This window comes from Heterodontus francisci, chromosome 38 (assembly GCF_036365525.1).
Source record: "Heterodontus francisci isolate sHetFra1 chromosome 38, sHetFra1.hap1, whole genome shotgun sequence".
In the NCBI taxonomy this organism is placed as follows: domain Eukaryota; kingdom Metazoa; phylum Chordata; class Chondrichthyes; order Heterodontiformes; family Heterodontidae; genus Heterodontus; species Heterodontus francisci.
Window position 1 is genome coordinate 37,195,214 of NC_090408.1, and position 144,179 is coordinate 37,339,392.

Genomic DNA, 144,179 nt, shown 5'->3' on the forward strand with positions numbered 1-144,179 from the left:
CTATCAGAGTAATTCAGACAGCCTGCTCACATCTGACATATTGTCTGAGGATGCATCTGGCAGAAACTCTGCTTTCTTATATCACTGCACACCTCCTAAGCCTGTAATCATTGACATTTTTGCAGTAGGAAAAAATATACAGGACACTTCACCTGCCCCTAAAACATTTTCATAGCTAGAGGAATTCCTTCATTTTACAAGGGAAAATGGAGTTGAGCGTGGGGGTATAGTGGAAATAGTTACAAATCATGAAATGTTGCCACATAGAAACTGGACATTTGGCCCATCAAGTCTATGCTAGTTCACGAGCCAACTAGTCTAATCCCACTTTTCAGCTCACATCCCATACTCTTTAATATTCCTCCTTTTTTAAGCCACTTTCTTGTTCCCTTTTAAACAAATTTATTGACTCGGTTTCAATGACAGTTTGTAACTGACAATTTCCAAAGAAAAGAAGAATAAAAAATAGTTCTTGCATTTATATATCACCTTTTACAACCTCGGGACATCCAAAAGCCCTTGACAGCCAATGAAATACTGTTGTAATGTAGGAAATATGGCAGGCAATCTGCACAGCAAGATTCTGCAAACAACACTATGATAATGGCCAGATCATCTATTTGAGTGATGTTGATTGAGGAGTAAATATTGGCCAGGACACCAGGGAGAACTCCCCTGCTCTTCTTCAAAATAGTGCCATGGAATCTTTCACATCCAACTTAGAGGGCAAGCAGGTCTCTCATCCAAAAGGAGCAGCACTCCCTCATTACTGCAATGGAGTGTCAGTCTAGATACTGTGCTCCAGTCTCTGGAGTGAGATTTTAAACCCACATCTTCTAACTCCTAGGCAGGAGTGCTCTCCACTGAGCCCCAGCTGACACCTAAATGAAGATTCAAGGATCAAACTAACTTCCCAAGAAAAGCCTGCTTATGATCTGGGAGCATTGAGACAGGCAGTACAGGAGCTGCCAGTTCCTGCGGAGCTGTACCCCAGCGTGGGATAACACCTCCAGGATAGGAGGGAAGTGAATGAGAAAGAAATAAGCCGGTATGTAAAGAACTATAAGAATTTAACACTCGGCAGGAGTTCTAGAGCTCAGAAATCAATTTTCATGAATTCCTCCCTCGCAAAATTTTCTTTTGATTACTGTTACCATCTAGCATTTTGTTGGCTGATTTTCATTAACACATTTGAACACGGGACCAAGACGCAGAGCAGTGGGACTGAAAATCTGTTCCCGCTTTCTACCAGTCTTGTTCCCCCTCGTTATTTACAGAGTGAGTTATTATATTGAGTTCTTCCCAAATGACCAATGTTTATCCCTCAATAAACATCACTAAAACAGATTATCTGGCCATGATCACATTACTGTTTTGTGGGAGCTTTCTTTGCACAAATTGGATGCTGCATTTCCTACATTATAACAGTGACTTCACTTCATAAAAGTACTTCATTGGCTGTAAAGCTCTTTGGGACATCTTGGGGCCATGAAAGGTGCTATAGAAATGTAAGTTCTTTATCTTTCATGGAAGAAAATATGTTTGAAATGTTTCTTGAGGAAAAAGAAACACACAGGCTGAAATAAAAACAGAAAATGCTGCGAATACATGGCTGATACTTGGAACTGGAAAGGTAAGGTTCCCCTTTTTGGATGGAGAGCCTTTTCTTCAGCACCCCAGATCCAAACGTATCCTGGTTGTTGAAACCTTCAGAGCAGTGTGAAAGATGAGTAAACAAAGGAAATGCAAGTAAAATTTGGGAGATGCTATTTGGTCCTGCCAGGCAATTTTGAGCTTGTAGAGTGCCCTGTCTGGAATAGGCTAAATGTTTCTGATCATTATCCCGCAGTGAGGACATCCTGGCTTTAGAGAGGGTGCAGAGGAAGGTAGGGCTTGGGGAGTGGAGGGGCGCACAGTGATGACTATATTGATCGAAGGGAATAGGCACCTGAGCTACAAGGAGAGATTCAGAGTAAGAATCATAGAATAGTGCAGCGCGGAAATATTTCTGTAAGATTTTAGTCTACAATGATAGCCCTATTATTTTGCCTTCCACCATCTGTCAAGTGCTGATACTTATCAGTTTACCAGCACTGGAGAGTATGAAGAAAATATGCCCTTGGCTGACAATTAATTATATGAAAATATGATGCCATTTCTTATTAATGTTCCATCAATTTAGATGCCATTTTCTTAATTCAATTAATTAAATAAAAAACAACTAGCAAAATGGCTATTTGGAGGGGAACAACCAATAAAGAACTTAGCAAAAACAGAGGAAACAAACAAATTAAATAATATTATCACCTGTTTCCATGATGTTCGCCAGTCCTTGTTGGGCCCAACGATCGCCAAGGGCATCAAGTGTACCAGAGGACAAGGAGACCTGGCTGCAGGAAAGAGGCTGGCAGCCAAAGTGACCATCTCCATGGACCATGTCCAACCTGGGTCTGTGGATGGCCATCTAGGCCAGGCCAGAAGCAGATCGAGCAGGAGGTCCACTGAATACAATTGAATATTCATTCACGTGATTTGGGGATCACTGGCAAGGCCAACATTTAATGCCCATCCCTAATTGCCCTTGAGAAGATGTTGGTGAGCCACCTTCGAGGAAGCCTTGATGAGTTGCTACAGTGAATCTTGTAGATGGCACTCAAGACAGCCATGTTGCACTGGTGGTGGAGGCAGTGAATGTTTAAGGTGCTGGATGGGGTGCCAATCAAGCGGGCTGCTTTGCCATGGATGATGTTGAGATTCTTGAGATTCTTGAGTGTTGTTGGAGTTGCACCCATTCAGGCAAGTGGAGAGTATTCCATCACACTCCTGCCCTGTAGATGGTGGATTGGCTTTGGAGGTTCAGGAGGTGAGTTACTCGCTGCAAAATACTGGGCCTCTGACCTGGCCTTGTAGCCACAGTATTTACATGGCTGGTGCAGTTAAGTTTCTGGTCAATGGTGAGACCCAGGATGTTGATGGGGACTGGCGGAGGGGGTGTGGGGGAGCAGGCTTCAGCGATGCTATTACTGCTGTAATGTCAAGGGGAGGTGATTAGACACTTGTGTTAGAGATGGTCATTGCCTGGTACATCTGTGGCATGAATGTTACTTGCCACTTAGCAGCCCAGGCCTGAATGTTGTCCAGATCTTGCCGCATGCGGGCATGGGCTGCTTCACTATCTGAGGATTTGCAAATGGAACGGAACACTATGCAATCGTCAGCGGACATCCCCACATCTAACCTTATGATGGAGGGAAGGTCATCAATGAAGCAGCTCAAGATGGTTGGACCTAGACACTATCCTGAGGAACTCCTGCAGCCATGTACTGAGGCTGACGTTATTGGCCTCCAACAACCACAGCCATCTTCCTTTATGTGAGGTATGACTTCAGCCAATGGAGAATTTTCTCCCTAATTCCCATTGATCTTGGGAGTCACCTTTACTTGCTGCCATGCTAGTCACTGTAGCAACAAAACCATGTCATGAACATATGAATATGTTATGAAGGCTGGACTTTGTAACATGATTATGTTTTAAAAACTGTGATTTTTAAAAGTTTAAGATCGAGTCAAAGAAGTCAAGTGACCTCACATCCATTCTGCCTAAAGTCGAGACAGAAATCTTGATTAGCAGGACATCAGAGAACACAGATCAAAGACTTTTTTTGAAAAGCAGAGACTGCAGGGGTAAGACCTGAAAAACAATGAGTTTCACCCTCCCAGACATTCGGATCGTGAACAGGCAGTCTGTGATTCTGAGGAAGCTAATATGCGTGGTAGCTGCTAACTCCTGGAAACAATGAAAATCCAGGGTGACTCTGCTGAAGCCAGACTTGTGAACTTTGCATATTGGAAAAGGACAATGAACTATTGACTTTTGATTCCAGATAAATTTAACAGATATTCTGAAGGCAGAAAGGCTGTAAGAAAGGAAGACAACTAGCGGTAGCAGCCTCAAGAGAGAGAGAGAGGGAACACTTGCTGTCAGAAGATATACAGTGAAAGTCTTCGAGGACTTGAACCTATCGTGAAAGTTGATGTTTGTGGAGAAGGAAAAGACCAACAGGATCACCAGGGATCACCTCATCCAGGTCGAAAGTGCTTGGAGAAGTGAGTGAAGAGGACTTTGAGAAAGGTCTGGGAGATCCGACCCATTGCAACTGGGAGAAGTTTGGGACTTTTAACCACAAAGATTTTGCATCAAAGAGGACTGTGTAACATGTAAGTGTGGTGTGAGGTTTTCAAATATTTTAATAAGTAAAGAAAATGCCTTTCTTTGTAATTTGAGGTATCAGCTACTTACAAAGTACTATTTAGTTAATGGAAATTTCTTTCAGTTTTGTTGTAATAAAAGTCTTAAAATGTGAAATCTTGTTGTGTAATTCTTTAAATTGGTCCAGGGGTTCATATCTCGGATTTTAACCTTATCGGTCTCACTGAGGTTGTAACATATGGCCAGTCACATATTCTGCTCCTGGACTGCTTCCAATCTCTGCAACCTGGATGAGTCTGTGCTTCTTGCTTACCCAGAGTGTGGGAGGTTGCAGCCACTCTCCCTCTACTTAAAGGGGCTACTCCTCAACTTCTGGCTGCACTTCAGTCCCATGTTCCTGATCTTTGGCCACCCGGTGCAGAGGGGAGTGGGCAAGTTGGAGGACCTCCTCGTGGTTCTGCTCCTGGGCCTGGCCAAGGAGGCCATTCACAGGTCCAAGTAGCGTGCAGTCGAGGGGCTCGTTAAGCCCAACTATCTGCCTCTCCTGCGACTTTGTTTGCACCCCTGGAGAGGGAGCGCTTTGTGTCCACCTGAGGTGCTGCCTAACAAGTGGGCAGCACAGGGACTGAAGGGCATTGGCGCTACCAGGGCCAACACACAAAAGCAAGATACTGCTGCTACCGGAAATCTGAAATAAAAAGAGAAAATGCTGGAAATACTCAGCAGGTCTGACAGCATCAGTGGAGAGAGGAACAGATTTAACGTTTCCTGTCGATGACCTTTTATCAGAACTCGAAAAACCAGGAACAACATTTTGCTTTAATTGGATAAGTTTCATTTTGTTTTATTTATAATTTGGAGTTTATGTTCATGCCCCCTTAAAAGGGTGGGTGGGGGCATTTGTTAACTCATGTAGATGGCAATTGTGCCATTCTAATTGGCATTTTATGAAAGAGTTAGTCACATATCCTGCATTAGCAGGGTTACAAGACCCATGTAATCTCCCACAGAGAACCAGAAGTTAGAGATATCAGGGTGCTTGGTCATGAAGCACAGTGGAGATTAAGAGCTGAACGTAGCAGCAACGCTGTCACCAATGAAGCATAATTAAGTTGAATGCAACTGGTAAAGCCGACATCAAATAACAGCCAGTGAGCACGCCTTGCCTTTTCCATCACAAAAGACGATTTGTTTTGTTCATATTCAAATAAATTTTATTTAATTTCCCAGAAACACTGTACATTTGGTGTTAATTCTGAACAATGTAACAAAAATAGAAAATCTTACACAAACAAGTTCTCAATATTTAATGGAATTTGAGCAGCTAAGGGAATCATAACATGGTTGCAATTTTAGTGCAGTAATCTTGATTGCAGCTCTACGCGGGCACAGAAATAGTTCTAAGAACACAGCGGACATACATCTGAAATATGTAGTTTCGGATTTACGTGAATCAAAAATACACAATAGCTATAAGCTAGGTTGAAGTAGCTTTATATAAAGTTCTGGCCAATTAAAAGCTATGGTTGAATACAGAGGCTACATTTCTCTAAAGTTATTTTCAAGCCTAGGACCACGCTTTACTACTGCACAATGCTAAATTTGTAGTGTGAATCCAAGCCTGATTTGACTTTGAAGTAAAATGACACAAGACACCCCAGAAAAAGAAATTTCAATCCGCTTCACCACAATTCTTCATTTACACTACAAATTCATAGTGTTGGTGCAAAGCAAAACTGCTTCATAACAATGGTGCAAGTTGCATCTGACTGGATCCTCTGTGGCTGATGGATGGTATTTTATCACAGTATGCAAGAGTTCACAGTGGTCCTTCTATTTAAACTGATTTATTTATTTCACTCAAGGCAAGATTTAGACTAAAGCTCCTATTCACTCTTTGCCAATCTCAGAAGGACATAGCAACTTTCACCAATGCAACATGTCTCCATTCACAACATCAGCCATCCTGTAGCTCCTCTGAGTGAGATTGCCAACTTCGTGCTGACCTCTGGCGATTTAGAAGTTTCATGATTTGGTCCCATGCCCTCCACTACAACTGAGTTGGAGAGAGTTATCACGTGTCACAATACATTCTCCTTGCTGCACACCTTTTAAGATGCAATTTTGCAAAAAAAAACAAAGGCACAGAGGTATCAGAATTATCTGCAACATCGGGTAAATGCCTTTTGCGTACATTTTCAGAGTATATTGATTTCAAATTCATTACAAGCCCCCAACTGTGAAAACAAATGCTTAATAGAAAGTTTGAACATTAAAATTCAGATTGAAAAAAATTATTCTTATTACGTCTGAATGAAGATATGACTTTAAATTTAGATTGTGCATTTTCCGAGACCAAAGTCACCTTTGGGTCCTTGAGCAGCTTATCAGAAAATTGCTGGTGTACTGCCACAGATTTCCGCAACCTTTATAGCCTATGGTGGGTTTTTTGCCCAAATTGATTACATTGTACTTTGTCTGCAATATGCATTAATAATATATTTAAATAGTCTTACATCTTGATACATTCCAAGTGAATGTGTCAGCTTGGCTCAGTGGGTAGTGCTCGAACCTCTGAGTCAGAAGGTTATGGGTTCTAGCCTTATTTTAGAAACCTGAACACTGATGGTCCACAGTTGGAGGTATTGTCTTTCAAATGAGACATTTAATTGAGGTCTGTTTTTTCAGATGGATGCAAAAGATCCCACGGCACCAGTTTGAAGAAGAACAGGGGCATTGTCCCACTGTTCTGGTCAATATTTATCCCTCAATCAATGTTACGAAAACACGACCTGGTCATTATCACATTGCTGTTTGTGGGAGCTTGCTGTGCACAAATTGGCTGCTGCATTTCCTACATTATAACAGTAAGTACACTTCAAAAGTACTTCATTGGCTGTAAAGAAATTTGGGACGTCCTGGGGTTGTAAAAGGCACTATATAAATGCAAGTCTTTTTTCTTTACCTAGTTTTCCCTTAAATGCATCTATGCTATATGTATCAACTCCTCCTTGAGGTAGCGATTTCCACATTCCCACCACTCTCTGGGTAAAGGAATTCTTCCTGAATTCCCTATTGAATTTATTGGTGACTGTGGGCTGAATTCTATAAGCCTGCCGCCGAATCGCGATTCCATGTGCGGTGCCTCATTTAAGTAGCCAGGGTGGGACACACCACCCCCCCCCCCCCTCCAATCACGTGGAGGGGGTGGGCTGTCCGTTCCCAGCAATGGCGTCAGCTGCCTGTGCGTAGTCACTGGCGCCATTTTTAAAGGGCTGTCAACCCTACCAGGATATTTAAATATTTAAAGTCAAATTGATTTCAAATAAATAAATACATTCCTTTTGCCCCTCTCCCACCCCCCCCCCCCCACCAATCAATTAAATTAATAATTTGCTCTTCCCCCAAAACACCTTCACAATCTGACCTGTCCCCCCCGCAAACTACACAAACTTTAAACTATAACCCTTCCCACCATCCCCTATACCCATGACATGTATTTGACCCCGTTCCCCTACCCCACCCCCCCCACACTGAGAAACGTACCTCCCCCGCCCCCTCCCCACCAGTGCTTCGCCTCATCTCACCAGACGGTGATCCAAACGTGCAACAATGCCGGGCACCGGGGTGAACATCGCAGTGGGACATTAGGAGGCGACGGAAGATTAATCATTTATTTAAATATTTAAATTGTGGCTTCGTCGCCGGGCGGTGGGGGTGCCGCCACGAGGCCTCGCCGCCTGCGGCAATATCGGGCCGGGTCCTGCCAGCGTCGAGGTTCGAGGTCCGTGGCGGACCTCACCCAGGGCCATCTTCATGCCTGTGACATGGATCCCGATGGCGAGACCTCTGTAGAATCCAGCCCTGTATTATATTTATGGACCCTAGTTTTGCAGGCATAAAATAAGTACATTGAGAACCATTATGTAATATCACATTGCATATTTTCCAGCATTTTATGACACAAGAGACTGCAAATGTAACAGAAAATTCATCTGCCGGTTTTAACTTTTTGAACATGCATGCCCCAAATACACTTCAAAGGAGTGAGTCGCTTCACAGTGTTAGTGCCAATAAACTGGATTTTAAAAAAAAATTGAAAACATCAGAACAACAGCAGCAACCTGTTTTACGACAAGCAAAGAAACAATATCTGGATTCAGTCTTTTGTTCTGTATAAGTTTGGAGCATGTACAAAGAACTATACTACAATATTACTGCAACTAGGGGTGCTCCAATTATCAGACTGGGAACTTTTAAGAGTGTGATGTGCAGCCAGCAGACTGTCAAATGCTCCCCAGCATGAACAGAGCACTGTGTCAGTGCGCAAACTTGTTTCAGTCGGTAGGAGGGTTGCCAACTCTCCAGGATTGTCCTGGAGTCTTGAGGAATAAAAGGTTAATCCCATGGACACTGCTATGAGTAAAACACCCCGGAAAAAACATCTTAGGTGGCATTCAAAAATTTGTGTGTCCTTTTTCTTAATTTTCTTTGAATGCTTTTGCTTATTAGAAATAGCAATAAAAAGGCTGTTTGACTGCACGAGGCAGTTTGAGGCGGGATGAAATCTCCAGTAATACGTCCAACTAGAGTTGGCAATCCTAGTTGGTAATGCCTCAGGGTCAGCAAGTTGTGGCTTCCATTTCCACTCAACCAGCTGAGCGTGTTGTCTAGTTTGATACCCCAAAGCAGTACTGAAGGAGTGCTGCATTTTCGAAGGAGTCATCCTAAGGACGAGATTTTAAACTGAGGCCCTGCTCAGCTAGTTCAGATGAACATTAAAGATCTCTTGACTGTATGTAAAGAGGAGGAGGGAATCCTCCAGTGACCTGGCCAACATTCCTCCTGAATCCACACACTAAAACCAGATTAGTCATCCATCTTATTGCTGTTTGTGGGATCTTGCGGTGTGCAGAATGGCTGCTACATTTGCCAACATAACAGCTAAGCGAGATGGGATAAAGCACTATATATGTATAAGAGTTTGCAAGCGTGCATGAGCACAGCTTGGCCTCCCAGGACATGCATGAGTGTCAGCATTCTGCTTTGATTAAAACCATTGGCCATTTTCAAACTTCCCTGGGCCAGCTGGCAAAAATTTCGGGTTTGTACTGAGCTGGAGTTATCCCTTGTTCTATGCAAGGCCCAACAGGTTTTGAGACCAACATATGGGGGCGGTCACATCTGTATTGAAGTGCTCCCAACTCTGCTCGGCAAAGGTAATGTAACAAGACTCTAAAACATTTCCTGCCCTTATCCTCCGCCTTCCCACCCTCCTCCAAAATTGCTCCAGCTACAATTTGATGACTCTACAATCCTTAAAACACTTTCTACAATATTGTTGGGCTAAGCCTTTGGGCTTTAGTTTCTGTTTGTTCAGCAGAGTAAAGGTTAATTAACTAAAAGCGATTGACTCAGAAATTTCTAGGCTCATATAAATCTGGGATATCTGCAGGCACTTTCCCCTATATTACAGAACTGAAGAAGCACTCAAAGGCATTTTCAATTCACTTTCTGTATTTCTAATGGGAAAAAACAGTTACTTCAGAAGCTATCAATACCAGTTGGTAAACCAGTTACAGTTCCCATGATTAATCAATAGTGCTTTAGCCATAATTACATTTAAACACCCCTTGTAATTGTATCCCATCATTTCTACAGAACAGCACCAGGCTCTTTATAAAAGGCAACATTGTGCTACTCTATAAGATATATTAATAACTGCAAAGTATTCTTTCCATTTTGTTTCAAAAACAAATGTGTTTTTGTTGTACTATTTTTGTGCAGATTTTGCATTCATCAAGGTGGTTGATAACCTGGGGGCAAAGATTTAAAGTTATTCGTAGAAGGATTAGAGGGAAGTTGAGTATTTTTCACCCAGAGGCTGGTGGTGGTTTGGAACTCACTGCCTGAAAGAGCCATTGAGTCAGAAACTCTCATCACATTTAAAAACTGCTTGGAAATGCACTTGAAGTGCCATAACCTACAGGACTACAGACCGAGAGCTGGAAAGTGGGATTAGGCTGGGTAGCTCTTTTATGGCCGGCACAGACACGATGGGCTGATTGGCCTCCTTCTGCACTGTAGATTTCTATGAGGTCTGTGCTGGGGAATGGAACACTTTCTATTTAAGGTACCTGGGGTAGAAATTTGTCTTGGGCTCTAGTGCAAACCGTGTGCTATCATACATGCTCTGCTCGATATTCAGTTTCACTGCAGTCAACAGAATTGGCTATTGAATGGGGCATACAATGGACAGCCAATCCGCTACTGCTCCAAACAGATTTCTACCTCATAGTGTCAACGTCAGAGTGTGATGTAACAGAGTTCCGGCTGCGCTGCCTCAACAGGCCTCAGTGTCAAACTCAGTAAAGCACAAGTGTGACATTCTTCTCACACTTGCCACCTGATGGTTGGCGGGGAGAAACCAGAGGCTTCTTACAGTCAGATTGCCAATTTAGTACTAAATTAGGAGCGACGTGTTCCATAGTGTCAGGATTCTGACTGCACAAACTCAGTTCATGTAGGATTCTTACAGTCGGAAGCCAAGAAGACTTCCATTGCAACAATCTGAATTGGTCTTGAATTCAGCTACAAGGGCTAAAAGTCTAGCATCTAAGCACCTCTTTAATACATATATTAATAACCTCGTTTTTTTGTTTAGGAGAAATTAGATATGATATTACTATCATTATTCACACACATAAAAAAGTTCTTCCTCATATTCCCCCTGCATCTTTTGCCCAGAACTTTCAATCTGTGTCCCCTAGTCCTTGTACCACTAGTTAATGGGAACACTTTTTCCTTGTCTAAATTATCTAAGTCTGTCATAATCTTGTACCCTTCTATTACATCTCCCCTTAATCTCCTTTGCTCCAAGGAGATTAACCCCAGCTTTTCCAGTCTACCCTTGCACCTAAAATCCCCCATCCCCAGACCCATTCTGGTAAATCTCCTCTGCACCCTTGCACTTTGGAAGAAAATCTAATTTTCAGTAAAATTGATCATTGCACCAAAATATATTGCCCTGTAAATAATTGGCTGCTCCAGATTTAATATGTAATCAAATCCTTTATTCTGTAAAGGTAAGGCACTATCTCAAGCTTATCCCTGGTTGTTTAGAAGTTCTTATCCCATCTGTAACTAAAATCTGCTTTAATATTTCCATTAGAGTAGTTGGGTTAGAGTAGATAAGTTAGTTAGATGCTGGACTATGCTGGAGATGGTGAGGGGTGAGGGGCGTAGACAAACTTTCTGTCCTATAAGGTGAATATTTGGTTCACCGTTCTTAGCCTAGGCACTGGAATATCCTCTGTATGTTTACAGATTCTGCTTAACACAAACAATAAGTTACTGGAACAAATGCTAAAGCTGTGTTTTCACGAATAACATTTTAAATGCTTCTCAGAAAGATTTTCAGCAGGAACTTGTGTATTTTTTTAATCAGGAATTGCAATCAGTTGTGATTCCCACTTCCTCTATGTATGAACACCATTATATCGGCTGTGGGAGTCACACCCACTCAATATCTGCATACCCAGTTAAAGGCCAATATGGTGACTGTGCACATTCTCCTGGCACAGTGAGAGTCCCAACCACTGGGGGTGCACATCAGGAAATTGGGTGGGGGTGCTGCTCTGCAAAACTCTGGGCCCATTCAAATTATCTGACAGTTTAAAAATGAATCTCCACTATGTACATCCAAATACAGCATTTGCAACCCAGGTTTGAAATAGCACTTAGTCGGCAAATGTTGGGTTTGATGTCTCTCTATCAATGTTCCCAAGTGGCGCTCAGATGCAATTTGAAAACTGAATTGAAATTTGCTGTCACGGCTCCCTTATCACCATCCCATAACATCACAATAATATGAGCAGATGTGACTACCAGCTGTAATTATTCACATAACATTCTCATGAATCGATTCACTACGCGCTCTCTCACAAATGAGTGTTTTATGACTGAGAGGTAAATTTGTGCAGAAGTAAAGTCTGTCCACAGCCTATCTCATGCCCAGTTTTAGCTTTTGCTCTTTCTACTTTCTGGTCATTGAATGCTACACATTGCTGAAAAGATCTGAGAAGAATGTATTGAAGATTGCCAAAAGAATGTACTTATGATGCTTTTCAAATAACCTTAACTGCTTATCCTCATCATCAACAAAGTGTTCAAATCAACACTTCAATGTTTTCCTAATTCAACATCATTCTCTTCCAGGATCTCAAAGCTGTGGAACTCTTCTGTTCCCTCCAAGAATTTGCAAGCTTCTGAAATCCTAATTTTGCTTAATCAATACGTCTTGATCTACCTCATCTTCTTTCCTACTCTTGGTGGTAACTTGTGCTGTGATTTTGAACCGTAACCTGGGCCTCACAATAAAAACTATCCTTTTGCTCTTATGTGTCACTGTTCAAATTTATCTTCTCATTTTCTCCCCATCCTCTTTTCCAAGCTTTTGCTCCCAGATGCCAGGAAGTGCATGTGTGGGAGAGTGGCCTGGGCATGCTTCAATGACATTCTACATTTGGTGGTCTGCCTTCAATACATTTGTTAAATCAGCACTTCCTCTGAACGATGAGTCAATGCTTCACATTGCACAACATGAAATAACAGTCCCCGAAGAATGTTTGCATGAATAAATGATTAACAGGATCAGAAGAAATGCTCTCTGTGAAGTCTCAGTTGACCATCTCTTCAGTCACAACACCCAACGCCCTACATCCCACCATGCTGAGCTCAAGATTCATTGCATTCCTATGATGATTCATCTCCTACTCCAGTTCATTCTTTCCCAGGACCTTAAAACCATGAAACTCCTTAACGTTCTCAGTCTCCTCGTCCTTTCACAATCTACACAAACCAAAATTTATTGTCAACAGTCTTTTGGATTACCTTATCTTCTCTTTACAACCATGGTGATGTCCTACACTGTCGGCCTTCACCCAGGTTTCTCAACTTAAAACAATCCAGGGATATGTGTTACAGCAATCAGAATATTGTATTGAGTGACAGAACATGTTAAGCACTGCCAATAACCTATAGTGTTTGCTTACTTGTGATCATATGTTGGTGAATGTGCCCAGTTTGAAGGATAAAGAATCTCAATGAGTATTTTTCCACTTACAGGTGTAGGAAAGTACAGTAGATATACACAGTTGTGCACAGACCTACTTCACTGTTGTCTTGGCTATGGCTGAAAGGGATTTAGAACATCTCCCATTTGCCATTTTGCTTATGTAAATCCAGAGACTAGGAAGGCCCAGTGATTTCTACAGGGTTGGTATCTACAGTCAAGTCCCAGGGATACAGGGAAGGGGAAACTTAGGATTGAGGACAGGGAGAAGCAGTGAATCAACTGCTAGTCACAAAAACACTCTGCACATCAGCTACCTCCCCACTTTCATATTATTGGGGCAATTTTGAGGCATCACGTGGGATCCCAACCCCAAAGAGCCAGAATCATGACAGAAACTATGGTGTTGACTTCAGAAGCATGACATTCAGATCAAGATTTACAGCATACAAACAGCCCAAACAGCACATGTTGGGTCTTCATCCTCCACACAAGTAGTGGTCCTAATCCCATGTGCCTACTTGGTTCCCATTTATTCTCTTCAACCTCTTATTGAATGTACCCTTAAGTGTTGACAAAGTCTCTGCTTCAATCAGTGGTGCATCCACAAATCTTTGTATATAAAAAATGTTTCTCCTGCTTGCTTATCCTAAATCTCTTACACTAAATCTTATATCTCTGTCCCCTCGTTCTGGATCCCTCAATCATTCCAAACAGACTCTGCCCCATCCCATCAAATGATTGTCTGCAAAATCGTGATGTGACTTTAAGTAACATATCATGACTTTATGCCAACGGTATCCAACAATCCCTTTCAAAATTGTACCAGAATTGACATTCCCTGCAACTATATAAACTAGAAAGTCAGTCATTGTTGAATGATTGGAGCTTTGACCTTTAGAGACTGGACTTAACATAAAGGAATTGAAAATGCAAACTGCAGGGCTTTTTTAAAAAAAAAAGAGATATGTAGCTTGACTGGCATAGACGCTGAGCCAATTTAACTTATACTAACATTCTCCAAATCAATGGGCTGTGAAAAAAGATTGGAATCCTTCACAAACCCTTCTTCTCACTTTGAAATAACAAAGAAATTTGGCATGAACATGTTAAAACTTCAGATGCTAATGTCACACAGCACAGCAACACTACAAGGAGTAGTTCAGGCAAATAGCATTGATGCATTTAAGGGAAAGCTAGGTAAACACATGAGGGAGAAAGGAATAGAGGGATATGTTGATGGGGTTAGATGAAGAATGGTGGGAGGCAGCATCAAAATAAAAGCAAAATACTGCGGATGCTGCAAATCTGAAATAAAAACAGAAATTGCTGGAAATACTCAGCAGGTCCTGCATCGTCTGTGGAGAGAGAAGCAGAGATAACATTTCAGGTCAGTGACCTTTCATCAGACTGGCAAAGGTTAGAAATCTAATAGGTTTTAAGCAAGTGAAGCAGGGTTGAGGGGAAAAGACAACAAAAGGGAAGGTGTGTGATAGGACAGCGGGCTGGAGAGATTAACTGACAAGGAGGTCATGGGGCAAAGGCAAAGAGAGTGCGCTAATGGTGTGGTGAAAGACAAAGCATTAGTGCAGAGCAAGGTAACATTATGTGATGATCATGAAAGAGAGGGAGGTAAAATAGAAACATAGAAAATAGGAGCAGGAGTAGGCCATTCAGCCCTTCGAGTCTGCTGCACCATTCATTATGATCATGGCTGATCATCCAACTCAGTAACCTGTTCCCTCTTTCTCCCCATATCCTTTGATCCCTTTCGCTGCAAGAGCTATATCTAACTCCTTTTTGAAAATATACAATGTTTTGGCCTCAACGGCTTTCTGTGGTAACGAATTCCACAGGCTCACCACTCTCTGGGTGAAGAGATTTCTCCTCATCTCAGTCCTGAAAGGTTCACCCCATATCCTTAGACGATGACCCCTGGTTCTGGACTCCCCCACCATCGGGAACATCCTTCCTGCATCCACCCTGTCAAGTCCTGTTAGAATTTTATAGGTTTCTATGAGATACCCCCTCACTCTTCTGAACTCCAGTGAATATGATCCTAACCAACTCAATCTCTCCTCATACGTCAGTCCCGCCATCCCAGGAATCAGCCTGGTAAACCTTCGCTGCACTCCCTCTATAGCAAGAACATCCTTCCTCAGATAAGGAGACCAAAACGGCACACACTATTCCATGTATGGCCTCACCAAGGCCCTGTATAATTGCAACATCATGTGGAGTGTAAACACCAGCATAGACCAGTTGATCCAACTGGCCTATTTCTGTGCTGCAAATGTGCTGTGTTGATTAAAGTTACTAAATTACTGTTCCCTGCATTACAACAGTAACCACACTTCAAAAGAACTTCATTGGTTGTAAAGCGCTTTGGGACATCCTGAGGTCATGACAGGCACTATATAAATGTAAGTCTTTCTTTCTTACCTGACCAATTCCTTCCCAAAGAAACATTTTGGAAGATTTTGGCTATTTCTGTTGAGTTTTACTCCCTTTTCTTATGTGGTTTGATACTGATTCTGCAGTTGTCAAACAGATTTACACCATCAAAATCACTGGACTGTAAAAAGACATCATTTGTTGAGTTTTTGTATTCCGGTTCCCCTTAACCTTCTCAGCTCTAAGGAGAACGATCATAGTTTCTCTAGTTTTTCCGTATATCTGATGTCCCTCATCTCTGATAGCATTCTAGTAAATCTCCTCTGCACCCCTCCCCGGCCTTCCTAAACTGTGATGTACATTTGGTGATGAACAGCAAATTTGAAGCTCGACCTTTGACCTGAATGTTCAGGGAAGTGATGCTAATTTGCTGATGTCAATGTATTTCTATCTAAAGTCACAATATACAAATATCAAAGTCTTCGTGGAAAAGTGCATATTTTGACAGGTGGGAGGGGAGCATGTCTCTTTGGAAAAGCTTAATCCTCTCTTTCTAGAAGCTCTTTTTATTCATTTGCCTTCATGTGATAAGCATAGGAAATGTTTACATTGTAGCCAACACATAGCAATCAGAGGAAATCTCCTACCACAAATTTCAAGGAAGTTCGGAACCAAACAAGATGCTTTTCTGTAACTTCAAAATTAAAAGATCTGTTTCTAGGGATTCCAAGAAGGGGACCAAGTACCTGAACCAATTTTCGAGAGGCCACATGTAGACATTAATTTTCATGGTTAGACGCAGAGTGAAATTTTAAAATTCTATTCAAAAATTATCATCCTTCATCTCTCCTCATGTATCCTCATACCTGCCCCCCCACCTCACGTACCTCTCTATGCCTATTACCTCCTCCAGCCCTATCACCCTCCAAGATCCCTGCGCTCCTTCGATTCTTGCCTCTAGCAATGAAAGGCGGGGATACGCTCCACCATTGGCAGCCGTGCCTTCAGCTTTCTAGGCCTTAAACTCTGAAAGTCCCTCCCTAAACGTCTCCGCCTCTCACCCTTTCTATCCTCCCATATGTCACTCTTGTACACGTGATAGCCAGGTCTAATATCTCCTTATGTGGTTCTGTATCAAATTCTGTCTGATTATGCTCTTGTGATGCGCCTTTTGATGCTTTTACTATGTTAGAGACGCTATATAAATGCAAACTGTTGTTGTAAAGCTCCCACCACTTTGCCTCAACAATGCATTTACTGTGGGTTACAGACTCAGGTCTGGTTTACATTAACATAGATAACAACGTACCTTCACAATTAGATCTAATTTTAAAATTTGGTGAGTGAGTAAAAACAGAAGAATAGAGATATAGGCTGGAAATTTATGCCACCCCAACGAGCGGGAGGCTCCAGGAGGCCTTCCCGACCTGCGGTGGCCTCCACCCTCACTTTACGTAGGGTTGGGGGGGGGGGGGGGGCGCGAAAAACAGGCCGCCCACCCCAGGCCAATCAAGACCATTAAGTTACCAATTAATGGCCACTTAAGGGCCTTTGCCCACCTCCACACAGATTTTATGTGTGGAAAGCGGGTGTCCTGGAGCTGGGACAGGCCGCCTGGGAAAAGCTGTCAGCCTTTCCGCGCCCCGGGGGTGGGCCCTGACAATTGGACACAGGGTGCCTAATTGAGGGCTGCCCCTGCTTCCCCAACCACCCCCAGGACCCAAGACGCCCCCCCCCTTCCCCCCAAACGACCACCCTTGCCTCGCCAGGGTCCGACCAATGACCCCCGGCGAGGAACCCAAACTTACCTGGACTCCTGGCTCCATGTCCTCGGCTGGGCTGCAGTCCCAGCAGTGGTCACTGCTCCCAGTGGCGCCGCTGGGACAAAGAGCTGCCGGCCCGCTGATTGGCCGGCAGCTCAATGAGGCGAGTGGAAGTCCCACCTCGGAACAGTTAAAGCCTGGCGACCCGTAAAATGCGGGACGGATCCCCAGGCTAGGCGGAAGCATGTTCGCCACTGCCTTTTATGTCAGTGGCCGGCTGCCATCTGCCTAACATAAAATCCAGCCCATACAAGGGTTTGATTTTACAATAAATTTCTGACTGTCAACAACCTTCCTACAGATCCTCCTGTTCCCAAAACACAGTCGCCTGAAATTTCCAAGGGGTTCTTTCAATTTTCTCCTGGAAGTTCAGGGAAAGATCAGTGGAGATCCCAGAGAAGTGGCATCGCTGGGTTCCTGCTGTTCTTCCTGCTGAAATTACGATGGAATATTGGGAACCCGACAGAAATTTTATCTTAGTAATTGGTTGCAGTGCCTGAACTATAGCCACAGGTGGAGGCAAGATTGAGATCACTTCAGCTTCTTGAAGGATGGACCTCAGGATTACACTCTAGGTTGGGTACAACATAGTTCAACAATGATGATTGGGTCTCTTTACATTTAAGTTAATAATTAACCCTTAACCAGTCCAATGACAAGAATACCCACTGATCCAGCTATCTCAAAACATGTCTATTCCTTTTCCGCAAACACTCAAAGCCAGGTTTCTCAGAACGCAGCACAATCAAATCTGCTCTAGAGAAAAGGCACAATGCTATTTTCCACTTGTGAATGAGAGAGCTTCTACCTCCTTTAATTGGAGGGAGTGTTTAGCTGAATACCAGAGATTAAACTGCAGCTGAACTGACCTTCAACTTGCCCCAAGGGCAGTTTTATAACCATGTTAAATAAAAACCTGCACGGTGTAATAAAAATATCCATAGCACTGGGGGCAAGCATATTAAAGATTCCGGTGCGCACATTAAAGGCGCGGCCTATCATTTGGGAGATGTATCCATTTCAAACAGGAATGTACTTCATTTCTTCACATGTCACAGTATTTATATGAAGTGGTATTCCAGTGCTTATACTCCTTTAAAAATCATGGCCTCTTCTTTAGCCGGTTTAAGGTGAGGTGCGTCATCCTAATCCGTCTTGAACTTCTCGTTCAAGTATTCATATTTCAGTTCAGGTAACTTTGGTGTCCAGCACAGGGCGAGGGAGAATAGTGCTATGATGAGGAGGTTCAACATAAAGGCGAAGCCAAGTGCACCAATGGTGCCCACGAATGAGGGTAATGGTACATGAAGTGTGAGCCAAGCATGGCGCAATGACATGTCCATAATTATGGCTTCCATCTGGAAATGTGTGCCAATGATTGCACAGATGTGAAACAGCTGGTGGCTATGACCTGAAAGGAATACATTCAGAAAGAAGGCGGTCAGAAAGCTTGCAAACATTTAAACAATGGACTCAAAAGCATGTTAAAACAATCTTGCCAATGAAAGGAAATTGTAAGTAGTGGTTTTGTGTTCTTAATTTCTCACACACTCTTATCTACCAACTATAAAAGGAAGGAAAATTCCCTCCTAGAGACCAGTTACAGACACTTGCAGGCATTGTTCTGGTGGCACACTCTTCCCATAATTCATATAGGTGCTAGATAGCTGCTTGATGGCTGTCACAGACACGATGGGCCAAAGGGCCTTTTTCTGTGCTATATAACTATGACTCTAATATAGAAAGTGCTCTACTGAAGCTGTGTGACTTCTGGGCACTAGAAGAGAGTCCTGTGAAAGTGGATGCTGATGGGACAGTTCAGAGTATAAAGGAGGGATAGCACACAGTTCTCCACATGGAGAGATTCCAAACTCAACTGTGCCATTGTGGACTGAGTGGAGGTTTTTTATTCTTCGTTTTTTTGGTGGGATGTGGGCATCGCTAGCTAGGCCAGCATTTATTGCCCATCCCTAATTGCCCTTGAACAGAGTGGCTTGCTAGGCCATTTCAGAGGGCATTTAAGAGTTAACCACATTAAGGTTAAGCATTTCTCTGCAGAAAGTGACCACAAGTGTAGGCCACGCACTCGAATACTTCCCTGGGGCATTAGCATACAGCATACAGGGGCAGAGAGCAGCACTGGCAGAGGCTGTTGAGCAGTTTGCCTGTACCATGTCTTATTCCAAACTGAGTCAGGGCGCTGACTACGGGCCTCTCTGCTGGTTACCCACCTCTGAACGTAACTCTCACTCAAAGGAGCCATCAGGCCTGGGCAAAATAACAACAAATACCTTTTAGAAAACAACAGGGAGCCTATCCTTCAACCAACGTTACTAAAACAGATTATCTGGTTGTTAGCGTATTGATGTTTGTGGGAACTTGCTGTGCGTGAATTGGCTGCTGCATTTCCTACATTACAACAGTGACTCTGTTTCCAAAGTACTTCATTTGTAATAACGCACTTTGGGATGTCGGGGTTCAGATGTGAAGAATGGCATTTCGGATAATGTGTCAGAGAGCAAGAGGAGTGAATGCCTGAAGTAAAGGAGGAGTGAGAAATTGGGAAAATAAAGAAAGGAAAATAAAAAAACTTAAAAAAATTTAGATCCAATTTTGAAAAAATAAATGTCACCATGTGGCTTTGCAGAAAAATTAATAAAAATAAATTTTTTTTTTGTATACCAGGATGTTTTTTTCAAAATTGGATCTAAAGGTTTCTGTTTGGGTTTTCCTGCAAATTTCCCATTAAACCAGTGGTGCTCATAATACCACACAGCACCAACTTGCAACTCATTTGCTCCTTCCTGTGCCCTCAGCATGCTAGCTCCCCCCTGGGTCCCTGACTTCCACTTGCAGCTACTGGGCAACAGGACAAAATGTTGTTTCTATTTCTCTTAATCTTTGGAAAGAGAAAATGAGGGGTCGCTATTGGGAGAGTCCCTTGTCACAGTAGTCCACTCAGCAATTCTACGCGAGTACACATCTATCATTCATAGTGCAGCACATCTCTGCATCCCTGAGAGTGTGCCTCAAGCGAGACATTGGATGAGCAGTTGGCACATAACACTGCCCTAATCTCAGGTGCAGCAAGAGGCTCATCAGAAAATGCCAGATACATTGCTCTCAGTTTAGCTGCCATTGTCAATGGATGGAAAATCACAGGCAAAGCACCTGCAATTTTCCAGCAAGTCACCCAATTCATCTGAGGCCCCGGTCAATCTGTTGTGGTGGCACAGGGCGCTGCTGCTCCACTGTACCATGCCACATTGTGACAGAATACAGCTGTTAATGGACATAACAACTGGACTGCAAATGTGGTCAAAGCACCGGGAGAGAGGGAGGGGGGAAATCTAATGGATGGCATTCCCACAGCCATAGTAGATTCCATCAGCCTTCCTTGGCATAGGATTGGCAAATACCTAGTTTTGAATCAGCTGATGTTTTCTTTTTGAATGAGTTGTCCAGAATTTTATAACTTGTATACTGGACTCCAAGGGTCAAGTTTCTAGAATAACGCAGGCCCTGTGCTGTGCCTTGTGAGGTGAAGTTATTAAGGTTTTCAATGTGAACCTGCAAACATCAGACTCAAGCCTCATTCCAACCCTGTTCCCCATTCCCATCCTGTCCCCTGTTTTGGAAAGACCAAGGGATGGTTCTTGGGTTGTTGGCACAGGGACGAGTGAGTAACTTAAAGGGTCACAAAGCTAAGAATGACTTTGAGCTTATAGAACAACGATTCCAACTCCTCTCAACTCCTTACCGATGTAGTCAAACCTCCCGGGAGCAAGACGCTCAGGTAAGTGTGTCGCAAACAGGAAACAGGTTAGGAAGGCCAGTGCCACATGCCTGTAGTGGATTGGAATCGTTTCATTGTGTGCACAACCTTCCCCTGAGCAAAGGAACAACTACACAGAAAAGAAAAATAAAACAGAAACTGATTCAGTTACACAATTCATTTTCCGAAAACAATCTAAAATTTCAAAAGATTGACTCCGCAGTTTCCCTTGCATTGTCCATTTTAACTTCCTACATTGTTATTTGACAATCTCCTATCTATGTTTATAATCTACCCTGTATTCTAAAACCTTCCAACATTGTGATTAAAGATCGCACTGGTAGGAACTTTCAAATGGCAGTCTCAGTAAATGAATGAGATTTGGGATACTGTTTGGACACATCTGAACTGAGATGCTGGCCTTTGCACTATCAAATCTCATTGTGATAAATTACATGCCTTGCAATGACAGAGGTGAGTGGGCTGAGATTTGCGTTTGCTGAAAAACTAACTTTTCTCATGGTTTTCAGATTTTCAGATTTATGGGAAAGTGTTTTCTCACTTTGGAGAGATTCCACGGCTTTGTGTCTATACAAGGCTGCTATTAATAAAGTGTGTGCCATTTCCTTTTTATAATAGAACTGAGAATGCTAACTTGGCAATTTCCACACAAACAGAACTCATTTTAAAAGCTGCTACAGTGAAAGTAGCCCCGGCTCCTAATGTTGAGAATGTGGAACTCGCTACCACACAGAATAGTTGAGGCGAACCGCATAGATGCATTTAAAGGGAAGCTGGATAAGTAGTTGAAGGAATAGAAGGATATACTGATAAGGTTTGATGAATTAATTTGGGAGGAGGCTTGTGTGGAGCATAAATACTGGCATGGATCTGCTGGGCTGAATGGCCTCTTTCTGTGCTGTAAATTCCGCATCTAAACCTTCTGGCTATAATTTTACACATGTCTATTTTTAAAATATCGAAATATCTAACACTTTCTCGCTATCTTTATCTCTTTGTCTGTTGGGGATGGTTTGTTGTGAGTTCCAGGCCAGGTTTTTCTGCTCCTATGTTTTATTGTGATTTCCACCCATTCATCTTTGTAGACAGAAAACCACAGTCTGGCCCCAATATTTAAATATTTGTCTTTTCTCCAGTTTTCTACCCCCTTTCCCAATGGTTTTGACTCCAGCTGGTGTTTCTGCCTCCCTGTGCCTCATCTAAGCACTTCATGTGTGAACCCAGGATACAAAGGGGGAGAAATTGGTGAGGGCGAGTCCAGATTTTTGGCAAAATATTAACATGGTGGGGGTGGGGGGGGGACCCAATTTTGGGGCATAAACTCTTGCTCCCAATCTCCCCCAGAAGTATGTCAGCTGCCAGATTGGAAGATGGCAACTTTCAAGTGTGCAAGGTGCCCATCTTTCATCAGAAATGACCTGACCTGAAACGTTAACTCTGTTTCTCTCTCCACAGATGCTGCCTGACCTGCTGAGTATTTCCAGCACTTTCTGTTTTTATCTCAGATTTTCAGCATCTGCAGTATTTTGCTTTTATGTCAGAGACAGGAACACTGGCTGACTTTTCCGTAACTCAATGATAATGAGACTATTTTTAATGCCCCTAATACCAGTTGACCTGAGATCAGCCAATTCAACACAGATCAGGCATTAAACTTGGGCCAGTCCTGGTCTTATTGTTGAGTTGCTTAGTGCCTTAATTGACTAAGCTACCAGGAGTTAGTATTACCTCTTAAACATTTAAGACACCTTAAACACCTGAGACCTTTATACACTTCCTCCTCAAAACCCAATCTTTAGTTTCAGGAGGACTAATGGTCATAAGAGATGAGAGGCACAGAAACCCCCAGGCCAGCTCACTACAGAACATCCCTTTTATATTATAGATACCACTTGCTCACAAACATACCCTGTAAAACAGTGGGATGTTATCAAAGAGGTACGGGTAAGCAAAGGCCACAATCCGCAACATTTTACTCAGGTTGGGGTAATTCAGTTCCGGAGATCTGAAACAAGAGCAATCATTAAGTAAACTTGCACAAATACAAATTGTTCCGTCTTTAGCCTGAATAATGATGTGAGAACTACAGTCAAACGTGAAATGACTGCATTTAAATCTTGTACCAACATCTCAGTGCAACATTGACCCAGGTTCGATTCCAATCCGTGCTGAATTTGCTTGTTGCAGCCAGTGCAGTGGTCCTGGCTGGGCTGTCCCTCAGCCACCTCAACCAAATGGCCACTCTTCACATGTAAGCTTGGGTGGTGAATACCAATAGGCTAATCCACCATGGGAGGCAGCATGGCCAAGCCCAATCCTGTTCTTGCCCCGGCATCTAGCAGGATCGCAAGATATCGATTGGGAATGGGAACCTGGGTTCTTGTCTGCTCCCCTCTGTTAACCACTACTTCCCTTACTTCCTCCCTCAACTGCATAGCCCTATTTCCACCTCTGGCCAAGATCATCTAACAGAGCACAGATTGGGTTCGAAACTGGGACTTTTTTGTCTGTGCGTTTCAGTACCGTACCACATTACCCACTAAAGCAACAAAATATTTCAATTAAAAAAAGACTACGGTAGGGGGTTTAAATGGCAGTCAATGTAAATCAACACAGCAACTGAAGAGTATCATCCCTTCATCTTCAAGCAATATGAAATTGGCCTGGTTCCTTTTAGATTAAGCAGCCAAATCCATGCAAAACAAACATGATAAAGCAATCTTATTAAAGTCCTGAATTCGTGCAGTTTGACACACACAAGGTGCCCATAAAAACATGGAAAGGACAGATCAGTTCCCCTTCTCAAAGTAGGTATGACTATCTTAACATGGGTCTTTCGAGCCGCCCACAAGATAGTAGACGGAGTGAAGCAGATGGGTACTAGTGTGTAACCTTTACTCCCCCCACCAGACGACTCCCCTTCCTCTTCACTCTGAAAGGTGTTGATACCTTATTGGTCTACAAGCCGATAGGTCCATTTACCCTTCAGTACTTCAACCCTTGGGCCATTCTATATACATGGGTCAAGTCAATGGGGACATCAGAAGGTGACTCAACAATGGAGGAGGTGGCTGATCCAGTCTTCAAAGTGTCTACAGGCTGGATGGCAGAAATCAGGGCTGATTTTGCTTCCCTTACACAGAGTCAGTGGGGTCAAATAACCCTATCATTGCTCTGGCTGAGATCAGCAGATCAAGAATCAAATATGGGAACTTCCTGGTCTGTACGGTTTCAACAACTGAATTGGGAATGGGGTACGTGTGTTCACATGGCAATTGTATCTTGTTGAGAGGGTCAAGAGTGGGGTAGAGTGGAAATCAAATTAACACCCACCCAAGATATTTCACTACAAGCCCATCATTATTATTGTGATGAGATCCTATTGAACAGAAAGGGAAGAAAAATCACCTCAGAATGCAAAGAGTGAATGTAAAGACTAAGTAAAAGTGAAGATGCTGTAAGTGGAATAGGATAAAAAATAATAATTACTGCCATTCTCACAAAGAAACATAACATACTCATTCTAATATCCTCCCTGTGCTGTTTCAATGCCGGCATTAACCTGTTTAACACGGCGTTAAAATAACACAAGGAGAATTTGGAACAGGCACGTTAAACATCCACACAAGAATAGTGCCGGTCATTATTCCAGCCATATTGCCCTTTAGCTGTTATTTTATTTACCTTTCAACGATGTTTCTGTTATAATGGATGAAAGGCATGCCAAGCCTATGCAGGTGTTACCAGAGCAGGGCAGTGAAGGGAAGGAAATGGCAGGTTTTGTATTAGTAACCGTGAAATTGGAAATAGAAGCATTTTATACACATGTCACATAGTATCACAGTGGGAAGAAAAAACCTCAAGAGCCAGCACCATCATTCAAACCATAGACCCATAGAGTTATCCAGCACAAAAACAGGCCCTTTGGTCCATCATGTCCGTGCCGGCCATCAAGCACCTATCTATTCTAATCCCATTTTCCAGCACTTGGCCCCTAACCTTATATGCTATGGCATTTCAAGTGCTCATCTAAATACCTATTAAATGTTGTGAGGGTTCCTGCCCCTACAATCCCTTCAGGCAGTGTGTTCCAGATTCCAATCACCCTCTGGGTGAAAAGCTTTTTCCTCAAATCCCCTCTAAACCTCCTGCCCCATACCTTAAATCTATGCCCCCTGGTTATTGACACCTCCGCTAAGGGAAAAAGTTTCTTCCTATCTACCCTATATATGCCCCTCATACTTTTGTATTCCTCATTCAGGACCCCCTCAGCCTTCTCTGCTCTAAGGAAAACAACCCTAGCCTTTTCAGTCTCTCTTCTTAACTGAAATACTCCAGCCCAGGCAACATCCTGGTGAATCTCCTCTGCGCCCTCTCCAGTGCAATCACATCCTTCCTATAGTGTGGTGCCCAGAACTGTACACAGTACTCCAGCTGTGGCCTAACTAGCGTTTTATACAGCTCCATCATAACTTCCCTGCTCTTATATTCTATGCCTCGGCTAATAAAGGCAAGTTTCCCGTAAGCCTTCCTAACCACCTTATCTACCTGTGCTGCTGCCTTCAGTGATCTATGGACAAGTACACCAAGGTCCCTCTGACCCTCTGTACTTCCTAGGGTCCTACCATCCATTGTATATTCCCTTGCTTTGTTAGTCCTCTCAAACCTCACAATTCTCAGGATTAAATTCCATTTGCCACTGCTCTGCCCATCTATATCGTCCTGTAATCTAAGGCTTTCCTCCTCACTATTTACGACACCACCAATTTTCGTGTCATCTGCGAACTTACTGATCATACCTCCTATATTCACGTCTAAATCATTAATGTACACTACAAACAGCAAGGATCCCAGCACCGATCCCTGTGGTACACCACTGGTCACAGGCTTCCAATTGCAAAAAACAACCCTCGACCATTACCCTCTGCCTCCTGCCACTAAGCCAATTTTGGATCCAATTTGCCAAATTGCCCTGGATCCCATGGGCTTTTACCTTCTTGAAAAATCTCCCATGTGGTATCTTATCAGAAGCCTTACTGAAGTCCATGTAGGCTACATCAACTGCTTTACCCTCATCTACACACCTAGTCACCTCCTCGAAAAATTCAATCAAATTTGTTAGACGTGATCTCCTCCAACAAAGCCATACTGACTATCCCTGATTAATCCCTGCCTCTCCAAGTGGAGATTAATCCTATCCCTCAGAATTTTTTCCAATAGTTTCCCTACCACTGATGTTAGACTCACTGGCCCGTAATTACCTGGTTTATCGCTGCTACCCTTCTTAAATAATGGTACCACATTCGCTGTCCTCCAATCCTCTGGCACTTCACCTGTGGCCAGAGAGGATTTGAAAATTTGTGTCTGAGCCCTTGCAATCTCCTCCCTTGACTCACTCAGCAGCCTGGGATACATCTCATCTGGCCTGGGGATTTATCCACTTTTAAGCCCACTAAAACCGCTAATACGTCCTCCCTTTCAATGCTAACTCGTTCAAGTATATCACAATCCCCCTCCCTGATCACTACACTTACATCGTCCTTCTCCATAGTGAACACAGATGAAAAATAATCAATTTAAAACCTCACCTACGTCCTCTGGCTCTATGCACACATTGCCACTTTGGTCCTTAATGGGCCCTACTCTTTCCCTGGTTATCCACTTGCCCTTCATATACTTATAAAATGACTTGGGATTTTCCTTTATCTTGCCCACCAGTGTTTTTTCATGCCCCCTTTTTGCTCTCCTAATTACTTTTTTTAGTACCCCCCTACGCTTTCTGTACTCCTCTAGGGCCTCTGCTGTTTTCAGCCCCCTGAATCTGCCTCCTTTTTTTTCCTCATCCAATCCTCTATATCCTTTGACATCCAGGGTTACCTGGACTTATTGGTCCTACTCTTCACCTTTACGGGAACAAGTCGGCCCTGAACTCTCACTATTTCCTCTTTGAATGACTCCCACTGGTCTGATGTAGACTTTCCTACAAGTAGCTGCTTCCGGTCCACTTTGGCCAGATCCTGTTTTATCATATTGAAATAGGCCTTCCCCCAATGCAGTACCTTTATTTCCGGTCCATCTTTGTCCTTTTCCATAAATACCTTAAATCTTACAGAGTAATGGTCACTATCCCTGAAATGCTCCCACACTGACACTTCTACCACTTGTCTGGCTTCATTCCCTAAGATTAGGTCCAGCACTGCCCCTTATCTTGTAGGACTTTCTACGTGCTGGTTCAAAAAGTTCTCCTGAATGCACTTGAAGAATTCCACCCCCTTTAATCCTTTTGCATTGAAACTATCCCAGTTAATATTGGGGAAGTTGAAATCCCCTATTATTATTACCCTATTATTTTTACACTTTTCTGAGATTTGCCTACATATCTGCTCCTCTATCTCTCCCTGACTGTTTGCAGACCTGTAGTACGCTCCCAGTAAATTGATTGCCCCCTTTTTGTTTTTAAGTTCTACCCATATGGCCTAATTTGAGGAACCTTCGAAGATATCATCCCTTCTTATTGCAGTAATGGACTCCTTGATTAACATTGCAATGTCACCTCCTCTTTTACACCACCCCTCCCCCCACCCTCCACACCTGAAGATTCTATACCCTGGAATACTGAGCTGCCAGTCCTGCCCTTCCCTCAACCATATCTCAGTGATAGCAATAATATCATATTCCCATGTGTTAATCAACGCCCTCAGTTCATCTGCCTTACTAGTAAGACTCCTTGTTAAAATAGATGCAATCCAGCCTTGCATTGTTCGCTTGTGCCTTAACAGGTCTATATTTGCTCCGCCTTCCAGACTGACTTAGTTTCTCTTCTATATTTAGCTGTGCATCACCCCCTACTGTAGCTCCACTCTGTATCCCATCCCCCTGACAAATTAGTTTAAACCCCTCCCCGCCAACCCCCCCAACAGCACTAGCAAACCTCCCTGCAAAGATGTTGGTCCCGTTCCAGTTCAGGTGCAACCCGTCCGACATGTACATCCTACCTTCGCCAGAAACAGACCCAGTGATCCAGGTCTACATGAAGAGACCTTTCTTCATTTGTTCATCACACATAATGTCAATGATATGGCTCAGTAGGTAGCACACGCTGGCCTCTGAGTCAAAAGGTTGCTGGCTCAAGCCACACTTAACCATGTAATCCACGCTTACACTTCAGTGCAGTACTGAGGAAATGCTGCACTGTTGGAGGTGTTGCCTTTTGGAGCACCTTTGCCATCTCAGGTGGATGTAAAAGATCCCTTGAAACTATTCGAAGAAGAGTAGGGGAGTTACCCCCGGGGTCCTGGCCAGTATTCATCTTTCAACCAACATCTAACACAGACTTTCTGGTCATGGTTTCATTGCTATTTGTGGGAGCTTGCTGTGTGCAAATTGGCTGCTGTGTTTCCTATATTATGACACTGGCTACATTTCTGGAGGAAATCCTGAGGTTATGAAGGAATCTGTATAAATGCAAGATCTTTCTTTATGATGCAACATTGTAAATTGTCTCTTAATGTAAGATTGTCTTCCTTGCACATGATGTTGAGACAGCAGAAATGTGTTTGTGAAACTCTCCTCTGGTATTTCTTCACAAAATCACAAGCAGGTTTCAACTTCAGTCAAAAAAAGATGAAAACATCTTCACAAACCGAATGCAGCTTCCGATGAAAATTCCAGTCTGACAAAAAGTGATTCTTTTTCTCCTTTGTTGCATATTTTTAATGAAACCACGTTATGACATTAGTGCAGCTTAGAGACTTTGCAATGCAAATGTCTCTGATGTGAGGTAGCTTTGAATCTGACAAAGGGTATTTTGAAATATAGCTTGGTGTGATGTACCTCTCAAGTATTTTAAATTAATGACTCGATTTTAAAGATTAATTTTTAAAAATGCAAATGGTGAAATGGAAATAAAAGATGGGGAATAAATGCAGCAGTCCTGTCAGCGTCTTTAATCGTAATGAAAGGCGGGGCTGAAATGTTAAGCTATTCTTTGTCTGATCAGATGCAGATGGGGCTGCAGTGGATTTCCAGTATCTTCTGCTTTTAGTTTGATTTTAAACGCAGTGCAGAACTATTTCTGATGCACTGCCTCAGTCCTGATGGAGCAGCAGTAACAGAATCAGACAGCAGATGTCGCAATTTCCTGCTATCCCTTGAGTACGAATGGTTAGAATGTGGAACTCGCTGCCACCAATAGCATAGCTGCATTTACAGGGAATTTAGATAAACACTTGAGGAGAACAGAAAGACATGCTAATAGGGTGAGATGGAAGTAAGGTGGGAGGAGGCTTGTGTACAGCATTAACAATGGTGTGGACTAGTTGGGCTGAATGGTCTGTTTCTGTGCTGTAAATTCTATTTAATACCATAGTGTGGCATTTAAAGTGAGATAGTTTAGCACTGAATGAACATAAAGATGCTAATGATCGTCAGAAAGATGTTAGTCACAGAAAAAACACAATTACTATTTCCTCAATAATAATAGTTGGAGTTGAAGCTCTGATTGCTCTCTGTAGGGCTTAAGTTACTTTGTGGCATTAAATATCTGTTTAATTTTTCACAGTTTCCTCTGCTTCCCTCTGGGATTGTATTCCTCCAGGCACTAGCAGTTGGTGCTTCACTCAGATGTCCAGGGTGGGTGCTTCTACAATGATATTTAATGGACTATTCAACCACACAGGCCATCGCGCCCTACATCAATCTGACATCCCCACACTTTCCATCCTAGATTACTGGATAACCGGCAGAGTGGAAAACCTCTCTTCCTTCTCCAGAAAAACATTTTTCAACTAATTATAAAAACAAATGACTGTAATAATCCTGAGACTCCTGTTAGCTGTAGTGACGCAGGAGGGTAGGGACACAAAGTTGTGAATATGATCGTGGTGACGGTGCTGAATCACTTCAGGCAACACATCAACAATAAAAGCCAAGCACGTGGCTATTGGATTGCAGGAATCAGGATCAGAAACCTGTCAGCAAATTTTAAATGACTCAAGTTTTCTCCAATTTGAACACAGTTAAAAATTAAATTGGTAAATAAGAGTTTTTATGACTAATAGTTGTAGAGAAAAGACCTCAAAGAGTGTGCATCTTGAGTTCGATGCTCAAATAAGCACAGTCACACTGATGCTGGACAGAAGTAGCTGATTCATAACGTGCAGTTTAAGTTTGGGTAAGGTTTATCTTCGATAGAGTTTATCTTCGGGTAGGTTTGCTCTTTGGTCAAGTCCATGTTTGGCTCGGGTTGATGTTTGAGTGTGCTTCATGGTTGGGTGTTTGTCGGTAGCGATCATGTTTTGTTGCTGTTTATGGCTGGGTGATGTCTTTGTTTCGGTGTGATTCATATTTGGGTGCAGTTCATGGTTGGGTAGGATTCATGTTTGTGTGTGGTTTGCCTTTACGTAGGGTTCATATCTGTGTGCTCTTCATTTTTGGGTTGGGTTCATTTTTGAGTGCAGTTCATGTTTTTGTTGGGTAGGTTTCAGTTTGGGGTACGGTTCATGTTTGAATTCTCTTCTTTGACCTACACCACATCATGAACATTTCAGAGGGACAGCTCGGGAGCAAAGAATCATGAGTATTATTTAAGCTGCATTACCATCGTAGCACTGCACTAAGATGACCTCGACTTTCAATGTATTTTTGCAAAGTAAATGAGGCAGCAACAATGACAACTTGCATTTATATAGCACCTTTGACATAGAAAACTGTCCCAAGGCACTTCACAGGGGTGTTATCAAACACAATTTGACACCAAGTCACGTAAGTACCTATTAGAACAGATGACCAAAAGCTTAGTCAAAGAGAGAGGAGGAGAGAGGTAGAGAGGTCAAGAGATTTAGGGAGGGAATTCCAGAGCTTAGGAACTAGGCAGTTGAAGGCATGGCCACCAATGGTGGAGCGATTAAAATCAAGGATGCACAAAAGGTCAGAATTGGAGAAGTGCAGAGATCTCGGAGGGCTGGAGGAGTTTACAGAGATAGGGGTTCACTGGAGTGGAGAAGTTAAGAGGTGGCTTTGCCCAGAAGAAGCACAGCTAGCGAAATGATGTAAATGGCCCCCAAGTACAGCTCCTCACTATAAAAGGCCCACCGCCAAATTCTCGGGGCAATCAGGATTGAGCAACAAATGTGCCCTTGCCAGTTTTGCCCATCTAATGATAATTTAAAAAACAATTCATGATGTTTCCACTTGTGGAGGAGGCCAAAATTAGAGGACACAAAGATAGTCACTAATAAATCCAATAAGGAATCAGGGAGAAACTTCTTTACCCTGAGAGTGGTGAGAATGTGGAACTCGCTACCACATGGAGTAGTTGAGGTTAATAGCATAGATGCTTTTAAGGGGAAGCTAGATAAGCACAGGAAGGAGAAAGGAATAAATGAATATGAAGATAGAGTTTCGATAAAGTAGATAAAGCGTATGCACAAGGCCAAGACTGCGAAGTTATTTTCCTGCTGCCGCCCGTGCCGTGGAATCTTGCTGTGGCTCCCAAAAGGGGCAGGATGCACCTAAAATAACTTTACTTCACAAGAAGACTCACAAGAGAGAGAGGCACTGGCAGTATAATGGGTGGGTGTGAGCAAGTAATGAGGAATTTGGTCCCAGCCTTCTAATTACAACATCAACTACAGAATCAAGCAGTTTGTGGAAATCAGCTGAAGCCAGGGATTGAATTGCTGCTGCGTAATCAGCCGCAGCCCAGCCATCTGGTTTATTTTTTTTCCCCTTTCACAATACATTCCAAACGGAATTTTGAAATACAGAAAATTAACAGTAATAGCTGTGCTGCAGAGGTTGAGCTGAATCTGTTCAGCCTGTAGGAAGGTTAGAATAATGCAATTACTAGACAGTAATCATCTCATCTGCTGCATTTAAGGGAAAGCTGGATCAGTCCATGAGGGAGAAAGGAATAGAATTGTATGCTGATAGGGTGAGATGAAGTCGGAGGAGGTTCATGTGGAGCATAAACACCAGCATGGACCACTTAGGACGAATGGCCTCTTTCTGTGCTGAATATTCTATGCAATGTTGAAGTGAGCCACTGGACAGTATAATCAGGAAGTGTCATGAAGTTACAGTTCAAAAATAAAATCGGGGAATTTAAGTTATATCTTGGTACTCTTCGCCCATTTCACTGACCCGAAACGTTAACTCTGCTTCTCATTCCACAGATGCTGCCAGACCTGCTGAGTGGTTCCAGCATTTCTTGTTTTTATTTCAGATTTCCAGCATCCGCAGTATTTTGCTTTTATGAAATATGGAGAAGCTGGGTGAAGGCTCACAGAGCAGAACACCATCAACTTTGGAAAAAAGAAGACAAGATAAAGTAAGAAGCCCTGACTAGGTGACACCAAGTTTGGGTTTTAAAAGCCGGTAGACTGCAAGAGGAAGGGGAGTCTCAGCAAGGCATGAAGCTCCACAGTAAGGTTGCCAACTCTGGCTGGATGTATTCCTGGAGGTTTCATCATATGACCTCGTCTCTTCAACTACTCTGCCCCCACACTGTTGCCATTGGTCGCCTCACACACCCATTCTCAAGACACGCGTCTTCCAATTGGAAGGCAAATAGAATCTTCATTACCTGATTGGATGATTCTTGACTGTCAGTCAAACAGGCTTTTGTCCCCCATGTCAGACATAAAAGTATTCAAAGAAAGTGAAATAAATACCCACTTTTTTTAATGCCCCAACAATTTTTCTGTGGGTTTTTCTCCTAATAGTGGCCTCGAAATTAGTTTTTCATTCTTGGAGACTCCAGGGCAATCCTGGAGAGTTGGTAACACAAGTTAATACACTTGGCTCACAAGAGAAGGACGGATGAGATAACAAGAGGGTTGTCAGGGCCTGTGGAACTCTACCCCAACCAGAGGCAGCGTCATCAGCAAAGAAATGGAAGCGCAGAAAAAAGAGGAAGAAGGCACTGAGACTAGAGTGTCAACTACAATTTTAATCACTAATACGCCTGGTAACAACTGTCAGCTAATGCCGAGTGGTGCCCTGGATGTGAACTTTCTACCATCAGTTATATTTTTAATTCATTTAAGGAATGTGGGCATCACTGGCAAGGCCAGCATTTATTGCCTATCCCTAATTCCCTTCTTGAATGCAACTGAGTGGCTAGCTAGGCCATTTCATTGGGCAGTTAAGAGTCAACAACATTGTTGTGGGTCTGGAGTCATAGACCAGGTAAGGAAGGCAGATTTCCTTCCCTAAAGGACATTCATGAACCCAAATGAGTTTTTATGACAATCAAGTACTTAACTGGTCATCATTACTGATACTAGCTCTTTATTCCAAATTTTTAGGTAATTAATTGAATTTTAAATTTCCTACTCGTCATGATGGGACTTGAACTCATACCTCTAGATTATTGATTCAGTAACATAACCACTATGCTACCATACCCTATATTGTACACTAGGAGCAGGAAAGGAGCAGTAAGTCATTCCATAGAACATGAATTATACCATCTCAAGAATATACATGCTGGCTACTGTCATTTCCATGACAAGTCAGAAAAAAAGGACACAACTTCAATGTTAATGTGTGGCAACTACATTTTGGCATTTTATCGTAAAATTAGAATTAAGACTAAATTGAAAGCAAATTCAGGAGAAATCACTTCACACAATGAGGTGTGATAATGCAAAACACGCTGGCCCCAGATGAAGAGCCATCAACTCAAAAATCAACTATAATGTTTACAAGGGAAATGGGCATTTACTTAGGAATTGAGGATATTAGTGATTAGAAGAAATGATGGGGAATTAGGATTAGAAAGATAAAAATTCTAAAAGAAAGAGCAGTAGTCTCCATGGCCTGAGAGGTTGACTGTTAGTTCTATAGGTCCAGGAGGTAGAATTACCAGGGAGGGTCTCCCGATTTCTTCTTGTAACTTCAGTGGAAGACTGGTGTAAAGCTCAGAGAAATGGCCGACCTTCCGTTGAATTTAAGGGAAGAAATTGGGATAATCCCCATGGAATCCCTACCATGGGTAGACTAGGCTGCTGAGTCACACAGTTAGAACAAATCAGTGAAATGAATCAGCCAAAGATCCAACTACAGGGTTATTAGGGTCACTGTCACCTTGAACTTCTGCAGGCATTCTCACAATCTCCCACTGTGGACACCACTTATCCAGGAATCTGCTTCAGTTATGGCAGGAGATTGGGAGAACCCCAGCAGAAGTCCACCCTAGTGTAATTAGGGCCACAAAGTAATTAGGGTCAAAGTGTAACAAGGGTCAAAAGTGTAACTTAGGGGGCCACCATGCAATTAGGGTCACAGTGTAAATTGGGTCACAGTGTAAATGGGGCCAGTGTGTAATTAGGGTCAAAGTTAGGAGGTCAGAGTCATTAGGATCACAGTACAAATAGGGTCAGGGTCACAGTATAATTAGGGTCACAATGAGACATTTTACCAGCAGCTATCATAAAATTCTGATATGTTCTGACAATTTTGATTCAGGCAATCAATGTGAAGTTCTTAACATCTATTTCTGTTACCATTATATCAGTGAGCAGAGTGGTTAGTCTAGTGAACCAAACATTGAAATGGTTTCCTCAACTCGCACCATAACAACTGCAAACAAAGTGTGATGCTCTGATAACCAGTCTTACCTGGAATAGCATGATAGACCAGTGCAAACAACAGTGTTGAAGACGGCGATAGGTACAAACCACTTGTGGAAGGTGGTATTGATCCATTTGTCAGGCATGATGTAGGCTGCGTAGACAGTGGCGGAGCCTGAGGGGAAAAACAATGCAAAATGTAAAACTGTCATACGTCTTTCATCTGCACAATTACTTGGGGGCAAATTTCCTTGGAGCATTTCCCGCTGCTGTTACTTTGTCAGTGGTAACCTTGTTATGTACGTTTAAGCAGGTTTTCTGCCAAAATTCTGCCAAAGTTATGATAAGGCAGCAGGAGAATAGAATCGTAGAATGGCTACAGCACAGAAAGAGGCCATTCAGCCTGTTGTATCTGTGCTGGCTCTCTGCAACAGCAACTCACCTGGTCCCATTCCTCCACCTTTTCCCCATAGTACTAAAAATCTTTTCTCTTCAGATAATTATCCAATTCTCTTTTGAATGCCTCGATTGAATCTGCCTCCACTGCACTCTCAGTCAGTGCATCCCAGATCCTAACCACTCGCTGCGTAAAAAAAGTTTTTCCTCACGTCACCATTGCTTCTTTTGCCAATCACCTTATATATTTTTTTTTATTCATTCACGGGAGGTGGGCGTCGCTGGCTAGGCCAGCATTTATTGCCCATCCCTAATTGCCCTTGAGAAGGTGGTGGTGAGCTGCCTTCTTGAACTGCTGCAGTCCATGTGGGGTAGGTGCACCCACAGTGCTGTTAGGAAGGGAGTTCCAGGATTTTGACCCAGCGACAGTGAAGGAACGGCAATATAGTTCCAAGTCATGATGGTATGTGACTTGGAGGGGAACTTGCAGGTGGTGGTGTTCCAGGTATCTGCTGTTTTTGTCCTTCTAGGTGGTAGAGGTTGAAGGTTTGGAAGGTGCTGTCTAAGGAGCCTTGGTGCATTGCTGCAGTGCATCTTGTAGATGGTACACACTGCTGCCACTGTGCGTCGGTGGTGGAGGGAGTGAATGTCTGTAGATGGGGTGCCAATCAAGCGGGCTGCTTTGTCCTGGATGGTGTCGAGCTTCTTGAGTGTTGTTGGAGCTGCACCCATCCAGGCAAGTGGAGAGTATTCCATCACACTCCTGACTTGTGCCTTGTAGATGCTGGACAGGTTTTGGGGAGTCAAGAGGTGAGTTACTCGCCTCAGGATTCCTAGCCTCTGACCTGCTTTGTAGCCACGGTATTTATATGGCTACTCCAGTTCAGTTTCTGGTCAATGGTAGCCCCTAGGATGTTGATAGTGGGGGATTCAGCGATGGTAATGCCGTTGAATGTCAAGGGGAGATGGTTAGATTCTCTCTTGTTGGAGATGGTCATTGCCTGGCACTTGTGTGACGCGAATGTTACTTGCCACTTATCAGCCCAAGCCTGGATATTGTCCAGGTCTTGCTGCATTTCTACACTGCTTCAGTATCTGAGGAGTCACTTCTGACCTTATGATTGAAGGAAGGTCATTGATGAAGCAGCTGAAGATGGTTGGGCCTAGGACACTACCCTGAGGAACTCCTGCAGTGATGTCCTGGAGCTCAGATGATTGACCTCCAACAACAACAACCATCTTCCTTTGTGCTAGGTATGACTCCAACCAACGGAGGGTTTCCCCCTGATTCCCATTGACCTCAGTTTTGCTAGGGCTCCTTGATGCCATACTCGGTCAAATGCTGCCTTGATGTCAAGGGCAGTCACTCTCACCTCACCTCTTGAGTTCAAATCTCCATGTTTGAAGCAAGGCTGTAATGAGGTCAGGAGCTGAGTGGCCCTGGCAGAACCCAAACTGAGCATCGCTGAGCAGGTTGTTGCTAAGCAAGTGCCGCTTGATGGCACTGTTGATGACACCTTCCATCACTTTACTGATGATTGTGAGTAGGCTGATGGGGCGGTAATTGGCCGGGTTGGACTTGTCCTGCTTTTTGTGTACAGGACATACCTGGGTAATTTTCCACATTGCAGGGTAGATGCCAGTGTTGTAGCTGTACTGGAACAGCTTGGCTAGGGGCGCGGCAAGTTCTGGAGCACAGGTCTTCAGTACTATTGCCGGAATATTGTCAGGGCCCATAGCTTTCGCAGTATCCAGTGCCTACAGTCGTTTCTTGATATCACGCGGAGTGAATCAAATTGGCTGAAGTCTGGCATCTGTGATGTTGGGGACTTCAGGAGGAGGCTGAGATGGATCATCAACTCGGCACTTCTGGCTGAAGATTGTTGCAACTGCTTCAGCCTTATCTTTCGCACTGATGTACTGGGCTCCCCCATCATTGAGGATGGGGATATTTGTGGAGCCACCTCCTCCAGTTAGTTGTTTAATTGTCCACCACCATTCACGGCTGGATGTGGCAGGACTGCAGAGCTTAGATTTGATCCGTTGGTTATGGGATCGCTTAGCTCTGTCTATTGCATGCTGCTTACGCAGTTTGGCATGCAAGTAGTCCTGGGGTGTAGCTTCACCAGGTTGACACCTCATTTTGCGGTATGTCTGGTGCTGCTCCTGGCATGCCCTCCTGCACTCTTCATTGAACCAGGGTTGGTCTCCTGGCTTGATGGTAATGGTAGAGTGGGGGATATGCCAGGCCATGAGTTTACAGATTGTGGTTGAGTACAATTCTGCTGCTGCTGATGGCCCACAGCGCCTCATGGATGCCCAGTTTTGCATTGCTAGATCTGTTTGAAATCTATCCCATTTAGCATGGTGATAGTGCCACACAACACGATGGATGGTATCTTCAATGTGAAGGCGAGACGACGTCTCCACAAGGACTGTGCGGTGGTCACTCCTACCAATACTGTCATGGACAGAAGCATCTGTGGCAGGCACATTGGTGAGGACGAGGTAAAGTATGTTTTTCCCTCGTGTTGGTTCCCTCACCACCTGCCGCAGACCCAGTCTAGCAGATCTGTCCTTTAGGACTCGTCCACCTCGATCAGTAGTGGTGCTACCGAGCCACTCTTGGTGATGGACATTGAAGTCCCCCACCCAGAGTACATTTTGTGCCTTTGCCACCCTCAGTGCTTCCTCCAAGTGGTGTTCAACATGGAGGAGTACTGACTCATCAGCTGAGGGAGGACAGTAGGTGGTAATCAGTAGGAGGTTACCTTGCCCCTGTTTGACCTGATGCCATGAGACTTCATGGGGTCCGGAGTCGATGTTGAGGACTCCCAGGGCAACTCCCTCCCTACTGTATACCACTGTGCCACCACCTCCGGTGGGTCTGTCCTGCTGGTGGGACAGGACATACCCGGGGATGGTGATGGCAGTGTCTGGGACATTGTCTGTAAGGTATGATTCCGTGAGTGTGACTATGTCAGGCTGTTGCTTGACTAGTCTGTGGGACAGCTCTCCCAACTTTGGCACAAGCCCCCAGATGTTAGTAAGGAGGACTTTGCAGGGTCGACAGGGCTGGGTTTGCCGTTGTCGTTTCCGGTGCCTAGGTCGATGCCGGGTGTTCCGTCCGGTTTCATTCCTTTTTATCGACTTTGTAGCGGTTAGGTACTAGCTTTTAATTCCAGATTTATTAATTAAATTAAAATTCCACCTTCTGCTGTGGTGGGATTTGGACCCATGTCCCCAGAGAAATACCCTGGGTCTCTGGGTTACTAGTCCAGTGATAATACCACTACGCCACCGCGTGCCCTATATCATTGTCTTCTGGTTCTGGATCCTTCTGCCAATGGGAACAGTTTCTCGCTATCTACTCTGTCCAGACCCCTCATGATTTTGAACACCTCGATCAAATCTCCTTTTAATTTTCTCTTCTCAAAGAGAACAGCCCCAGCTTCTCCAACCTATCCATGTAACTGAAGTTCCTTATCCCTGGAACCATTCTCGTGAATCTTTTCTGCACCCTTTCGAATGCCTTAACATCCTTCCTAAAGTGTGGTGCCCAGAACTGGACACAATACTCCAGTTGAGGCCAAACCAGTGTTCTATACAGATTTATCATAACTTCCTTGTTCTTGTACTCTATGCCCCTATTTATAAAGCCCAGGATCCCATAAGTTTCATTAAGCACTGTCACAACCTGCCCTGCAACCTTCGATGAGTTGTGCACATATACCCCCCAGGTCCCTCTGCTCCTGCATCTCCTTTAGAATTTAGAAGCTCCAAGGATATTCACCCCTAATATTGACATGTCAGTTATACATTCAGCTGGAATCAATGTCGCCATTTTTACCTAGACTGTACAGGCTGAGAGCACCATAGTCGAAAAAGAAGCAGATGTGTCTGGCTCGGGTGGACATTGAGCTAAATGTATGGGCACAACTTGAGGTAAATGGGTAGATGCAACTCGACAGCATGTAAACAAGGAGAGGCCACGTGTAAGCTTCATTCCAAAAGTCGAGCGTGTAGGAGAGGGCCAGAAGGTTCCAGAGGAAGTACCTGCAGGGCAGAAGAAGATAATGGTTGAATTCAGTCAGAAAGGCAGATATTCCCTCAATTCAGCTTTGAGCTCACTCATACCACTTCCTACATTGAACAGTGACTACACTTCTAAAGTGCTTCATTGGCTATAAAGTGCTTTGGGACATCCTAAAAGTGCTATATAAGTGCAAGTCTTCCTTTTGTCTTTTTATTCGTTCGTGGGATGTGAGCATCGCTGGCTAGGCCAGCACTTATTGCCCATCCCTAATTGCCCTTGAACTGAGTGGCTTGCTGGACCATTTCAGAGGACATTTAAGAGTCAACTACATTGCTGTACATCTGGAATTACGTGTAGGCCAGACCAGGTAAATACAGCAGATTTCCTTCCCTAAAGGGCATTAGTGAACCAGATGGGTTTTTACAACAATCGACAATGGTTTCATGGTCACCATTAGACTAGCTTTTTTTTTTAAATTATAGATTTATTAATTAAATTCAAACTTCACTATCTGCCATGGTAGGATTCAAACCCTTGTCCTCGGAGCACTAGCCATGAAAGAATTTTTGAATTGCCACTTTGCATTTGACTCATGTGGAGCAAGGTTTGGGGAGTCCGTGGTGCATTTGGAGTGCTGAAATTCCTGTTAGGTGCTCTCAGAGGGCAAAGGAGCACTGAATAACGCCTCAGTATAATTACTGGATTATCAGTATTTTCATTCTACTTAAGTGTCGGAGCATTTATTGACAGGTACCCTTTATAGAAATGCTTACGCTTTTTAGAACCCAATGGTAGCATTCCTGCTGATATCCCAGCTTGGTTTAGCCACTCCATAAACTACTGAGTTACTTAAAGAAACCCATCATGTAGATTTCTTAAGAAATAGACAAGTGCAAACAGACTCTTTTCTCTGTTATTTGTGCCATGTGCCATCAATCAATGCACACTGTGGCATGAGGCATGTTTTGCCAGCTCCTTATTGGAATCCTAAGACAATGTTGAGTGAGTGAGCAGTGAGTTCTCTGGTGGGGAAACAGTGGAACGCCCTGGGAAACGCCCTAAACAGCTGAAAGTGGCCATTCCCACTGTTTCTCTGGGGCTTTATGAATCTTCATTGCTATACGCTGTCTCGATTTGTTTGCCATTAGGGGAATGTGGAGCAAATAAATGATAAAGGACAAAAAGCAGCGAGAGGGAGAGAGAGAAGGAGAGGGAGAGAACACAAGAACACAAGAAATAGGAGCCGGAGTAGACCAAATGGCCCATTCAGCCTGCTCCACCATTCAAAACGATCATGGCTGATCTTTGGATTCAACTCTACGTTCCCACCTGCTCGCCATATCCCTGGATTCCCTGAGGGACCAAAAATCTGTCTATCCCAGCCTTAAATGTATTCCACGATGGAGCATCCACAACCCTCTGGGGTAGAGAATTCCAAAGATTCACAACCCTTTGAGTGAAGTAATTTCTCCTCATCTCAGTCCTAAATGAGAGAGGGATCAGGACCTGTGGAAGTTCTGCTCCTCCCCACTCCATGCCCCGTGCTATTTGTGCATTACACTCAGAGTAGAGCATAAATGTCAGCAAGGACTAGTTGGGGCAAATGGCCTATTTCTGTGCTGTAGATTCTATGTAATTCTATGGAAATGGAAATTCTACCAGATGAAATGCAAAGTTCAGTTTTCAGCATAGGTGTTTAAGACACTCCAAAGGGGTCAGAATGGCATTCAGTCAAACCAATGGGTTCTAGTGATCTCTTGTCAAACCTACAACGATGGATGGGTATCGCGGCTTTGTCATCATCAAGCCAACCTTCCAGGTGCACCAATGTCTGACACATAGGGCTGGATTTTATAAGCATGCCGCCGTTTTTGGCAGCAAGCTTCAAAAGCAGGCAGACCACAAATCGCGGTGCTGCCGCGATATTGAACGCAGTGGCTTATTTAAATGGCCTGGGCGGACTGCCCCTCAAAGATGTGAGGGGGGATGGGGGGGGCAGGTGGTCCGTCCCCGGCAATGGCGTCGGGCGTCACTGCGCAGGTGCCGAAGCCATTTTTAAAGGGCTTCAAGCCCTTCCATGTAATTAAAATTTTTAAAGAGCGAGCGATGTGAAATTTATTCAAAAAAATTAAATAAATGTTTCTAGCCCCACTCCCACCCCTAATAACCATATAATTCATTCCTTGTCCTCTCGCCCCGAAATACTTACCTTGTGTACCTGATCTTCCCCTCCCCCCAAAGTTCATAAACTTTTAACTTCACCCCTTCCCACCATTCCCTAAACCAATCAGATTAGTTTGATCCTGCTCCCCCTCTCCTACACTTCCCCCTCCCCACCAGTGTCCCGCATTGGATCTCCGGACAGGTATCCAAAGGCGCGGGAGTGCCGGCCACCGGCAGCAATATTGCTGTGGGACGCACGGCGGGAGTGGCTGCCACAAGTGCCTTTTCACCACCAGCAATATCGGGCCGGGCTTTCCCGGCTTTGAGGTCCTTGGCGAGCCTCTCCTGGAGGCATTTTCTGCACCCCGCCCTCGCCACAACCCCCAACGTCTGGGAGGCTGTAAAATCCAGCCCATAATGTTTCCAAAGACATCAGATTCAACAAAGTAAATGGTTTGTGGCAGTATCAGGAACTAAAAGAGCATTTGCAGTGTTTGACTGTGGTACTCACTGTGTGCATACTGGTGCCAATTTGAGCCAGAGGGAGCAGGAGCATCACTCCATCAGCAGCAACTGAAGTCTCTACAGCTCGGCAGTTTCAACGCAGCAGCATCACAGCAACAATTTTTTTATTCGTTTTTTTATGTGGGATGTGGGCGTCGCTGGCTCAGCCAGCTTTTATTGTCCATCCCCAACTGCCTTTGAACTGAGTGGCTTGCTAGGCCATTTCAGAGGACATTTTAAGAGTCAACCACATTGCTGTGGGTCTGGAGTCACATGTAGGCCAGACCAGGTAAGGATGGCAGATTTCCTTCCCTAAAGGACACCTCGCATTTATATTCTGCCTTTAGCATAGTAAACCATCTTAAGGAGCTTTGCAGGAGCATGATCAGACCAAACATGGGTATCGAACCAAAGAAGAATACATTAGGACACAACTCGGTTAAAGAGGTAGGATTTAAGGAGCATTGCAAAGGAGAGAGAGCTCGAGAGGTGCAGAGGTTGAGGGAGGGAATTCCAGAGCTTAGGACCCAGACAGCTGAAGGCACAGCCACCAATGGTGGGGTGAAGTTAGCTGGGGATGCAAAAGTGGCCAGAATCACAGAACCAAAGGGGCATATTTCCCCAACAGCCCATATGCTGCTAACTAGACTTAGTTTCAAGTAAAGCTGTTACTTCTGCTAACAAGAGCTTTGGCATTTAAATGTGTGTGAGCAGAATCCATTTCAGCTGTGCCAAGACACCTACTGCCTTGGGTTTGTCTTTGAGGAAATTCATGGTATTTAAACATGGGTACACTGGTACATGCCCAGGCAATGAACCTGGCTGGTATGCTATAATATTCATGCAAAGCCACTTTATTCAAGTTAAGACAATTAAAATTTTTAGCACTATACTGCTGCTTTCCTATGTTATTTATCCACCTTAATTCAAATAAAAGAATTTGCATTTATAAAAAAGCACCTTCCATAATCTTAGGGCATCCCAAACTGCTTCAGAGCCAATTAAAAACTTTTGAACTGCAGCCACTGTTGTAATGTTAGGAAACACGGCAGCCAAGTCGCACAGCAAGGTCCCATGAACAGCGAGATAAATGACCAGATCATCTACTTTCACTTGTGGGTTGAGGGAAATATATTGGTCAGGACACCAGGGAAGAACTCCCCTGCTCTTCTTTGAATCACGTTGTGGGATTTGTATTGTCCACCTAAGAGGGCTCATGGTGTTTAACAGCTCATCTAAAAAAGAGGGCAGCACTCCACTGGAGACTCAGCTTAGATTTTGTAATCACCGCTCCACAGCAGGACTTGAACCCACAATCTTCTGGTTTCACGCGTGAGAGTAGAACCACTGAGCCATGGCTGACATCTATAATTGCTGGATAACTCATGTTTATTCTGGTGTAATTCATTCAAAATATGTCTGTTATGTGTTTTAACACAGCAAATTGTTGCAGGCAGAAATATTCACTATATTATGAGGCACTGGAGAACGTGCAAAATAAAAATACAAGGATGTTGCCAGGACTGAGAGATTATAACTATCTGGGAAGATTGAATAGGCTGGGTTGCTTTTTTCTAAAACAAAGAGAAGACTGATAGAGATCTTTAAAATTAATATGGGGGTTGATAGGTAGACTTAGAGGAGATGTTTCCACTTGTGGAAGTATCCAAACTTAGGAATAATAAATATGATGGTCACTCACAAATTTTTATTTATTTATTTAATTTAGAGATACAGCACTGAAACAGGCCCTTCGGCCCACCGAGTCTGTGCCGACCAACAACCACCCATTTATACTAATCCTACATTAATCCCATATTGCCTACTATATCCCCACCATTCTCCTACCACCTACCTACACGAGGGGCAATTTACAATGGCCAATTTACCTATCAATCTGCAAGTCTTTGGCAGTGGGAGGAAACCGGAGCACCCAGCGGAAACCCACGTGGTCACAGGGAGGACTTGCAAACTCCGCACAGGCAGTACCCAGAACTGGGCCCGGGTCGCTGGAGCTGCGAGGCTGCAGTGCTAACCACTGCGCCACTGTGACGCCCAAATTAAATAAGGAATTCAAAAGAAATGTCTTTAACCAGAGAGTGGTTAGAATAGAAGAGAGAAATTGAGGCAAATAGCATAGATGCATTTAAGCAGCTGCTAGATAATTGCTTGAAGGAAAGAATAGAATAATATCCTGACAGGGTTAAGGTTAGAAAAAGTAAAGAAGGTTGTGTGGAGCATAAACAACGGCATAGGTCAGTTGGGACGAATAAATTCTATGTATACAGACCAATCTCAGTTTATAAAACTCATTCTGTAAAGGTGGGCGACTCCTTTAGATGTGTTCACTGTTTCTAACAAATCCTTTGTATATACTGCTTGTATGAATTTTTCCTAAATTATTTACAGTAACGAACATTCCACACTGCCTGTTGCCAGAGAGCTTGCTAACAGGCTTCGACTAGAACTAGCAGTGCACCCTTTAACTGGTTTGAAACAACTCGCAGGAAATCTCGCGGATTGCAGCTTTGCTAGGAACTGACACTCTGAAAAGTACAGACTTTCCTTCATAACGGGGAACTACAGTTGCGAAAAGGGTATTAGAATTAGAATTAGAACATTACAGCGCAGTACAGGCCCTTCGGCCCTCGATGTTGCGCCGACCTGTGAAACCATCTGACCTACACTATTCCATTTTCATCCATATGTCTATCCAATGACCACTTAAATGCCCTTAAAGTTGGCGAATCTACTACTGCTGCAGGCAGGGCGTTCCACGCCCCTACTACTCTCTGAGTAAAGAAACTCCCTCTCACATCTGTCCTATATCTATCACCCCTCAACTTGAAGCTATGTCCCCTCGTGTTTGCCATCACCATCCGAGGAAAAAGACGCTCACTATCCACCCTATCTAACCCTCTGATTATCTTATATGTCTCTATTAAGTCACCTCTCCTCCTCCTTCTCTCCAACGAAAACAACCTCAAGTCCCTCAGCCTTTCCTCGTAAGACCTTCCCTCCATACCAGGCAACATCCTAGTAAATCTCCTCTGCACCCTTTCCAAAGCTTCCACATCCTTCCTATAATGCGGTGACCAGAACTGCACGCAATACTCCAGGTGCGGTCTCACCTGATTCTGCAAAGGGGGATCTCGCTTCCTGAAAACATTTTTTGGGGAAAGAAACAATCTCCCTGATCCCTGAAACCATAGCTTCCTCGCTCTTGCAAATTCCCCATGTAATCGTCTATGAGTTGCCTTATATGTAATGAAAGTGATTACAGCAGCCTTTAGCGCTGAATTCTTTCGTGTTTTCATTTTGTTTTTGTAGATTAACACAGCACAAACACTTCGCACCGTCTTCCCACAATTTAGCTGTGGTCAGAGCCCAGACTGAGATGTCCTGCGATTGATGTAAACAGGCTGGTGTAGGCCACTTACTAATTGATTATGAGCAACAATAAACCTTAGCTATAATGCATGTGATTGCCGTGGGGATAATTAACAAGACATTTATTACCTCCATTTACCTGTATTGCAGCAGCCAGCGGGCAATCAGGAAACTCTCAGACTCCCTTTTATATTGCACCAAGGTGTTTTCTTGATTATATCGTGAAAATGATTCAAAGCAAATTGCTGTCGGAGGAAGTGCTGTGAAGTGATACCCCAGGGGCAACTGGCCATAAGAAAGGCTTGATTTACTTCTCTATCTTAGCTGGTTTAATAAAGTGCAGATGGAGGCAACTGTACAATGAATGCCTTCCTCACCCAAGTGACCACTCCGCACGAGTGATCCCAGACAACAACTATCAGAGGGCTATTCCACCACTTGCAGCATCACAGCGAAGCTCACCACAAGAAAGAACTTGCATTTATGTAGCACCTATCACAACCTCAGGACGTCTAAAAGTGCTTTACAGCCAATTAAGTTACTTTTTGAAGTGTAGTCACTGTTGTAATGTTGGAACCACGGCGGCCAATCTGCACACAGCAAGATCCCAGCGAGGACACCAGGAAGAACACCCCTGCCCTTCTTCAAAATAGTAGCATGTCCGTGCAATTGCCCTTTCCAGCAAGTGTTTCTGGATAGTGATCAGGCCTCAGGAACCCCAGGGCATATTTTCACTTCCCTAATCAAGGAGTGTAACCCCATTCTGCCTCCACCTGGATGGAGACCAAACAACTGTGCTGTAAATTCTGTGTAGTTCAGTACTTCATGTGAGCAAGAGCAGGAGATTTACTCCTTATTGGATTTTTAACAACCTTGACCTCTCTCTTGCTTTCATGAATGAAAACATAGCTTCCTCTCCTCAATTAACACTAATCAAACTGGAATGTCGGAATCCAGCCTCAACTCAAACCCCTGCAAATAGAAAAAAAAATTAGAACACAAGATAGCTGCTGACCCAGGTCAGACATGGCACTAAGCAGCTTTTCTAACTGGTGCTGTTAATCTGTTAAAGTTAAGTAACTTGTCATCTGCTTTAAAATAACACAGAGAGGAGTTTATTCCAAATGTGTTAAGTGTTCATATTGAGTCAAAACAGCCACCAGTTGGCAATATTACTTAGAAAGCTAGAAGGATGGCTGGTTTGGGAAATAAAAGGCCATTCAAAAACAGAAAATTCTGTAAATGCTCAGCAGGTTGGGCACCATGCGTGGAGAGAAAAGCAGAGTTAACCTCTCAGGTTTGTGTGACCTTCACATTGGTTCACGGTCACTTTGGGGTCTGCTGTGCTTCATTGGGTAGCACTTCTGTCTCTGAATCTGAAAGTTGTGGGTTTAAGTCCCACTCCAGAGACTTGAGCTCATAATCCTGGCTGATACCCGCCCCAGTGCAGTACTGAGGGAGTGCTGCACTGTGAGAGGTGTTGTCCTTCAAATGAGGCATTAAACCAAGGCACCGTCTGCCTTCTCAGTTGGACGTAAGAGATCCCATCGCACTATCTCGAAGAAGAGCAGGGGAGTTCTCCCCACTGGCCTGACCAATATTTATCCCTCTATCGAGGTCACTCAAACAGATTGTCTGGTCATCGTCACATTGCAGTTTGTGGGAAATATGGCTGCTGTGTTTCCTACATTACAACAGTGACAACACATCAAAAGAATTTCATTGGCTATAAAGTATTTGGGATGTCCTGAGGTTGTGAAAGGTGCTATATAAATGCAAGTCTTTCTTGAACATGTTGTGAAAGAAGAAATTATGTTGTCACTACACCATCTTTCCCACAACATTGCTGGGACATTGTAAATGAAACTCTGTCACGCTATAAATAACCCGATGCTGGATGCTAAATTGCAACACAGAGTGCTCCAGTTTGAAACACTGCCATCTACTTACCACACCCCCTTAAAATTGACAAAAGATGCAAAGTAAAACTGAGATAAAAGGAATGGCATTGCAGCAGCATCTCAAATGAAAATGATTCACTGTTCTGACGCAAGATCATTGACCGGAAACATTTCTCTCTCCACAGATGCTGCCAAACGTTCTGAGCATTTCCAGCATTTTCTGTTTTTATTTCAGATTTCCAACATCCGCAGTATTTTGTTTTTGAGAACAATTCACTGACAGTTGCCGTTTAACAATTACCCTTTGATTGGGTAACGGCCTTATAATCTCTCTTTACTCATACATAATCTCTCATACATTACTCTCAATATAAACTGTGGTAACATCTGACCAGACTAAACCCTTGTGTTCACTCCTGGGTATCATTCAATTTCTAAAATTATAAAATAAATAGAATGATCAATCTACAAGCATTCATCCTGTACCACATTACACCATCCTTCAGAGCAGGATGTCCTTGAGGGTTGGAGATATCTGGGAGGCATGGAGATAGTGGATGACATCTGGGAGACAGGGAGATGGTGGGAGATATCTGGGAGACATGGGGATGGCAGGTGATATCTGGGAGACATGGAGTGCTCCTGCCTATGTTCAAGCCACTAAGAGAAATGCTTAACTAGCCATGGAGGGGGTTATAAGCCTTTCCTGTCGGTTGGGGAATTGTGCCAGCTAGCAACTGTCTGATGACATGGGCCAAGTCCAAAGACATCGAAGTTTGACTGTGACTGGAACTCTTTGAAAAGAGGTCCTAAGCTTTTGTGGAATTTCACTGTGACTTATTGTCAGATGGAGCTTCTAATTGTATTTTTATCAGTATCGATTTGGGACAGTGGTAAAACTCTTGGCTATGACTTAGAAAGCTGTGAATTCAAGTGTGCACAGTAATCTTGGATGCCTCTTCAGTATAATACTGGGGGGTCGCTGTATTGACGTCATTCAGAAGAAGTCAAGGGATTATCTATTCAAAAAAAACCAGGGAGTTCTCCTGGTTCCCAATGCTAACATTCATCCTTTAACCAACATCAGTAAACCCGATTAACTGGACACAACTCAATGCCATTGTGGGACCTTGCTGTGCATAAACTGGTTGCTGCGTTTGCCTACAACACAACAGTGATCGCACCAAGGATGTGAAAGATGCTATATAAATACAAGCTCATTCTTCGTTACTGCAGTTTCATGTCCGGTGACCACTTACCAGGTGGGCAGGAAATGGGTCCAGATGTTCACCGTCTCATTTGTCAATTGAAAAAGGCTGAATAAGCAATCGGTAGCTGTGCTTCTTGGGTGACGATATCCAAAAATGATGCTGTGTTCATGGAATACCTGTTGCACGTAAATAGAAAACATGATTAAGTGGCGTAATCTTTAACTGAAAATGTTGTGGCAGAATTACTGTAGCTGGTTTTGGGCAGAATGTGGAGAGATGCTCCTGGATTCATTGCCACAGCTAGTGAACGTGATGAGATGGTGAATTTCATGACATAGTCCAACCTTCTAAAAGCATATTGGCGCGATATTGGTCAAGTTGTTAGTCATCTTAAGATTCTGCCAAGAGCAGCACCACACAATACGCTGCCACATAGAAAGACATATATTTATATATGAACAAACAAAATTGACGGGCAGGAAAGGACCAGCTGATCTATCAAGACTGCCCCACACACCATAATGGCTGGAGCATTATGACTAGACACTTCCAACCAACCATATCCCCCCACCCTCACAGGTCTGCAAATGTTTCCTTTTCAAGTATATATCCAATCTCCTTTTGAAAGTTATTATTGAATCTGCTTCCACTGCCCTTTCAGGTAATGCATTCTAGATCATAACAACTCGCTGTGAAAAATGAATTTTTCTCATTTGTCATCTGGTATTTTTGCCAATTACCTTAAATCTATGTCCTCTGGTTACCAGCCTTTCCACCAGTGGAAATAGTTTCTCTTATTTACTCTATCAAAACTCCTTCATAATTTTGAACACCTTTATGAAATATCCCTTTAACCTTCTCTGCTCCAAGAAGAACAGGCCCAGCTTCTCCAGTCTATCCACGTAGCTGAAGTCCTTCATCTCTGGTACCATTCTTGTAAATCTCCTCAAATGAGAGAACCTGAAGATACTTCTCAAGTTCGTATGTTTGAGTGCCTGGCACCAACAGTTGTTAAAATGCACAACATCCAATGTGAAAAAGGAAAACCGTGAAGCAAAAGGACTGTGATGAAATACTCTCCGTTTGTCTGGATGAGTGTGGCTCCAACAACAGTCAAGAAGCTCAACGCCATCCAGGCCAAAGCAGCCCGCTTGATTGGCATCCCATCCACCACTTTAAACATTCACTCCCTCCACAACCGGTGCACCGTGGAAGCAGTGTGTACCATCTATAAGATGCACTGCAGCAACTCGCCAAGGCTCCTTCGACAGCACCTTCTAAACCCACAACTTTTACCACCTAGAAGGAAAAGGGCAGCAGATGCATGGGAACACCATTACCTGCAAGTTCCCCTCCAAGCCACCCACCATCCTGACTTGGGACTGTTCCTTCACTGTTGCTGGGTCAAAACCCTGGAACTCCCTTCCTAATAGCACTGTGGGTGTACCTACACCAGACGGACTTCAGCGGTTCAAGAAGGTGGCTCACCACCACCCTCTCAAAGGCAATTAGAGATGGTCAACAATTGCTGGCCTTGCCGGTGAAGCTCACATCCCATGAATAAATGAAAACAAAGGGTTTACGTGCATGCAAACCCTCGTCCATGCCAATCTTAGCCAAGGCAATAGGGACACTGCAAGTGTCCTCCACACTGCTGGGCTACGGAGCAGATAGGTTGGACTGGGTTCTTGATTCAGATTGCTATCTGGTGATTCCACGCATGCAGGAATGTTGGCCACAGATTGGGTTGGGCTTGGCTTCAGTGTTCTCTGTGGTCCAGTAGTCTTCTGACACTGGCTAGAACCACACCTGAACGATGGCTTTTAGTGGACTGTTGATGGCCATGGTTTGATAGCCCAGCAGGAGACAGGAAGGCTGGGGTGGGCGGGGAAAGGGGTAACAGCTTTTAAATGTGGTCACTCAAGCAAGGCCCACTGTACAATTCTTATTTCACCACAGCATCTGTGAGTGGTTAAATTTGAATAACAACCATTCTAATAACAACACAATGTGTTCTCCTGTAAGATCAGATTCTTTGCCATACTTCTAATATGACAGCTGTTTGTTAAATAAATTTCTACAAATAGTGTCATCACAGCTGCTATTTCAGTTTTAAGACATTATCACAGCAACAATAAGAAAGGTTGACACTTCCTTTACTAATGATTAGTTGAGTAGATGTTTTAGGAGCTGTGTTTCATATATTCTGCTCCTTGCCCCCCATCCCACCTTCCCTAAAGGCATTGATTTCCTCATTTGATATGTTTCAATGGGTAACAGTCAATATCCCACCCGCAACTGGTGCCCCTCCCAAGTGGTCGTGTTCCATTAATCGCTCTGTACAATCAGTCGGGCAGGCTGACAAACTGTAAATCCTTTCCTTACCTATTGACCAGTGCAGCCGAACTTCAAGTGGTGATCACTTACATAGAATTACATAGCGTCTACAGCACATAAACAGGCAATTTGTCCCATCTGGTCTTTGTTGATCTTTATGCTCCAGACATGCCTCCTCCCATGCCTCTTCATTCTGACCCTATCTATTCCTTTCTCCCTCATGTGCTTAACTAGCTTCCCCTTAAGTGCATCTATGCCATTCGGCTTAATGCTGCCTGTGGTAGGACATTCCACAAATTCTTACCACCCTTTAGGTAAAATAAGTTTCTCCTGAATTTTCTGTTTGATTTATTGGTGACTATCTTACATTTATGGCCCTTTAATATGAGCCGTAGGAGACTTCTGTTTCCCTAATCCAGAGGTGCTGGGGCAGTTGTAGCAACCCTACAGGCCGTGTTGACCGTATTCAATAAGAGCACGAGCTAGAGGTGGAACGCGGGGCTTCCTGCTCGAAATGCCAGAAGCTTTACCTCAGTAATCGTGACAGCTCCTGCAAAGTTACTAACTTGGGATTCTGTAACACGGGCTACAAGATGCTATTGTTTTCCGTAAGGTGACCTTTGCTCAGGTGCAGTTTTTTTTTTGCCCTACGTTTAAAGTTTCTAGTCTCAGTGGAATAATGTGTGCATCATTTCTTCCAGTATCATGATGGGAATAAACAACAGCACTTCATTCTGTCTTTTACTTTGAGGTTCTAAAATTATTTTTTGTTTTGTTTTTCGAGAGGTTGACAGCATTGCCCCAAAAAAAGTAGTGACGCAGACTCACGAGTGCTGCTCCTACTAACTCAGGTGGGCCCCAGGAGGCAGGACTCGAGGCTGAGAGGGAGGGGAGCCTCAAGGCATTAAAACAAGAACTCAATTCTCCACAATCTGTCATGTTTGGAGGCCTCCTTGTTTATATCTATGTCACACGCTGGCAATTAAGGGTATAGAAAACAGGAGCCTTTCAATGTGAAACAAAAAAAAATGTTACTGGTTAATGTGGCTAGAAATGCCATAAAGCACTTTCTGATAAAACTTTAATCTGAATTTAGAACTGCAACACAACAGAGCAACAAGAAGGGTTAAAGGCAAGACAGAAACGGCAGCTTAAAAATTGACCTACTTTGGGCACTTGATTAATGCTGAACAGACGAGGTAATTTTAAGCTCAGCATCCCAGAAGTTACTCCGCCGTCCTCACCCAATGTATCAGCTTCTTCTTAGACCAGCTGAATGTGTGTTGGAAGCAACAGCCCCTCTGCAATCTCCCTCCCTACTTCAACAGCCCGACCTCCACGTCTTTCTCATCAGTTTCCTCTTGCACACTTGACTGTGGCTGCAGCACATCTGGGCTACTAAAGCAATAGAAAGCACACACATGTCATTGTCAATAGTAATGCAGATATAAGCAAGTACCAGAGACATTTTAACTTTCGACTGAAAAGCCACTCCTAGATCAATTCATTGCGGCTTCTTTTTCTCTTTCTCTCTTCCAGTATTCATCTCAGTTTCTCCATAGAGCTTGCTTTGTAATGTCAAGATAACAAGATCAGTGACCGACTGGAGAATGTAAATTAATAGTTCAACTGTCTGCCGGATAATAACTGGGAGACAGACAAACTGTATACTTTACAGTCCGCCCACAATTTATAACTCACGTATTAGGTTACCAGTGCATTTTCCAACAGAAACTCAAATGGACACTGTGGTGATTCAGTTTTTGGCAATGAAGCTTGTTTCAGCAATGCCTTTAATCCCTCACTTTCAGTTTACACAATGTCCCAGTGGGTGAGGACAGTACTGAACCATACAGATTAGACAATCCCAAATTTGACTCCTGGTCTGTGCTGAATTGGCTGATTTTTTGTAACACAAACTCAAGCTATGCTGATCCCAGACAGAACTAAAATTAGGAACATTAGGAACAGCAGTGGGTCTTTCAGCCCCACAAGTCTTCTCCGCCTTTCAATTTAGATCATGGCTCATCTGTACCTCAGTTCCGTTTACCCACTTTTTCCCCCTATCCCTTCACATACTTACTGAACAAAAACCTACTGATCTAAGTCTTGAAAACTCCAATTGGCCCCCAACATCCATAGTCTTTTGGGGGAGAGAATTCCAGGTTTCTACCACCCTTTGTGCGGAAAAAAGTGCTTCCTGATTTCACTCCTGAATTACATCCCTAATTTAGTTGGTTCGAAGACAGGGTGAGGTGGAACATCAGTCAGGGTGCCCACTCCTGATCACTGCGGCAAGTGTTATGTGGGCAGACAGTCAGATGAGGACAACAGTTCCGCTCAGTTGGAATGCAGCCTTCATCTGAATAATCTGCTGACATTTAATGTTGAGACTCACATATGAAGAGTAGCCACTTGGGTCAGGTCCAAGAGGATTAGCAGCATCAGTGGAACCACATCCTACCAAGAGTGAATGCCTTTTGACCTTATTATGGAGGGAAGATCATTGATGAAACAGCTGAAGATGGTTGGGCCTAGGACATTGCCCTGAGGAACTCCTGCAGTGATGTCCTGGGACTGAGATGATTGACCTCCAACAACCACAACCATCTTTCTTTGTGCTAGTTATGACTCCAACTAGTGGAGTTTTCCCCCTGATTCCCATTGACTTCAATTTTACAAGGACACCTTGATGTCATACTCAGTCAAATGCTGTCTTGATATCAAGGGCAGTCACTCTCACCTCACCATTCACTCCCTTCACCACTGGAACACCGTGCCAGCAGTGTGTACCATTTACAAGATTCACTAGCAACTTGACGAGTCTTTTTTGACAGCACCTTCCAAACCCGAACCTTTACTGCCTAGAAGGACAAGGGCAATAGGTGTGTGGGAACACGATCACTTGCAAGTTTCCTTCCACGTCACACACCATCCTAATTAGGAAATATATTGTCACTGTGTCAAAATCCTGGAATCCCCTCCCCAACATCAGGGTGGGACTACCTACATCACAGGGACTGCAGTGGTTCAAGAAGGCCATCTTCTTCACCATCACCACCTTCTCAAGGGCAATTAGGGATAGGCAATAGATGCTGGCCTTGCCAGCGATGTCCCAGGAATGAATTGGATGAAAATGAAGATGCATTGGGGGGCAGGAACAGAGAAAATCTAGAATCAGTGAGGAATTCTTTCAGTCCAAAGTTATCAATGCTCCGACACCATAATTGGACATTTCTTGTAATTCCCACATTTTTATCCATAATTGCTTCTAATTTCTGACCAGAAATTCTTTATATTTTTCTTCACACTAAATGCCAACACACCCAGAAGAGGTCTGGAAGCAATAAATTGTTTTGAAACAAAATGTTTCCAGTCTTTTATGTTCTTCTGACTTGGTCTGACTGATTTGTAGGGAGTCTTCTGGCTCCCTGCCTGTTTTTTCCCTGTGGATGAGCATTTATCCTGTACTTTATTGATGCTGTCTCTTTGCCTTCCAGTCTCTCATCTCCCTGCAGGTTATATGAACAGCTCTTTTTCCTCTTCCCATTTAAAGGTGATAGCTCCTATGGAACATGGGAATTTATGTACATTCAAGATACCAAATTGTCACCCAGCCAAATGGGAACTTAATTATTTTAAAGAAATTTTTTTTTCTGTTTCTGAGGAGGAATGAAAGTAACAGCCATGGTCGTTCCTATTTGGAGACCTGTTATAGCAGGTGCCCAGGGCTAAAATAGTTATTCTATGAGGAACGGTTGCATAAACTTGGCTTGTATTCTCTTGCGTGTAGAAGATTGAGTGGCGATTTAATCAACAACAATAAATATCATTTGTATAGCGCCTCAAGGTGCATCACAGCAACATTATCAAACAAAATTTGACACTGAGTCACATAAGGAGATTTAAGGCATGTTACTAAAAACTTAGTCAAAGAGTTAGGTTTTAAGCACCGCCTTAAAGGCTGAGAGAGAGGTTTAGGGAAGGAATTCCAAGCCTCGGGCCTAGATTGTATTGTAGCCATTGGAATCAGTTCAGAGAAGGTTCACTAGGCTGATTCCTGGGAGAGGGTTTTGTTTTATGAAGAAAGGTTGAGCAGGTTGGACCAATACTCATCAGAGTTTAGAAGATTGAGAAGTGATCTCACTGAGAGGTATAAGATTCTTAGAGTGCACAACAGGGTAGATGCTGAGAGGATGTCTCCCCTCATGAGGAATCTAGAACTAGGGGGCACAGTTTCAAATTAAAGGGTCTTCCATTTAAGATGGAGATGAGGAGGAATTTCTTCTTTCAGAGGGTCGTTAGTGTTTGGAATTTTATTTCCTAGCGAGCAGTGGAGGCTGGGTCATCAAATATGTTCAAGGCTGAGTTAGACAGATTTTTGATTGACAGGGGAGTCAAGGGTTTTGTGGGGGGGGGAGGGGAGGTAGGAAAATGAAGTTAAGGCTTATTGAACGGCAGAGCAAGCTCGAGGTTCTTATTGCTGAAGGAATGGCCGCCAATAGTGGAGTGAAGAAAATCTGTGTTTAATCGAGTCGTTTAATGTAGCAGGCCAGTCTGCTGGATTCAATCGGGTAAATAAACTATTTCATCTGGTTGGGTAATCCAGAACAAGGAGGCGTAATCTTAAAATTAAGTTCAGGAGTGAAAGTAGGAAGCACTTCTTCATGAAAACGGTAATGGAAGTCTGGAACTCTCTCCCTAAATGGCTTTGGATGCTGGTTCAAGATTGAGATCGATAGTTGAGGGTGTCAAGGGATATCGAGGAAAGGCCAGTAAACGGGGTCAAGGTACAAATCGGCCATGATCTAAATGAAGACTGGAACAGGCTTGAGGGGCTGAATGGCCTACTTCTGTTCCTATGTCCCTAAGATCTTTAACAATCCATGTAACACAATCTAATCTTGCAAAATATTTGCCAGGAACAATGCATCTGTAGAAAACAAACCGCTAGATTGCAAGAGAGGTTCAGGAGAAGAAGCTTCTTTCTTCATTAGATCTTATCCAGAATGCCAATCAACATCTTCCCATGACAGTATTAGAATGTAGATTTTGAATGAAGACCTGAGGGTGGGGGGGTGGTGGTGGAACCAAGCACTGGAGCTCTTCCGCAAGGTTCTGCGATCAGTCATTCTCACAATTGCCTGATCTGGACAGGCCACCATGAGGAGCTGTAACGACCAAGTGGAGGCCAAGGATTTACTTTCCTATTAGGAAAGAGGGAGAATTCAGAAGGAGAGTCCTCATTGAGATGCTCCTGAAGACATGGAACAGCCAAGCAATGGTTTATGTCGTAAGGAGGCATGAGGAGTGGAAACGGGAAAAATTGCTGAAATAAAATTTAGCACGTCCAATTTTTCTTTTGTTTCAGTGATTAATTATTCTTTGTTCACCAACTTTCATCCCTAACCCTTGCTCACTGGGTACAAATCTATAAGTGCCTCTTGTACCTCACCCAAGAGGACCATACATCTCAGAGGTGATCTAACTGGAGTTGGAGATGAGGGGGTTCCTTCACAGTTGAGCCCAAACATACAACATCCACTAGTGTGAAAGAGTCAGGACTGCAATGAACAGTGAATGCCCCATTCAATTCCTTCCTCCCCAGATTAGGAGTGGCTTTTTGTAGAACCCACACCAATGCCCCAGCTAAGGTCAGCTAACTCAGCACAGACGGTGTTGGGGTGGGGGGTGGGGGGGTCAAACCTGAGTCCACCCTGGTCCATATGGCTCAACTACTTATTCGATAAACTGACTGAAGTTCATTACCAGATACCGCCTGGAAACATTCAATCTTTTCTGTTTCATTATATATTTTACACTCACTGGGATAGACCTTGACTTTGCATGATTGTATAAAACAGGTGACAACACATCAGCAGCCCATTCTACATCACTCCTGATGTTTATTTCCATTGAGGTCACTGGGAGAGATGTTAAACGGGCTGTTGACTCACAATCAGCGGTTTTACACTATTCCACACAATCAAGATCGTGCCCACTCTTCTCCGTTGTTTTTGAGCAGACAGAATTGCCGACTGAATGCTTTAATTAAACATGAAACAAACAATTACAAATTTCCTATTATTATCTGACGTTTTAGGAAAATTTGGGATCCCAGGATAATCCTGAGGAAAGTGTAATTTTTCTCGGCACGTTCATTATTGGGATTCCATTGCGATTACATCACTTTAAACATAACATTTTCCAGTTGACTCCCACTGTTAACCCTACTTGCCTAAAATGAACTTTCTAACATGAGGGTAGAACCTAAAATCAGTGTTGCAATCACCAATAGTCATTTCTACAACAACAACTTGCATTTATATAGCACCTTTAATGTGATAAAACTTCCAAGGTACTTCATAGGAGTGTTATAAAGCAAAATTTGACATCAAGCCACATAAGGAGATATTAGGACAGAAGCTTGATCAATATGTAAGTTTAAGGAGTGTCTTAAAGAAGGAGAGGGATGTAGAGAGGCCGAGAGGTTTAGGGAGGGAATTCCAGAGCTTAGGACCTTGGCAACTGAAGGCAGGGCTGTCGATGTTAGAGCAATTAAAAGGTCAGAATTAGAGGATTTCTAGCACTTAGAACCTTTGGCTGAGCCTCATCACCAATTCTTTCTGATCTCGGGGTAAAGTAGCAGAACACTGATAATCATTTGCAAAATGTACACTTCCTTAGTGATGGAACATTCCATAAACTACCACACCCAGGCGGGAGGGTGGGATTGTAGCTAACTGTGAAACTGAATATATCTTCTCCAATTCCACCAGGCAATTTTTCACGACCAACCTTTATTATCCATCATTTATTTGAAGAACTTTACAATAATAAATTACACACCTGTGCCAACTTCTGTAACCGAATCACATACATTGTTTGGCTCTCACCTTGAATTGAATTTCTATAACGATATTATCATAGTCGTTGTTTAAAGTTGTTTGAACACTATTGCTGTATTGTGCTTATTGGACCCAGTTAGGTAAATATCAAGTATTTAATGACTCTGACCTGAATTTAACAACTGATGAGTGGAAAACAGATTTGGCATTTTAAGTGGCCGCCTGCTGCAGAGATTGCTCTATTCGAGATTTCATCCACTCTGCACCTTATTTCTAAAGAAGATTAATTGCCCCTCATGCTGTAGTTGCATGTGCTCAGTTCTCCAGCAGCCCTTCCCCTGAACAGTATCTATCTTGAGTGTACATTCACACTCCAAAAAACATTACATTTGCCACAAGCAGATCATGAAGTGCATTTTCTACAACAAAAACAAGAAATGCTGGATTCACTCAGCAGGTCTGGCAGCATCTGTGGAAAGAGAAGCAGAGTTAACGTTTCGGGTCACTCAATTAGCCCTTCATCATGTGTGAGCCTGGTCAATGTGGGCTACTCCAGCAAGGAAAGCACAGCGGCTGAGTCTGGTCCTATCCTCATCTGACTTCCACGTGCACACTTCCAGCAAAGGTCACTGGATAGTGGTGAGGAACAGGAAATACCTGAGGAATTTTTTTCCTCCTTAGCCCATGACTACTCGAGTCCAACTGTGGCACCTTCGCCACTTACATGTTTTTCTTTAGGCATAGAACAGGGTGATAGGGAATATTATGTCAAGTGTTGTCCGAATGGTAATGTTTCAAGTCATTGTCAGAGATACTTATCATATCAGGTGCTCTGGAGCATTGACCGGCACAGTTAAAAATTAACCAACATCATACAAACAGATTATCTGGTCATAATCTCATTGTCTTCTGAGGGATCTTGCTGTGCGCAAATAGGCTGCCGCATTTCGGCAAATTACAACAGTGACTACTTCGACATTGGCCTTAAAGCACTTTGGGATGTCCTGAGCTCATGAAAAACCTTACATAACTGCAACCACAAGAACCACAAGCTGCATTTATACAGTGCCTTTAACATGGTAAAACGTTCCAAGGTGCTTCACAGAAGTGTTATCAAACAAAATTTGACACCGAGCCAGGAGACGAAATATTAGGAAAGGTGTTCCTAAAGCTTGGCCAAAGAGGTAGGTTTTAAGGAGTGTCTAAAAGGAGAGGATAGAGATAGAGAGGGGGAAGAAATTTAGAAGAGAATTCCAGAGCCTAGACAGCCGAAATTCAATTCCTTTCTTTCTCAAAGCCGCCTTTACATTGGCAAGTATCTGCCTGGAACCACTGGAGAAGGGTATCCGTGCTCTGGCTGCACCCTTCATGCTGCCAAACTGGCTCACGGAAAAGAGAGCTGGTGTTAGCAATGGAAACTCTGAGCTGGGGACGCCTTTGCCTGAAATCTTAAATAAACAACAGCATTATATAAACACACCTTTCACTCATTGAACCAGAAAAATAAATCTCTAATCCCTGTGTATAACATTCAGCTGGCTCTGAGGTGACTTATTAAAATAATTTTTCGGAGATGTGGGTGTCGTTGGCAAGGCCGTCATTCATTACGCATCTCTAGTGGCCCTTCTGAAGGTGATGGTGGGCCTTCTTCTTGAACCGTTGCCTTCCATGTGGTGACTTTACTCCCACTGTGCTGTTAGATAGGTAGTTCCAGGATTTTGACCCAGCAACAATGAAGGAACATGGTTGCATGTCCAGGTCAGGATGGCGTATGTGAGTCGGAGGGGAACTTGAAGGTGGCGGTGTTCCCATGTGCCTGCTGCCCTTGTTTTGCTAAGTGGAGGAGGTCATGGGTTTGGGAAGTGCTGCCTAAGGAATCATGAGTGTGGGGCAGACTTGAGGGACCAGCTAGTCTATTTCTGCCTGTAATTTTTGTATATTCATATGTAAATGGGACATTACCAGAAAAAGGCTTTGCCTCAAATAGCCATACGTCCTGACTTGGACTGAACAAACTGGTGTTGTGAAGCATTTTCATGATTGAAAATGGGGCAGTAAGATTCTAGTTTACAACTGTGTCAGAACAATCCATGTGCACATGCACGGGTGACGAGTCCACAGGTCTGTCTGTAGCTCTGCGTAAGCACAAGTGGGTACTCCTGACATGCAGGACTACATGGAAAGAGGGAGTACGACTAGCTAAATTGCTCTTGCAGGGAACCAACACAGGCTTGACGGCCGAACGGCCTTCTTCTGTGCTGTATCCATTCTATGATAAGTGAGGAGTCTTGTTAGGTTACCTTCAAACATGGCTCTCCACTGACAACACTGAGTGGCGAATTGATCCTTACTTGCAATCTGGAGGTTGTGACAAATGCACTTTTCTCCATCGACACAGATGGACTGTGACAGTTCCTGATGTATCTCTTTCTCTTTTGCCTGCTTCTTAATCTATTACCAACAATTTACCCAGACAGTAAAAACTCAGTAACTTTCCTTGTGATTCCTGAATAATGTGCCCGTCATAATGGTTGTCCCACTATAATGTAGCTCAATAATTTTATTGTGCCTACCATCGCATTGAGGTCACCACTAGACAATCAGAAATTTGATGGATCTGCACCCAACACAAGGCCACATACCTGTATCAGCCCAAGACAGGCAGAGAATGAGCTGCTACGTAACCAAACAGTGGTCATATCATCCCCTTGCTATTGCCATTTCACCAATGAGCAGGCAGATGCAACTCCACCTTGAAACATCACCTTAAAACATGCACGATTGCCTCATAAAGGGGCTGTGCCTTTCGCAATTGTCTTAAAAGGTATTGACTGGTAAACAAGAGTCTCTGGAATGCTAATCCGGTGCAGATTACTTTTTGCATTGCTTTTCTTTGCTTCTCAGTTTTTCCCCTTCTCTTACCACTGTGCAAGTTAAACTGTTAATGCCTCACAGCTCCCACAGCTCTTCATTCTGCCAATGTGTAGTGTGATGGCACGTATCAGCAGACTTGTGCCTGACTGCATGCCAATAGGGTTCTGGAGCATATCATTCAGTTTGAAACTCCTGGCCCTGCAGACATCTCCACTTTTCCTTTTGTCTCCCATGTGGCAATGAAAGGCAATTGGTGAAAAGGTTCAATTTGCATACGGCCTAAATAAAGCACATTGGCAACCTGGTAATCCCAGTCCAATCTCCCTGGCCCGTCATTCCTAGTGAGAAGGCTGAGTGCTGGCAATGACAGCTACTGCATTAGAACAGTTGGAAACACTTCATTACTGAGTAACACTGCTTGTGAGAGGGTTTAAGCCAAACAGCAGGCAATGACTTCCAAACACAGAAATTGCATGAGATAATGAATATCATTGTGCCATGATTAAAGGGGAAGAGTTTAATTTCGGATTTCGGAAAAGCCAGTAATTGGTTTGCCGATTATCTCCCCATCTCTCCTGAAGGCATCGCCTCGTGTGTGGAGAGGGGTTCAAAAGCTATCACTGCCCTCCGGCACCTCGTCACAGTGGTCATTCCTCAAAGGTGATCCTGTACAGTTAGTATTGGCAGACTGTTTTGACTGCAGACTGTAGGGATCACAAGATAGTGATTATGGCTCAGCTTTTCACAGTCTCAGTATTTTCTTTTACAAATACATCTAACCAGAAGGCTGAGGGATGACCTACTAGAGGTCTTCAAAATTATGAAGGCGTTTGACTGGGTAGACATAGAGAAGATGCTTCCACTTGTGGGGGAGTCCAAAACTAGGCTCATAAATATAAAATAATCACCAGTAAATCCAATTAGAAACTCAGGTGAAACTTCTTTACCCAGAGAATGGTTAGAATGTAGAACTTGCTGTCACATGGGGCAGTTGAGGTGAATCTGATAGGAGAGTTAGCTAAGTACATGAGGGTGAAAAGAATGGAAGGATACAATGATAGGTTTAGATGAAGTAACAACAACAACTTACGTTTATATAGCCCTTTAATGTGGTAAAATGACCCATGGCACTTCACAAGAGTGTTAACGAGCAAAATTTGACACAAAGTCGCATAAGTGGTAGGAGGGTAAATGGCCAAAAGCTTGGTCAAAGATGTAGGTTTTAAGGAGCAACCTAAAGGAGGAAACAGATATAGAGGTGGGGAAGTATATGGAGGGAATTCCAGAGTTAAGGCTTTGGCAGCTGAAGGCATGGCCGTCAGTGGCGGAGCGATTAAAATTGGGGGTGCACAAGAGACCAGAATTGGAAGAGCACAGAGATCTGGGAGGGTTGTAGTGCTTCCTAGGTTCAGGTTCGGTCTGGGCGTCACTTACTCTGATTGGCAGATGTCGTGTAGCTTTTTCATCCTCATTGTTGTTACAGAAGATGCTGGACTGCACCAGAGCTGGGCACCTTCGTACAACTGTCAGAAACCTCTCAAAGTCTTCACATACAATAAATTACTGATGAACTCACTGATGTTGTCTAGGCAAATGTGGCAGCAATTATGCACACAACCAGATCCCACTAACAGCAATGATATCATAATGACATAAATTCCAGGTCGCTGGTAAGTGATGTCATCATTAAGTGACGCCCAGCTCTTTTAGCTCCTCGCCTTCCATAAAAGGTATAACAAATGCTTTTTTCATGAAGGTGGTGCCTCTTTAAAGGGGTGGATGGAAAACAAAACAGTTGGAAAAGTCACAGATGTTTGTGGCATCAGAACATTTCCTGACAGGCCTGGCTGCATTTCTAAAGAAATGGATGTTAAATTTGCCCTCATTTGTATTTCTATATTGATCTCCACTCATGATCCATATGCTGTTGTTAAGTTGACTTCATTAGTCCAAATGTAGTGCAGTTAAATTCTTTATCCCTCCTTTTGAGAAACAATGATGAAGTCTGATTATTTCTGGAACATTTTTTTCCTCCCTCTTGGCCAAAGTCAATTTTTTTTTTCTGTCCAAATATTCAGTGACTCCAAAAACCGAAACAGATAAATTAGCCATAAAGCAACTGGAGGTTTTTTAAGGGATGCTGTTGTGTTCAGGTGACTTACATGTCAATTTTCAACACAAGCGTGTTTTGGATGTCATGTTGTTGCTGAATGTGTCTGCTGCCCAAAAAGTCTCTCTTATTTAGAATTTTTAAAAGAAAAACTTGCATTTTATATGGTACATTATTACAACTTTCAAAAATATCTCAAACCACTTCACATATGGGCGGCGCAGTGGTTAGCACCGCAGCCTCACAGCTCCAGGGACTCGGGTTCGATCCTGGGTACTGTCTGTGCGGAGTTTGCAAGTTCTCCCTGTGTCTGCGTGGGTTTTCGCCGGGTGCTCCGGTTTCCTCCCACATCAAAAAGACTTGCAGGTGATAGGTAAATTGGCCGTTGTAAATTGCTCCTAGTGTAGGGAGGTGATAGGGAATATGGGATTACTGTAGGGTTAGTATAAATGGGTGGTTGTTGGTCGGCACAGACTCGGTGGGCCGAAGGGCCTGTTTCAGTGCTGTATCTCTAAATAAATAAATAAAAATAAATACAATGAATCAATTTGAAACAAGAAAAAAATAACCTCTCCCAATGAACTACACCACTTTTATTTTAATGCATCATTGGAGTTGGTAGAAAAAGATCTTGAATTTATACAGCACTTTTCACAACCTCAGGATGTCCCAAAACACTTTACAGTCAGTGAAGTACTTTGTGAAGTGTAGTCACTGTTGTAATGTGGAAACTGAGGCACACAATCGAGAAAAGGCTAGGTTCGATCCCTAGTCTGGGCTAATCTTAGCTGGGGTAATGAGAAGCGCACTATTAAGGTTGGCGGTGGGGTATGGGTTGGGGGTGAAATCAGCCACAATTGCAAAGCGAAATCACTATTCTTTGATCTCAGTGACAAGTTCGAGTGCATAGACATTGGATGATAATGGCATTTTGCTCATCTGTGAAGCGTTCTCACTGAAGGACAGCCCCCATGGGAGAGGCAATGGAGGGTTCTGTGCCAGCAAAAGCCAGACTTCCTTCACAAGAGCAGAGGAATCAGGATTAAATAAAAGGCAGATTGATAACATTGTGCATCAAATCAGGCATACGTACCATTTTCTTTTTACATTTTCGGGCTTCACCTCCTGATGACACAGATGCTAAAAAGAAACTGATAAAGCCCATTCTTAAATGTCCGGACAGAACTCCTCCAAGTCTAGACTTCAGGCAAAGATCTTTAAGTCCAGATATTCCAAAGTAAAGCTCAATAGCCGGCAAGTAAACAGAAATACAAATCACCCCACACTGACCCCCAGGAAACATTCTGTTAAAGACTCGTGTATTTAATGCATCTTTTGTAAAACCCATTTATAGTGATGTTGGGATAGCCAGCAGTGGCGATGTCGCTGATTCATTGTGATGTCATGAATATGTAAAATATCATTTGCATTTCCAATATCTAAGTTATAGCTGTAATGGTGATCATAGGGTTATGAGATAGTTTCTGGTGAAGTAGTCCCTTCAGACTGTTTTTCACAAGCATAACCTCTGAAACCATGTATTGGAATGTTTCTTAAATGACTGCTAGCCTCAGGCACCTTGCCTGACACAAAACATTCTTTGTGTGGAGTTTAAATGTTACTGAGTTAACTTTACAAATAGAAAAGTGGGCTACATGGAATGGGCTGGGTTGGGTTGTGTAATTAATTTTGGTGAAATTATAAGAATCCAGAGAACGAAAGAAAGAATGTGCATTTATCTAGCACTTTTCATAGCCTTTGGAAGTCCCAAAGAGCTTTACAGCCAATGAAGTACTTTTGACATGTAATCACTGTAGTAATGTGGGAAATGCAGTGCCCAACTTGCACACAGCAAGATCTCACAAACTGCAATAAGAGAAATGACCAGATAAACTGTTTCAATGATGTTGGTGGAGGAATAAATATTGTCCAGTATACCAGGGAGAAGTGGCCTAAAATAGTACCATGGGATCTTTTGAAGGGTCAGGTTGGCTTAAAGGCTCATCCATAAGATGGCAGCTACAACAGTGCAACACTCCCTCAGTACTGCACTGGAGTGTCAGCATAGATTTTGTGCAGGCAGAATGCCTCATCACCAGAACTCTCAAACAAGCACCAAGATGTAGCTTGGCTGGTGGTGAGAAGAGCCCTCCCCATCAGATCCTTCCTGCACGCTTGGAGTCTCACACCCTCCGCACAATGCCCTCGAGGTGGCTGTGGTGGAGAAGAGACAGTTGCCCACCTCCTTCTGGAATGTGTCTTTGCAAAACAGGTGTGGAAAGAGATGCAGTGGTTTTTGTCAAGGTTCATCCCAAACAGCTCTGTAACACAGGAGTCTGTGCTCGACGGGCTGGTCCCATGGACGCACGCTGAGATAAACATCAGCTGCTGCTGGAGAACTATCAATTCGGTGAAAGATGCTCTTTGGTTTGCCCGAAACTTGCTGGTCTTACAGCGCAAAGAGTTGTCCACGACCGAATGTTGCAGACTGGTACATTCCAAGGTCCAGGATTACGTGCTGAGGGATGCACTAAAGCTTGGGGCAGCCGCGGCAAAGGCTCAATGGGGAAAGACCACTGTGTAAGGTCCCCCCACCAAGGTGAACTGAGGGGCTGGATCCATGGGAAACCCCTCGAACTGTATCCAGAAAATATTTGTTTGCTGTAAAATGTACATGGCATGAAAAATGAAATGGGAGGGTTGTGAGGCAACTCACTCCTGTATTGAAGGAAACTGATCTCCTTTGCACTCCTTGTATTGTTTGACTTGGTGCTTTTTGGAACTGTTTGGTAATGTATTTTTTTTACAGATTTTTATGAATAAAGTTTATTTTGGAAATTAAAAAAAATTGCAGAACGCTCCATCCAGTTGGACTGTGCCGTACCACCTATCCTTTATGGAAAAGTTTGTGCAGGAAAACACCTTTGACCACCAATCCATCAGGCAGTGGTCTGCACGGAATGTCCTCAAGGCCCTATGGGATAAAGAGATGGCTGATCCTGTCAGATGGTTCCCCGAGCAGACTGCCAAAGTCGTAGCTTAGCTGGTGGTGAGAAGGACCCTCCCCGTCAGATCCTTCCTGCACACCCGGAATCTCACCGCCTCCTCCAGCGGCCCTCGAGATGGCTGTGGCAGGGAAGAGACTGTCGCCCACCTCCTCTGGAATGTGCCTTTGCAGAGCAAATGTGGAAAGAGATGCAGTGGTTTTTGTCGAGGTTATCCTAAGAAGCTCTGTAACACAGGAGTCTGTGCTACACGGACTGTTCCCAGGGACATACACTGAGATAAACATCAACTGCTGCTGTGTAAAACCCCTCAGGCTCTATGCACCAAAATATGGTTTTGCTGTGTAATGCAAATGTACGTTGCATGTAAAATGGAATGGAAGGGTAGTGAGGCAACTCACGTTCTATACTGAAGGAAACTGATTTCTTTTGCCCTTTCTGGAATGCCAACTTGGAACTGTTTTGTAATGTATTTTTTTTTACAGATTTTTATGAGTAAAGTATATTTTTGGGAAGAAAATGTATATTGCATATAAAATGGGATGACAAGAGTTGTGAGGCACATCATGTTTCTGTATTGAAGAAATCTGATCTGTATTGTACTTACTGAAATGTGAAATTTGAACTGTTTTGTAATGTATTTGTGCACATTTTTATGAATAAAGTATATTTTTGGGCAAAAAAAGTGACTGGAGTGGGACTTGAACCTGTTCCATATACTAATCACCATTGGTTCCATTTACTCATCAGCAGCTGATCCTGGTTTTGAATCAACATTTGTAACCTTCCCAGTCTGGATTTCCACTTGGCTGAGAAACAAAGACTGGGGTAAAATGCACTGACAGAGTGGAGACACTCTGTGTGGTAAAGTGCTGATTTTGGTAGCCGGTACCCATGGTATAAAGTGCTAATCTCCCTGTTTTACAATGTGCTGTCTCCTCCTGACTGACTGTTTTTTAAAATTCCATCTGGGCTGGTGTAGATTCGGACATTAAGAGCTCAGTGTTCAAATGTGGTCCCATGGCTTAAGAGTGCTGCTGGTCCCTGTTGGATCTTTGGAGAGTCAGTCTGCCTCTGACAACAATTTACAGGATTACAAAGATGCGGGTCCTTGGCATCATTGCGGTTGAGGAGTTCATCTCCCTTATATTGTCAAGAGCTGGCAGCCGACAGGTGCTGCCCAAGTTGACCAAAGTACAACTGGTAGTAGTTTCTTTAAATTATTTTCTCCACTGATCAAAACACATCTACAGAGAGCTAGGTCATGGCTAGCCCCTTTGACCTTCCAGATCTGAAAGACTCCGCATAAAACCAGGGACTGCAGTTCCCAATTAAAACACCAGGAAAGCTCCAGAACTTAGCGCCTCCTAACAACCCTTTAAGCATTGATATCATTCTGCTGAATGTTCACTGCACCCTCTCCAAGGTCATGATATCCTACCTGAGGCCAGAACTTGAATGCAACACTCCAGATGGTGTCTGACCAAGGCGCTGAGCAACTGAAAACATAACTTCCTCCCTCTTGCATTCCAGTCCCCTAAAGGCCAACATCCTATTGGCTTTTTTGATTACTTTCTGTATCAGTCTACTAGCTTTTAGTGATATGTATAGGGAGATACCCTTTGCTCCTCCAGAATTCCTAGTCTCTCGCCATTAAGAAAATATTCTAATTTATCTTCCTTGGATCCAAAGTAGATGACTTCACACTACCCCACACTGAACTCTATCTGCCACAGTTTTGGCCACTTGCTCTGCAGGTTCCTGCCTGGTCTCTTTGTGGATCCCATCTACACAACTTACTGTGCCTCCTAATTTAGTGTCACGTGCAAACTTGTATACACAGCTCACTATTCCTTCATCAAAGTCATTCAAAACTAGTCAATTCATGTTGGTTTCAGAGAGACTTTCCTCCCAGTGGAAGATGCCTCTTAATTGAGGTCTGGATAGTCTCAGAGCAACTAGGCTGAAATTGACCTCGGAATGTGGCTGAGGAAGAGCTCATGACCTTAAAAGGTCAAGCTGAGAGACACACAACACAGTTTCTTAGTGGCAGAATAATGCACTGTGCATTACATGGTATCACGCTCCTGTCGTTAGAAAACACTGTTTCCTCCAACTTACTATGAACATGCTTAAATTTGGTCACTAATTTATAGCAAATCAGGCTTGTGGATATTATGTGGGAGAAAAAACTGGTGTATTTTGGAAGCTCCCAGTTCCCAGTGGGATTACAGAAATCAAAATCAACAACAACTTACACTTATATAGCACCTTTATCATAATATAACATCTCACGATGCTTCACAAAGGCATAATCAGACAAAATAAAGGCACTGTGCCAAAGAAGGAAGCATTAGGCCATGTAACCAAAAGTTTGGTCAAAGAGATAGGTTTTAAGGAGAGTCTTAAATAAGGAGAGAGAGTCAGAGAGGTTTAGGGAGGGTGCCAGAGCTTAAGGCCCAGACAGCTGAAGGCAGGAGCAATAATGGTGGGACAAAGGAAGTGGGAGGTGCACAAGGGGCCAGAGTTGGAGGAATGCAGAGTTCCCGGAGGGCAGTAGGGTGGTTACAGAGCTTAGAGAGGGATGAGGCTGTGCAGAGATTTGAACACGAGGATGAGAATTTAAAATATAGTCAGTTGGAGGACTGGGAGCCAATGTAAATCAGTGAGCTTGGAGGTGATGGGTGAACGGGACTTGATACGAGTTAAGATACCAGTTAATTATAACATGAGTTGGTCCTTAATCTGCCAGCACATACTTGTAGGAAAATCTTTGATGTTCATTGTCACTGGACTTAACTCTCATTGTGAGAGAGTAAGGTATATTTGCCACAAGAGATGCCACTTTGCTATTCACAATATATATTAATGATTTAGATGAGGGAACTAAATTTAATATCTCCAAATTTGCAAATGACACAAAACTGGGTGGGAGGGTGAGTTGTGAGGAGGATGCAGAGAGGCTTCAGGGTGATTTGAACAAGTTGAGTGAGTGAGCTAATGCATGGCAGATGCAGTATAATGTGGATAAATGTGAGGTTATCCACTTTGGTAGCAAAAACAGGAAGACAGATTATTATCTGAATGGCTATAAACTGAGAGAGGGGAATATATAGTGAGACCTGGGTGTTCTCGTACACCAGTCGCTGAAGGTAAGCATGCAGGTCCAACAGGTGGTAAAAAAGGCAAATGGTATGTTGGCCTTCATAGCGAGAGGATTCGAGGACAAGAGTGGGGATGTCTTGCTGCAATTATACAGGGCCTTGGTGAGGCCACACCTGGAATATTGTCTCCTTATCTGAGGAAGGATGTTCTTGCTATAGAGGGAGTGCAGCGAAGGTTTACCAGACTGATTCCTGGGTTGGCGGGACTGACGTATGAGGAGAGATTGAGTCGGTTAGGATTGTATTCGCTGGAGTTCAGAAGAGTGAGGAGGGGATCTCATACAAACCGAAAAATTCTAACAGGACTTGACAGGGTAGATGCAGGAAGGACGTTCCTAATGGTGGAGGAGTCCAGAACCAGGGGTCATAGTCTAAGGATATGAGGTAAACCTTTCAGGACTGAGATGAGGAGAAATTTCTTCACCCAGAGAGTGGTGAGCCTGTGGAATTCGCTACCACAGAAAGCAGTTGAGGCCAAAACACTGTATGTTTTCAAGAAGGAGTTAGATATAGCTCCTGGGTCTATAGGGATCAAAGGGTATGGGGGAAAGCGGGAACAGGTTACTGAGTTGGATGATTAGCCATGATCATAATGAATGGCAGAGCAGGCTCGAAGGGCCGAATGGCCTTCTCCTGCTCCTATTTTCTATGTTTGCAAACACAGCTAAATCCAATGTTGACACAAAGCCAATGTAAGCATATCTCTCGAAAAGATCTGATATGGAAATCACTTCTTCCCCCAATAGCGGTTTTATGTTGCTGCACCAAGTGTGTGCCACACTTGCTATTCCACTACAGCTCCTGTTTAAAACGACTTTAAATGAGGCTTGTAGGTTTCCTCGATTTTGGGATGTAATTTTCCACACGTAGCCACTTGAGATAAAAAGCTAATTGAACTGTGAAGGTCAAATGTGCCATTTCTAGTTGTATGGAATTTTCATTAATGGTTTACTGTTAGTTACAAATTACCATCAGTCAGTGGGAAAATAACAATCTTATCATTCAGCAATAAACCCGCGGAGCTAACTTTTAACCTTTAACTGCTTTAATGTGTCTCACCAATGGCCTAGTTGGTAAACCCATTGCCTAATCGTATTGATTCAACAACAATATGCATTTATATAGCACCTTTAACATAGTAAAACATCCCAAGGCACTTTGCAGGAGTACTAGCAAACAAAATTTGACACTGAGCCACAAAAGAAGATATCAGGACAGGTGACAAAAAAGCTTGGTCAAAGCGGTAGGTTTTAAGAAATGTCATACAGGAGCAGAGAGTGATAGAGAGGTTTAGAGAGGAAATTCTGGAGATTAGCGCCTTGGCATCTGAAGGCATGGTTGCCAATGGTGAAGTGAGTAAAATTGGGGATGTGCAAGAAGCCAGAATTGGAGGCGTGTAGGGATCATGGAGGGTTGTAGGGCTGGATGAGGTTGCAGAGATAGGGAGGGGTGAGGCCATGGAGGGACTTGAAAACAAGGAGGAGAATCAGGAGCCAATGTAGGTCACTGTGTACAGGGGTGCTGGATAAAGGCATTTAAGTGTCTTACGTGTCTGGCCAAGGGTCCACACCTGAAATATTGATCCCGGTTTTCTGTCTTGATTCCGTCTTTTCCCCAATCTTAACAAACCAGAAAATCAAAAACTCTTCAGCATCCGGAAGGTTCTGCCACTAGACTGTGTATTTACTGAGAGTGTAAATGTATATGACCTCAGTGTTTGCTGTGATTGGATTTTCTGACCTGTACTTTCCATTAGCTGATCATTAGCTGTTATCAGGTCTGGTATTTTCTTCCTAATGCTAAAATTGTGTTTTAATGAGATAAGTTAACCTGTTAAGATCAAGGACTTTCCAACCTCACTCTTAAACCAACGAGTTGGATAGCATAGGATGTCCTTGAAACTCTGTGACTCTGCTGTTGATCTGCCTTTCACTGAATGTACACGATGGAATCATTTTCCGAGTACAGGCTAACTGTAAGGAAGCTCACCCACCTCTGGCACACGTCAGGATATTGCTGGTATCCGGGAAGCGGCAGCAACAATCGAGGTTCCTTGTAGCTGGCACATCCTCGGACAATTTGGGCTAATATGTTGTCTGCTCACCTTCAACAGGCCTGCTTGAAGCAGTCAGGTGGCTAAGATAGCACTCTCACCTCTAAGTTTATAAGTTGTGTGTTCGAGTCCCACGCCATGGACTTAAGCACAAAGTCTAGGCTGATGCCTCCAGTGCTGTACAATTAGAAGTGCTGATCTTTGGGTGAGGTGTTAAACTAGGGTCCTGTTTACTCTCTCAGGTGGGTGCAAGAGATCCCATAGCACTATTGTGAAGAAGAGCAGAGGCAGTCTTCCCAGTGCCCTGGCAAATATTTGTCCCTCATCCAATCCAACCCCTAAACAGAATATCTGATCATTATCTCATTGTTAATTGTGGGAGCTTGCACAAATTGGCTGCCATATTTCCTACATTACAACAGTGACTACACTTCATGAAGTATCTCACAAATTGGCTGTAGAGCGCTTTTGGACATCCTGAGGCCATAAAAGGCGCTATATAAATGCAAATCCTTTCTTCACAACTTTCTGCAGGTTCGTCATGTGTTGACTCTACCCTTCGCTTGCTCGTGTTTTGGCTCTCAACTTTATCCACCTGCTATCCTGAAGGAGAGGGCTTCCTGATGTGGATGGTTCCATTGATGAGTCACTTTACATAATTGTGTGTTCCTGAGTTTGTGCATCCAGTAGGGAGGGGTCACTGAATAGCTTAACAGGAGATGGAACCTTGTCTCATTTTCCCGAAGCTTGTCGCAAGAGTGCTGAGGCCATTTGTAGAGCCTTAGTTCCAATGCAGCTCACACAATACAGTCCAGCAATCAAAGCTGGGCCCTTTCTGGACCAATATGGTTTCGCAGCACGCCAGGCAACAACCTTTGGCCAGTAGGTCATAATCTTGAAGTATCACTCCAGTGCAGGACTGAGGGGGCGCTGCATTGTCAGAGGTGTTGTCCCTTGCGTGAGATGTTAAACTGCAGCTCCGTTTATCCATTTCTGTAGTTCAGGTCAATATTCACAATCCCATGGTGCTGTTTGAAGACCACAGAGTTCTCCAAGGACAACGTTCTTCCCTGAGCTAACAACACCTATCATTCAATTGCTGTTTGTGGGATTTTGCCACGTGGATACTGGCTCCTGACTGTCCTACGTAACAACAGTGTCTGCACTTCAATGAAATTTATTGATTGGGAAGAACTAGGGGACATTTCCGAGAGATGTGACTATGATATAGTTAATCGGAGAAACACTATGACTGGTTGCTCTTCTCCTTCGGTACTTACAGCTGGTAAAAATTATCGTTCAAATGACAGGGGGGTCTGAAATGTCTATCACAATGATTGCTCACTAACATTGTTGGTATGTTGACTATTTCAAGTTCACATCTGTCAAATGTTAGTCGACACCAGACTGATCGTTTTTGACATTCACTATATTGATAATTTAAGATTTGTGCAAGAATGAATGAGGAACAGAGAGCAGAAATAAAATGTAGTGTGCTCTGAGGGCAAACATCAAATGGGATATTAAGTGTCAACTAGTGAGTTGTCACATGGGACAGAACTGTGAGCAGCAGTTAATGGAAGAATAAAGAGATAAGGATTGAAATATTTCAGGTCTGGTCTGTGGAGGTTCAGCTATTCTTTGCTAGTTTTAAATGGGTTTAAAAGAAGTGAGAAACACTCGAACAGATACCAGCCTTTAATCTGCATTAAAGCAAGATTCTAAGGCATAAAAATGTAAAATGCTGGAAATACTCAGCAGGCCTGGCAGCATCTGTGGAGGGAGGAACAGAGTTAACATTTCAGTTCTGATGAAAGGTCACAGACCCGAAGCATTAACTCTGTCTCTCTCTCCACAGATGCTGCCAGGCGTGCTGAGTGTTTCCAGCATTTCCTTTTTTCTTCAGATTTCCAGCTTCCACAGTATTTTCCTCTTGTAAGATTCTAAGGCAATTCTGTTCACCATGCAGATTATCCAACACCACTGCAGACACATTGATAAAGGAGCAGCTCAATTAGGAGTCCCCTATTTCACTCTCAGCCCTTGAGAAACAGTGTTACAAGTGAAGCAATGCATGTGTCTCAGTAGATAGAAAAACATGACTCGACACAGGATGGCTTCTCTCCCCTCTCAAGGGGGCCAAATCACCGCGTGTAGAAACGCAAATTGGCAGCATTCCTCACCGAGCATGGATTGAGCTCTCAATCTGAGGTCGGCCATACAAACTTTCACTTTTCTGACCTATGCAGATCGTCCTCTGACATCAGGGAAAGTCCACAGCCACAGTCAACCAACTCCACTCGCACAAGATATTAAATGGGGTGGGGGAGAGGATGGTGAGAGGCAGAACTCACTTTCACTTAGTGGGTTTTTTTTTAAGCTGTGTCCAATTGGCCCCTTTGTTTAGAAGCATACATAGAAGTTACAACATGGAAACAGACCAATGGGCCCGACCTGCCTGCATTGTCATTTATCCTCCACATGAGCAAATATTCTAAAATATATTTACTAACCCTGTTCCTATACCTCATTATTTCCTTTTCCTTTTACTTATCCAACCTAATCTTGAACGTTGATAAAGAGGGGGTGCAACAAAGGTTCACTAGATTAATTATTGGCACTAGGCAATTGTCCTATGAGGGGAGATTGAGTATACTAGGCCTATATTCCCTAGAATTTACAAGAATGAGAGGTAATCACATTGAAACATATAAAGGAGCTTGGCAGTTAACTGTTAGTCACCATAACTGATGCATTCTCCGTGGCAACGATCTACCAATCAGAGTCCACTTGCCAACCAATCAGCACTCTCTTCCCATATAGTATAAATTTGTTCTTTCCCTTACATTGGTATTCTTGCGAATTGTCCCAATGAGTGCAAGATGAAAAGCTTTGACAAAATGTCTCTATTTTCAGCAATACTCAAGTTCTGTGCTACCAAACGAACACTTCTATCATGTTACTCCGGACTCGGTGTTGTTCTATGTAACAGGGTAGATGTTCTCTCTTGGCTTGTTTCAATGCTTTTGCATGGAATTCCTATGTTGCTGATTTTAACAGGTTTATTTCAACCAGGCCCACGAGGACACAAGATAAGTTGCAGGCAGGCTAGTTAACTTATCTCAGTTTGTATGTACATCAAAGACCTATGGTCTCCTTAAAACAGCATTCAACTGCCTCTTAAGCACTTTGTCATAGATATATCATAGAGAAATACAGCACTGAAATAGGCCCTTTGGCCCACCAAGTCTGTGCCAACCATCAACCACCCATTTATACTAATCCTACATTAACCCCATATCCCCTACCACATCCCCACCTTCCCTCAGTTCTCCTACCAACTAACTACACTAGGGGCAATTTACAATGGCCAATTTACCTATCAACCAGCAAGTCTTTGGCTGTGGGAGGAAACCGGAGCACCTGACAGAAACCCACGCAGTCACAGGGAGAACTTGCAAACTCCGCACAGGCAGTACCCAGAACCGAACCCAGGTCGCTGGAGCTGTGAGGCTGCGGTGCTAACCACTGCGCCGCTCAACTTTGCTTCCAGCAACAACAACAACTTGCATTTATATAGTGCCTTTCTTCTTCTTCTTTGGCCTCCTTATCTCGAGAGACAATGGATAAGCGCCTGGAGGTGGTCAGTGGTTTGTGAAGCAGTGCCTGGAATGGCTATAAAGGCCAATTCTAGAGTGACAGGCTCTTCCACAGGTGCTGCAGAGAAATGTGTTTGTCCGGGCTGTTACACAGTTGGCTCTCCCCTTGCGCCTCTTTCTTTTTTCCTGCCAACTACTAAGTCTCTTCGACTTTAGCATAATAAAATGTCCCAAGGCGCTGCACAGTTGTGTAATCAGGTACAAAGAGCCAAAGAAGGAGACATTCAGACAGGTGACCAAATATTTGGTCAAAGAGCTAGGTTTTAAGGAGGAGAGAGAGGTGGGAAGGCAGAGACATTTAGGGACCACATTCCAGACATTAGGGCTGAGGCAGCTGACAATATAGCTGCCAATGGTGAGGTAAAGGGAATAGGTGATGCACAAGCGTAGTCCTTTCCTAATACAAAAGATGGCTTCTACAGCAGGTCTCTTGACAGCAGATATTGTTTTGTGCAGGTTCACCACAGAACGGGAAACAAGATCTAAAATTAGGCACAGGCTAGAGGTTCACAACGTTGATGGCTCACCTCTGCCACGCGAGCTGATCTCAGAAGGGTGGCAGTAAGAAGTATTACCCTTAACCTCTTTGCCCGTGAGCTGGGAAATAGAAAACACCATCCATTGCTCTCCTGTGAGCCGCTGGTGGAAGGCGCACAGGTGGATAGCAGGATTGAGTTTAGTTATTATGTCCTTCACTGTCCAACAGCTTGCTGACACTCATCATTGAAGCTCATATGCTGAGAATGGGCACTTGGGGGAGGCATAGGACGGCGTACCATGGAACTGCCTTCAGAAGAAGAGGGGATAACATTGGAAAAGAAAAACAAATCTATTTTTGTTTTAAAATAAAAAGTAGTTAAGGAATTTCCCACCACCAACCCTAACAAGGTGAGCGAATCTTCAGGTTAGTCCAGAATAATGAGTGTAGAAGAGGGTGGCTAATTCTGGTTTGGTGTATTCCTGGAGGATCCCATGAAGTCTCATGGCATCAGGTCAAACCTGGGCAAGGTAACCTCCTACTGATTACCACCTACCGCCCTCCCTCAGCTGATGACTCAGTACTCCACCATGTTGAACACCACTTGGAGGAAGCACTGAGGGTGGCAAGGACACAAAATGTACTCTGGGTGGGGGACTTCAATGTCCACCACCAAGAGTGGCTCGGTAGCTCCACTACTGACCGAGCTGGCCGAGTCCTAAAGGAGATAGCTGCTAGACTGAGTCTGCGGCAGGTGGTGGGGGAACCAATACGAGGGAAAAACATACTTGACCTCGTCCTCACCAATCTGCCTGCTGCAGATGCTTCTGTCCATGACTTTATTGGTAGGAGTGATCACCGCATAGTCCTTGTGGAGACGAAGTCCCGCCTTCACATTGAGGATACAACCCAGGACTACTAGCATGCCAAACTGCGTAAGCAGCATGCAACAGACAGAGCTAAGCAATCCCATAACCAAGGGATCAGATCTAAGCTCTGCAATCCTGTCACATCCAGCTGTGAATGGTGGTGGACAATTAAACAACTAACTGGAGGAGGTGGCTCCACAAATATCCCCATCCTCAATGATAGGGGAGCCCAGCACATCAGTGCAAAAGATAAGGCTGAAGCATTTGCAATATGATATCAAAAACGACTGAAGGCACTGGATACTGCGTAAGCTATGGGCCCTGACAATATTCCGGCAATAGTACTGAAGACCTGTGCTCCAGAGCTTGCCGCACCCTTAGCCAAGCTGTTTCAGTACAGCTACAACACTGGCATCTACCCTGCAATGTGGAAAATCGCCCAGGTATGTCCTGTACACAAAAAGCAGGACAAGTCCAACCCGCCAATTACCGCCCCATCAGCCTACTCTCAATCATCAGTAAAGTAATGGAAGGTGTCATAAACAGTGCCATCAAGCGGCACTTGCTTAGCAATAACCTGCTCAGTGATGCTCAGTTTGGTTTCCGCCAGGGCCACTCAGCTCCAGATCTCATTACAGTCTTGGTTCAAACATGGACAAAAGAGCTGAACTCAAGAGGTGAGGTGAGAGTGACTGCCCTTGACATCAAGGCAGTATTTGAGTATGGCATCAAGGAGCCCTAGCAAAACTGAGGTCAATGGGAATCAGGGGGAAAACCCTCCGCTGGCTGGAGTCATACCTAGCGCAAAGGAAGATGGTTGTGGTTGTTGGAGGTCAATCATCTGAGCTCCAGGACATCACTGCAGGAGTTCCTCAGGGTAGTGTCCTTGGCCCAACCATCTTCATCTGCTTCATCAATGACCTTCCTTCAATCATAAGGTCAGAAGTGGGGATGTTCGCTGATGATTGCACAATGTTCAGCACCATTCGTGACTCCTCAGATACTGAAGCAGTCTGTGTAGAAATGCAGCAAGACCTGGACAATATCCAGGCTTGGGCTGATAAGTGGCAAGTAACATTCGCGCCACACAAGTGCCAGGCAATGACCATCTCCAACAAAAGAGAATCTAACCATCTCCCCTTGACATTCAACGGCATTACCATCGCTGAATCCCCCACTATCAACATCCTAGGGGCTACCATTGACCAGAAACTGAACTGGAGTAGCCATATAAATACCATGGCTACAAGAGCAGGTCAGAGGCTAGGAATCCTGCGGCGAGTAACTCACCTCCTAACTCCCCAAAGCCTGTCCACCATCTACAAGGCACAAGTCAGGAGTGTGATGGAATACTCTCCACTTGCCTGGATGGGTGCAGCTCCAACAACACTCAAGAAGCTCAACACCATCCAGGACAAAGCAGCCGCTTGATTGGCACCCCATCTACAAATATTCACTCCCTCCACCACCGATGCACAGTGGCAGCAGTGTGTACCATCTACAAGATGCACTGCAGCAATGCACCAAGGCTACTCAGACAGCACCTTCCAAACCTGCGACCTCTACAAACTAGAAGCACAAGGGCAGCAAATACATGGGAACACCACCACCTGCAAGTTCCTCTCCAGGTCACACACCATCCTGACTTGGAACTATATCGTCGTTCCTTCACTGTCGCTGGGTCACAATCCTGGAACTCCCTTCCTAACAGCACTGTGGGTATACCTACCCCACATGGACTGCAGCGGTTCAAGAAGGCAGTTCACCACCACCTTCTCAAGGGCAATTAGGGATGGGCAATAAATACTGGCATAGCCAGTGATGCCCACATCCCATGAATGAATAAAAAAAAAGGATTCATCACATGACTGCCTATCTTGAACCACTCCGCCTGACTCTCCTGCCATTGGTCCATTCCCCAGGTGCACTGCCTTCCCACAGCCAATTGGAAAGGGAACAAATTCTTTACGTCCCAATTGGATTCAACTTGACTGTTAAGTGAAACAACCTGCCCCTCTCCTGCCCCCCATCACTCCTCATCCTCAATATTTTTAGAACTAATAAATTAAAGTGTTCAAAAAAAATGAAAGCAATTAACAATTTTGTTTAATGCCGCTATGATTTTCTCCCAGGCGCTGGAGACTCCAGGTCAAACCTTGAGGGTTGGCAATATTAGTGCAGAAGTCTGTGCAAATCAACAAAGCATTGAGCAGTGCTACACCAGAAATCATTAACCAGAACCCTTGCATTTTCTAACACTCAAGACTGTCATAAAAATAAAGCAGAGTTTTTTGTTCAGTATTCACACTACCAAAGGCCCCAAAAGGACCAACCAACAATCTCAAATACTGCACACCTGCCTCTTCAGGCTAAATGGTATTTGTTTTAAAAGTTATCATAACTAAATAGTCGCTCACAGGTTGATCATCTGGAGTTAATACAAAGTAAGCAAAGAAATGGGTTTGCTGAAAAAGAAGCCAATGATCATTTTGAGATAATAATCCTGAGATAATATATAACTGAAAAAATAGTTCCTTTTTTATCTGTTAGAACTGACATCTCAAGGTGAGGCCTTTTGCCTGCACCTTGGCAAGATTGTATCAAGATTTTCGTCATGCGTTAACAATTAAGTTACGCAAAGCCGTTCCTCCCTTTTATTTACTAGAATCCTGCCTGATATGAAGCAATGCAAATAAGATGAAAGATTTGAAAAATGGTGGGAGGCCTTTTCATTAGAACAGAGGGGATTAAAGAGCGATTTGATAGAGCTGCCTTAAAATTATTAAGCATTTAGACAGGGTAGATAGAAACAGACACTTTCTCATGGTTGAGACAATATAGATTCAAGGTTAGATGCAAGAAATCTAGGACAGAGAGCAGGAGAAACCTTTTTTATACAGAGAGTTGTGCAATGCTAGCGATTAAAGCAGAGACTGCGTCCTTAAAGCTTGATAACAGAAGGAGGGCGAAGTCACTGGGAATAAAAAGGATATGGGAACATAGTGGCTTGTGTGAAGGATAAAAACCAACATGAGCTGGCTGGACTGCTTCTATGTTGTATTTCTATGTCATTCTATGTTATCGTGATCTGTTTAACAGGTTTTTGAAGTTTACTTCATGTTTTTCATTGCACTTGTTGCTCTTTTGGGTAGGGATCCCCCCCAACGCCACAATATTTTCCTAATATTTGTAGAGATGGACCTTACTCCAGGATTCTGATGAAAGGTCACTGACCTGAAACGTTAACTCTGCTTCTTTCTCCACAGATGCTGCCAGACCCGCTGAGTGCTTCCAGCATTTCTTGTTTTTATTTCAGATTTCCAGCATCTGCAGTATTTTGCTTTTATTTTACTCCAGGATTGTTTTTTATTTGCACCCAGCAGCTGATCTCCTGTCCCTCCCATCTCAAACAACAACATGCATTTGTATAGCACCTTTAACGTGCAAAACGTCCCAAGACGCTTCACAAGAGCAAAGTCAACCAAAATTTGACACCGAGCTACAGAAAGAGACATTAGGACAGGTGACCAAAAGCTTGCTCAGAGAGGTAGGTTTTAAGGAGCATCTTAAAAGGATGAGAGGGAGTTCCAGAGTTTAGGGCCAAGACAGCTGAAAGCACCGCTGCCAATGGTGGAGCAATTAAAATCATTTCTATCTCCCTCAGCAGGGTCGATTAAGAATGTTTCCAATGGCAAATGCAATATAATACAAAAGTAAATGTATGAGATTTAGGATGGAGCGAGAGAAACCTTTTTTAGACAGAGGGTTGTGAAGCTGTGGAATGCACTGCAGGAGCTAGTGATTGAAGCAGAGAGCTTCATGCTAACATGGAAGGGTAGAGGGTTGGATAGGTAGTTGAAGGAAAGGGGAATAAAGGGATATGGAACAGGGCAGGCACATGAGATTAGGACAACTGTGTCGGGCTGGAGGATAAGCAGCAACGTAGGCTGGTTCAGCTGAGCGGATGGTTTCTGTGTTTTGATTTCTATGCAAGTTTTTCTGTGTAAATACTGTATCAGTTAGTCTCTGCGCTGTATACCTTGTTCACAATATAAACATTCATGTGGGGACAACACTTTTCTGACACTGTTAACAAAACAATCCACTTTCTCCAGAACCACTATAGACTTCAAAAAAGGTATTGTCATCCTTAACACCATTTTAGTAAACCCTTTTCTTTGTTTGCAAACCCGTAAAGAATAAATAGAAAGATCTTGCATATATACAATGACGTTCACAACCTTAGGATGCCCTAAAGCACTTTTCAGCCAATGAAGTATACTCACTATTGTTCTGTCAAAAATCAACAGCCAAATTGTGCACAGCAAGCTCCCACAAACAGTAGTGTGGTAATGACAAGATAATCTGTTTTTAGTGATGTTGGTTAAGAGATAAATATTGGCCAGGACACCAGGGAGAACGCCCTTGTTTTTCTTCAAATAGTGCCATGGGATGTTTTAGGTCCACCTGAGAGGGCAGATGGGGCCTTGGTTTAACATCTGATCTGAAAGACAGCACGCCTCTCAGAACTGCAGCTGAAGGGTCAGCCTGAATGTTATACTCAAATCTGCAGAGTGGGACTTAAATCATCAACCTCCTGACTCAGAGGCCAGAGAGCTACCTACTGAGCCACAGCTGACACCTATCAGAATGTAGCACTTAATTAAATTAAATATCAAGTGCTTACTCACCTTGGTGCCCTCCATGCACTCCCAGAGGACTTTCTGTACCTCTGGTAAGTACAAACAAGGCGAGCATCCCAAACATAAGTCACCATTCCTTCTGATTGCTATCATAATATATTTTTAATCCAGAAATGATTTTCCACTTGCCCTTTGTACTGGTACCGAGGCTGTTTAGTGGGTTGACTGGGAAGGAGGGGGGATACGGGGGTGGGGGTGAAATGTCCCTGGGGAGACTGCAGGCACCGACACTGCTCAACTGGGGCAAGTAACAACACATTACCAAAAGCAAAAACAGAAAATGCTGGAAACATTCAGCCTCCCTGAAGGGAACAGGTGAGTTACCACTCCAGGTGTGGACCCTGCGTCAGAACCCACGTCTGACTTCATAGAATCAGACAGCGTGGAAGCATGCCATTCGGCCCATCCATACCTGTTTTGTCTCTTTGAAAGAACTGTCCAATTAGACCCTTGCTCCCTAATTTTTCCCCGTAGCCCTGCAAATGTTTCCTTTTTAAGTATTTATCCAATTCCCTTTTGAAAGTTACAATAGAATCTGCTTCCACTGAATTTTCAGGCAGTGCGTTCTAGATGATAACAACTCCCTGATTTCTTTACCAGCGTTTTCAGTTTCTGTTTTAGATTTCCTGCCAGTGTTTGCAGTCTTTCCTTAGCTTTTTGTTTAACTACGTTATGCAAGTTTAATTCAATCAGCCAGATTTGGATCTTCCCTCATCTTCTGTCTGAATTTGTAGATTATAGCAAGGTTCCACCGCTGCCTCTCAAACTTTCAATTACTTCAGTCTGTAGCAGAAGCCCATAGTCTGTCCCTTGTGGTACTTGCTTTAAGGTTGAAAGGCATTTTTGTACATTAAGTACCACAATTATATGGTCTTGCATCATATTTACAGCACAGAAACAGGCCATTCAGCCCAACATGTCTACACTGGTGTTTATGCTCCATACACAGCTACTCCCATCCTTCCTCATCTAACCCAAACAACAAATCCCTCCATTCCTTTGCTCCTCCTGTGTTTATTCAGCTTCTCCTTAAATGCATACCCTCTGGATTGGCAGCAAGCTGATTCTAACCTGTCCCAAGCATTACACAGCCCCTTACTAAAAGGCTGTCACCAGACTCTGCTTTAAACTGAGTTAGTCTCCATTGCAGAGTCATAGCACGATAGCCACATACTTTGAAATTTGGGTAAAAAGACAACATCCTGTTGTGTGCTCATTCTGCCAAAGAAATGTTTATTAAAGCCAACTGTTATTTAGGGGATCCTGGCTTATTTTTCCTTTCACTGTCCCAGGAATGCAGAGGCCAATTGCAGTGACTCCTACTCCTGCCCTGTTTAGATCACCTGATGCAGCACAGAGTGGGTATTGAAAACCTGGGAACTTCTGGTTTAATAAGAATGCCAGCCTTGGCACTTCGCAACTCCGGGTCAGAAGGTTGCGGGTTCGAGTCCCACTCCAACAACTTGAGCTCAAAATCTAGGCTGACACTTCAGTGTCATACCGAGGGAGTGTAGAATAGGGATACCAACTCTACTCAAAAAAGAGTAGGGGTGTTATCCCCAGGCGTCCAGGCAAATATTTAACCCTCAACCATCATCGCTAAAAAACAGATAATCCAGCATTATCACATTGTGTGCAAATTGGATGCAGCATTTCCTACATTATAACAGTGACTGCACATCAAAAGTACTTCAATGACTGTAAAGTGGTCCGGGTCATCCTGAAGTTGTGAAAGGCACTATAGAAATGCAAGCCTTTCTTTCCACGAGTAAGTGCTGTGACCCACGAAGACATGAGGAGGGGGACGGATGGTGATTTGCTTAGGTCCCAGTGTTCTCCTGATTAAACCTTTCACAGATGTGCAGTGTCTTTAATGCGGAGATGGTGCAGGGTGGCTGTAACATACGTAGGATGTAAACGAACCGAATAACAAAGTGATCCAATAAAACAGAAATAGTCAGATTCTAGAAATGAAAATATTTCAATGCAACAAAGCCTAGGAAATATTGAAATTTATTCTCTGTGATGAGAAGAGCTAAACTTGGTAAATGTAAGGGGGAAAGTGTTATCTTGAGTACAAATGTGGGATGTTTCCAAAAGCCTGTCATAGATTAGGAAGAGAAACCCAGGGTGTGCCTGCCATTAGTCCCAGCACTATCAGCAGAAAATTAGTATGATATTTCTAAAGGCACCCTGCACCCAATGCACACAAAATCTGGGGCTCGTTCCTATTAGCTGTCAAGTATTTATTTGTTCACGGGATGTGGGCGTCGCTGGCTAGGCCAGCATTTATTGCCCATCCCTAACTGCCCTTGAGAAGGTGGTGGTGAGCTGCCTTCTTGAACCACTGCAGTCCTTGAGGTGTAGGTACACCCACAGTGCTGTTAGGAAGGGATCTTTTCACACTTTCATTATTTTGTGATCGCTGTGCTGTATGACCAACAAAGGCAATATCTTCCCGTTATTGTTGACAAGTCTGAACAAGGATGCAATGCAGATCTTTGCAGTGCTAATAAGCTATTGCAAATATAGGTACAACCAATTATATTAGCTTCAACTTTTCATTACAAAAAGGCCCCAACTGCTGAATTAGTAAACCTTCGGTAAAGATTGGAAGAACTTTTTCCCAAAGGATAGTGTATCTATGGAAAGCTCTCCCATTGTTAATGCCATGACAATTAGGTTACATAGGACTTGGACAGATATCAAATAATGAGTAGGATGAAGGTTAGAGAGATAAATACAGACAGAAATGATCAAATGCTGAATGGAACTTTGTTGCTTCAGTTGTGGGAATGGCATCTAAAGAATGTAACTAATCAGGTTTGAGGAAATGTTACTCCAAATGTTATGGAGTTTTGAATCTTTCAATAGGCAAGAAAAAGCTTCACAGAGATTTCTCCTCTTTGTCATTCAGCCTGCGACTGCCCACCTCCCTCATACCCCCATTTCACTGCAAGTTATGCACAGATAATCAGAAGGAGATGCTCCTTGGGCCAAAGGATCTTTCTAGTTCCTTGCATCCATTTCTTTCATTTTCCACAAACTCTTTCTACCTGTCAGCAGGGAACATAAGGTGTTTCTCTCCATTTTTCTACATCATAGATTTGGTCTCTGATTCTAGCAACTTTGTAACCTCATTCATAATGCACAGCTATAAAGGGACATTTTTCTACATTAAAATCAATAAATAAATGCAGCGGCTGTTGCTATAATACATGAAAAAAGTGTTTTGGGGATAGGGCAAGATTGAGTTTGAGGATGGAATGAGAATATAGTCAGAGCATGATGCAACTTGTATAATCCCATAGACATTTATTTCTGGAATCATGGAAACTGAATTGCGTTTTATTTAGTCTATGTAGCACTGTGTACTCAGATAATTTGACTGTCAAGAATTAGTTGAATCTAGGAAGATGGTTGTTATGTTGGTTTTGTGTCAGAGTGTTTAATTAGGTTTGTACTTTATGACAGTATTTTGTTAATGCAACAGGAAATCAAATAATTTTTGACTCCAGTTCTAACCAGTTCACATCTTTTTCAGTCCTGTTCTCCTCCCCTGGCCTTAATAACGGCACTTCCATTGACACCTCTACCCAAATGCCTCATGCGGGGGACCTGTGTTCGAATACGATTCCACAGGCACTGGTCACCTTTTGCTATCATGTTCAAATAGCCATTGTACACACGTAAGCCTGGACAATGAATGTTGACTCCAGGGGTGCGGCAGCATAGCGGTTACATTACTAGACTAGAAATCAGAGGCCTGGACTAGTAATTTGCAGACATGAGTTCAAATCTCACTGTGACAACGGGGCATTTAAATTCAATTAAATACATTTGGAATTAAAAAGCTAATATCAATTATGGTGACCATGAAAATACTGGTTGGGTACATTGGAATAGTCAAGTCTAGAGGTAACAGAGGCATGACTGAGCGGTTCAGCAGCAGATGAGCTGAGACGGGCGAATTCGGGCAATGTTACGGAGGTAGAAATAGGTGGTCGTAGTGATGGCGTGAATATGAGGTCAAAAGCTCGTCTTGGGGTCAAATGTGACGCCAAGGTAGAGAACAGACTGGCTGTTGACCTTACCTGGTCTGGCCTACATGTGACTCCAGACCCACAGCAATGAGGTCAACTTTTAACTGCCCTCTGAAAGAAATGGCCTAGCAAGCCACACAGTTGTGTTCAAGAAGCTGACTCACTGCCACCTTCTCAAGGGCAAATTAGGGATCGTCAGTAAATGCCAGTGATGCCCACATCCCGTGAATAAATAGATAAAAAATTACAGCCCATCCTTGCCTAATCTCCACTCACATGAGCTTTTTAGTGGATATCAATTAGGAGCGAAACCCTGGTTAATTTTTTTGCCCTCTAACAGAAGATCATTGAGGTTAACTGCACGGCCTCACTGCTACCTCAACAAGGACCATGGATCAAACCCTCACCTTGTTGAGACCTTCCTAATATGGGAGACCATGCACCACATTACATGGTCAATTTATCTATTAAATCTCTTGAATCATATTCCTGATTTCCCCACTTACTGTTGCTTGCTCCATCCATTCCCCCAAATCTTTTTGATGGGCAACATTTTTTTTTCTCATGACTACACCCCTATTTAAAAAGCCTTTGATTCCCCAAAGGAATTACAATCGAGCAGGAGATTTGTGTAAATCATTATTTGTGAATGTTTAAACCATAAACTTCGACTATTTGGAGCATCTATTGATTGGTCTGTCGTTGTGTTTCAGAGAGGCCCAAGAGGGGATGATGGGGGGAATTGCAAGGAGTAACCAAAAGCTTGGTCAAAGCACTGGGTTTGAAGGAGGAGAGGGAAACATTTATTTGCCACCTTTAACATAGGAAAATATCCCACATGGGTGTAATGAGACAAAAATTAACACCAAGCCAAAGGATACATTTGAAGGTTAATGAAACATTTGTTCAATGATGTAGGTTTAACTGAGTGTCTTAAAGGAGGAAAGACAGGTGGAGGGAATTCCAGAGCTTAGGACCTTTACAGCTGAAGGCTGCCAAAGGTGGAGCAAAGGAAGTGGGGAATGCACAAAAGACCAGAGTTGGAGAAACATAGAGTTCTTAGAGTGTTGTAGGGCAGGAGGAGGTTACTGACATAGGGAGGGACAAGGTCATGGAGGGATTTGAACACAAGGTTTAAATTTTTTAAATCAAGGCGTTAGTGGACCAGGAGGCAATTGAGGTCAGCAAGCTGATGAGTGAAGAAGACTTGGTGCGAGCTTGAATATGGGCAACAGTCTTGGGCGAGCTCAAGTTTATGGGGGGTGGAAAATTGACTGATTTCTTCACTCTGTAACCCACAGGTGTTGAGGTCAACGGACGCACCAGCATAGACTCAATGGGCCGAATGGCCTCATTCTGTAATGACCATAATGACTCTATGCCTCTGAGACCAACTCAGTATGAAGTCAGCCAACTCAGCCCAGACCAGACATCAATCCTAGGATCCTCTCGCCTGTGTTGTTCAGACCCACCCCATGCGATGCATCTGCCCAGTAAGCCATCAGGGAAGATCAACAATACTTTCTGTTCCTGTTTCCATGCTCCTCTCATTATTTGAACTGACAAAATATGTAACATAAGGCTTCAAATAGTGATATCATTGCATTGACAACAAGGAACTGGTCCCTTACTTCACGTATAGAATTAGTGCTGGAACATTTCCAAATTAGGCACTAATTGAATGTTAGTAAACTTTTGTTGACAAATTTATTAGCAACTAAGATGTTGATCAATACGCGTAAACAGGTGTCCAATCTCAAGTAATTGAACATTGATTAGAATGCCTAATTATATTGCTGGTGCGTTTGTTGGCATCCTTCCATTTACGACAGATGAAGGACATACAGAAAAGGTGCACCATTGCTGATGGCTGTGAAGGCCAATCCTTGAGAGGCAGGTTCTGCCACAAGTGCTGCGCGTGAAGCTGCCAAGTGACGCTGTGAGTTGTTGTTTTTGACATTGGCACCTGTAGCCAAGCTGCTGTAGCAACTGATTGTCGTGGTAGTGCACACCAGTCCACAGGATGTTTCGCCATTTCCCTCTTTCACCAGCTAGTGACTCCCAGGTGTGATAGTCAATATTTAGGGCCCTCATGTCATGCTTGCAAGCATCCTTGAAGCGGAGCTTTGGGCTCCCCACTGGTCATCTGGCCCCGGCTACCTCACCATACAGAAAGTCCTAGGGTATGCAACCATCTTCCATCCTGCAGACATGTTCGATCCACCTCTGTTTGATTAGTGCCAATACACTTGGGAGCTCTGCCTTTGTGAGGATGGTTGCATTTGTGATTTTCTCCTGCCAGGATATACCCATAATGTGCCGCAGACAGTGAGGATGGAAATTATTGAGCTTCTTTTCCTGGTAGCTGTAATTTGTCCATATTTCACAGCCATACAGCAAGGTACTAAGAACACAGGCCTTATAAATCTAAGCTTGGTCCTAAGGGTCAGCTTGCTGTTATCCCATGTGCATTTTGCGAGTCGGCCAAAGGTGGTAGCTGCTTTCCCTATGAGTGTATCGAGCTCTGCATCAAGGGACAGATTGTCTGTCACCATCGACCCAAGGTAGCAGAATTTGCTAACCACTTCCAATGGGGTGTTATTTAATGTGATCAGGGGTGGAGATGCAACACCTTGTCCCATGACCACTGTTTTTTGACGTTTATTGTCAAAGAGATCAAGTTACAGGCATGGGAGAGACAGTCCTTGTGTCTTATATTGCTAGGTCAGTTGAATATAAGTTGTAAGAGTCATCCTAAAACGGCACAATGCCTGAATCAGATCACACCTCAAGCACTATGCTCAGTTTTAGTTACCAAGGCATAAGGGAAATATTCAACCCAATGATGATAATGTAGTGAAGAACCACAAGGCTGATCCCTGGCATCAAAGGATTAAGTTACGAGGAAAGCATGCAGAAACTTGGGGGTAGTATTTCTATGCATTGTGCCCATTTTTTAGGAGTAAGACGAGGGCACAGCTTAGCAATTTAGCTATGGGACCATCTGTGGCTATTCTGTGTAGGCATGGGAACCTCTTTTTTAGGCATCCCAGGAAGTAGCCAAAACAGGCCTAATATGCTTTGGGACATCTAAAGGTTGTGCTAGTTGCTATATAAATGCAAGTCCTTCCTCTCTTTCTTTGACTATGATTGGTAATACAAGTCGAGTGCACAGCATCTCTGATTTCTTGTGATAATTATTCAACACTCCCGTAATTGCATAATGGCATTCGCTCTATGTAACCAGCTAATCATTGAACAGCAAACCTTTATTCAAGTAGACTGGTTCTTGGAGCAATCTGCTACCACCATCCCCCACCCTCCCCCATCTGCCCCCCTCATATGCCAACAATAACTAATTGATTGCACTACAGGAGATCTTGGGACTCTATCCCAAGAATGCAAAATAGAGGTTATATTTCTTCTACACAAGGGACGTCCTTCGTGAAAAGAGACAGATCAACATACAGGCACTCAAAACATAGAGAACAAAAGATCATGTACAAGAAGGGTAAACAAACTGCCTATGAATTGTTAATGATCATTGGCATCTGCAGGTTTAGCCCACAGCTAGATCACGGGAGATCTCACAGTCATTACCAAGGGGTGATGGCACAAGCCGTGGGGGTTGCTCCTGCAATGAGATGGTTTCCCTGTTGCTCTTCTGTCTGTGCTGAGGCTGCCTTTTGCTTTGTATGTGGCTTGGAGTTTCCCTCCCCATGATTATGCCAATTTGCTCTGCTCTTCTGCTGTGATGTCAGCCTTGGCTTAGTGGTTAGCACTCTTGCCTCAGAAATTCATGGGTTCCAGTCCAACTCCAGAGGCTTGAACACAAAATCTAGGCAGACTCTTCCAGTGCAGTTCTGAGTGCTACACTGTCAGAGGTGCTTGTCATGAATGTGCTATGATGATTTTTAATTAATCGGTTGGAAACCTAAATTAAAGTTTTAAAAAGAAAGCTGGAAACCTAAATTCAACTTTTAAAAAGGAAACAGCTAAGATAGCCACTGCAATTTGCACTGAAATACCTCACACTCCAAGGTATTGAGTTGGAGGCGCATGTCTGAATAGCCCTCATCCAGAACGATAGCTTGAGCAGTTTAAATCAGCTACCTGGTATCGCCTTCATTAGCAAGACATTCAAAGCCATCTTGGAACATTAATACTAGTGGAGACAAACCTCAAGGGGTAAATAATGAAACAATCAGATCTGACAGAAATTGAAATTCTTAAACTTGGATATCAATCAAGTGCAACGGAGAATACACTGGACAATCATGTGTGAAAACCTGGAGTTTCTTTTGACTACATCAGACAAGCTTCTGAGTTTTAACCAGTGCAGGACCCAAGTGGCCAGTCTCTCTCTCTCTTCAGGCAACACTGTAAGTTCGAACCCTGTCTGGAGACTGCAAAACGTCCAAGTCTATCACTGCTGCAGACAGAGACCCCTACATCACTGTTTCCAAGCAAACCCCGAACCAGGTGGCCACCTCTACCAGCCAGAAACTTCAGGAACACAAGCTCAGCTGGAAGACCACTGAATTATCAGACTTCATAGACTGTATATTCTTTTATTTGTTCAGGATTCTAATCCAACCAATCTATTCTTCATCACTCTGTAACCTATCATGTATGTGGGATGCTCGTGTGTGTGTGTGTGTATGAAAGTTGGAGCATAGTTTACTTATTTTTACTTAGATTAGGTTTTGATTTTAAGCACAATAAACTAACCTCTTCCTTTTTTAAACTCAAGAAAACCAATTGGTTCTTTTATGATCAAAGCACGATAAAGGGTTAAACACTCACTGAATTGGTAAGCACATCCACTGTTTAAAAGAAATAAACTCGGTTGTGGTCAAACAAGGAGAGGGACAAAAGGGGAGCCTTTCAACAGCTCCTCACCTGATCATAATATGATGCTGCTCGGGTGAGATGTTAAACCAAGGCCTTGTCTGCCCCCTCAGGTGGACTTAAAAAATCTCACGGCACAATTTCAAAGAATAGCAGGGAGTTCTCCCAGTGTCCTGGCCAATATTTATCCCTCAACCAACATCACTGAAACAGATTATCTGGTTGCTCATCTCCCTGCTGCTGTGGGACATTGCTGTGCACAAATTGGCTGTCGTGTTTCCTACATTACAACAGTGCAAAAGTAATTCATTGGTTGTAATGTGCTTTGGAGTGTTGTGAGGTGACAAAAGGCACTATATAAATGCAAGTCTTTCTTTGCTGCTCAAAACTGAGGATCAAACCAGGAACTGTCTGATGTGCCCGGTAGGCTCAAGTCTCTGGAGTTGCATTGCAATCCATGACTTTCTGACTTCAAGGCAAGAGTGTTGCCCACTGAGTCCAGCTCAGTTTCACAAAACTAAGGGGCTTTTGAGGAGATTGGTTAAAATACAGAAACAAGCATGTCCTCCCCAAACTAATGTCATGAAGTATCACTGGAACATAGCCTTGCTGCTTCTGCTGTTGAGGTAACGTATTCACAATTTGCAGAATGTACCCTCTTGTTCCCAGTTCTATGTGTCTACCACTTACTCCTCCACTGCTAATCTGGTGGCTCAGTTGGTAAATGCACTCCATAGTATAGTACTCAACCACATGAAAGAGAGAGGGGGGGAAAAAATGACCTGCATTTATATAGCGCCTTTCGTGACCTCAGGTGTGGTCAGAATTTCTTATGACAACAACAACAAATTGCATTTATAAAGCACCTTTAAACATAGTAAAACATCCTGGGGGCTTCACAGAAGCAGTTCTCAGGCAAAATTTGACACTGAGCCACATAAGGAGATATTAGGACAGGTCACCAAATGCTTGGCCCAAAAAGTGAATTTTAAGCAGTTTTAAAGGAAGTGAAACAAATGGAGAGATGAAGATTAAGAATCTAATCTCAGTTAAGTGCAGCAAAACGGTATCTGGAGTATGGAACAGGGAGGGTGGGTCATGTTGCACAATAGGTGCCTTTTCTTGAACGCGTCAGGTGCCTTTTCTTTATCATTCCAAGAGGAAGACTTTAAATAATTGCAGAATAGGAATGCATATTTTTGCACAGGTGTGATGTGTCCCCACCAGCAGATCCAGTTTTACAACTATTTTGTTGATTGGACATATAACACCGATTACCATGGGAGACAAGGATTTAGGTTATTGAGACAATACTGGCCTCACATTGAATCAAAATATGATCCATGAGAGTGACAAAAAGATACTTAAGGTGTTTATAGTTGATATATAACAATCTGAGGAAGTTTTCCTTTTAGACTTCTGGCTGATAAAAACATAGAAAATAGGAACAGAAGTAGACCATTCAGCCCTTCGAGCCTGCTCCGCCATTCATTATGATCATGGCTGATCATCCAGCTCAGTAACCTGCTCCCGCTTTCCCCCATATCCTTTGATCCCTTTCACCTCAAGAGCTATATCTAACTCCTTCTTGAAAACATACAATGTTTGGCCTCAACTGCTTTCCGTGGTAGCGAATTCCATAGGCTCACCACTCTGGGTGAAGAAATTTCTCCTTATCTCAGTCCTTGAAAGGTTTACCCCGTATCCTTAGACGATGACCCCTGGTTCTGGACTCCCCCACCATCGGGAACATCCTTCCTGCATCTACCCTGTCAAGTCCTGTTAGAATTTTATACGTTGCTATGAGATCCCCTCCTCACTCTTCTGAACTCCAGCGAATATAATCCTAACCGACTCAATCTCTCCTCATACGTCAGTCCCACCATCCCAGCAATCAGTCTGATTAACCTTCGCTGCACTCCCTCTATAGCAAGAACATCCTTCCTCAGATAAGGAGACCAAAACTGCACACAATATTCCAGGTATGGCCTCACCAAGGCCCTGTATAATTGCAGCAAGACATCCCTGCTCTTGTACTCGAATCCTCTCGCTATGAAGGCCAACATACCATTTACCTTTTATACCACCTGTTCCACCTGCATGCTTACCTTCAGCGACTTGTGTACGAGAACACCCAGGTCTCGCTGCATATTCCCCTCTCAGTTTATAGCTGTGCAGATAATCTGCCTTCCTGTTTTTGCTGCCTAAGTGGATAACCTCACATTTATCCACATTATACTGCATCTGCCATGCATTTGCCCACTCACTCAACTTGTCCAAATCACCCTGAAACCTCTCTGCATCCTCCTCACAACTCACCCTCTCACCCAGTTTTGTGTCATCTGCAAATGTGGAGATATTACATTTAGTTCCCTCATCTAAATCATTATTATATATTGTGAATAGCTGGGGTCCTAGCACCGATCGCTGCGGTACCCCACTAGTCACTGTCTGCCATTTGGAAAAAGACCCGTTTATTCCTACTCTTTGTTTCCTATCCATCGTAATACACTACCCCCAATCCCATGCGCTTTAATTTTACATGCTGATCTCTTATGTGGGACTTTGTCGAAAGCCTTCTGAAAGTCCAAATAAACCACATCCACTGGCTGTCCCTCATCAACTCTACTAGTTACATCCTCAAAAATTTCTAGTAGATTTGTCAAGCATGATTTCTCTTTCGTAAATCCATGCTGACTCTGCCCAATTCTACCACTGTTCTCTAAGTGCTCTGCTATAAAATCTTTGATAATGGACTCTAGAGTTTTCCCCACTATCGACATCAGGCTGACTGGTCTATAATTCCCTGTTTTCTCTCTACCTCCCTTTTTAAATAGTGGGATTACATTAGCTACAATCCAATTTGTAGGAACTGTTCCAGAGTCTATAGAATCTTGGAAGATGACCATTATTGATCCACTATTTCTAAGGCCACCTCCTTAAGTACTCTGGGATGTCGATTATTAGGCCCTGGGGATTTATCGGCCCTAATGTGTAACCATAATGTGTTCCTGTCCGAAGTTAGATGGACATTTACATATTTCTTTCTCCCCTCCTCTCCTGAAGCCACTAGCTTTTCTGGAGTACAGTTCCTTGGGTATTGGTAGTTCTCCTATAAGTGAATGCTTTCCATCAGTGAGTCTTAATAGTGAGTGCTGGCAAGCTTTTTAGCTGAGCTCGATCCTGGCCAGACCTGACATCCCCACACATACACTTTCCACTGGGGTCACTGAATAGTAATTCAGGGCAGGAAACCGTTTAAATATTATACAACTTTTCCTTAAAATATATCATTAGCCTGTCATAAAACATTCTAGTGAGATAGGATTTTAGTGTAAGAAAACAGACAAGAGACAACTTTCACCAAGGAATTAGTTGCACAGAAATTGACAACAAATCCTACTCACAAACCATCTGACTTAGGGTGCACAAGCTGGTTTCCAACATTTCAAATGAACGCAGGGTGATAACTCAATGCTAATTGCAGTCATTCACCATTTCCCCCCTCCTTCCTACCCCACCACCATCCCAAATTAATCTTCCTTGATAATCACAGCATATACCTTTTTAATATTGATTCATATTGATTGAGATCAATTTCCAGTCTATTTCTACATGGTTGCTGGGACCTGGCAAGCTGCCGAGTCTGCACCCCTCCAGTACACTTTACGTGCATCAGCCGATATAGATACAGAACGTTGGCCAGCTATTTGATCCTGGGGTGCATCACAGCCTACCCCTGACTCAGATAGCACTTTGCTGCAGGGGTCTTTCAATGTTAAACGTTAACTCTGTAACTCTGTTTCTCTCTCCACAGATGCTGCCGGACGCGCTGAGTATTTCCAGCATTTCTTGTTTTTATTTCAGATTTCCAGCATCTGCAGTATTTTGCTTTTATAATATGACTGTCTAATGGGAGTAGGCACCTTGTAGCAATTACACTCCAAGGTATATCTTTGTACCTTTATTATTTTTATTTGATGGAATGTTCTAGAGTGTCTGGAAATAAAAAAAATTCTAGTGTTTATTCAGACACAAGGCCCCTTCTAACTGAAATAAAAGCAAAATACTGCGGATGCTGGAAATCTGAAACAAAAACAAGAAATGCTGGATTCACTCAGCAGGTCTGGCAGCATCTGTGGAAAGAGAAGCAGAGTTAACGTTTCGGGTCAGTGACCCTTCTTCGGAACTGACAAATATTAGAAAAGTCACAGATTATAAACAAGTGAGGTGGGGGTTGGGCAAGAGATAACAAAGGAGAAGGTGCAGATTGGACCAGGCCACATACTAACCCCTTCTAACTGCTCAGGTGGATTTTAAAGAGCAAAAACTTATCTGGGGGTTCAACTGTTGTTTGTGGGGCCTTACTGTGTGGAAAAGATACCATTGTGTTTACAAAGCACACTTTAAAGGTAATCATGGAAAACCCCTCGAACAGTATCGGGAAAATTTTCATTTGCTGTAAATGTAAAAATGTAATTGGCATGACAAATGTGAAATGGAAGGGTTGTGAGGCAACTCATGATTGTATTGAAGGAAACTGATCTGCCTTGCAATGTTTGTATTTTTTGACTTGATGCTGTTTTAAACTGTTTGGGAATGTATTTTTTACAGATTTTTATTAATAAAGTATATTTTGGAAATAAAAAAAAACTTTAAAGGTAATCAAAGCTATCCATCAGTTGTGAAGTGTTTTGGAACATGCTGAGGAAATAATAAAAGGGATTTATAAACCTAAGCTTTTAACACTGGGGAGAGAGGGGGATGGGGCAGTAGGTCCTGAGCACTGAGCAGGGAGTTACATATGATTGAAAGTGCCACCAAAGGGAGAGTTTTTGAGGAGGCTTTCAAAGTTGGGAAAAGAAGGAGCAATTAAAAAAGGATTTCGCTCCCAAATTCCTGGCAGCATTTTTCAACTGAAGTTACAAGACTAAGACAACCCCATAACCCCACCCCCGTATTCTTAATTACCAGAGATAACCCTGAAACCCGAGTAATGTCCTGTTGCGGGACATGCTGTGATCTTTCATGTAGGGTCACAGGTGAAGGAAAAGCGAAGATGGAAAGACTTGTTAAGAGCTTGAAGCTTGCCTTTACTTTGGCTGCAGAATCACCATTAAAACCGCTGAGCCAGTGACTGTCACGGAATCATTCAAGATTTATGCCTGGGAAACATGTGGCCATGGAAGAATACTGTGGGGGTGGACTTATAACCTCAGGCACACTCTCAGTAAACCCACTGCCTCAGCCAGATACAATAGCAGCATTTAATACAGACTTGAAAACAGAAAGGTTTTGTTGGCAAACAGTGAGACAATCAATTTTAAACGTTAGAGAACAAAAGATAGCATCTGGCAAAAATTATCACAAAGAAAGCTGGCTGTCTGTCTCTTGTAGCAGCACAGACACAAAGTGCAACTAGTTGGTTTCATAGAGAACATTAAAAATACATTCACAATCTGTTTCAACTCTGCCAAAAAGAGCAGTGACCTACCTGCTCTCACTCTCCCACCACTCGATTGCTGTGCCGTTCTAAGATGTTCCTACCCGTGATATGTTGGGAAGTAGGCGTCTGTGTGTGTGTCATGTAGTTATACTGTACTTACTTCCTGATCTGCCACCAACATTGCAGTAACTGGTCTTGCAGGCTTGACAAGGGAGGGGAAGGGGCGGAGAAAGGGCACAGCAAAGAGCTCTGAGATGGAGTAGGATGGCTTGTCGTAGTGTGGGCGGGGGGCACGCAGGCATGGAACGAGCAGCCAGAGGAAATATTTTAACTAAATTATTGGTTAAAATTCTCTAGTTATCCAAGCTCTGAAAGTAGGATTCAGCTATGGAGGCCGCAGTGAGGCATATATAATAAGATTAATTATTATTACTTTAGCTTTGCCACTCCACACAAATAAAAGCACAAAAGTAAGAGGTTAATAATTAAAATATTTCCCTGCAATTAGATGCTGCAATTGTAATGGCCTGTGCGCTGTTCTGTGTTAAACATGCATCACAGACAAACAGCAGCTGAGTATCTCAGGAACCAGGAATGTATATCATTGCAATAAAAACCCACAAATCCTTCTTTCTTTAATTTTTAGGCCCTTATTCCTCCTGTCTTGAGGGAGGGAAGTCCCTGCTTGGGGTGCAGTGCCGGAGATGGGAGACCTTGCTGGGGTACAGCTCTGTAGTTGGGAGACCCTCCTAGGGTGCAATGCCGCAGGTGGGAGACCCTGCTGGGGTACAGCTCCGCAGGTGGGAGACCCTGCTGGGGTACAGCTCCGCAGGTGGGAGACCCTGCTGGGATTCAGCTCCGCAGGTGGGAGACCCTGCTGGGGTACAGCTCCGCAGGTGGGAGACCCTACTGGGATTCAGCTCTGCAGGTGGGAGACCCTGCTGGGATTCAGCTCTGCAGGTGGGAGACCCTGCTGGGATTCAGCTCTGCATTTGGGAGACCCTGCTGGGGTACAGCTCCGCAGGTGGGAGACCCTGCTGAGGTACAGCTCCGCAGGTGGGAGACTCTGCTGCCTGCTAGCCTCATTTCCATGGTGCATTTACCAGCAGAGACATCGAGCAACTTCAAAGCTATCCTAATTTATTTATTTGTTTGTAATGAATCTGTAGTAAGCTGCTGATGGTACAAGAATAAGTTTCCCAATGCACTTCTGTTTAAAGCATCTGCACAGCACCGAATCTATCAGACTAGTAGGTGACAGGTTCCATCCTCAGTTTGTATCTAGTTAGGTGACCTTGACTATGGTGGTATTGGAAGCAACATAACTGACTTTGGGCCTACCCCTGCTCCTATTTCCTATGTTCCCTGGGCTATGGAAGGGAGAATTAGCCGGGTTGCTCAACTCCGAGCAAGGGAACTGACTAGCAACTCGAAGGTCCGTGTATGGACAGAGATTAGTCTTGGCTCTGGTGCCACGCCCTGCTGCTCACAGATAAGAACTGCTAACATGGGTGATCTAGTAGAGTACACCAGAAACTGAACTGGAGTAGTCATATAAATACCGTGGCTACAAGAGCAGGTCAGAGGCTAGGAAGCCTGCGGCGAGTAACTCACCTCCTGACTCCCCAAAGCCTGTCCACTATCTACAAGGCACAAGGAGTGTGATGGAACACTCTCCACTTGCCTGGATGGGTGCAGCTCCAACAACACTCAAGAAGCTCAACACCATCCAGGATAAAGCAGCCCGCTTGATTGGCACCCCATCTACAAGCATTCACTCCCTCCATCACCGACGCACAGTGGCAGCAGTGTGTACCATCTAAAGATGCACTGCAGCAATGCACCAAGGCTCCTTAGACAGCACCTTCCAAACCCGCGACCTCTACCAACTAAAAGGACAAGGGCAGCAAATACATGGGAACACCATTACCTGCAAGTTCCCCTCCAACTCACACACCATCCTGACTTAGAACTATATCGCCGTTCCTTCACTGTCGCTGGGTCAAAATCCTGGAACTCCCTTCCTAACAGCACTGTGGGTCTACCTACCCCACATGGACTGCAGCGGTTCAAGAAGGCAGCTCACCGCCACCTTTTTAAGGGCAATTAGGGATGGGCAATAAATGCTGGCCTAGCCAGCGACGCCCACATCCCAGGAATGAATTAAAAAAAACACACATACCCACACAGTAACCGTGGAATTGTCAGCCCAGGCAGAGTCCATTCAAGAACTACAGGACAGCAGAATTGGCCAATTAACGAAAGAGAATCAGTATTTAAAGAGTTAACTTTGTTTCTTTCTGCTAAAGGCTGAGTTTCTGAAAATGCAAAGTCATGCAGGCATATTGCAACCCTGCCACATTCAAGAACTGATCAGTGATAAGTCTCTGAAATACCTCAGCTATGTGACAAACTGACTGCAACTTTGATATAAAATAAACATTAATAATTATATATATAGTAAACACTTAGAATTAGAATTAGAATTAGAATTCTCTTTCAATCATTTATATTTCCCCAAAACACTTTCTTTGACACCTGTAATCATTAAGTCTTCAGGCACTGGCTCTTGCTTTTAAACTTTCACTGTACTTGGGATATTTTCAAACTCATACCATCCCCAAAACCCATTCTTCCTCAAGCAGAATTCTCATTGGTTCGAGGCCTCTAGCACAGTGATAGTGCTTAGTAAATCGGTATTAATATTCCCAGGTCCCGGTACACATATTCTTGTTTCAGTGCACTCCAATTAGAGCTGCTGAGTAAAACCAGTCATAATTAGACTACTTTCAATCACCCCAACATTTGGTCCTGTGCCACTATCCTGAGTCTGCCCCTTCCCTCATTGCTTTTGATAAAGGGGTTCCCCATTATCCTGAGCTGTGATTTGTTGGATGGCGGGAGGGAGAGGGGGAGGAGTTCCTCACTATCCTGAGCTGTGATTTGTTGGGAAGGGGTTCTCTAGCATCCTGAGCTAAGGGGGAGGGTTGAGGAGTTCTGGCGTTCTCTTTTTTTCTTTGGCCTCCTTATCTCAAGAGACAATGGGTAAGCGCCTGGAGGTGGTCAGTGGTGTGTGGAGCAGCGCCTGGAGTGACTATAAAGGCCAATTCTAGAGTGACAGGCTCTTCCACAGGTGCTGCAGAAAAATTTGATTGTCGGGGCTGTTACACAGTTGGCTCTTCCCTTGCGCCTCTGTCTTTTTTCCTGCCAACTGTTAAGTCTCTTCGACTCGCCACACTTTAGCCCCACCTTTATGCTGCCCGCCAGCTCTGGCTAATGCTGGCAACTGACTCCCACGACTTGTGATCAATGTCACAGGATTTCATGTCGCGTTTGCAGATGTCTTTAAAGCGGAGACATGGACGGCCGGTGAGTCTGATATCAGTGGCGAGCTCGCTGTACAATGTATCTTTGGGGATCCTGCCATCTTCCATGCGGCTCACATGGCCAAGCCATCTCAAGCGCCGCTGGCTCAGTAGGGTGTATATGCTGGGGATGTTGGCCACCTCGAGGACTTCAGTGTTGGAGATACGGTCCGGCCACCTGATGCCAAGTATTCTCCGGAGGCAGCGAAGATGGAATGAATTGAGACGTCGCTCTTGGCTGACATACGTTGTCCAGGCCTCGCTGCCATAGAGCAAGGTACTGAGGACACAGGCTTGATACACTTGGACTTTTGTATTCCGTGTCAGTGCGCCATTTTCCCACACTCTCTTGGCCAGTCTGGACATAGCAGTGGAAGCCTTTCCCATGCCCTTGTTGATTTCTGCATCTAGAGACAGGTTACTGGTGATAGTTGAGCCTAGGTAGGTGAACTCTTGAACCACTTCCAGAGCGTGGTCGCCAATATTGATGGATGGAGCATTTCTGACGTCCTGCCCCATGATGTTCGTTTTCTTGAGGCTGATGGTTAGGCCAAATTCATTGCAGGCAGCCGCAAACCTGTCGATGAGACTCTGCAGGCATTCTTCAGTGTGAGATGTTAAAGCAGCATTGTCAGCAAAGAGGAGTTCCCTGATGAGGACTTTTCGTACTTTGGACTTCGCTCTTAGACGGGCAAGGTTGAACAACCTGCCCCCTAATCTTGTGTGGAGGAAAATTCCTTCTTCAGAAGACTTGAACGCATGTGAAAGCAGTAGGGAGAAGAAAATCCCAAAAAGTGTGGGCGTTCTCTACTGCTTTAATAACCTGTGTTTCTTTCCCTATTTCATCCCTATGTGTGTTCACAACCAGAGGGGAGGGCTTTTGCCAGATAACCCCTGCTGAGCGTGCAGGACTAGAGACTTCCCAACACAATGGGTGTGATCTCTTTATTAATTGCCAAGACAAGCTAAAAAATTAGATTTTTATATTTAGCTTTTTGGAAGTGACTTCAATACCTATAACAGTCGCACCTAATTTTTTTGTCTCAGTGCCCTTTTTTTTTTAAAAAGAAGCATTTCTGAATTAAATTTCATTTCAAAAGTCCAATATTTAAATGTAACTCTTTTCTAAATCCTTTCTGTAGAAAAAAGTTTGCAAATGACACCTGTCTTTCTTTTTTAAAGATTGTTTTGCATCTGTAACAAAATGTGATATCTAAAATGTGATGGTCTCAAAATGCATATTCTCTTTGGCCTCCTTGTTATATTTATATTATATTTAGAGATACAGCACTGAAACAGGCCCTTTGGCCCACCGAGTCTGTGCCAACCAACAACCACCCATTTATACTAATCCTACACTAATCCCATGTCCCCTAGCACATCCCCACCTTCCCTCAACTCTCCTACCACCACTTGGGGCAATTTACAATGAGCAATTTACCTATCAACCTGCAAGTCTTTGGCTGTGGGAGGAAACCCACACGGTCACAGAGAGAACTTGCAAACTCCACACAGGCAGCACCCAGAACTGAACCCAGATCGCTGCAGCTGTAAGACTGCAGTGCTAACCACTGTGCCACTGTGCCACCAATGGGTAAGCGCCTGGAGGTGGTCAGTGGTTTGTGGAGCAGCGCCTGGAGTGGCTATAAAGGCCAATTCTAGAGTGACAGGCTCTTCCACAGGCGCTTCAGATAAAATTGGTTGTCGGGGCTGTTACACAGTTGGTTCTCTCCTTGCACTTCGGTCCTTTTTCCTGCCAACTGCGAAATCTCTTTGACGTGCCTCTCTTTAGCCTCGCCTTTATGGCTGTCCACCAGCTCTGGCGATCACTGGCAACTGACTCCCACGACTTGTGGTCAATGTCACAGGACTTCATGTCGCGTTTGCAGACGTCTTTAAAGCGGAGACATGGACGGCCGGTGGGTCTGATACCAGTGACAAGGTCGCTGTAAAATGCGTCCTTGGGGATCCTGCCATCTTCCATGCGGCTCACATGGCCAAACCATCTCAAGTGCCGCTGGCTCAGTAGGGTGTATATTCTGGGGATGTTGGCCGCCTCGAGGACTTCTGCGTTGGAGATACGGTCCGGCCACCTGATGCCAAGGATTCTCCGGAGGCAGCGAAGATGGAATGAATTGAGACGTCGCTCTTGGATGACATACATTGTCCAGGCCTCGCTGCCGTAGAGCAAGGTACTGAGGACACAGACTTGAAACACTCGGACTTTTGTGTTCCATGTCAGTGCGCCATTTTCCCACACACTCTTGGCCAGTCTGAACATAGCAGCGGACGCCTTTCCCATGCGCTTTTTGATTTCTGCATCGAGAGACAGGTTACTGGTGATAGTTGAGCCTAGGTAGGTGAACTCTTGAACCACTTCCAGAGCGTGGTCGGCGATATTATGGATGGAGCATTTCTGACGTCCTGTCCCATGATGTTCGTTTTCTTGAGGCTGATGGTTAGGCCAAATTCGTCACAGGCAGCCACAATCCTGTCGATGAGTCTCTGCAGACACTCTTCAGTGTGAGATGTTAATGCAGCATCGTCAGCAAAGAGGAGTTCCCTGATGAGGACTTTCTGTACTTTGGTCTTCGCTCTTAGACGGGCAAGGTTGAACAACCTGCCAGCTGTGGAAAATGCATATTAATGCATCATATACACATATTGTACATTGAAAAAGAAATGTTACAGAATGTTGATTGTATTACAACTTATTTTTTATTGGTACGCTGAAGTTCCTGATGATTCCATAGCTATAAACTCCTAGCTTCAATCTCCAATCTGTCATGGGTTCACTGATTTCAACTAAAGTAAGTAAGCTTTGTCTCAGTTGATAGTACTCTTGCCTCTGAGTCAGAAGGTTATGGGTTTAAGTCCTGCTCAAGGACTTGAGCTCCAAAATCATAGCTGACTAAGGGGTGCGGTGCTGTCTTTCAAATGAGACATTAAACTGAGGCCCTGTCTGCCCTGGTAGGTGGAAATGCAAGCTGTGAGGAAACCACAGAGGCTGCAAAGAGATATAGACAGGTAGGTGAGTGGGCCACAAGGTGGTAGATGGAGTATAATGTGTGAACTTATTCACTTTGGTTGTAATAGAAGAGCAGAATATTTTTTAAAAGGCTTGAAACTTGTAAATGTTCAGAGAGACTTCGGTGTGCTTGTACAAGGAACACAGAAAGTTAGCAAGCAGTTACAACAAGCAATTAGGAAGGCAAATGGCATATTGGCCTTTATTGCAAGGGGATTGCAGTACAAGAAGAAAGAAGTCTTGCTACAATTGTACAGGGCTTTGGTGAGCCCACACCTGGAAGTATGTGTGTACTTTGGGTCTCCATATTTAAGGAAGGGTAAACTTGCATTGGAGGCGGTACAGCAAAGGTTCACTAGGTTGGTCCCTGGGATAAGAGGGTTGACCTATGATGAAAGGCTAAGTAAATTTGGCCTATATTCTCTGGAGTTTAGAAGAATGAGTGATGATCTCATTGAAACTTGCAAGATTCTGAAAGGGCTTGATAGGGTAGACACTGAGAGGCTGTTTCCCCTGGCTGGGGAATTTAGAACACAGGGGCACAGTCTCAGCACAAGGGGACAATCATTTAGTATTGAGATGAGGAGAAATCTCTTCACTCAAAGGGTTGTGAATCTTTGGAATTCTCTACGTCTGAGGGTAATGGATGCTCCATCATTGAATATGTTTAAGGCTGGTCTCTCAGGAAATCAAGAGATATGGGAAGTGGGTGGGAAAGTGGAGTTGAAGCCCAAGGTCAGCCATGATCATACTGAATGGTGGAGCAGGTTCGAGGGGTCATATGGTCTGTCCTTATGTTCTCTCAGGTGGATGTAAAAGATCCCCTGGCACTATTTTGAAGAACAGGGGAGTTATCCCCAGAATCTTGGCCAATATTTATCCCTCAATGAACATCACAAAAACACATTATCTGGTCATTATCACATTGCTGTTTGCCAGGATGTGCTGTGTGCAAATTGGATTCTGCATTTCCTACATTACAACAGCGACTACACTTCAAAAAGTACTTCATTGGCCGAATAGCACTTTGGGACATCCTGCGGTCATGAATGACGCTATATAAATGCAAGTCTTCCTTTTCTTTTATTTTCAAAGTAGCAGTTGGGGCTCTATGAATGGCTGCTCCCAGCCCTGAGCTGTGGAAAGGACAATTGGCCGGTGTCACTGCTCATGATTGCTATACAGAAGCTTCGAGTGGAAGTGCCTACATATGAAAGTTTGGTGGGGCTGTGATGTCCTTCACAACTCAAGGTCAAGGGTCATGTATGAATAATGGCCACTCGGGCAAGCTACCAGAGGGCAGCTGTCATGAGGGAAGTGCACAAGTAGACTTTGCATAAGGACACTAACGGGACTAGCTGTGATATCTCTGCTAGCACCGTTGAGTAGCTCGCTGATAATCACTACCTAGACTCACATATAAAGAGGGATAGGAGGGAGGCTGGCACCTGTGCAACCCAACAAAACTCACTACCTTCAGGTGGGGACGGGACAATACTGAAATGAAAAATCAACTCTGTTTCCATTCAAGATTAGTGTACTCCCCACAAAGCAGGAGAATACCAATCTGGTTTATTCAAACAAAATTAGCTAATGTTATTATTATTATGCTAAAATGGAGTTAATACAAAAAGACTGTATGGAGTAAGTGTAATTATCATTAGTATTGGATTACTGCCAGTGTTAATATACCAGCTCTGTAACACAAAGGTGATCTAAACAATTGCTTTTGCAATTACACAAAAAGATAATTAAACTATACATTGTACTAAATTAATGTGATGGATCCTGCATTCAGTCCCAGTATGTTAGAATAATTTGAGCAGATAAGTTCCAGTGTGGAGCTAGCATCAGTACAGGCTCGATAAGATATTCTTTTCCTATGCTGAAGTTTCCATGTTCCGTCCATACTGACATTGTGAGCAGAACTTTCGTTTCAGGGTCGGGACCCTAATGTACAGTCAACTTTGATGTCCCAACCCTGTGTCGCATTGGCGTCAGATGCCCGAAGTGAGTTTCATTGGGATGGTCAATTAGTGGCTAGGGAGTGCACTCGTTCATCCAATTGAGGACGACAGGGCCAAAGGAACCCATTCGGCATGGCACACCAGCAGACCCACCATCTGAGAGGGGAGCTGCCGGTGTAGTGGGGAGAATGAGAGGGCGCCTCGCAATGGAAGTGCCCTCTAAAGACAAGATAAGAAAATTTCAATTTACAAAGGACTCAGCTGCCAGGCCGTCTTCATGGAGAGGCAACCCTACCCACTGGATGGGCAGCAGCTGCAGCTGAGGCCTGATGGGCATGGTGGGTGTGGTGGGTTCCCTAGCGGGATGGAGCACAGGACCCTCCCACTCCGGTCTGCTGCCTGAAGGTCACCACCGTCCCCTAGCCGTACTTAGCCATCACCCTCCCCAAGAAACCACTTTTAAAATGGCCAGGGGGTGGGAACATGTTGACAAACCGGCACAATTAGCTGCTCTCCGTGGCTAATTTTCCAGCTCTGCTGCCTCTGGTCCCGCCTCCTTCAGGGATCAAAAATTCTGTCCTGTGTAATCTTAATTTATGACTAAGGTTAGCAGTGCTCAGAGAAGTATTAGCAACAATGTGTAACAAGGGGAATGTTACAGGAAGTACGTGTCACATGCACAAGAAATGCATGTTAGATGCAAGACTTTTAAACATATCAGAAATAATTAACACAAGCATTGTTCAATCTACTATGTACAACCTCCCATCCATACCCTTGTAAATAAGTATGCATATTTATTCTGCCCTGGTTAAATCCCCCTCCACCAGTGTTGCTCACTGGCAAATTGAAAATCTTTCTTTTGTTGTAACTGCCTCTCTCCGTGTTTCCTGTTCTCAAAATTACTTCACCCTCCCCCTCTCTGTCTTTCTTATTGTCTTCCACTCTTCGGTCTCTTTGCATGTCGCACTGACATGCTTCCTCTCCTTGCTGTCTCTATGTCTGTTGGAAACCAACTGAAAGGGAAAACAGCAAATTAGAGGGAGTTTAGTGCTGAAATAGAGTGGGCCTGAATCTACAACAGCAGGCAGGTAGACGAGAATTGATTCCAATTAATTAATTGCAGAGTGAAGAAGCATCTGTACTATAGAACTGGCAGGATCAGCGGCTGGCTCCAGATGTATGATGAATGTATAATGAAGGATAATCTGAAATTTCTTGCAATACATGAAAACCAGTAAGTGGTAATAGTGGAGATTCCATAATTAGGGGAGAGAGGCCAACTGTTTGTACCTGGTACAAAAAGATTGGCAAATAAAATGCTATCTGGGCAGTAAGAGGCTTTTTATAAACACAGTGGTTATGAGAGTGAGAACTCTGCTTTCCTCCAGCTCCCACTCCCGTTGCCCCAACGTTGGAAGCCATCCTTCTTGTTGCTGAGGTGATATGTGAGGTAGGGGTAGGGCCATTAAGAGATGAAAAAGGGAAGCTTGTTGTAGAAGGGTAGAGATACTAAATTGGTATTTCACTGCCGTTTCTTCAATGGAAGTGGAAATTGGCATTTTAGATCTACCAGTAGGTGTAGAACTGTTGGTGGAGGTTATCATTCAAAGAGGAATGGCACAAACTAAATCACCCAAAGGTGACAAATCATGAGGATCTAATAGTTTGTATCCAAAAATTCTAAGGGAAGCTAGGGACAAAGCATGAAGGGATCTAGTGAAAAGTTTCCAAAATTGTGCGGACAGGAAAATAGTGCTGGGGAGGACTAGAGGATGAAAAATGCGGCTTCCCTCTTCAAAAAGAAGGTAGTGATAAGACAGGAAATTACAGGCCAGTTAATCTTACTTCAGTTGTCGCGTGTAATAGAGTCTAGAATATGGGATGTAATTACTATGCACTTGAAGAAAGATGAATTAATCAGGGCTAGTCAGCACAAATTTCATGCTTATCCAAAATCCCGTCACTCCGCACTTCTATTGCTGCTGGTGTTTAGTTTTGCTTTTACAGGTTTTATTTTGGGACATGATCCAAAGGGGAATCCCCATATCTTGCATTGAGGTTGTAACTATTATTGTTGAATAACTGTTAAGAGTTTTGTTTGTATTTAGCGAAGTTTTCTCCAAATACGGAAACAAATTTCTTTACAGTAATACATCTTTCTCAATAGAGAATTTTTTTCTGTCTTCCTCACCTGAATGGGATGGATTCTAGCACAGTTTTTGTTTAATAAGCACTAGTGACCTATCTGCCTGGACAGTGAGTGCCAGTGGACTATAAGAGGTTGGAAGACATTACAGGTCAGTCTCCTCCTGCCTTTACCTGGCATCAGGATGTATAGATTTTCAGCACGACAGGAATCAGGAGAGAGAACCCTTGCTGAATTTTAATTTCCTTAGTTCTGTCAGCAGACCACTACCCTGGATGAGCTTTAGATAACTCAGCACAGGGCGCCAGGAGATCAAACCTAGTTCTTTGTTGATTGAGTTCCATGCTTACCAGTGAGCCAACTCAGCAACCAGGGGAGTGTCCAATGAAATGTTTAAGACGCCACAAAAATGCATTAATGTATTTTTGCTGGTGTTAAAATTTCTCATTAAAAAAGTCTCTTTATCTTAATGGGCCTTGGTAGCACTAAATAACATGTGTGGGTGTCAGGGTGATTGTCTGCAAGGAAGTAGCAATTTCTGTCAGCCTTGCAATTCTTAACAGCCAAGCAACAATTGCTTAAAGACAGAGCAAGGGAATGGCAATGGGCAATTATTGATGTAAGCCATCAAGGCCGTTGAATCTTAATTAATTTTGTGGCTTCTTCCAGTTTATGTCCTACTTACAGGATTTCAATTAAACCTTCAATAAAAAGCAATAAATCAATTCAAAGCAATCAACTTGATAAGGCATTAGTGTTTATGATTATGGCTTTGAAATATTCCATGTGATAATTATATGGCACTCTAACATTGTGCAGCAATGAAGGACGTTAGTGAATAGGTTTAGGTCTGCAGATTTTGGTTTCTCGTACTAAATGCGACTTATGGAAACTTTATTTCATGGTCCTGTGACCCCCCCACCCCCCACCCTTCCCTCTCCCCCCAATCCAATCCTAAACTCCCATGATGATTTGCTAAGTAATTCTACACCTAATCTGCTGCTATGTTGTGCAATGCAGGAAGCTCCCAAATTCAATCTCTAATCTGTGCTGAGTTAGTTGATCTCAGCTGAGGGCCGCACACTTGGCCTCTGTGCTCCTGGGCAAGAAATTCACTGGATACTGATCAGTATCCAAACTGTTTTTCATCCAAACCCTCACATCTCTTCTCCATATGAAGACTGGCAAGTGCAGGACTACCGGGAGAGGTGAATTCCTCTCCTCACTTTGTGTAGCCATATCATTGATTTGTTCCTAAATCACACTACCTTACTTTTCACCCGATACTTAAACTTGAAGTTTTTTTTAACCTGCAGGAAAGTGGAATTGAAGCCCAAGATCAGCCATGATCGTATTGAATGGCGGAGCAGGCTCGATGGCCATATGGTCTACTCCTGCTCCTATTTCTTGTGTTCTTGTGTTCTCTCTTAAACGCTACAATTGCTTTGGGTTCAGTAGGTGCTGTGGTAAAACATTCCATAATCGAATGACCCTTTGCAATACATAGATTTCTTTTAACCTTTCCCTGGTGGTAATGATTGCAAAACACACCAAACTGCGAAAAGGACAAGCAAAAAAACTCAGACTAATGATAGTCAAAGCATTATGACTGGACACTTCTTACATCACCACCCCACCTCCTGTGCAGCAATGTAATCTCCTGGGAGAGGCAAACCCACCCCCCACCCCAACTACCCCAGAAAAAAACCCCCAGGGCAAATAGGGGAAAAAGACTCTGGGAAATTCCTCTCCTACCCCCTTAGACAATCAGACCCAGTCCAGGAGACCACAAGGAGCAAGAGTACATTAACTGTTAATCCGCTCAGTTTAAAACACTCAGTATAGAACAAAAGAGAGACTTGCATTTATATAGTGCCTTTCACAACCACAGGATGTCCCAAAGCACTTTACAGCCAATGAAGTGTTTTCAAATGGAGTACCCAGATAGGCTGGTCCTGACCGATATGTAACTGGCTGCTCCTGGATCCAAAATGCCACATCTTACAACTGACTCAGGTCCAGCTACAATCCAGTTCATCAGTAAGGTTAAAAAGAGAGGAAGAGAGAGGAGAAAGTAAATCAGGAGGTAGTGATTAGGTGGTACCAAGTTTTAAATGCTTGATTTTTGTAGGTTATATCTTTTGTTGAGTTATGAAGCATTGCAATAATCTTGGCAACATTAGAACCCTGTTTTAAAGATAAGCATTTGTTCATGTCTGGTTTTTATTGCATTGCAGATGTCTTGCTGCTATCGTAAAACTGCTATTATACTCGCTTTTTTAACTGCAATGTAATTGAGCTGTTAGATCTGCACTGGAGTTTTATTGCAATATAAATTCCTTGTAGCAAACCAAAATCTGTAGGTTTCTTATGTGAATGACTTGAGTTCTCAAATACTGACCTTAATACAGAGCTGGGTTGGACTCTGAACACATATGAGCAGTAAAAACTATAACGTACTCATTTCTTGTAAAGTGGTAACAACCTGCAAAGCGTCTGGGATGTTTGTCTTCCAATGAATTTGGTGCTCATCAAAGTGAGGGAAAGTAGCACTGAGAAATGGAATGTATTCCCTACCTGACACCCGGGCCTCGGCCTTCCTCTGTGTCAGCGATCCTGCCAGAAGTGATTGGCTCCCAGCAACAGTCCAGGGCCACCAGCTCATCTGCCATGGAAGAAGGGTTGCCAAATATGGATGTTCTTGGAGTTTTCATCACATGACCTTCTGCCTCCAATTGCCCCGCTGTTGGTCACCAAGCATTTGAGGTGCCCCAACGTCCCGTGCCATTTGGAAAGTGAACAGATTCTTCATCACCTGATTGGCTGATTCCTGACTGTCAGTCAAACAGCCCCTTTTTCTACTTCCAATATTCTTCTAACAAATAAACAAAAGCGTTCAAAGAAAATGTAAAAAAAGCACAACACTTTTTAATGCTCCTATGATTTTTCTCCTGGGTTGCTTGCAGCAGTGTCCTGAGATCAGTCTTTCATTCCTGGAGAGTTGGCAACTCCACTCGGAAGTTACAGCAGCCATTGAGGGGAAGCATCACTTACTCAATTTTGTATTCCAATCCTCTTGAGATAAAAGTCACCAGTCTATTAGCTTTGTTGATTACCTTTTTGTACTTGTTAACTAGCTTTTGGTGGTTTCTGTCCACGAGACCCCAAATCCCTTTGCTCCCTATCTCCCACCCGATATATACCGGAGGTTTATTGGCTGAGAATCTAAACTGAGATATATAAAATCCTGAATGCTTATCTACAGGTGTGTGAGGAACAAGGTGTAACTAGGACAGTCAACCTTAGATATCAGGCAATCATCACACAAAGAGTGATTAACATTTGGAATGTAATTTGGGTAGGGTAGTGGAGGTAAAAAATTTGGAATTATATCAGAAACAGTTGGATGTTGTGTTGGGGTGACTTGTGGTTGGATGAGCTAGAATAGGTCTTCCACATTTGAATATCTTGTGAAGTGTCCATTTTATACATTGAAGGACTTTTGGAACTGTCTGCGAGGCAGCTGCTTGTCCTACATGGACCAGGAGCTCTGTGAGCTCTGTGAGCGATGGATACTGATTCCACACAACAGTACCTGTGTCAGAGAAGCATCCATCTTAAACAGCATGAGATCACCTGCAAGATGAATGGTTTCCCTACACATGCACTAACAGCGTACATCGTAAAGTGCTACTTGCACACATCACTCATCCCTAAAGCACAGGTGATCTGGATAACAAGACAAACCCAACATCAAATAGCGCTATGAATCATGGAAAAATAGTGCACAGATTGGTCGCGGTAGACTCAGTGAGGAGAAGCATTGAATCTTACAGCACAGTAGGAGGCCACTCAGCCCATTGTGCCTGTGCAGGCTCTTTGAAAGAGCTGTCTAATTTGTTCCACTCTCTTGCCCTTTCCCCACAGCCTTGCAAATCTTTTCTTTTCAAGTATTTACCAATTCCCTTTTTGAAGGTACTATTTAATCTTCTCCCATTGCCCTTTCAGTGCATTCCAGATCATGACAAATCACAGCGTTAAAAAATTCTCCTAATTTCTCTTCTAGTCAGTTTACCAATTATCCCATCCATTAGTGGAAACAGTTTCTCCTTGTTTATCTTATCGTGACCCCTCATAATTTTGAACACCTCTATTAAATCTCCCCATAACTTTCCAAGGAGGAGAATCCCAGCTTTTCTAGTCTCCACACAAAGCTGCAGTCCCTCATCTGCGTGTAATTCTGGTAAATCTCTTCTGCACCTCTCCAAGACCTTGCCATCCTTCCTGAAATGCAGCGCCCAGAATTGAGAACTTTTAGCTGAATTCTGATTTATAAAAGGTTTTATTGTAGTGCTTTATTTAATGCGCAATTAAACATCTCAGAACATGTGCATAGTTTAGCCATAAAAGGCACATAGTGTATTCAGGGCAATGCTCAAACTCTTCAAAACTACACATTACTGATGACATTCAAGGGGGAGAGGGTGGGTGCTCAATTAGCTTCAGGACCTCTGATTTAAGGAAGAAAAGAAATCAAACCAACAAACCCACAAGCTCATTTTGGGAGTAATGTTGATATTGTAAGACAATGCAAAATAAGTGATAGCAAGTCAGCTTTTATATCTCTCCTGCTTTTAGTTTCTATTGAAATGAATGAATATAAAAACACCCATTTTACAAACTACTTCCAGTGTCTCTGGTTGTATTATAATTTTTGTACCAAATTTACACACATAATAAAGTTGGCACAGAAATAGGAACATGAAACAATTAAATTTCACTGTATTTCAGCACCACAATCAGCACCAGAAATGAACCCATGGAATGTCCAGTGTAGATTACAGCTGTGCTGGCACCAACCTCACAGGTGAATCCATCACAATATGAAGTGACATGTGTCACAAAGTCACAACCCTCATTGATTGGCCTCTTGCCTCCCCGTGTCGACTTAATGGCACTGATCCAGGCTCTTAGAGCAGTAAACATATGGCAAAAACTGCAGCAGGAAACAGGAGAGAGGAAAGAGAAAGTTAGAGATAGAGGGAGAGAGAAATAGGGACAGGGAGAACAAAATAAAAACAGAAAATACTGGAACTATAAAGCCGGTGAATCAGCATGTGTAATGAGAAAGGCAGCTTCTGACATTTCAGGTATGTAACCTTTAGTTAATGTGACGGAAACCACACCTGCCAAAATGAGACGTATTAATTTCGTCATATTATTTTTGAACTGTTACTGGATATAGAACAAACTTGCTTAAAAAGACCACAGAACAGTGGCTGAAAACATTTTTTAAAATTCATTCCTGGGATGTGGGCATTGCTGGCCAGGCCAGCATTTATTGCCCATCCCTAATTGCCCTTGAGAAGGTGGTGGTGAGCTGCCTTCTTGAATCGCTGCAGTCCATTTGGGGTAGGTACACCCACAGTGCTGTTAGGAAGGGAGTTCCAGGATTTTGACCCAGCAACAGTGAAGGAATGGCGATATAGTTCCAAGTCAGGATGGTGTGTGACTTGGAGGGGATCTTGCAGGTGGTGGTGTTCCCATGCATTTGCTGCCCTTGTCCTTCTAGCTGGTAGAGGTTGCGGGTTTGGAAGGTGCTGTTTAAGGAGCCTTGGTGTGCTGCTGCAGTGCATCTTGTAGATGGTACACACTGCTGCCACTGTGCGTCGGTGGTGGAGGGAGTGAATGTTTGTAGATGGGGTGCCAATCAAGCGGGCTGCTTTGTCCTGGATGGTGTCGAGCTTCTTGAGTGTTGTTGGAGCAGCACCCATCCAGGCAAGTGGAGAGTATTCCATCACACACCTGACTTGTGCCTTGTAGATGGTGGACAGGCTTTGGGGAGTCAGGAGGTGAGTTACGCGCCTCAGAATTCCTAGCCTCTGACCTGCTCTTGTAGCCACGGTATTTATATGGCTACTCCAGTTCAGTTTCTGGTCAATGGTAGCTCCTAGGATGTTGATAGTGGGGGATTCAGCGATGATAATGTCGTTGAATGTCAAGGGGAGATGGTTAGATTCTCTCTTGTTGGAGATGGTCATTGCCTGGCACTTGTGTGGCGCGAATGCTATTTGCCACTTTATCAGTCCAAGTCTGGATATTGTCCAGGTCTTGCTGCATTTCTACACGGACTGCTTCAGTGTCTGAGGAGTCACGAATGGCGCTGAACATTGTGCAATCATCAACAAACATTCCCACTTCTCACCTTATGATTGAAGGTAGGTCATTGATGAAGCAGCTGAAGATGGTTGGGCCGAGGACACTACCCTGAGGAACTCCTGCAGTGATGTCCTGGAGCTCAGATGATTGACCTCCAACAACCACAACCATCTTCCTTTGCGCTAGGTTTGACTCCAGCCAGCGGAGGGTTTTCCCCCGATTCCCATTGACCTCAGTTTTGCTAGGGCTCCTTGATGCCATACTCGGTCAAATGCTGATTTGATGTCAAGGGCAGGCACTCTCACCTCACCTCTTGAGTTGAACTCTTTTGTCCATGTTTGAAGCAAGGCTGTAATGAGGTCAGGAGCTGAGTGGCCCTGGCGGAACCCAAACTGAGCATCGCTGAGCAGGTTATTGCTAAGCAAGTGCTGCTTGATGGCACTGTTGATGACACCTTCCATCACTTTACTGATGATTGTGAGTAGGCTGATGGGGCGGTAATTGGCCAGGATGGACTTGTCCTGCTTTTTGTGTGCAGGACATACCTGGGCAATTTTCCACATTGCAGGGTAGATGCCAGTGTTGTAGCTGTACTGGAACAGCTTGGCTAGGGGCGCGGCAAGTTCTGGAGCACAGGTCTTCAGTACTATTGCCGGAATATTGTCAGGGACCATAGCTTTCGCAGTATCTAGTGCCTTCAGTCATTTCCTGATATCACGCGGAGTGAATTGCATTGGCTGAAGTCTGGCATCTGTGATGCTGGGGACTTCAGGAGGAGGCCGAGATGGATCATCAACTCGACACTTCTGGCTGAAGATTGTTGCAAATGCTTCAGCCTTATCTTTCGCACTGATGTGCTGGGCTCCCCCATCATTGAGGATGGAGATATTTGTGGAGCCACCTCCTCCAGTTAATTGTTTAATTGTCCACCACCATTCACGGCTGGATGTGGCAGGACTGCAGAGCTTAGATCTGATCCATTGGTTATGAGATCGCTTAGCTCTGTCTATTGCATGCTGCTTACGCAGTTTGGCACGCAGATAGTCCTGTGTTGTAGCTTCACCAGGTTGACACCTCATTTTAAAGTATGCCTGGTGCTGCTCCTGGCATGCCCTCCTGCACTCTTCATTGAACCAGCGTTGGTCTCCTGGCTTGATGGTAATGGTAGAGTGGGAGATATGCCGGGCCATGAGGTTACAGATTGTGGTTGAGTATAATTCTGCTGCTGATGGCCCACAGCGCCTCATGGATGCCTAGTTTTGCATTGCTAGATCTGTTTGAAATCTATCCCATTCAGCACGGTGGTAGTGCCACACAACACAATGGACGGTATCCTCAATGTGAAGGTGCGACTTCGTCTCCACAAGGACTGTGCGGTGGTCACTCCTACCAATACTGTCATGGACAGAAGCGTCTGCGGCAGGCAGATTGGTGAGGACGAGGTCAAGTATGTTTTCCCCTCTTGTTGGTTCCCTCACCACCTGCCGCATACCCAGTCTAGCAGATATGTCCTTTAGTACTCGGCCAGCTCGGTCAGTAGTGGTGCTACCGAGCCACTCTTGGTGATGGACATTGAAGTCCCCCACCCAGAGTACATTCTGTGCCCTCACCACCCTGAGTGCTTCCTCCAAGTGCTGTTCAACATGGAGGAGTACTGACTTATCAGCTGAGGGAGGGCGGTAGGTGGTAATCAGCAGGAGGTTTCCTTGTCCATGTTTGATTTGATGCCATGAGACTTCATGGGGTCCGGAGTCGATGTTGAGGAATCCCAGGGCAACTCCCTCCCGACTGTATACCACTGTGCCACCACCTCTTGTGGGTCTGTCCTGCCGGTGGGACAGGACATACCCGGGGATGGTGATGGCAGTGTCTGGGACATTGTCTGTAAGGTTAGATTCCGTGTGTATGACTATGTCAGGCTGTTGCTTGACTAGTCTGTGGGACAGCTCTCCCAACTTTGGCACAAGCCCCCACAAGTTAGTAAGGAGGACTTTGCAGGTTCGACAGTGCTGAGTTTGCCGTTGTCGTTTACGGTGCCTAGGTCGATGCTGGGTGTTCCGTCTGGTTTCATTCCTTTTTATTGACTTCGTAGCGGTTAGATACAACTGAGTGGCTTGCTAGGCCATTTCAGAGGGCATGTAAAAGTCAACCACATTGCTGTGGGTCTGGAGTCACATGTAGGCCAGACCAGGTAAGGACAGCAGATTTCCTTCCTTAAAGGACATTAGTGAACCAGATGGGTTTTTACAACATGGCCATCATTAGACTAGCTTTTAATTCCAGATTTATTAATTGAATTCAAATTCAATTAATGTGGTGGGATTTGAACCCATGTCCCCAGAGCAATACCCTGGGTCTGTGGGTTACTGGTCCAGTGACAATACCAACATGCCACTGCCTCCTCTGCACATTTGCATTCTAAAAGACAGTGGCAAGGACAGACAATGGGAGTACTCTCTGATTCAATTAGCCAGATAGGTTTTGTCAATAGTGATGATCAAGAGACATTGAGAGTCATTGAGCCAGCATTCCACCACACCCCCCACCCGACCACCCCCCCGCCCACCCCACTGAGAGTATCTGGTAAGTTTGGAGGAATCCACAAATCTCACAAGCGAGGCTGCTCCAAACAAGGAGCTAGTCACATGGCTAACCTGCTGGTCAACTGGGGTTTTATGAATTGTGCCTGACACAGAACAATTTTGGAGAAGACTGCAATTGCACTTCAAGAAGAGAGCACTGCCTCTCTCTGTTTCTCTCTCTCTCTCAAACCAAGTTCCAGAGACCCATGGAAGTAACTCAAGCTTCAAGACAGAAGACTCCTACAGCCTTCTGGTACTAGCTAAACAAGTTTGAAAATGTGCACTGGGCCCCAACGAGAACTGCAAGACTTCACTTCAATCAAAGATTCAACATCCAACTATCTATTACTTAAAACCTTTCCCCCTTAATTCTTTCTCTTCCTCTGTCTCAACTTGTATGTGTGTTTATCGCATATGCATGCTAGTGTGGTCGTGTTATGTATTCTTAGTAGTTTTAACTGAGTTAGAATTTTAAGGTTAATAAACTTACACCTTTCTTGTTTAAGTCTAAGAAAACCTGGTTGATTTCTTTGCAATTACAGTTAGAGAGCAGTGAGCAAGGATTCACTGAGGGGAAAGCTAAAAACACGGTGTTTTACAAATGAAACCCTGTTACGGCCAAACCAAGAAAAGGCTGAGAGATGAGCCCTAGACTCCTGCCTCATCTGGTCATAACAGTTAGGGAAGGGAAGTGAGAGGTGAAGAAAGGAAACAGGAGACAGAGAGACTGAGAAAAAGAATGGGATAAAGAGGCAGGAAATGAGAGAAACAGAGAGAGTCAGAGAGAAAATAGGATAGGAAAATGGGCATAGAATTAGATCCTTTTTTGGGCCTCCTTATCTCGAGAGACAATGGATACGCGCCTGGAGGTGGTCAGTGGTTTGTGAAGCAGCGCCTGGAGTGGCTATAAAGGCCAATTCTGGAGTGACAGGCTCTTCCACAGGTGCTGCAGAGAAATTTGTTTGTTGGGGCTGTTGCACAGTTGGCTCTCCCCTTGCGCCTCTGTCTTTTTTCCTGCCAACTACCAAGTCTCTTCGACTCGCCACAATTTAGCCCTGTCTTTATGGCTGCCCGCCAGCTATGGCGAATGCTGGCAACTGACTCCCACGACTTGTGATCAATGTCACACGATTTCATGTCGCGTTTGCAGACGTCTTTAAAGCGGAGACATGGACGGCCGGTGGGTCTGATACCAGTGGCGAGCTCGCTGTACAATGTGTCTTTGGGGATCCTGCCATCTTCCATGCGGCTCACATGGCCAAGCCATCTCAAGCGCCGCTGACTCAGTAGTATGTATAAGCTGGGGGTGTTGGCCGCTTCAAGGACTTCTGTGTTGGAGATATAGTCCTGCCACCTGATGCCAAGTATTCTCCGAAGGCAGCGAATATGGAATGAATTGAGACGTCGCTCTTGGCTGGCATACGTTGTCCAGGCCTCGCTGCCGTAGAGCAAGGTACTGAGGACACAGGCCTGATACACTCGGACTTTTGTGTTCCGTGTCAGTGCGCCATTTTCCCACACTCTCTTGGCCAGTCTGGACATAGCAGTGGAAGCCTTACCCATGCGCTTGTTGATTTCTGCATCTAGGGACAGGTTACTGGTGATAGTTGAGCCTAGGTAGGTGAACTCTTGAACCACTTCCAGAGCGTGGTCGCCAATATTGATGGATGGAGCATTTCTGACGTCCTGCCCCATGATGTTCGTTTTCTTGAGGCTGATGGTTAGGCCAAATTCATTGCAGGCAGCCGCAAACCTGTCGATGAGACTCTGCAGGCACTCTTCAGTGTGGGATGTTAAAGCAGCATCGTCAGCAAAGAGGAGTTCTCTGATGAGGACTTTCCGTACTTTGGACTTCGCTCTTAGACGGGCAAGGTTGAACAACCTGCCCCCTGATCTTGTGTGGAGGAAAATTCCTTCTTCAGAGGATTTGAACGCATGTGAAAGCAGCAGAGAGAAGAAAATCCCAAAAAGTGTGGGTGCGAGAACACAGCCCTGTTTCACACCACTCAGGATAGGAAAGGGCTCTGATGAGGAGCCACCATGTTGAATTGTGCCTTTCATATTGTCATGGAATGAGGTGATGATACTTTGTAGCTTTGGTGGACATCCGATCTTTTCTAGTAGTCTGAAGAGACCACGTCTGCTGACGAGGTCAAAGGCTTTGGTGAGATCAATGAAAGCAATGTAGAGGGGCATCTGTTGTTCACGGCATTTCTCCTGTATCTGACGAAGGGAGAACAGCATGTCAATGGTCGATCTCTCTGCACGAAAGCCACACTGTGCCTCAGGGTAGACGCGCTCGGCCAGCTTCTGGAGCCTGTTCAGAGCGACTCGAGCAAAGACTTTCCCCACTATGCTGAGCAGGGAGATTCCATGGTAGTTGTTGCAGTCACCGCGGTCACCTTTGTTTTTATAGAGGGTGATGATATTGGCATCGCGCATGTCCTGTGGTACTGCTCCCTCGTCCCAGCACAGGCATAGCAGTTCATGTAGTGCTGAGAGTGTAGCAGGCTTGGCACTCTTGATTATTTCAGGGGTAATGCTGTCCTTCCCAGGGGCTTTTCCGCTGGCTAAAGAATCAATGGCATCACTGAGTTCCGATTTGGTTGGCTGTATGTCCAGCTCATCCATGACTGGTAGAGGCTGGGCTGCATTGAGGGCAGTCTCAGTGACAGCATTCTCCCTGGAGTACAGTTCTAGGTAGTGCTCAACCCAGCGGTCCATCTGTTTGCGTTGGTCAGTGATTATGTCCCCCGATTTAGATTTGAGGGGGGCGATCTTCTTGATGGTTGGCCCAAGAGCTCTCTTCATGTCAAGATACATTCCTCTGATGTTTCCGGTGTCTGAGGCCAGCTGAATATGACTGCATAGGTGTTGCCAGTAGTCGTTTGCGCAACGCCTAGCTGTTCTTTGTGCAGTACTTCTGGCTGCGGATGTTAAATCGCTTGGGGCTTTCTTGTAGTTCAACAGTGCAATGCGCTTAGCGGCTATGACAGGTTCCAGCTCTTCATTATGAGATTGAAACCAGTCTGCATTTCTCTTCGCACTTTTGCCATAGGTGGTCAAAGCTGACTCATAGATGGCGTCTCTGACGTGGGCCCACTTGGTCTCAGCATCCCCTGTGGGAGTGTTTTGAAGGGCTGTTACAAGTGAATTTAGAAATTTAGAAAATGGGCATAGAATTAGATAGAGGCAGGGAATAGGCATAGAAAGAGGAGGAACAGGGACTGGGATGAAGAGGCAGTAAAGGACAGAGGGAATATGAAAGCCATGTAACGAATGGAATAGAGGGGCACGGAATGGAATAAAAAGAGAGATATACAGGCTATTTTACATTTAGAAATTCATCGTGAATCTGCTCAGAAATAGGATCATTCTGCCAAGACTCGGCAGCTGACAGCCCTAAGGGGAGCAAACACAGAGATAATGAGCTGAACTGAGCTAAAGCTGCTGGTGAGCATATTTTTGTTGGCCAGATAATGTTGGAGAGGTTTTAGTGGATTGCACTGCATCTACAATTAGGGAAGAATCTTCAAGCATGCAAAGAATGAGGACATTCCTGAGCACTAATGGGTATTATATAATGTATCAAAGTCCAAGTTTATTTTCCAAGTTTGTGATGCATTCTTCTATTTTCTCTCGCCCTCCTCTTTCATTCTAATGTATAGTCCCCACTGGCAGCAGCAGTGGCTTTTTTGACACTGCCCCCAGGTTGCCATTCTCGTTTGACGGCTATTCAACTGGGCATCACAACCAATCACACAATATCTTCACTGGAATCATAGAATAGTGATCAAAAACAAAGGCCCTGGTAGGGGAGTCCAGAACAAGGCGGTGGACATTAAAATCAGTGGCAAGTCCTTCCAGGGTGATGTCAGGGAGCACTTCTTCACACAAAGGGTGGTGGAAATCTGGAACTCTCTCCACAAAAATCTGTTGAGGCTGGGGTGGGGGTGGGGGGAGTGTGGGGTGGGGGTCAACTGAAAATGTCAAAACTGAGATGGTTAGATTTTTGTTAGGTGAAGGTATTAAGGGTTGTGGAACCAAGGCAGGTACGCAGTGGACTTAAGACACAGATCAGCCGTGATCGAATTGAATAGCAGAACAGGCTTGAGGGGCTGAATGGCCTACTCCTGTTTCTATGCTCCTATGTTCCAACCTTGCCTTCACTTCCTGGACAGATTCTACTGCCTCCCATGATGGAGTTGCCATTAGAGACAGCACTGTAAATGTTAATCGTTGGGGGTAAGGGGGGAGAAAGGGCCTGTGCACCCAGAAAACTCCTGTGCTCAAAGATTTTACTAGATCTCACCCTGAGGGTCTATCGCCGAAGAGAGAAACCTGAAACAGCCTCCTTGGGTGTCCTCCAACTTTTACATTAGAAGTCTACAGCTGGTCTTCCACAAAGACAATTGGGTGTGTTGAACTCCTAGTTCTGATGGTGGATAGGAGTCCCATGGAAGAAATGTGCCTTCACTGCCATCAGAATATGGTGGCTCAGGTGAGTTAGAAAGAAGAAAGAATGAGCATTTATATAGCACCTTTCACGACCTCAGAATGTATGCCACTGACATACTTTTGAAGTGTAGTCACTGTTGTTACACCCAGGAGCAAAGCCAATGGTGTAAAAGCCGCATGTCTGTAATCATTCTGCTGATCTAACAGCCCCTTACAATGTTGTGGTGCCTGACTGACCTAGCATGGTAAGTTAAGCTGCTCTTGTATTGGTCCCATTAGTCCGTCCAGCTCCCAACACACACCAGGTAGGGGCAACCCCTAAGTAAAGATGGCAGGAATGTGCTAAGGCAAGAAAGAAGGGAGGCTGTTTGTTTTTTTTTAAAAATTGAGTCTTGCTGTCAATCAGCCTCAGCAAAATGCAGCCCGAGAGACTGGGCTTTGTTTTGACATCCTCGGGTTTGGCACAAGATTGGCAATTTCTGTTCCAGGTTTTAATTATGTGGTAGCTTAACCACATTTAAAAAAAAGAACAGGAAGATGTCACTTTCTCACCCATTGACCAGCTGGTGGAATGCCAGATCGAGCTACCGATATGGAGTTTCAGTGTTAAATGTAGTTATAAAGCGGTGTTTGCTTGTTTAAACCTTATGCTCCTCACTCTCCTATTGCTTAAAATCATCACAACAGCATCAATCAGAAGAGGCTGCAAGCACGTCAGGAATGTGAAACAAGTCTATTTTCCCCCGTCAGCACATATATCAAATTCTGTTTCTCAGCACCAGCTTTCATCACTAAAGATTTACAGCAAACCACATTGGAAGTTATTAAGGCAAAGCAAAGTCACATCCTTTGAAAGATCTGAGCAGTCTTTCTTACTTTTATTTTTCCCTCTAATTTGTTCCCATCCCCTAAGACTGAAGTCTCTCCGCTGTCTCGTCCAAGTGGCCACTCATCCTCCGTGAGGTTAGACAGTGCTGGGCAGATTTTTCCTTTCTTGCGATGGGAGCCTTAAAGGATCACCCAGGGACAGAATATGGAGGAAAATTTGGGCGGGTGGGGGTGCAAATTCTGCAGGGTGGATGAGTGTGAGTGGGTTATGGGGTGGGTGAGCAGGGTGGGTGAGTGGGGCAGGTTGCGGGGCAAGTGGCGAGTGCCAAGGTCAGAGCCCACTGGGGGCTGATGTGTAATCGCCAAGAGCTCCCAAATCCTCAGAGGCTCGATGTTGGGGGCGCCTCGTGTATCCACGTTGGTTGCAGGAAGATGACCGGGGGGGTGGGGGGGGTGCTGTCCTGGCCAATTCTCAACTAGCACCATAAAACATAGCATCTGGCCATTATCACACAGCTGTTTGTGGGATCTTGCTGTGCGTAAATTGGCTGCCATGTTCCCTACATTACATCAGTGACTACAGTTCAAAAAAAGCATTTCATTGGCTGTAAAGTGCTCTGGATGGTCCCAGCTTTGTGAAAGTTGCTATATGAATGCAGACCTTTCATTATCAGCATCAGTTGCAGGATTATATCATTTTTATGCTTATTACTTAAGCATTAATTGAGCTTTCCAGCCTCTGTAGACGAACTATAATGGAAATTGATTTGGCCACAAGTCCTGTGGATTTTGAGATTAAAATATAAAGGAGCCGGCAGGTGCGGCCTGAAATCTTGTCAATTCCGGTTCTCCAGGCAGCACAGCCGGATGTTATAAAGGACAGTCTATTAGTAGTGCTTTGTAGAACAGGTTCAGCAGGATTGCAAGGAGCATTCATCAAATGTGGCTCCTATTGATCAAACCTGTATGTCACTTACCAGCTCGGGCCTTGAAACCGCTACAGGCAGATCCAAGCTCCAGCATAAGCTAGGCCACACTGTTCTTGATTTTATTTTTAAGCGTTTGCAGGCAAATGATGTATCCTGCAGTGAACAGAGGAGAAAATCTCTGGGTGTTAGGTTGACTATTAAAAAAGAAAAAAAAACTTGCAGTTATAGAGCGTCTTTCATGACCTCAGGACGTCCAAAGTCATTTACAACCAATGAAGCACTTTTGAAGTGCAGTCACTGCTGTAGTGTAGGGAACATGGCAGCCAATTTGCACTCAGCAAGGTCCCACAAACAGCAATGTGACAACGAGCAGATAATCTGCCTTAGTGTTGTTGTTGGTTGTGTGATACTTACTGGCCAAGATATCAGGGAGCGCCCTCTGCTCATCTTCAAAATAGTACCATGGGATCTTTGCCACGGTTTGATGTCTCATCTGAAAGATGGTAGTGGAGCACTCCCTCAGCTCTGCACTGAAGTGTCAGCCTAGATTATGTGCTGTGGTCCTGAAGTGGCGCTTAGTGCCACGACCATCTGACTCACACAAGAGTCTCAAGGTCGTACTGTGAATGGTTGTAAGGCAGCAATCGGACAGGATGGGCAAGGGCGGGGGAAGCTTTGCATGTAAGTAGCAAACTCTGCTGTGTGGGCCAGTTAGAATGAGTTAGATTAATTTATGGGAGGGTGCTGGACTACATGAGATGAGAAAGTACATGTATGTGCAAAGTCCAGGAATCAACTGCAGGTGTGGCTCGATGTTTTTTCAAATAAAGCTGTAAAAGCAAAATACCTTTTAATACAATTTAAAATGACTGTTAATTAAATGTACTAGCAGATCTCCTGTGGCTTTGAGCAGGGTAAATTCTCTGTTTTATAAAAGTGTTATTCCATTGTGCACACATTGTACTGTTCTGCTAAAGTAGGCCTGTGCCCCTTTCCAATCATAAAATGCGATTATTATTGAGTAAGTGTAGGTTCGGGTGTATCAATTCTTATTTGGCCAGGGATTTTTTTTTGTAGATCAAAGAATATAGTCGAGTTTCAGGCCCAGGTCAATGGTATGTTTCTTTCTCTCTGAAATTATTTCACATCATTAATAGAGTGTGCTGGCTGGTTTGTGAAGCCTTCTCTGTCACATCCATACATACACCCATGTTATATATGTCGGACATGCTGACATTTGGATGAGATGTTAAACTGAGGCCTCATCTGCCCTCTCAGGTAGACATAATGGATCCTCTGGTGCTATTCGAAGACCAGGGGAGTTCTTTACGGTGTGCTCGTCAACATTTATCTCTTCATCAATGTGACATAAAACAGATGATCTGGTCATTAACTTATGGCTGTTTGTGGGATCTTGCTGCATCTGCATTGACTGCCGCCTTTCCTGCACTTCAAAAGTACTGCTGTAAAGTGTTTTGGGATGTCCTGAGGTCATGAAAGGTGCTATATAAATGCAAATCCTTCTTTTTCTCTTATATATATAGATCTATGGATTGAGCTATTCAGAAACCCAGGACAAAGCAGCCTGCTTGATCAGCACCCCATCCACCACCTTCAACATTCACTCTCTCCATTGTATTATTCTGCTAAACTGGCAGCAGTATCAACCATCTACAAGATGCACTGCAGCAGCTCAACACGGCTCCTTCGACAGCACCATCCAAGCTCCCCTCCAAGCCACACAGCAGCTTGACTTGGAACTATATCGCCATTCCTTCACTGTCGCTGGGTCAAAGTTCTGGAACTCTCTACCCAACAGCGCTGTGAGTGTACCGACCCCACACGGACTGCAGCGGATCACCACCACCTTCTCAAGGGCAATTAGCATGGGCAATAAATGCTGGCCTTGTCATCGACGCCCACATCCCATGAACGAATAATAAAAAATTTTTTTTATAACATCAGCTCCTTTGCAGGTCAGTTGTTAAGTATACCGCCTGGAATGGATTTGAAGCAAACTGACTAGGAAGGTCCTAGGTTTGGTTCCCAGTCTGTCTTAAGCTAGTTTACATTCCTCAGATCAATGGGATTGTTCTAGAATTGGTTTCATTGTAACTTGGAAATGGAACGTGGAGATCAACTGTATATCTTGCATCTGATCATCACCCAATGATCCTCCAGGTATGAATGTGTGTGAACATTGTATTGGCAACAGAATCGATTTCAGCTGTGATGCCAAAGGATTAAATAACCCATCAATACTGACATTTGAGGATTACCCTTGAAGAATGGCTGCATTGGATCAGGGTAGGACAGAAAAGGAGGGGAGGTGAGGAAGGAGAGTAGAGGGGAGGAGAGTAGAAGGGAGAGGAGAGGTGAGGGGAGAGGAGTAGAAATTGTAAAGTGGTAAAGAACTGATCACTTCTACTGTCACAGCTGAAAGGCTAAGCACACAGGTGCTGAATTTCAAGATTTTCCAGTTTTTCTGTGACGGTGAAACACTTTGAAATACCTAGTGATGCTTCCCTCAGTACTCATAATATCTCAGCTCTGACATCAAGAACACCATTTCAGCTCCAATTTGCTCCCCTCCTCTCAGGCGAGGGGACCCACGCTGGCGTACGCTTCTAAGGGCACCGCCTGCACTCACACAGGTAGCCATAATGTGTGAACCTTGACAGCCAATGACAGCTGGCTATTTGATTGTGGGGGGCATCACAGCTGAGCCCAGTCTTGCCCAACTTCCACATACAGGCACATTCTGGCAGGAACCACTGGACCATGATCAAGAGTGAGAGACCCCTGGGCTGATTTTTTTGGGAAAGATGCTAACATGACGCAGACTGGCAGTCGAACGTGGAACCGTTTCAACTTGTCTGGGCCTGCACCGCATGAGCTGTTGCCTTGCCCACTGAAGAAGTGTGGTGACCTTCACTGTTGTGTTTTAATTGATACCTCATGCTATAATGAATTACTTGAAAATAAAAAAACTATTTGGCCTCATCAAAGACTAAAGAGGCTGCACCCACTGTAACTGGACTCTATAATCACTTGGATGTTAATGCAGTCCAGCCTCTTCCATTATCTTAAACACTATTCGACTTATGTTACCCAGGCTACAGTACAACCCACAATTACACCCATTATGAGTGCTTTGAATTACAGCAACATTTATACAGAAACTTGCCGCAATACTTATGGGAAGTAAAGATTTGTTCTGTTTCCATAGGCATATGGGATTAGGATTCCAGAAACATGGAGTGGTTGGGCCAAACAGCCTGTTTCTGGTTTGTAGTTTCTATGTAATTGATACAATGGGTTCACATCCAAATCATTATTCTGTTTTTTCTCTTTGCAGGAAGACCCACAGTTTATTTCCAGCATTGGTAGTCCTATGTGTATGCCCTGTTTTAGCGTAGTTACTAAATCTGATCGGCCAAAGGATCTAAAGCAGTAGAAATAGCTAAAAGCCAAGCACACATGACTACATGCCAACAGTGAGGCCCAGCTTTACAGGTTTGAATATTCTGGCAGCAATGTTCTTCCAATTCAACAATTGAAATAAAGGAATAGAGCAGGTTCCTCACCCTAACTTATCTAACAAGTTTACTGGTCAATATGGAACTGGGTTAAAACTGGAGCCAATCTATACACACTTGCATATTTCCTTACAGAGTTACAGATTACAAGCATAGACCGTCTCACCTCAACAACCACAGTTTCAGTCTGTGTCTATTTATAGGGGGTCAAGTGAATCCCCAGTTAATGCCCACCACCTGTATACAATTAAACACAATTAATATGTAATTAACACAGGGGCGGAGGAGAGAAACTGTGGAACAAATTGGGAGTTAGAATCAAAAAAAGGTAAAAATAAAAGTCAGAGATACATAGAACCAAATAAGTTTACAACACAGGAGATTTTTTGGACCATTGTGTCTGTAGCGGCTCTTAACTAAAGCAATCCAAAACTCATTTCACTCTCTCCCTCCATATTTTCCTCACGTCAAATTTTTAGCGACTTTTCCCTCAAAAGATACAAGGGTCTCTGCGTCAATTATTCCCTGTGGCAGGACATTCCATGGTCTAACAACATCTCCTAAACTCTCTCCTCACTCTCTCAGTGACAATTTAGAATTGTCGAGACAGACTCGAGGGGCTGAATGGCTCACTCCTGACGCCACGCTTCTCTGGCTTCTCATCACCAAATCCCTAACCAGTACAAATAACTTTTGCACCGGTTGACCTTATCAAAACTCCTCATAAGTTTTTTTCAAAATTCCATTAAATCTCATCTTGGCTCAGTGGAAATAATCTCTAGTGTTGGGGATAAGAAGAGCATCAAAGTCCAGTCAGTCCTCCAGCTTCACAGACTGGTGAGAAATAACAAGGGCTGATACCGAAGGACTCAAAGGAGCTCAAGAGGTCCATGATAGTAATGCGAAAGGCTGACGCTCACATTAGTATTGGTGCAAACTGCTGGAAGCTAAATACAAAGGATCTCTGGGGAATGGGGTAGGCAGAGATGCATGACTCAAACACAAAGGCATGAAACAAACAACCTGATTTTGAAAAACAATTTGCAGGTTCTAATCCAGTAAGGTTCAGTAGCTCAGGTCACCAGTGTCACATTTTCCTCTCCAAGGAGATAGTTACGAATTTCACAAAATGAGGGATCTTATGATATATCGTTTTACTTCACATTCCTGCTCTATCTTTACCCCTAGGATTAAGTACTTTGTTGTGTTTTTGAGACTCTGTAGGTGAATGGGATCAGGCCTCAACTTCAGGTTACTACCAAGGCTGAGATCATTAGGTGACAAGTTGACGTAACTCGGGATGTAGTTGTAAGGCGATAAGAAGCTTGTATAATAATAATTGGAAATATACCATTGGGTCCTTCTATAAAAATGCTAAATCTCTTTTGACAGCTTCCAAATGAACAGAGCAGACAAGGAAATACTCTCTAACTCTAAAGGTCTAACTCCTCTTCCAAAGCGCGCACCGATATAGTTTCCAGTCACAAGGTTATAAAATATGCGGCGAAGAGGACTTGGTGTTGCAGAGTTAGATCTTTCACCTCTGTTTGAAATCCAGCCCAGACTGACTGACTGTTTGAAAATGCCTCCTCCTCTAATAGCTACCTGTCTGACCAAACATTTGGTCACTTGTCCAAATGTCTCCTTCCTTGGCTGGGCGTCAATTCTTGTCTGATTACGCTCCTGCTAGGTGCCTTGGATGTTTTCCTATTTTGAAGGTGCTGTATAAATGCAGTTGTTGTTGCTGTCTTCCGTCTTTGCTGGCTGCTGGTTCATCTATATGATATGCTTCAGCCACCTCTTCTAATGAATTAAAAATAATTATAACGGAAGCCGTACCATCTAAATCCAGATTTGAATTGCACTGTACTTTACACACTGATCATGGCAATTAAAAGGTGAGTCTCTGAGTAGTGATTATTTTTCACAAGAAAACATAAATGACACCTCCATTTTATAGAATTGTAAACCTGAATTGCATCATTTAGGACTTATTTGGAGGTAACAAGTGATCATGTGACATCCTGCAAAAAAAATCCTGCAAATTTCCAAAAGGTGATTTTATACTACAACACTGCAGTCACTGGGAAACACGTGGGTTTTCATGCATTGCTTCAGAGCTACCATAAACTCAGGGAACAACGGATAGCATCACGGCCTGGGACAGTATGGGGCTATGAATTTAGATTGGTTTAAAAGAGCCAGATTAATGAACATGGGGAGAGATTGCATCATATGGAAAGTAAATGGATTAACAGGTACCATATGCATCGTCAGTGAAATCTCCTGGACTGGTTCTAATTGCCTGAGGGAGTCAGAAAGGAATTTTCTAGAGTTTCATTCCCCCTTATTGGCCTTGGTTTTTTTTGCCCTCTTCCAGAAGATTACATGACTATGAGAGGGTAGGAAAGGTCTAGTCATGATGCTCTGGCCATCATGAGTGTGGGACAGGCTTGATGGACCAGCTAGTCCTTTGCTGCCTGTCACCTTCACATATTTGTTTGAGTCAATTCCCCCCCCCCCACCCCACCTTTCACTGACTGAGAAGCTGAATCTCCACATTCCACAGCATGGCCCCGTGACACTAGTGTCCGTACTGAACGTCAAAGCAGGAGATTGACACGAGAAATGATAAAGGAAATATCGGGCAGGCAGGATTGGATGCCCCTAAGGGATCCATCTATCCAAAATAATGGACAGAAAATCAGGCATACCCTGTCACGTACATGCATTCTCCTCCATATGCCGTGCCCAGGTACCATAAGAGCCTTAACATGTCTCTTTGGACTAGGATGTGTCTGTCCCTTTAATGAAGGAACACCATATATCCTCTCTAACAGGGCACAATGCTATTTTCCACATTGCGTATTTCTTTCTGTTGTATAAGTGAGGGATTGGCATTTTTAAAAAATTCATTCTTGGGATATGAGTGTTGCTGACAAGGCCCATTTATTCCCCATCTTAATTGCCCTTGAGAAGGTGGTGGTGACCACCTTCATGAACCTTTGCAGTCCATGTGGTGTTGGTATACCCACAGTGCCTTTTCCCCTGTAGTGGTTGGATACAACTGAGAGGCTTGCTAGGCCAGTTCAGAGTGCAGTTAAGAATCAACCACATTGCTGTGGGTCTGGAGTCACATGTAGGCCAGACCAGGTAAGGATGGCAGATGCGAACCAGATGGGTTTTTACGACAATCCGGTAGTTTCAAGATCATTATTAATGAGACTAGCTTCTTATTCTAGATTTATTAATTGGATTTAAATTTCCCCAGCTGCCATGGTGGGATTTGAACTCATGTCTCCAGAACATTAATCCTGGCCTCTGGATTATTAGTCCCATAACATTATCACTATGCTACTGTCTCCCTATGGTGGGGGCCAAAAGGTTTCAGTTGAATTTTTAAAATTAAAAATAATTCCACCTGTAGTCTAATGGGGAGGCTTCTTATCACTGGTTTTCAGTTAGGTCGCCTTCTGGGTGTTTACTGTCCACCTTCATCTTTCGTTAACATATTTTCTTCCAATTTCTTATGTACCTTTAGTGCATTATGGAGCTTGTAAGTGATTTCTGTGGGCTTCGCAAGGGTTTCGCAGCATAGGGTATATTGGCGAATTGGCACTGTTCGGCTCCAAACACTTACAGCACACTTATGTCTGTGCTATATTAACGGTGTCAATTAGTAAACATGGCCTCTGATTTCTGAAACTTTCCAGAGGCGAAGATAGCAGTCTTCATGTTCAGAGGTGGGGGAAGTGGGAAGAACACCAACTTACACCTGACACTGGGGGTTCTGATTATGGTCTGCCTTCCTGATGAACATACCTACCTGCCTTTTGTTGGTTAAGTGAAGGGGGAGATGCACTGATACTGGATAAGTGTCCTTTCACAATGCTGGGAGATCACAAGATGGATAGATAAGGTAGCCTATTCAAAATCATTAAAACAGAAAAGAAACTGCTGTACACTCATCTCTGCATCCAACCCTCCCTTCAATGATTCCACCAGCATGGCCTCAGCAAGAAGTTCAAGTCAAATGTTCATTACTCTTTGTGCTCCCTTGCCCAGCTGTGCACCAGCCTGCCAATATTGCGGTAAGGTTTTGGTTTCCAAAGACTAAACTCTTAGCATCTCCCAAAGACAACACTTGTGCCCAAAAGAAAAGAAACAGCAAATTCTCATGCCACCATTTGACATTCACAATGTGGCACAAATAGTAATTTTTCCTTCTGTGGAGATAATTGTATGTCAATTAATTCTGGGCAAATGGCCACCTTTCGGGAGGACTAGACGATTTGGCAGGAGCCATTTTTACGCAAGACAATGCACACAGTGTTAGTTTTTCTTTCTTCTGTGAGATAGATTGCCTTGTTGCAACATCATACAACCAGTCTGTTCAAACTGAGATAAAACTCGGCCAACTGAATCACATGGGCTCAAAAGCCCGTACCCTGGGAAATTAAACTAATAATGACCTTCTGAAAGAAAGAAAGACTTAGATTTATATAGTACCTTTCACAACCTCATGAAGCCCCAAAGTACTTTACAGCCGATGAAGTTCTTTTAAAGTGTAGTCACTGTTGTAATGTGGAAGATGAGGCAGCCAATTTGCACACAGTTCTTTTGTTTCTTTCTTTTGGGCCTCCTTATCTCGAGAGACAATGGATACGCGCCTGGAGGTGGTCAGTGGTTTGTGAAGCAGCGTCTGGAGTGGCTATAAAGGCCAATTCTAGAGTGACAGGCTCTTCCACAGGTGCTGCAGAGAAATTTGTTTGTCGGGGCTGTTGCACAGTTGGCTCTCCCCTTGCGCCTCTGTCTTTTTTCCTGCCACAGTAAGCTCCCACAAACAGCAATAAACTAATGACTAGAAATTTCTGTGCCAACCTGTCCTACTGACAGGTGAATTAAAGAATGAAAGAAAGAAAGACTTGCTTTTCTATAGCGCCTTTCACATCCCAAGGTGCTTTACAGCCAATGAAGTACTTTTGAAGTTTAGTCATTGTTGTAATGTAGGAAGCGTGGCAGCCAATTTGCACACAGCAAACTCCCGCAAACAGCAGTGAAATAAATGACCAGATCACCTGTTTTAGTGATCTTGGTTGAGGGATAAATATTGTCCAGGACAGCAGGGAGAGTTCCTCAGTTCTTCTGGGGAATAGTGAGATGTGGGAAACTGAATGGTGGGAGAATAAGTTTCGGAAGAGAAGAACTGGTTGAAAACAGACCTCACCACAGTTAATCAACAGTTAATCAACAGGTAAGATTCTGAATGTAATAAAAACAAGAAATGCTGGAAATACTCAGCAGGTCTGGCAGCATCTGTGGAGAGAGAAGCAGAGTTAACGTTTTGGGTCAGTGACCGTTCTTCGGAACTTATTTCAGATTTCCAGCATCCGCAGTATTTTGCTTTTATTAAGATTCTGAATGTATTGTGTTTAGATTTCATAGATCACCCTCCAGGTGGAGCTGCAGTGCCAGGAAATAAGATGAAGTTTGTTCCCCAAACAGTCCCATTAAAATGAATGTTGTTATTCCCATTGAATTTTCCTACTCATTTACCCTGGATTTTGTTTTCTTGCCACCTGAGCCCTTACTCTCAATTTGATAGCCTGTAGCTGGAAGGGCAAAGTGCCTCAGTGCAGACTGTGCCAGCTACACCACGAATCGTTGTGACTCCATGCTCAGATTCTAATAGGTACAACTGAAGTGTCGTACCTGGATTGTCCCTTTTGTTTTCTTTCCTCCCTTCTCCCCACCCCCTCTGACCCCACCACCTTCTCCAAAAAGCATTGAACTACTTGGGTATCAGCCGAGCTCAAATGGCCATTCTTCAAGGCACTGTATGTCAGTGGGCTATTCAGCTATAGAGGGCATCAGAATCAAGCCTGGGCCAGCCTTCATCCGATGTTCATGTGCCTACCTACTCTGCCCAGTCTGGAACTAAGAATAACAGACCAGAAGTGTATCAGGATCAATACGTGGTTGTACTAAATAGCTGATTGTAGGCAGGTTTCCTGCTTCTGAGCAGTGTCCCTGTTGAGTGGACTATCAGGACCACTCAGCTCCAGCCTTGAGCCAAACATGGACCAAAGAACTGAATTGCAGAGGTGAGGTGAGAGTGGCTGTCCTCGACATCAGGCAGCATTTGACCAATTGTGGCATCAAGGATCCCTGGCAAAATTGAAGCCAATGGGAATTGGGAGGAAAACTCTCACATCACTCCTGAATGGTTGAGCTCTAATCATTATTTGTACAAGATCACTGTCTTTTTTTATTCATTCATGGGATGTGGGCATCGCTTGCCAGGCCAGCATTTATTGCCCATCCCTAATTGCCCTTGAGAAGGTGGTGGTGAGCTGCCTTCTTGAACCGCTGCAGTCCATGTGGGGTAGGTACACCCACAGTGCTGTTGGGAAGGGAGTTCCAGGATTTTGACTCAGCGACAGTGAAGGAATGGCGATATAGTTCCAAGTCAGGATGGTGTGTGACTTGGAAGGGAACTTGCAGGTGGTGGTGTTCCCATGCATCTGCTGCCCTTGTCCTTCTAGTTGCTGGAGGTTGCGGGTTTGGAAGTTGCTGTCTAAGGAGCCTTGGTGCGTTGCTACAGTGCATCTTGTAGATGGTACACACTGCTGCCACTTTGCGTCGGTGGTGGAGGGAGTGAATGTTTGTGGATGGGGTGCTAATCAAACGGGTTGCTTTGTCCTGGATGGTGTCGAGCTTCTTGAGTGTTGTTGGAGCTGCACCCATCCAGGCAAGTGGAGAGTATTCCATCACACTCCTGACTTGTGCCTTGTAGATGGTGGACAGGTTTTGGGAGTCAGGAGGTGAATTACTCGCCTGTCTGTTGATATTAATGACGGTATTAATAATAGAAACAGAAAATGCTGGAAATACTCAGGCAGCATCTGTGGAGAGAGAAACAGAGCTTATGTCTGAGAATTGGAGTAGTGGCATTATTTAGTGCCTCTAGCAATCACATAACATAGGCCTAAATACTACAGCCTAGACATTCCTCTATCGGTGTAGCTGAGACCCAAATGGCTGGTGGTAGATTTGAAACAAACTCAGACGGAAGCCAGCATCCTATTATAGACCAATCTCTTTTATTCTTTCCCTGTTCCGCACCCCTTTCCCTGGTTTTGTATTTTCTTAAAAACTGCTCATCTTTAACATCTTCCAGCTCTGATGAAAGGTCATCGACCCAAAATGTTAGCGTCGAGGGAGTTCCTTGTGTATACTGCAGGTATATATTAACGACCTAGATTTGGGGGTGCAAGGCACAATTTCAAATGTGCAGATGACACAAAACTTGGAAGTATTGTAAACTGTGAGGAGGATAGTGATAGATTTCAACAGGATATAGACAGGCTGGTGGAATGGGCGGACATATGTCAGATGAAATTTAATGCAGAGAAATGTGAAGTGATACATTTTGGGAGGAAGAATGAGGAGAGGCAATATAAAATAAAGGGTGCGATTAAAATAAAGGTGCTGGAACAGAGCGACAAATCATGTGCAAATCGTTGAAAGTGGCAGGGCAGTTTGAGAAAGTGGTCCCCAAGAATAGTTCCATCAAACTGTATTAGTGACATCCCCTTTCCCTGTGACACATTCTTTCAGGGTAGCCAGTCTGCCCCGGCTGACATGATATTGAACATTGTATGCAGCGAGGAGGAGAAGAAAAGGGAAGCAGGGAAAACAGAGATTAGAAAGGAAAAGCAAAGGCACCATCAAAGCGATGGATTGTAAGGAGACTTTTGAAGGTAAGAGAGGTGGCAAAGTGGAAGGATTTTGGAAGGGAGTTCCAGATCTTTGGAGAAATAGTGACAATGGCAGAGTAAAGGGTGAAGAAGTAGACAACCAGTGCCCAAGGAGCAGAGGATGTGTGCAGGGACCTACCATTGGAGGAGGTCATCGAGTTAGGATGGGATATATCCATAGAGGGATTTGAATACAAATCATACAAACATAGGCAAATGACCTGCAGGAAAAGACCAGCTTGTCCATCAAGTGTGGCCTGCACCTCATGATAGCTGGAACATCATCATAACTAGACATTTCCTACCCTCCCCCCACCCACTTGAATCTGTGTAGTTCAGTTTCACACTGGGCAGTACCTACTACCTGAGCTATCAGAATACCCTGTTAACCATTTCTGGCCTAGCTTTATCTGTGTCTGGAATCTTGGTCAAAGAATTTGGATCTGCAATAATTATTATTGGCTACACCCTAGCGATGGTCTGATATTTTAATCAGGCAAAGCTATGGCCTGCCCCACAAATTAAAACTAAAACGTTGATTTATACAGCTTGTTAGATTTCGTTACTAGAAAGCACTTTTTGATTTTGTTAATGTCAGGGAAGATCCTGCTGTGCCACCTTACCAAAAGCAAGCGTGAAATTCCTTTTCGTTTATCCGAATGAATCTCTCTCAGATGATTTTGATTGAATCTGTCAGCCATGGACATGAAGAATTTAATTTTCATTGTGGGTGGTTGTGGAGCTAGGGGAAAGGGGAAGATGTTTAAGATGAATCTCATAGACTGAACTGGCGCCTGGCTGTAAAAATGAAGACAGTCTTTAGAGTCCTTGCTGATCAGTGACCCCTGGGGACTCAGAACATGGAACAACAGAAAAGCTGAGGCATTTTAACCGATGCATTCCCATGGTGATTAGCCAGCAGTGGATTGATGCTACAGGTTCAATTCAAATACAGAGCCAACGGAGACAAAATGAACAATGTCACTTTAACGGCAGATATAGATTTGCATATTCTGCATTAGTTTTGTGTGCAGTAAGAGAATCAGTGGGAAGATTCGAAAAGCATAGCAACTCCTCCTCCTGAATTGGATGGCTAGGAAACAAGGCACAAGCTATTTCTATTGCCAAGAGGGTTGGTAACCAGAGGACCCAGATTTAACGTACTTGGCAAAAGAACCAGGGGGGAGATGAGGAGAACTTTTTATGCGAGTTGTTCTGATCTGGAACGCGCTGCCTGAAAGGGCCGTGGAAGCAGATTCAATGCTAACTTCCAAAAGGGAATTGGATAAATACTTGAGAAGGGAACAGTTTCAGGGCTATGAGGAAAGAGCAAAGGAGTGGCTCTTTCAAAGAGCTGGCATAAGGCATGATGGGCTGAATGTAAAATTCAGCTGTAAAATTCTAAGCTCATTCTTCATGCAGTATCTCGGGACATTTTACCACATTAAAGGGGCTACTTAAATGCAAGTTGTTGTTGTTGCTGTTGTCCATTAACCCTTTCAGGATTGCATCTAATTACTCGCCAAAATGATAATGTAATAAGTTTTCAATCTGGAGGCAGGATCGTGATCAGAAACACAGTCCCCCGCTTTTGTGGCTCTGGAGGGCACCTGCTGGCTACCCTGTAACTAGACTCTTGTTCCAATGCCCATGTGTGTGGACATTAATGTGAGGACAGGCTTGGGCTCAGCTTCAACCATCCCTCCTCCACCATGGTTGAAGAGTCTGTCCTCACTCCTAGTCCAGGCACACATGAAAAATGGACATTTGCATGTGGTATTGAAGGCCATTCAGCCAGAACTTAGGGATAAAAGGAGAATAGGGTGGGGGGGGGGGGGGGAGCGTGGAAATACATAACTTTATAAAATATGTGTACTTGCAGATGGCATCAGGTGGAAAAAGATGCAAAAAGATCTGGCATAAAAACAGAAAATGCTGGAAATACTCAGCAGATCTGGCAGCATCTGTGGAGAAAAAAGCAGAGTTAATGTTTCAAAAAAGTTAACTCTGTTTCGCTCTCCACAGATGCAGCCAGATCTGCTGAGTCGTTCCATCATTTTCTCTTTTTATTTCAGATTTCCAGCATCTACAGTATTTTGATTTTTTTTTAAAATCTGGCCACTGTTTTTCAGCACTCAAGAAGTTAATCCATTTAATTTTATGTATAATTTATGGAGAATAAATACAACAGCGACATGGATCTGCTGTGACTTGATTAAATGCCAAGCATGCAAACTAGAACACTTTGTGATTTTGAAAGGTTCCCTGCTGTAACTCAGTAGTTATTGCAGTCATTTCTCACCCTGCCGTTTCAATAAATTTTATACAAACACTTCCATGCAGGTAATGGTTTAATATTAATGTTTAAGCAGAAAGAAATTAATTTTCTTGTTACACATAACTTCTGGGAGGATACAAGTAGAAGATCTGCAGTGAACTGAATGAGATTAGCACTGTCAGGTATTGAACCTTCAAAGTGAAGAGTTACTCATCAGCAATAAAGGTTCATGCTGTGTCTGTCACTAGTGCTTTTCTTCCTCCACATCGCCATCCAGTAGATTAGACAGTGGACATTGGCTGCATTTAAGATAATTGGCAAAAGAATCAGAGGCGAGATGAGAATTTTTTTGTTATGATCTGGAATGCACTACCTGAAAGGTTGCTGGAAGCAGATTCAATAATAACGTTCTAGAAGGAATTGGGTAAATGAAGGGGAAACGTTTGCAGGACTATGGCAAAAGGGCAGTGGAGTGGAACATATTGGATTGCTCTTCCAAAGAGCTGGCACAGGCTTGGTGGGCTGAATGGCCTCCTTCAGTGTTGTATTATTCTATGATTCTATGATGGGAGTTCTCAAATAATGTTACCTATGTGGGTTTTACTATATAAAAGTGTAGAAACCAATATGTTTGGGCTAGGGAAAGGATCAATTGGCCATTTTCCCATTTCCTGGTAGCTATACAGTGATAAAGCACAAACCTGAATGGGTTGATTGCTTGACGTGCCTGGGATCATGAAAGGTGGATTTCTGTCTCTCTAGAGACTGTGCATATATTTGCCATTGGAGGTGGTATTCCCTCTAAAGGAACCAACAAAAACTACCTCTTCATACAGTCAGAGTTGTACGGCACAGAAACAGGCCCTTCGGCTCACCGTGCCATCAAGCCTATCTATTCTAATCCCATTTTCCAGCACTTGGCCTGCAGCCTTGTATGCTATGGCATTTCAAGTGCTCATTTAAATACTTCTTAAATGTTAAGGTTCCAGTCTCTACCACCCCTTCAGGCAATGTGTTCCAGATTCCAACCAACCTCTTTACTTGGGTCTTGGCACCTCATTTATAGAACTACCTCTTCAAACCAGTAAGGCAGCGACAAGAACTGGGTTAATTCCACACTGCTACAATGGGAAGGGGGCACTGTCCTGAGATGGAACCGCTGCTTCTCATTCCCCCTGCCCCCCACTCCGCAAAGCACTCCTGGCCTACCATTGATACTGTCCCTGCTAACTGTGGCAGAAATTCAAGCCAGTGACAGTGAGCAAAGAACAAGAGAGCCAGACTACATAAAGACAGCGCACCAGAATTAGTTAACTCCGCAAAGTGGTTTGAGATGTTTCGGTGATGCGATAAGGCACAATATAGATGGAGGTTTCTCTTTCTTACTGTGCCTTTAAAATGATCTTGCTACAAAGCCTCTATTGGATTCATAACAAATTCTGAAAGCCTGATTTCCAGAATGACATTGCACACCATTGCCCTTTGTCGCAACAACTTAAGGGCAACATTGCTCAAATTGAGCCTCGGAAGAGATGCGCATTAATATTTTAGAGTGCTTCATAAGATTAGTTTGAGCAATATACAGCTCAGAACCGCAAGTAATCCCAAAGAGTTGCATTCACAAATTACTACAAAATAATTTTACCCTTGACTGGTGCTGGGGTATTTACTATGAGTCAATGTGCAACCAGACAAGCTAATCTTTGATACCAATCACATCCACTCCCTATTTTTGGAGAGGTTGGAAAGCTATGATGTAACTGGAACTGTTAAAGATAGAAAGTTACAGGCTTTGTGTTGTGGCAGTAAAGACAGACGTGCACTTATATAGCGCCTTTCACAACTCTAGACATCCTAACGTGTTTACAGCCAATTAAGTACTTTTCTGAAGCGTCGTCTCTGTTGGAATGTAGAAACGCAGCAGCCAGTTTGTGCACAGCAAGCTTCCACAAACAGCAATGTGAAATTGATCCGACAACAGCTGTTTTGGCCATGCTGCTTGAGAAATAAATATTGGCCAGGACATCAGGGAGAACTCCCCTGTTCTTCTTCGAAATGGTGCCATGGAATCTTCTACATCCACCTGAGAGGGCCTCGGTTTAACATCTCATCTGAAAGATGGCACCTCTTGACAGTGCAGTGCTCCCTCAGCCTAGATTTTGTGCTCAAGTCTCTGGAATGGGACTTGAACCCACAAGGTTCTAACTTAGAGGCGAGAGTGCCACCCATGAAGGCATGGTCTTTAATTTACCGCCACAGCAATATTCTAGAAATGGGAAGTTGGTGCTCTTGCTTCCTCCAATGCTACTTTAAACCAGCTGCTTGATGATACGAGGTGATGTCCATTTTCTGCTAGTTTTGCCTGATCTTGGTCAACTGGCCTCTCACCAAAGGGAGGAGGCTGGGATTTACAAACATCCAGACTTTCTCCAGCAGCAGCCAGTCACTGGTTGACCTCAGGAGGTGCCGATTTACAGTCATTAGAATTTGCAGCATTAAAAGGACAGGTGAAATCAGCAGTAAATAGCTTTTGGCAAAGCTATCCTTTTACACCAATGAGAAAAGGGCCATCAAGATGCAAACACCCACCACTTTTATAAATACACTCTTTGCTCCATCACCCCTCTGCTCGCTGACCTACAATGGCTCCCGGTCCAGGAACACCTTGATTTTAAACTTCTCATCCTTGTTTTCAAATGGCCTTGCCCCGCCCTATGTCTGTAGTCTCCTCCATCCCGACAGCCCTCCGGGACCTCTGCGCTCCACCAATGCAGGCCCGTTGAGCATCCCTGATTTTCATTGCTCTACCACTGGCAGTCGTCCCTTCAGCTACCTGGGCCCTAAGCTCTGGAATTCCCTCCCTAAATCTCTTCATCTCTCTCACCCTTCCTTTAAGGCATCCCTTGAAACTTACTTCATTGACCAAGTTTTTGGCCACCTGTCTTCATATCTCCTTCTCTAGCGCACGTCAAATTTTTGTTTGATAGTGAAGTGCCTTGTGATGTTTCACCTTATTAAAGTTGCTAGATAAATGCATGCTGTTATTGTTGTATAATGCACATGTCATTATAGGAACATAGGAGCAGGAGTAGGCCATTCAGCCCATCGAGCCTGCCCCACCATTCAATATGATCATGGCTGATCATCCACTTCAATGCCTTTTTCCCACATTATCCTCATATCCCCTTATGTCAATGGTATTTAAAAATCTGTCAATCTCTGCTTTAAACATAGTCAATGATTGAGCTTCCACAGCCCTCTGGGGGAGAGAATATCAAAGATTCACAACCCTCTGAGTAAAGAAATTTCTCCTCATCTCGGTCCTAAGTGGCATCCCCCTTATTTTGAAATTATGTCCCCTGGTTCTAGACACCCAGGTCCCTTTGTACATCTACACTTTCGAATCTCTTACCATTTAAGAAATACTCTGCACATTTATTCCTCCTACCAAAATGGATAACCTCAAATTTTTCCACATTATATTCCATCTGCCACGTTCTTGCCCACTCCCCAATTCTGTCCAAATCCCCTTGAATCCGCTTTGCATCTTCCTCACAACACACACTCCCACCTAGTTTTGTGTCATCCATGAACTTGGAAATATTACATTTGGTCCCCACATCCAAACGATATATATTGTGAACAACTGGGGCCCAAGCACTGATCCCTGCAGTACCCCACTAGTCACAGCCTGCCAATGTGAGAATGACCCCTTTATTCCTACTTTCTGCATTCTGCCTGTTAACCAATCCTTAATGCATGCCTGTATATTACCTCCTATCCCATGTGCTTTAATTTTACTAACCAACTTCCTGCGGGAGACTTAATTAAAAGCCTTCTGAAAATCCAAGTATACCACTTTATGAATCCTGTTAGTAACATCTTCAAAACACTCCAACAGGTTTGTCAAACATGATTTCCCATTCATAAATCATGTTGACTGTGCCCAATCAGATCATTATTATCCAACTGTCCATTTAGCACATCCTTTAGAATAGATTCTAGCATTTTCCCAAAGACTGATGTAAGGCTAACAGGTCTGTAATTCCCCATTTTCTCTCTCCCTCCCTTCTTAAATAGTGGGGTGACATTTGTGACCTTCTAATCTGCAGGAACTGTTCCAGAATCTATAGAATTTTGGAAGATGATCACCAATGCAGCCACTGTCTCCATAGCTACCTCTTTCAACACTTTGGGATGTAGAATATCAGGTCCCGGGGACTTATCAACCTTCAGCCCCATTAATTTCCCCAATACAACCTTCTTACTAATACTAATTTCCTTCTTATAAAACAGTATACTTACCTGATTTGACCTGGCACAGGGGAGCTATTCCCTTTTTAATAAAGTAATCCCCACGAAAACACTTCACCACAGATCGTAGTGCAACCACTCCAGTATGTCCCTGGCCTGCAACATTCCAGGTGTGAAATTGGTTTGCAAAGAGGATTGTTCTGAAAAACATAGGAACTGCTAGCAAGCTCTCTGAAATAAATTAATATGCCCTGCGACATTCCTCAATGCTTTTGTCGATATTTTGAAACTGCTGGTTTAATCAGTGAATGCTGATGTCATCATCATCGCAGGACCTGACTCTGAGGGGCTACTGAGCCTGCCAAGCCGGAGGGCCAAATTAGCAATCGCGCAGATACACTAATTAACTGAAGATGCTTCAGTTGTAATTGTGCATGCTAATTCAAGTCTCAAACACACTCAGTAACGCCTAGGAGCTGACTTCAATGATGTTTCCAGCATTGTCACAACGATTCAAATAAGACCAGTGCAAATAGAAAATAAACTGCAGGATTTTAGTGAGAATCCTTTGCAACTGGTTGATATGGACAATGATGGTGACTTTCATTTCCCCATCTCCAATTCTTACCTCTCCTGTCCTGAAGGTGCTGCTGAAATACAGTTTCACAGACGCCAGTCACCCTCTTGTTCGTTACCCAAGTGGCAATGAGGGTAGGTCAGGCTATTCAACCACAGTGGCATCACAGCAAAGCTGATACCAAACCTCACACAGCACATGAGACATTAGATAGTGATTTCGAGCCAGAACCCTGACCAATTTTTTCCCCTTTGAAGCCCGTGGGCGCTGAGGCAATTTTAGTGGCTGCCCTGGTTGAGATTTTTAGTGTTAAATCAGGACACTGTGGTGTGTGGAGATAATGGCATGGAGTTTCCACTCAATTGTGCTTGTTTTTTGTTGCAATTTCCTGCTTATGGTGTAGCCATTGCAAAAGATTGCAGAATTCTAAGCAATAGTGTGTTCAGCGCATCTCGAATTTCTACAATCTTTTGCACTATTTTTAAACCATTTTGTTAGAAACAGACCCCACCCATAAAACGACCAAGCCCACAGGGTCAATTAATCACCACTGGGAGTCTCTGCTAATTCCGCTTGCTTGTAAGTCTTCAAGGAGGCTCCAAAAATTAAGCTGGAACTTTTGGGCACAAGGAAAATAATAGGCACACTTTCAAAAGTTTTGACTTAAATGAAATTAATTTACTAAGAAGCTCAAACCCAAACCTCAAACTAACTAGAAAATAGTTCTGTATATTTTTTTTAAAATGTAATTTTTAGTAATTTAAAATCGGGTTACTCACAGCTGACGGGTAGACATTGTGGGCTGAAATTTATGGTCCTGCTGCCGAAATCGTTGGCGGGTGAAAACAATGGCGGGCCATACGTCGCGGAGCTGCTGCGATATTAAGCACGGCGACTCATTTAAATAGTCGGGGTAGACAGCCCACCCCGATGGCGTGGAGGAGGCGGCTGTCCATCCCCGGCAATGGCGGTAGCTGCCTTTGTGTAGGCGCTGACGCCTCTTTGAAAGGGCTTCGAGCCCTACATTTCAATTTAAATATTTAAAGAGAGATTGAAGGGAAAAAAAAGCATTTATTTTGCCGCTCTCCCACCCCTCCCCATTAACCATACATTAATTACTTGCCCTCTCCCCTGCCCCCCCAAAACACTTACCTTGCCCACTTGATCTTCCCCCCCCACAAAGTGCATAAACTTTAAACTATAACCCTTCCAACTATCGCCTACACCAATGATACTACTCTGACTCTGCTCCCCCCCTCACCCCACACTGAGAAACTTACCTGCTCCCCCCTCCCCAACAGTGTTCTGCTTCGGTTCACTGGACGGGGATCCGAAGGCACGGGAGTGCCGGCCACCGGCACAAAGATAACACCAGGACCGACGGCGGGAGTATAACTGTAATTAATTCATTTATTTACATCAATTTAAATATTTAAATTGGCCTCCTGTCGCCGAGCGGCGGGGGTACCGCCATGAGGTCTCGTCACCGCTGGCAATATCGGGCTGGGCCTTCCTGGCATTGAGGTCCGTGGCGGACCTCTGCCGGAGGCATTTTCCGGCCACCCCCGCCATGACCCCGGACATCGGGGGTGGGGGGGGGTGTCTGTAAAATTAAGCCCTGTGATTTAAAATTCTATTTTTTTGGGATAAACCCAATTTCAGCTGTTTTAATAAAACTATACCAAGGTGTCACTCTTAAAGGTTTCAAAGAATATATTTTAAAGCAAATTTTTTAAAAATTACATTTTCAAATGCTGGCTGATTTCCCTGGTTCATGGTGGATTTTATATTCAGCGATATGCAAATGAGTTTGTGCAGAAATCTGGGAAAAAAACACTGAAAAATCGATGCAACTTTGAGCGCAATTAGCACTGGAATCACTGACTGCATCCAAAGGGGAACCTCTGTCCCCATCATATTTTGGGTGATACATACAGAGTAGGCATATAGCCTCTGCACCATTGCAACCCCCACCCCTTGTAGTTCTGTGTTGTAGATCTTTGAATTAGATTTCTACACACTGCAGCTTGTCAAAAGATTTAAACATTATGTACGATGTCTTATTTGAAGATATTGAAACTTCAGAAAGGAGAGGGAGTTGATATACATTTGGTCAACAATTTAACTGAAAAAGCTGGTTGTAGACAGTAGAAAATCCCATGTTGTACATTGCTGGAGTCTTTCACAATTTATATCACAAGAATTTTAATAAAATAAAGAGAAATATTTGAGCCCCCTTTACACCAGCAAGAAGAGTAAAACATTGAAAGACCATCAAACCTGCTCCTCCCAAAAGATCAACTACAAGTTATCTATTTGTGGACTGTCCCTCGGAGAAGAACAGTGAGATCGGGGGATACAGATGCATCAATCACTAAATGTTGCGACACAGGTTAATAAAGCCTATACACTGAGGTTCATTTTTTGAGGAATAGAATTGAAAAGCAGAGAAGTTATGTTGAACTTATATATCACCTTGGTTAGACCATACTTGGGGTATTGTGAACAGTTCTGGGGCTGAATTTTCACCACAGAGGCGGGAAACAGGAGCCGGGTCAGTTTTGGAGTCTGAAACCTGCCCCCCCGGTGGGAAACAGATTAAAGATCAGACTTCCATGGGGGTGAACCCTTAATTGATATGGAGACGGGTTTCCTGTCCACTTAGAGCCAGTGGGCATGGGAATGGAGGTGGGTCAGATGAAGTGTGAGACTCATTTAGACTCCCATGGCAGCGATCACCGAGGTTACTGGTTGTCCTGAGGGAGAAATCTGCTGATTGTGCCAAAGCCTTCCACAGCACCAGAGGCAAGCGAGATAAGCTGGAGGCCTGGCACCCGGGGTAGGGCAGCCCTTCCCTTCATCGATGCTGATCTGGATGTAATGCTGGAGGCCATGAGGGACAGGAGGGGGGGGGGATCCTCTTCCCAGAAGATGGCAGAAGGAGGTCACCTCATCATGCTGAAAGGTCACATCTCTGTGCAGCATGATTTCCCTCCACCTCCAATTCTCCCTCCTCTCTTACCTCCTGCTCCTTCCACAATGAGCTGTCTCCTTCCAGGTCCTCACTGTCTTCAAGGTCCACACCTCTCTGGAGGGTCATGTTATGGAGAGGACAGAAGACCATCACTGTGATGGCACAGGGCGGCACAGTGGCGCAGTGGTTAGCACCGCAGCCTCACAGCTCCAGTGACCCGGGTTCAATTCTGGGTCCTGCCTGTGTGGAGTTTGCAAGTTCTCCCTGTGTCTGCGTGGGTTTCCTCCAGGTGCTCCGGTTTCCTACCACAGCCAAAAGACTTGCAGGTTGATAGGTGAATTGGCCATTATAAATTGCCACTGGTATAGGTAGGTGGTAGGGGAATATAGGGACAGGTGGGGATGTGGTAGGAATATGGGATTAGTGTAGGATTAGTATAAATGGGTGGTTAATGGTCAGCACAGACTCGGTGGGCCGAAGGGCCTGTTTCAGTGCTGTATATCTAAATTTAAATCTAAAAAAAAAATTTAAATCATGACCTAGAGCCTTGCAGGAGGGTATTGAAGGGCGCCACCCTTAGGGAACCGGAATCGCATCTTCAAAAGCCCGATGGCCTGCTCAATGGTTATCCTCCTGAGCAGGTGGCATTGGTTGCATTGCCTCTGTGCCTCTGGTCTGGTGCTCCCATACAGGGGTCAGTAGCCATGTCTTCAAGGGATTTCCCTTGTCCTCTTGGATCCATCCGCACGCTTTGGGGATTGGAGTGAAGATCTGAGGCAGCGTGGCCTGGCGGAGGTTGAAGGAATCATGGTAGCTGCCAGGAAGGTGAGAGTACACACGGAGGAAGCTCTTGTTGTGGTCACGATCAGTTGGATATTGAGGGAGTTGGAAGCCCTTCCTGCTGATGGATCTCACTGACCAGTCACTGGATGCCTTCTTGGCCATCTGGGTGCAATTGATGATACCCTGCACCTGGGGAAATCCAGTGATGGAGGCGAAGCGCAGTGACCTCTGTCCCTAGGGGTCATGTTTGTTGTTAAATGAATGTGCTGTACTGCTCTGGCAAAGAGGGCATCAGTGACCAGCAAGATGCAGTGCTTTGCAACCACTAAGGACTGCAGCTGATCCTTGGATGGAGCCAAAAGTGAAGGAGCTCAAGGCCACAGTAACTTGGACACCCACTGGCATGTCACGGTGATCAGTGCTGTGAGGTGCGAGCTCTCTGTCGACAAGGAACAGATGTGTGTGACCATCGGACTGGAGAGTTGTGGTCTCCTGCGACACTGGTTCTTGGTCATCTCCAGGTAGCTCTGGCTTCATTGGTACATCCTGGGTTAGGGTTTGGCCGCTGTTGCCTTCCTGCCCCTCTTTCCTCTCCTGTGCCCTCTTGGTGCTTGGGATTCTGCCCTTCCTGCAGAGGGTATTGCCCTCATCACCACTGATGAGATTTGACAGTCATGCCTCCATTGCCAGGTGGAGCCTTCCTTCTGGGCATGTGGCCTCCCAATTGTCCTTGGCAGCCTTGCCCTTTGCTCTTCTGCCCCTGTGATGCCAGGGGGTGCTGGCCCCCATTCAAAGCTCGGTCACTGAGTGCCCACTCTTCCTGCCACCTGTGCAGTGCCAGGCTCAGTCCCCATTTGCCCCATTGACCTTCTTATGCGCCATGGTTAATGCCCTCGGGCAGCCATGACTGTCTCTCCACTCTTTACCTGCCTGCCTTCCCTCCCTTCCTCCCCCACCCCCCGCCCACTGTGTAATGCTGGTGCTGGGATCGCGCCTTGAAATTGACATGGCTTTGGGTGGGGCAGGGGGGGTGGGCAGAATATTCAGCCCCTGGTCTCCATATTGTGCAAGAGATATAGAGGCGTCTAAGAGCGAAGTCCAAAGTACGGAAAGTCCTCATCAGGGAACTCCTCTTTGCTGACGATGCTGCTTTAACATCTCACACTGAAGAGTGCCTGCAGAGTCTCATCGACAGGTTTGCGTCTGCCTGCAATGAATTTGGCCTAACCATCAGCCTCAAGAAAACGAACATCATGGGGCAGGATGTCAGAAATGCTCCATCCATCAATATTGGCGACCACGCTCTGGAAGTGGTTCAAGAGTTCACCTACCTATGCTCAACCATCACCAGTAACCTGTCTCTCGATGCAGAAATCAACAAGCGCATGGGAAAGGCTTCCACTGCTATGTCCAGACTGGCCAAGAGAGTGTGGGAAAATGGCGCACTGACACGGAACACAAAAGTCCAAGTGTATCAGGCCTGTGTCCTCAGTACCTTGCTCTATAGCAGCGAGGCCTGGACAACGTATGTCAGCCAAGAGCGATGTCTCAATTCATTCCATCTTCGCTGCCTCCGGAGAATACTTGGCATCAGGTGGCAGGACCGTATCTCCAACACAGAAGTCCTCGAGGCGGCCA

At 44.0% G+C, this 144,179-nt stretch overlaps 1 protein-coding gene across 3 annotated transcripts; it reads right to left on the minus strand.

The window, feature by feature from the left end:
- Nucleotides 1-16,045: 16,045 nt before the first annotated feature.
- paqr5b (progestin and adipoQ receptor family member Vb) lies at nucleotides 16,046-95,102 on the minus strand. 3 transcript variants are annotated; one of them, XM_068018116.1, is made up of 9 exons: nucleotides 94,960-95,102; nucleotides 51,976-52,206; nucleotides 48,520-48,647; nucleotides 39,117-39,322; nucleotides 34,919-35,045; nucleotides 24,981-25,025; nucleotides 23,205-23,301; nucleotides 21,261-21,405; nucleotides 16,046-18,911 (listed from the first exon to the last, which is right to left on the minus strand). In XM_068018116.1, the coding sequence occupies exons 2-9, from the start codon at nucleotides 52,024-52,026 to the stop codon at nucleotides 18,646-18,648; spliced, it is 1,065 nt and encodes a 354-aa protein (XP_067874217.1). In that variant the 5' UTR covers nucleotides 52,027-52,206; nucleotides 94,960-95,102; the 3' UTR covers nucleotides 16,046-18,645. The 3 variants fall into 3 exon arrangements, with proteins under 3 accessions (XP_067874217.1, XP_067874219.1, XP_067874218.1); XM_068018118.1 differs by lacking the exon at nucleotides 24,981-25,025; XM_068018117.1 differs by lacking the exon at nucleotides 94,960-95,102 and having other exon boundaries at nucleotides 51,976-52,448.
- Between the last annotated feature and the right edge of the window lie 49,077 nt (nucleotides 95,103-144,179).

Bases quoted from the DNA above. Each gene is read 5' to 3' on its own strand.
- paqr5b (XM_068018116.1), bottom strand. From the start codon at position 52,026: ATGCTGAGCTTAAAATTACCTCGTCTGTTCAGCATTAATCAAGTGCCC. The intron at 48,648-51,975 runs GTAGGTCAATTT...TACGTGCAACAG, and splicing joins GCATTAATCAAGTGCCCAAA to GTATTCCATGAACACAGCAT. The intron at 35,046-39,116 runs GTAAAAATGGCG...TTTTCCCCTCAG, and splicing joins TCTCAGCCTGTACAGTCTAG to GCTCCGCCACTGTCTACGCA.